The sequence below is a fragment of the Cnephaeus nilssonii genome (genome assembly GCF_951640355.1).
Source record: "Cnephaeus nilssonii genome assembly, chromosome: 13".
Classification (NCBI taxonomy): domain Eukaryota; kingdom Metazoa; phylum Chordata; class Mammalia; order Chiroptera; family Vespertilionidae; genus Cnephaeus; species Cnephaeus nilssonii.
The window spans coordinates 16,654,836-16,767,395 of NC_137084.1; the positions used below are offsets into that span (position 1 = coordinate 16,654,836).

A 112,560-nucleotide genomic window follows, 5' to 3' on the forward strand; every position below is an offset into this window, starting at 1 on the left:
CCCCCTGACCGGAATTGAACCCGGGACCCTTCAGTCCGCAGGCTAAGGCTCTATCCACTGAGCAAACCAGCCAGGCCTCACTAAATATTCTTTAAAATTCTTCATTTTAATGGCTGCTCAATATTCCATAATAACACATGTAGCACTGTGCATCCATCCAGTACCTTATTACCTGATATTTGGATGTTTTGCTCTGATAAATACCCCTCTTCTATGAGTAAAACTTGTCAGAGGACGAGATCCCAAGCTTTCTTCTAGACCCTGTGGGTGCCCACATAACACGTTTTGCTGGAGAGTCAGGGTGTTATCTGCTTTAGGAGCTGGTTTATAGGACTGAGCTGGTTTCTACTAACAATGGAGCTTTTTAGCAACAGGGGTAGCCCGCTGCTTGCATTGCCAGGGAAGTCACGGAAGTGGGCAGAGCCTGGTGCCCGGGGTCGAGGGGTGAGGTGGGAGGGAAGATGTGGGGCGGGGGAGGTGGGAAGCAAATAGGAAGAGACCATGGAGCCCAATCCGTTCTTCATTCAGGTTCAGCAAGGCTCTCTGAGGGCCTGCTCAGGACCATGCCTGTGCCAGGCCCTGGGCATGTCTCCGAAAAGACATGGCCCCTGCTCTCCAGGAGCTCAGTCAACACTGAACTCTCAAATGTTAGAGTTCAACCTGGAGAGTTGCCTGAAATGCACAATCCTAGGGACCACACCCAAAAGTCGAATGCAATAGATCAGGGGTCCTCAAACTTTTTAAACTGGGGGCCAGTTCACTGTCCCTCAGACCGTTGGAGGGCCGGACTATAGTTTAAAAAAAAACCAACTATGAACAAATTCCTATGCACACTGCTGAGTCGGCTGCTAAGCAGGACAGGCAGCGGCGGCAAAAACACCCGGCAGGCCGGATAAATGTCCTTGGCGGGCCGCATGTGGCCCGCGGGCCGTCGTTTGAGGACCCCTGCAATAGATGGTGGGCCTAGAATCTGCATTTCTTTCCACTCCACAGGCGACCTGATGAAGGTGATCAGGAACCATTTGGGGGGGAGGGTGATGGGGGTGTTAGTCAAGTCTCTGGGAGGAAGTCTCCAACCAGGCAAACCTGGAGCCTCCATGTGCTCAGTAGGTAACTTGAACCTCGACTAAGCCTTAGGCTACAACAAAATAATGGGGACACCTGTCAGACACACCTGCGCCCTAATCTCAGTTCCAGGCTTCGGTAACTGAGTGACCTCAGGCAACTGAGTTAACCTCTCCAAGTCTCTGCTTCCCCATAAAATGGGAATAATTGTAGTGCTTCCCATGTGAAAATAAACAATTAGTGCTAAGCAGAGTGTCTGGCACTCCATCAATGCTAGATATTATTATGAAATTAATTAAAATTAATTTATTAATTGAAATCACCTCCAGGTAAGTAATTACAGCACAGGACTGGAGACAGGGTACGTACGTAAAGGCTTTCATACACTGCCTGGCTCACGGTGGTAGGCATTCATTAAATGGTTTTTATTATTGTTAACATCCTCGCATCCATTTTAATTCCACACTTGATCATCTCTGCAGCTGTATGCACCACACAGTTTTATCCTCCCAAGAGAAAGAGTGGATTGCGGCACTCTAAAATGTGGCCTTCACATCTACCCCTGGTGCCTGCCCCAGCGTGAGAGAGATGGTCTCGGCTCCTTTGGAAGGATGTGCAAGCGGTGGGCAGGCAAAACGTGAGTAGGACCCTCGCGTTCCTACTTTCAAGTCCCTGCTTTCTCGGGAGCCCAGGCCTGGCCCTGGGCCATTCACCGCACCCCGCACACCCCGGAGGAGGATCAGGGAGCTGCGGAGGCGGAGGCCCAGGCCCGAAGCTGCTATGAGGTGAGAAGAGACAGGGTCGCTGTTGATAATTACATTTTCAAATGCTCCAGGCTGGCCACGTTGCCATGGTGATGTGATGGCTCTGAGCACGTGGCAGCCTCTCTTGAGTTGTGAGTCAGTTTCGGCTTTATTTATTAAAAAAAGAAAACCAACGCCCTGACCTGTAAAGGACAAAGCGAGGCTCCAGGTGGAGGCCACGGTGTCCTCTGCCGGGGGTGAATCAGCCGCACAGCCCATGCGTCTCCTGACGTCAGCGGGCCCAATCCACAGAGGTGAGTGGGGAGCCAGCATCTCAGACCGTGGCCCAGGAGAAGAAGCACAAACAGAATCCACACTGCCGGTTGAAAACCACTTAATAAGAAGCAGATCTCATTTGCTCAGCGCTAGCCCCAAGGGTCAGACTCCAAAAGACTGCTCCACTCTGGTATGGGGGTGCACAGGGCCCAAGGAGATGGGCATCCCCTGGCCCTGAGGTGATCAGAGCTACCTGACCCACATGCCAGTGTGCACACAACAGCAATGCCCTCTGTGAGGGGCAGGGTCCTGGAAAGACAGGGGAAACTCCAAAAATGTGCTCCCAGGGCCAGAACCCCTGCAGGAAAAGAGGTAAAGGCCATGATGGCTCCAGCAGAGACCTCTGAAGGAGCCTGGCCTCATGTCAGCACCCCACGGGGAGGCCCACAGGATCAGTAACCGTGACATACTGGAATCTTCTTCCTGAGCTTTGACACTGTCCCAGAATCTGAGACCTATCGCTGGAGGAGCCCTTATGCCTGCTCATTTGTTTGGGTTCACTGTTGATGCCATTGACCAATGTCCTGGTGGGCCCGACCAGCTCTGGGCTCCAAGCCCTTGTCCCCATCCGCTGCCTTCATCAGTGAGCAGGGTGCTGAAGTCAGGTGGGTGGATTTAGTCCTCCTTCTGCCACTTGCCAGCCTGTGACTGAGCCTCCATTGCCCCATCTGTAATACAGGGGTGATAATCATAATAGCAGGGGAGCTATGAGGATGAAATGCGATGTTTGCAAATGTTTAATATAGAGCTTGCCTGGCACATAGTACGCGCTGGATAACTGTAAGCCATTGTTAAGTTTGTTCAGGACCTTATCATATCCCGCCTGGATAACAGCAGCAGCCTCATAACTCCACCTGCTGATTCTTGTCTTGCTTGCCTCCAATCTATTGTCCACACCACAGCAAAGTGGTTTATCGAAAATGCAATCCTGATCATGCTATTTTCGTCCGTAAACTCTGCCAGCGGCTCCCATTTGCTCTCAGGATGGCTCTTAGAATTCCTTGGAGGGGCCTCCAAGGTCCTGCACGATCCAGCTGTTGGCTATCCTTTCCAGCTCTATACCTCCCCACGCCCTCCCCACCTTGATAACTCTCAGCCATACCCACTGTCAACAGTGTTCCCAAGGTGCCAGGCTATGCCATACCTCCAGGATATTTGCCATGCTGTTTCCCTTGCCCCAAAAGCCATTTCTTCTTTTTGTCCACTTAGCAAACAACTACTCATCCTCCAAGACCCACACAAGACTCCCTCTAGACTGTGAAATCTTCCCCCCACCACCCCCCGCAAATTCAGAGCAGACCACGCCCTCCTCTGAGCCACTTTGGTGCCCTCCATAAAGACATTTATCCCTTTCATTGCAGCTATTGTGACCCATGCCTATGGCACCTCTCAGCTTCTTGAGAACAGAGTGATTCTAATTAATGTCCGTATCCACAGAACATACCACGGTACCATAGCTTTCACAAGAGAGGACTGGGAATGAATGAATAAAGAATATAGACAAAAGCCCTGCTTATAGAGCAGGAAACTGAGGCCCAGATAGGAGCAGTGGCTTGGCTAAAGCAAAGGGTCCAGAAGCCCGATAACTCGAGGCCCCTCTGATTCCAGGGACTATGGGCCATCCATTCACACAACCATCACTTACCAAGCACCAATCGTACACCAGAAACTGTGTTGCTCCCTGGGATACAAAGAACAAGGCATAATCCCAGCCCTCAGGAGCCCACAGGCAGGTGGGATAGAATGACAGGTACACAGACAGTCTGCACACCTTTTACTAAGAGCTGGGAGAGAAGATCTAGAAGGAGCGATGGGAATTCCAGGGCCCCAATATGGATGGGGGTAGCGGTAAGCCTCTGTTTCTATGTCTTCCACTTCATCTCTCAAACCGGGAGGTAAGTTCCCACAGACCGTCAGGCCAAGGCAGCTGCTCCCTAGGGGTTGTCAACACAGGTGAGCAGACACATACAGGTCCACACATACCCAAGACAGGTGACATGGACACGCCTTGCCCCATGGGGCAGGACCAACAGTCACAAGGACGTATTTGTGCCCGTGGACAGTCATGTCAAGAGCCAGCATGGGCGTCGGGATAGATGGAGTGAGACAGCAGAGCACTTTCTGACACCTCCCACAGCGCAAAGTCCTTCCGCAACGCCAGGTCTCCTTGGATCTCCACCAGGTGGGGTCCTACAGACAAGGCGGCTATTGCTCTCTCCCCCATTTCCAGACGGACACACTGAGGCTCAGGCAGATGTAAAGGACTTGCCCAACCCCACTGCCTGGTCAGCGGAAGCACCGGAACTGGTCCGTCACTCCCCGACCATTCAGTGGGCATTTCGTCTGTGCCAGGCCCTCTGCCTCCCACCACGGTCCCACCGACCTCCTGGCCTTTTCTTCCCTCTCCTGGACACTTTCCAGGTGGTCACAAGACGAACTCCCTCTGTTGACTCAGGACTCTGTCTCCGCACAGAGGAGAAGACACCACTGAGTCCAAGGCAATGTCCCTGTCACTCTGGATAATACTTCTCTTCAAGACCATATTTTTTATTATATGACATGATACTATGTGTATTGGACCATTTGTTTATGGCCTGTCACCCCAACTAGTACGGGGTAAGAATGTGTCCATTTTGTTCACGACTACATGCTTGGTGACTACAACAGTGCCTGGCACATAGGAGGAACTCAATAAATTTTTATGAACATGAATGAATCAATAACCCTCACTTTGCTCCCCTTTAAAATGATCCCCACAGCACAGAGTTATAAGCATTAAATGATGTTATAAATGGAAGATGCTCAGCCTAGTGCCTGGTATTCAGTGGGCACACAATAATACTGTTGTTGTTGTCATTATGTTCACAGTTTTATGAGGGGGAGACAGGTATAAAAATAAATCACACGATGTGATAAAGTTCTTACTTCTGAGCCTTCTCCTCCACTTTGGGGTCCAGATAGCAGCCCCTCCATTTGCCTGAAGATCAGAGCCCAAAGTTCCTGCCCTGTCTGCGAGGTCACCCTTGGGGTCTAGCCCTGGCGGCTGGGAGACCTCTGGGCCTGCCTGGGCTGGGGGTAGTGGGCAGAGTCCAGCCCAGGCCTCAGCAACCCTTGATTGCCCCCTTGAGAGCAGGCCCCACATCAAAGCCAATCTCCGAGGGGCGAGGCCTCTAGATAGATGGAAGATTAAAGAAGGCGAGGTCTCCACAGGCCACAGGGAGAGGCAGTCAGCAAGCGACCACAGAGGGAGGCCTGACACAGCCCTTCTAGCAGCCATCTTGGGGGGCAAGAGATGAGAAGGGGGCCCAGGCCTGGGCAAGTGAAACTGGTGAGGTGCACCTTAGCCCCCCATTATTACACTTTGGCCTGTCCCTCCAGTCCAGGCCTAACCCTTTCTTTGCCGGTAACAGCAGAGAGGCCCATCAGAGGAACCCCTGGGTCTCTCCTAGAGAGAGTTTGTTTGGTCATTGGGTTTGGTCATTGGGGTTTGCTCCCTTGAGTGAGGGAGCCTGTAATGAGGACCTCCTGGCCCCAGCCTTCCTCCCCAGGGAAGGTCTGTAATTAGTGCAGGAGGCGAGGCTGGGGAAGCTCAGACAATGTCATTTGAACCAGGATGAGACAGGGCTCAATTGCTAGTCTGCAGATTTTTTTTTTCCTGGTGCCATTTCATATACAAAACTCTGGCGAGCTTAACCCTTTCCTGGCTGGGCCCTGATGCTGGGGTTTCAGTACAGCATACCCTCCATTCCCATGCCTAATGGGTGCCTTTCTTGCCTCCCTGACACACACACACTCCAATTCAGATGAGCCATGGTTTCCAACTCCCCTGACATCCAACAAGCCATCCAACATCAATCATCCAACAAGCCTCCACTGAATGTCACCAGATGCTAAGCACCAAGGGGAGGGGACCCAGGGGGAAATCTCTCATCGCCAAGGAGACTTCAATCCTCCGAGCAGTGGAGGAATGCATGCTGGAAACAGGTGATGAGCAATGCAGGACAGAGTAGAATCAGACAGTGAAGACCAGCACAGGGCAGGGAGGAGCCACGTGAGGGCAGAGTAAACAAGGTGGGCACCTGGACTGGCGTGTGGGAAGCACTCTGTAAATATGTATTGAGGGAGCCGTCTTCCTGGTTCAGAGCATTTCTGTAGTCAGAGCCTAAGGGCTGAACCCTCAAAGCCTTGGCAGCTCTGAGCCAGCCCCGGGTGAGGCCGATGTCAGAGGCTATCGGGACAGGCAGAGACTATGGCTTCCTCCCCCATGCGACTGCAGCCCTCGTTCTCAATCCCTCAACTACAGCTTGTTTCACTTAGTTGATTACAGATCTGGTACCCCACCGGATACCTTCTCGCATTCTGAGGGCTTTGTCTATTCACCTGTGGTCTCAGGTGCCAAAACACTGAGCCTGGCACCCAAGAGGTATTCAAACATCCTCACTGAAGACATGATTAAGCAAAGGAAGGTAGAGGTGTGGGGAAGAAATCTACCTCTACAGCCTTTCCCAGAGGGGATGCCAATTGTGGCCCCGCTGCCCCTGCGAATCATGTCACAACCCCCCTACTATAGAGAGAGCTTCCAGAAATTAATAAGACAATGCCAACCACCAGTTTATCCAAGGGCGAAGGATAGGAATGGAGTCTACAGAAAGGGAAACATAATATTCTAAGACATCTAAAAAGACTCTCAACTTCACTAATAATAAGAGAAATGCAAACCAGAAACCCTTCAAAAGTTTGAAATGCTCTGTTGGAGAGATGGTGGAGAAACTGGCAGTGTTATATATTGCTGATGGGGTGTAAATTGATATGAAATATTTGACAATATCTATCAATATTACAAATGCACATTCTCTTTGACCCAGCACTCCCACCTCTGAGACTTTATCCTATAGATACACAGTGCTTGAACAAGGTTATCATTATAACTTTGTTATATTGTTTGTTATAAAAAATCAGAAACAGTCCAATGTCCATCAGTTGGGTACAGGTAAATAAATGTTACAATCCTACAATGCAATAAAAAAAAAGAGAGAGAGAAAGTTCTCTGTGTACTAATATGGGAAGATCACCAAAACATATTAAGGGTGGGAGGGAGATACAGAAGCATATATAAAATGCTCCTTTCCAGTTAAAAAAAGAGAGAGAGAGAAATACACACACACACACACACACACACACACACACACACACACACACACCATAGAAAGATGCCCAAGAAAGTAATAAAATTGATTATATGTTGGTCAAAGGGTGGGAACTTAGTGGTTAGGATATATAGAGATGGGATGGTTACTTTTTTGTTGTATTACTTTTTTTTTTTAGTCATGTGATGCATTATCCATTTAACAAATTAAAAAAGACAAAATCCAAAACTCCTCTACCTAGCTCTTGGAGGTTCATTCTAGGTTTCTTCCCAAATTGCTGGGTAGAGAAGATTCCACCTGGCTGACTGCCCCTCCCTTGACTTCCCTCCCCAGTCCCTGCCACTTTTCCCTAAGGCCTTGGGTCCCAGTACATAGTGGCTGTCATCCCAGCTCCTACCTTATGAACATGGACCATGAAGTCAGATCAAGTCACTGTGTGACCTTGGACAGTGACTTCATTCATCTCTCTGAGCCTCAGGAAAACTAGGTAATTGTGGTCTCTGCCTCCAAAGGTTGTGGGGAGGCTTACATGAGAGTACACATGGGCGGTACTAAACATAGATCCTGGGACATGATAAGTGTTGCTGTATAAATGTACCAAACCCACACTTCATATTCTTTGCCAGTATTTTTATTGGATTCTTGGTCTTTGTCTTGTGGAGTTTAGGAGCTCTTTATAGATTTAAAAGGTTGAGATCTGCACTGCCAGCGGGTAGAGCGCTGCAGGGCAGTGGGCCCACAGTGAATGGCAGTTTGTAAAGATCGTTATTTCTATGACGATTTCTCCTCCAGGCCATGTGTGCTGGTGTCTGAAGGATCCCACATCGGAGAGCCCAAGGCTCATCTGGGGAGTCTCTCCCCATTGGCTCACGTCTCTCTGCCTCTCTGTCGGTGTCCCCGTGTTATCATGTTGTTCTCCACCGCAGCTCTGAGAACAGCACCCCCTTCCATTCTAGGTTAGACTCCTCCTTTGTGACTCCTCCAGGGGTCCCCAGGTTTGTAGAGCACATGTGTGGGGCCAGCCCCTGTAAGGAATGTATTCACTCGTGGGTAGGTGTAGGCCTAATTTGGGAACCCCTAACTCTCCATCCAAGGGCTCCCCAGAGGAAAGGCTCCAGGTTGGAGGCCCACAGGGGGGTACAGCAAGAGATTAGGGCACAGAATATGCACCATTGGGGGCCCCTCACCCTGGTCTTTGGATCCTTATTTATCATAGAGTTGAGAAGAAAATGTGGTTCCCTGGGGCCCACATCCATTTATTTTCTCCAGAGAATTGGTCCACCCTTCAGTTCTGGAAGCTCCAGAAACGTTCCTCGGAGCATCTGGAATATATATTTGCTTTAACTGGTGATTGCCAAGGCCAGCTCTGCTGCTTTTCTGTTTGTTCAGCTTAGCCCTCAGGGTTGGGGCTGGTCCTTGAGGATGGGGGAATGCCCAGGGCCCCCAGAGTTCTGTCTTTGTGCACAATATGGGATGGGAGCCCCCACCTAGACATGGTCTTCACGGAGGAGAGCCTGGATGAGGACGTTAAGAGTTAAAGGCTGAGTCTGCAAAGGCCCCAGGCTCCTCCTTACTCACCAGAAAGCCCCCTGATTACTGTGCAACTTATCCAGTCCTAGAGTCTGGTGCAGTGGAAAGATTAGGTCAAACAGACCCAAGATCAAATTCTCAACTCTCTTGTTTAATTAGCTGTGTGACATTGGACAAATAACGTAACCACTCTGAGCCATAGAAAAGTAAAAATGTTTTTGTATTTATACCTTGTCTCACTTCAGGGTGTATTAAAGGTATTTGGGAAACCCTACAGACAATGGAATTCGATGGCTTTTAAGAGAGGAAAAAGGATATGGAGAGAGGGAGCTAAAAACATAAGATGAGGCTAGGAATGCAGTTAGTTTGTGAAATGCAACCCCCTGAGATCCTGTTGCAAGAGGTGGGCCCCAGAAAATTCATCTCTGAGCTTCCTGGCGGCTCAAGTAAAAGAGGAAATTCAGTGAGCTACCAAATCCAGAGTGCCCATTAGGTTAAAAATAGACCCATCACGCAGAAGCAGCCAGCATTTTGGGGCCCTGAAGTCAAAGAAAAATTTCTCTCCTGGACCTTTCAACAGGAGCAAGTTGTGGAGGGGGAAATGTGTGTGCAGGGAGGGTGACACTGTCTTCTAGGGCCTTTATGTGTCTGAAATAAAATAAATAAAATGTCTGATGGTGACTCGCAGAGTGGCCAGGACATGGTAGATGTGTACCCACTTCCTTCCTTCCTCCTACTTGGTTCTCCATCTCTTCCCAGGTAAGGAGTATCTGTGAGATCTGTCATGTGTGTGAGCAGTCAACTATTCAATCATTCAACACTTATTGAACACCTACTATGTGCCAGACCCTGGATGAAACAAATGTGAGAATCACCCTAAAACTAGCTAGTATCCCCCCTGCTGTCCCCAGATCCTCAGCCTCAGAAGCTCCCTCCCTCTCCCTGCCACCCACCCTTTGGGTCTCAGGGCTCTGCCCCTCCCCAGCACGCCTATAAACCCCAGGGAACCCCGCTCCTGTGGCTTCCCCCTCATTCCCCACATAGCTTCAGGCTGCTCTCTCAGACCACCACATTCATGGAGCTCAGCCACGTGCAAAAGCATAATTAATATTCCACTCAGTCTCCCCCAGCCCTGCTGCCTATTGGAAGAAGATGGAAACCAGATTTGCAGCCGCACGCGGTGGCATGGAGGGGTGGGCCCATTTCTAGAAGAGAGCTCGCACATTCTCCTCCAGTGGCTCCCACATGCACGAATGGCAGAAGCCCCTCAGGGAGGGCCACACCTCCAGACACAGGATCATCCTCCCGAGCTGTGTGCACGCACAGTCACAGCACCACGGCGCACACTCACCTCCTGGCCAATCAAGGCCCAGAGAACACATGGGCTTCTCACACACAAGGTCCACATTTGCTTCTGGGCAGAGGCACACAGAATGGTAGCACTTCAGAGCTGGTAGGATGGAATTTGAGAGACCATCCTGCCTAAAACCCTCATTGTTCTGTGAAGAATCTGAGACCCTGGCTTAACCTGACTGTTATCGGTCCCCGCTGAACTGAATTGTGCCTGCTTGCCTTTTTTAACAAAAGCAATGTCTGAGGCTACCTTTCTGATTCCTAGTGAGGAGCCACTTCCGCCTCATCAGCCTTGGAAATTGGGGAAACTGAGGCGTAGGAAAGAGGGACTGGGGAGGGACTGGGGAGGGACTTGGCGAGTCAGTAGGTCATAGACAGAATTAAGCCTGTGACTTCCCATGCCCCTGCCCTTCCGCTTAGTCCCCCACCTCTCGCTCTGCCAGCCCTAGGATTTACAGGGGAGTGTCCCCAACAACATGAGGACTCCCCGAGGCAAGAGGAAAGACTGGTTTTGTCGATTGTTCTCCTTTGACTTGACGCATAGAGAGCAAGGGGGATGGAGGGCTGTACGCCTGAGTGTATGACTTCAGGGTCGGAGCCAGTGGCCTGGGGCACAGAGGCCTCTAGAAGTAGTGTTGGTGCAGGTGGTTTGAGGTAGAAAGAAAGGGTGAGTTCAGAGCAGGACTGAGAGCAAAGCAGGAAGCGGGCGGGGCTGTTCCCCAGGCGGCAGGCGGACAGTGCCAAGGGGCGGACCGGCCTCCTGTCCAAAGATGGGACAGTAGAACAGAAATTCAGGGGAAGAGAAGCTAAAATAATTACCAGGAAAAGGAGCTGGAAAGGAGGCAAATGCTTTCTTAGTCCTTAAGGAACTTGAGTCTTCAGAGAATTTGCAGGGGGGAAAGAAATCTATCTTTAAGGCCCTTCTCCAGGCAAGGTGGCTGGTGATTCACTGGCTGCTAGGCAGGCCCTGCACCGCCCTCCCCTTCGCTCCTGCCTCTCCCTGGTGAGAAAGCGCAGTTCATCTGGGGTGAGTGGAAAGGGCCCTGAGTGAGGAGCCCGCAGGCCTGGATTTCAGAGTTATCTGTGCCCATCACCGCTGGGCAACCTAAGTCCAGCCTCCTATGGCCCGAGGCCTTGGTTTCCTGTGAAATGAAGGAGTGGTAAATCGTACACTCTCTGAGCCTCGATTTTCTTATCTGCAGATTGGGGATGATAATAATACCACGCTCCATTGAGTCTAAGATGTCACCAACTGTATGAAGCTCCCTTATTTTATGTACACGAAGAAGGAAAGGACACTGTCCGTTCAACAATAACGTATCATTGGTGGTAAGACACATTCTGATGTCAGAGACATTAAAATGGGCATCTCGGAATCAGTGAATATGACACTTATCTCACAAGCTTGTTCCAAGAATTAAACCAGATAATGTAAGTTTTTACTGCCTGGCACAGAGCAAGGACTCAGTAAATAAGATATTCTTATGGTTCATGGTGGAGCTGGGGGGAGGAACCACAGGCCAAAGGGATGAAGAGGTGTGAGAAGCCCACCTTCACTCTTCTGGCAAGGTGCCCCCCCCCCCCAGGACCTCCATGTTCAGCCCCAGCTGGGGGTGGGGGGTACAGGGAGAGCAGCCCCCAGCCCATTTTAGGAAGCCACAAGAGAACAAAGGGCCCCATCTGTGCCCCGGAAGTCAGCCTAATCTCCAGGATGGATATGTTTTCTTTTCGCAGAAGTTCCTGTTGGAGTGTGCCAAGGCCTTCTTCCCTCTACAAGCCAGACAAACACGGCAGGTTTACTTTGGGTGACCTTCTCACCGCCACCCGGGGCCTGCCTGCCGAGTGTAAACATCCACCCTCGCACCCTAGTGGAGGCTCCGGAGGGGGAACCTGGAAAATGGGAGTGCCGGGCCTCCTAAGGAGGCAGGTCCTTGACCCCGCTCCCCAAGTCCCTGCCACGGACTCTCCTGGGAAGGGCACATTTGGAAGGTCCTCGGAGAGGACAGGACCCTACGGATCATTAACACTCGCCCATTTTATAGATGTGAAAACTGAAACCCCTAGAAGGACAATGACTATCGGGGGTATCAAAGTGTGGTAGTCCCAAGCCAAGCACCACCACCATCTCCCCACCCCCACCCCCGCACACACACTCTCTCTCTCTCTCTCTCTCTCTCTCACACACACACACACACACACACACACACACACACACGCACGCACGCACGTGCCTGGCAGGAGCCTTTCTCTCTCCCCTGCCCTTGCGTCTGGGACTGACAGGAAGCTCATCTCTGTCCTTTCTCTCCCGTGCGTCACTGCCTGGGTTGGGATGTCTATGCATTTCGCTTCACAGCTGGAGCAGCTGCTGGTGAGCAACAACCAGATGTTCCTGGAGCCCATACAGGAGGGGCCACAGTCTGTGCTTTTCTTGACCTGGAGTGTTTGCAGAACCAATCTTGACCTCCTTCCCCTGCCCTTCGGACGTAGAGAACTGGCTCGAGGGGGGCTGGGCTGTGGGACCAGGCCCAGGAGTGGAGAGGGAGCAGACCCTCCCTGTTGACACCTCACTTCACTATCTAATTTCCTCTCCTGGGAAATCTTTAAGAGACAATATGGAAGGGAGGCGCTGCTACAGAAGGCTTCGGGTGGGCCCTTTAATCGAGGTGGGCCTCGAGCTTCGGTATGACCGTACTGGGTCTGTGCAGAGCATGGGGTATTACAGGCATCATCTCGCTCTCACGCCCCTTCCAGTCTTCCTTTCTCTTTCTCTTCTATTTGCTGTTCCCTCTGCCCTCATTGCTTTTCCCTCCATTTTACCCCATAAGTGATTCCAGTTCATGATTCCGTTCTCAGCTCACATGTCACGTTTTCAGAAAGGCCTTCCTCATCCACACAGCCATATCACACTATTGTATCTCCTTCATAGTCCTTCTCACTATTTCAGGTCATCATCTTAAAGTCCCCCGCAGCTTTCCTTCATTCCTTCTGGAACGCACCTTCTTAATCACCCCTGTGTCTGTCCCTAGTGTCTGGTCAGGAACTGATCATAGGTGCTCATTAGTACTTGTAGAATATGTGAGTAAATCCTCTGCATTCTCTTCCTTGCTGGACTTTGCCATCCCCTCATCCTAGACAAACAATTATCATGCTCCTACTCCATGCCAGGCTCTGCACTGCCGGGTCCCTCTTCCTGCCCACCCCATCCCTTCACCCCCAGGATTTTTCTTGAAGATCCTGCCTCTCAGACTCCACAGGAGGTGCTGGAACCAGAATGTCTCCCCGGGATTATTTTCAATGGTTCCTGGGGTGTTCACCTGGGTAAGAATCAGGAAAGAGAGGACACTCTAATCCTATTTCTCTAAAACGGTATAATCTTCCCCAATCACTTAAATGGCGCCTGTGTCTGTAATTACAGAGCAGGCTGGGAGGATCACGGGCACAGTCTCTAGCCAACCTCGGGCGGAGGGGCACTTCGGTTCCTCCTGGGGGCCGGCAGGGACTCCAGCTCAGGAGCCAGGAATCCAGACACCTGCTGGCACAAGCTCACCCACCACAGACTGGCTTGTTCACGCAGCCAGAGACCACTCTCCTACCTCCCCCAAAAGAGTGTGCATCCCCCCCTCCCTGAGGCCCAGATGTGACACATTTGGAAAAAAACACACCCAGGTCTCAGCACCCTAATTCTATCTGCCACCGGTATGATTTCCGTGGGCCTCAGCCTAACTTCTCCGAGTGGCACTGCGGGTGAGGGGTCCGCACAGCATGGGTTCCCTTCCCAGCTTCTCGGGAGCAAACTCTCCAGGAGGCCTGCGAGCGAGCAGTCCTGTGACCGCCTAGAGAGTCAGAACTTCATTCTCCAGAACTATGTCCGCTGGGCCAGGAGAGGGGGGAGAGCCGCATGCCTGCCTGCCTGCCTGCCCACCCCAGCAAGCCGCTGCCAGCTCAGCCTCAGCCTGTGCCCTCTCCCACCCAGGCACCGAGTCCTTTCAGTGACATCCCTGACATCTCTGCTTCTTAAAGACCTTTTGGTCCTGAGCTAATAAGAAGCCCCAGACAGCAAGGACACACTTAATCCCATTACTGACTTCTGCCCAGGAACGGTGTGCCCCACCCTGTGAGGGAGTGCCTTTCCGAACCACCTCCATTTGTTCAGGTGCCTGGTGATTGTTTATCAGCCCTTTCAAGAGATTAAGCTGTACTCTGGAGCGGGACACTTAGGTCATGGATCCTGGGGGGTGTCCCGTGACCATGGAGCGTGCTGCCAGCCGGCGTCTGGGTTCACGCAGACCCGTGGCCACTGTGCTCCAAAGTCTTGCTCTTGGGAAGCATTAGGGGAACTTGAGGATTGGCGAGAAGAGGGGTCCTTGCTGCATCTCTGCTGGTCCCCTGGGCACACACACAGGAAAGGTAGAGACAGTCCTTGCCCTGAGGGATTCAGAGTCCAGTTAGGGTCATAGATACAGAACAAACAATGACAATAGCACATTATATTCATCCCCTGGAGAAAAGCACACGATGTGCTACAAGTGAGTGTCACGGTGGTAAATGCTTCAGCCTGGGCGTCAAAGAAGGCTTCCTGGGGGAGGAGACATGAACAACCTCCCCATTGCGAGATCTGTGAAGGGGCCTGTGAGATGGACTTCCCTGCCTTGGACTTGGCTCAGGTTCTAGCCCAGGGCTGGAAGAATGGAAGTAACTCAACTTCCTCGTGAACGTGTGGGGCAGTGGTTAGCGAAGCCGTACACGATGCCGAGGCTCCAGGAACACCGTTATGGCCTCCAGGACGACTTCGCTTTAGGCCTCTGCGTTGTTTTGTTTTGTTTGTTTTTTTAAATCTATTTTTATTGATTTCAGAGAGGAAGGAAGAGGGGGAGAGAGAGAGAAACATCCATGATGAGAGAGAGTCATGGATCGGCTGCCTCCTGCAAGTCCCCCACTGGGGATGGAGCCTGCAACCCAGGCATGTGCCCTTGACCGGAATGGAACCTGGGACCTTTCAGTTCGCAGGCCGACGCTCTATCCACTGAGCCAAACCGGCCAGGGCCAGGCCTCTGTTTTGAGAGCCATCAGAGAACAGAGATTGGCAAAGAAAACCAGCTTGTCTCTTTAAAGGAGGAGGGGCGGCTGCTCAGGCCGCTCCCTCCTCATTACTATGAAATTATCGTGAATATTGATGTGGGGGCGTGGCGGATTGGCCAGCTGTGCTCACCAGCCCGGGGTTCCCGGTTTCGCAGAGGAAAGTGACAGAAGCCAAGCCGAGGGAGACGCGGAGAGAGCAGAGCACCCGACAGCCACCAGTCTCGGGGGAGCGCTCCGCTCCCCCGCCCCCGGCTCCCACCCAGTCCGGGGGGCTCCTCCAGCCCTCAGCCCCACTCCCGGGCTCCCCATGGAAGCCAGCTGTGCCCCCGGAGGAGCCGGAGGAAGAGGAGTCGGCTGAATGCCTGCGGTGCGCCCAGCGCCCCTGAGCCCTGCCTCCGCCGCGCCCTAAGCCCCCCGCGCCCCCCGCGCCCCCTGCCCGGGGCAGTGCCGCCCCCGCCCGCCCCTCCCGCGGGGCTGAGCCCCGGACCTGCCCCCGCGCGCCTGCCAGCCTCCAGCAGGAGCTCCGGGCCGGGCGCGCCGCCGCCCTGGAGTGAGGGAAGCCCAGCCCCAGGGGTCTCCGGAGCCCGCCGCGATGGACGCCGTCTTGGAGCCCTTCCCGGCGGACAGGCTGTTCCCCGGATCCAGCTTCCTGGACTTGGGGGACCTGAACGAGTCGGATTTCCTCAACAATGCGGTAAGGCGAAGGGTCTGCGCGCCCCTTCCACCACTCCGCACCCCTCTGCGCCGCTCGCCCGCCCCCCGCCATCCCCCTCCCGCCAGACGGGGCTGCACATCACTGGGCAGAGCGGAGGAGGGGGCTGGAGGCAGGGTCCCCCGGAGGGGCACGTGCGTGGAGCTCTGAGGTCCGGTGACGAGGTCCCTCAGCACCTCCCTAGTGCCCGAGCCTGGGCCGGAGCCTCGGAGCTCGCGCCAGGACGCGCCCCTCCTGGGGGCTCCGTCTGGGAGGACATTTGCCTCCACCTTCTGGGGAAGGGGACGTCGAGGCGTCGGCGGCGCCACCGGATTCTCCTCCGATGTGGGCTTGAAAGACACAAATCCTGCCCCCGCCCGGGGTTCCAGGACCAGATTGCGCGCAAAGTGGACCCGCGGCTGGTTCTCCGCTGGGAGGCGCACAGGGGAGCGTTCGAGGGGCCAGAGACTCGACGCCCCGGGATCCAGACCCGGACACTTAGGGGTGCTGCCGCCCCAAAGTCAGGAACGCGGTGCCCCCAGGAAGGGACCTGACGTTCAGCTGGTCAGAGCAGCGCGGGCCGATCGATCGCCCAGGACGAGGGAGGTCTTGCTCCCCGTCCCTGTGTCTCTAGGTCTGTTTCCCCCTCACCTCTCGCTGACTTTCTCTCTCTCTCTCTGTAACTCTCTGTGTCTGAGCTGGTCCTTTTTCTCCCTTTTCTCTCTTCCCCTCCCAGCCTAAGGAAACGTGGCTTCTCTCTCTTCTTCCCTTCCTCCCTCCCTCTTTCAGGCTCAGCCCAAAGGCCCTGCTGTGGGGGGAGGGGTATGGGCTCAGTCACAGGGAAAAAATATTTGGGTTCCGAAGAACCTTCCCGGTTAAAATGTGGGCAGCTTGGAGAATCTGGTAGGATGCCCCCCGTGTAGTGAACCTCCAGTCTGTCTGCACACGTGTGTGTGTGCGCGCGCACAGGCACACACACAAACCCAGAGATCATCCCAGGGCCTCCACTTCCTGGCCTCTACCTGCTGGGACTAAGATCAACTTGGCCAGACAGAAGCCAAGGGCTTAGAAATTTAAAAGGTTGGGCATCTTAGACTTCCACCTAAACTGCCCCTGGCTGCTAGACCAGCCAAGCAGCAGGACCCTGAGCCTGGGAGGCATGGGGTTGAGGTCTCCCGGACCTTCCTTAGGCAGCAGAGCTGGGTCACCCTGCCCTCTGAGGAAGGCTCCTGGTCCCAGTCAGAGGGAGCACACTTGGGCAGGGAGGCCAAGTGGAGGAGGAGAGAGAGGGCTTGAACCTGGGGCGGGGGAGACCTGGGTTCTAGTCCTGCCTCTGCTTCTGCCTCCCTCTGTGAACCTGGGCCACACCACCAGCTCCCTTCCCTGGGCCTCAGTTTCTTTGTCTATAAAATGGGCAAAGGTTGGATCAAGTTTTTCTAAGGATGGTCTGGCACCGATCCTAGGAATAAAGCAGCAGAGAGCTGGGGTTCCACACGCCTCTCCTGGAGTTGGTAACAGATACTGGTCAGAGGGAGCGGGGTTGTTGCGTGTACCCTTGTAGCCAAGGGAGGTCGTAGGGCCCCTCTGGGAGGTTTCCTCAGAACCCTGAGCAGCTCTGAGTTGGGCTTTCTTCTGAATGAACTCTGCCGCCTACAGCTTCTTCCTGCCGCTCCATTCAGCCTTGCCTCCCCAGCTGCTCCTCCGGGCCGTGGTCCAGCCCAGGAAAGGAGGCACGATCAGACAGTGGTATCCAGCACCAGGACTGGGGAGGGAAAGCCCTGCTAGAAAAGCTCTTGACCTGGGTCCTAGGCCAGGCCGGGAGAGGCAGGGCACAGGAAAGGATTTCTGAGAGGAGAGGAAAGAGAATTCCTGTGCTGGGAATCACGAAATTTGGTTCTAACTGTGCTTCTGCCGCCAGCCACCTCGGCAGTTCAGACAAGTGACTTTTCGTGCTCTGGTTTCCTCACCTGAAAAATGGAGATACAGAACCTTCCCCATAGTGTACTGTAGAGATTTAGTGACAACTTTAATTAAAGATGAATTAGGACTCTGCCTGGCAGGTAAGTTTCCATGGTTAACTTGCTCCAGAAGCTACATAGAGTGACAGTAAGAACTACTCAGGTAGCAGTTGCTGTGGGACCCTCTCTGGTGCCTCCATTTAAGTGTCTAAGGTCCCATACCAACTCCTTCTTCATGCTGCATGAGGACAGGAAAATGTCTCCGGGGTTAAGGATGGGAAGGGATGGAGTCTGCATGCTTCTCAGTCTGGAAGATGGAGAGCAGGATATTCGTTATCCTTTAAAATCCAGATAAAGGCCATAAAGTCATGTGGAAAGTGTATGAGCTCTGTCGCCCCATGCAAAAAGCAAACATCAAAAGGAATGCTCACCCTGCACACTTCTACCTAAGAAGCACACATTCGCTTGGACAGAGACGGGAGAATGAGCATGCGGTCAAGTCCAGTGTGCTTGCAAGGTGGCCGGGGGTGCTTTATGTTTTCTTTTGTGAAGATCCTATCATGCAGTCTTGTCTATGAGATTCTCAGAGACACCACTCAGAAGGGGCTGCCTTTCCTGCCAGGTGTGGGGGATTCCCCTCCCCATATCTTCCCCGGTTCCTGAGGTGGCCACCCTAGAGCCCGCTTCCCTGTGCCCTGTGACCAGCCCCTGGGCAAGTATGAGAGAGGGTCTAGTGCTCAGAGAACTGGGGTAAAGGACCGGAGGGAGAACAGGTCATACCTCCAGATAGAGACACTGGTTCTGGGTGCTTCTTGCCTCATTCCTCTGGCTAAGGGGAAGGGGTGACTCTGATTTCTCTAGGGGGAAATGGCTTTGGGTCCCAGAGAAGGCCCAGCTGGGAAGGTGTTGGGGGGTGGGAGGAGAAGGAGGAAGAGAAGTTCTGTTGTCTCAGAGGGGAGCAGCAGGAAGCTTGGAGGATGTTTGCCCAGCACACTCATTTACCTCCCAGCAGCTGGGGAGGCCAGGTATGGGAATGACCAAACCCAGGGACCAGCCCAGGAGAAGGGAGGTGTGGGGCTAAGCCTGATCACTGCTGCCCAGGCCCCCAGCCTGGCTTCTCCTGAGCTAAATGGGAAAGCAGAAAACCCCCACCCCCACCCCCACCCCCAGGCTTTGGAGGACTTAAGGAGATTAGAGAAGTATGTGCATTTGGGTGTTTCTATGTCTGTGTGTGGGCCTTTAATAGCCCTTAAAAGGGGAGGGGTATATGTGTGTGAGCCCATGTGCATACATGTGTGTTTCTCTTTAAATTCTCACCAATGAGAGGGAGGTCCCAAGGGCCAAAGCACTCTGGTCTCAGAGTAGAATCCACGGGAAAAGGACTAATGGAGAAAAACTAATGGAGGAGCCCAAATCTTAGGGCTCCTATTCAGGAAGGGAGATCTCCCCAAATGCCTACTCCTCTAGAACACTGAGTTTGTTTTGGGCAGGTTTTATTGTTTTGTTTTGTTTTGTGCTTCCCCTACTGAGATATGAGCTCCTTGAAGGCAAGGGGTTATCTGTCTTGTTCACTGTTGTACCCCAGTGCCATGTACAGTGCTTGGCACAGAATAGGCCTCAACAAACTATTACTGAATGACTAAAGGGGGGCCTAGGTCAGACCTCACATTTTTAGGGAGAGGGGAAAAAAGGTGCTGAAGCTCATCAACTCCCAGTCCTGCAGCCTGCACTGTCTCTGAGATTCAGGACGGTTCTCCATGCTTTCCAATGAGTTGTCATTGCCTTGAGCCATCCCCATCCTGTGTGTGGTACAGACACTCGTAGCTCCTGGGACAGGATAGTCTAGAGCTGACTGAGCCACAGCAAATTTTAGTTTGTAGTTTAGGCCTCAGCTTTGAGCATTGGCTCTAGGGCTTCCCTCTTCCCCAGTTTCTTCTTGTTCAGGACTCCTGGATCCACATTCACCAACTTAAAACTAAGTATTTTCCTGGCCCTACCTCAGGGCCTTTGCACGTGCTGTTCCTGGCATCTAGAATGCTTTCCCTTCAGTTCTCTCTACCTCATCTTCTTCAGTTCAAATGTCACCTCTTTAGAAAAGGTTCTCCCAACCACCTCCAGTGGGACACTGTAATTTTCCGTTTCAGTCCTTTGATTTCTTCATAGCTCTTATCTCAGATTGCAGTTATTTTATTGGCTTATTGTCCATTTCCTCTGTGAAAAAGAAAGTTCATGAGAACAGAGACCATGTCGGTGTTGTCCATTGCCATAAACCTAGCACAGCACCATGGCATACAATAGGTGCTTAATAGAGTAAAATTCCACCAGAAGGCAATAAACAGAGTCCAAAGTATTCAATTATGTAAAATGGGAGGTTATGGTATTACAGGATCAATGAAAAACAATAGATTTGGGGTCTGTACTATCACAAAAAGCACAAAAGTCAAGATGGTGAAATGTTAGTTACCACATGCCACAGACCAAACTGAGAAGGTTCTAAAGGAGCACGAGGCAGTCAGCCCTTTCCATAAAAGGTTGCCCACCTTTGTTTGAGATTGGGGCCCCGGTGTAGGACAGAAGCCGCGGCTTTGTCGCATTGTGGTGGACTTTGCTCCATTTCAAGGATTTACTCCATTTGTAGAAGAAGAAAAAAATACTTCAAACCGGGGCAATCCCAATAAGGGAAGGGGGGAGAATGTTTTTAAAAAGAGAGGTCTGTGCTCAACAATAAAGATAAAAAAACAAAAAGACGGGCCTGTGTGCTCGAGAAGTAAACCCATAATTCCCGAAGAGGCCCTAAGAGTCTCTGGGTCCTGGCCTGCTCAGCCCTGAGGGTGATGGGGATGCTGGATCCCAGGAAGATGCTGTCTGTACCCTGATCTGCTGTGAGGTCCCTCCGGCTTCCCTGGACCAGCTGGGGATTTGCTTGGTCGTCCCTCAATACACACATCCCCTCCTTTAGCAGCTGGCGAAGGCGGTCACCATGCAGAGTGACCTCCAGCCACTCACAGCTAGAGAGAGACAGAGAGGAAAAGGGACAGTGGCAGTACCGCTGGGTGCCAGGAGGGAGCAGAGCAATGGTGAGAGCCTGAGCACCCAGATGAGCTGCGGGTCATGGAAAGTTTCTCAGAGGAAGCAACCTCCCCACTCTGCCTCCTCAGTGTCCCCCTCTCTATTGGCAAAGGACTTACTGAAGGCATGTCAGCAGGGTGGACTGGGGCTGTGTATAGGCGTCATTGTCCCTGTGCAGATGAAAAACAGAATTAGAGAGGAGGGGGACCTGTTAACTCTGTTCTGGGGCTGGGATCCCATGAAGTCAAGGAGGGGAGAGAACATCTCTCTCTCTTGCTATTGTACTGGTTTGAACTTTGCTCTCTAGAGCAAGGGAAGTTTGGGATATCAGCTATCCGAGGAGCCCCACCTTCATCCTCACTTGCTCCCATCCTTAGGGCACTGTGGATGCCTAGCACATTAGGAGCAGAGCCAGCAGGTTGCCTGGCCAGTGAGAGGAGAGGCCCCACATCCCGTACTCGCTCGGGGATGCTGTTCCCATCCCGCCTGGGAACTCAGACCTTTGCTCTCTGCAGCTTCCAGGACTCCCTGGGAAGGTCTGCTTATGTCTGGCCTAGCCTGACCTGGCTACTGCGCCAGGAGAGGGGAGGATGAAAGACTCTTCCCCCCCCCCCCCCCCCCGGCCTTGTGTCTTCCCTCTTTGTACCATGTGCCTCCTGCAAGTCTTGGTGTTGAGGCCCTCCCTGAGCATCCCTCTCTGGGACCTGGCTTGCCCCTGGACCTCCCTCAAGAAACCAGTTCCAGATGCTGAAGAACAGGCTGTTCTTCTGGAAGTCTCAGCACTCCAGGGGGCAGGATGGAGGAGGAAGATTTGGGTGGAGTTAGGTCAAGACCATGAGCATTGCTTTGGCTGGAATGCTATGTAACCCCCTCGGACAGACTAGGGGAAGCCAACTTAAGTGGCAGAACCCTTGACCAGGATTGGGAAGAAGGTAGGAGTGGGTGTATCTGGTTCAGGGGAAGCTGGGAGAGGCAAGAACTCTGGTCATCAGAGAAAAGATCCTGATCCCCATGACCTGAACACACCGTATCATCAACAAGGCCAACTTGACAAGTAAGGCAATAATGGGTTCCCTGCTACCAGGTTCAGTGTACCTCCTCTCCCAACCCTCCTGGGAAAAGCCCTCACTGAAGCATCCTTGGCCCTTGGCTCTTGGCCCAGGAACCACTTCACCCGTCACACAGGGGCTGACACATCTGGGCTGGGCTCTGTGGTCCGACCTAACAGCTGGACAGCAGCAGCTGTCCGCCATCCCCTTCCAAAAGAGTAACAAAAATGAAAGCAGCAGTGGAGTGAGCAGGCTCTTCAGGGCCTTGAGGAGAGCCGGGAGGCAGTTTTAAAGCAGCAATTGAGGGGACTTGCTTTGGAAGCAGACAGGCCAAGCCTTTGCCCACGTCCTCACCTCTCCTCACCTCATTGCCCTGATTTTCTGTGTGACCTTGGGCCTTGGCTTCCTCATTTGCTGAACTAGACTGGGAGTTCTTTGAAGGCAGGGAGTGTCAGGCAGTTATTTTTATCTATTGCCTAGTTATAGCTATAGTGACTGAGTGCTCAGATATGTTTATTTATTGGAAGGAAGGAAGGAAGGAAGGAAGGAAGGAAGGAAGGAAGGAAGGAAGGAAGGAAAGGAGGAAGGAAGGAAAGAGGGAAGGAAGGAAGGAAGGAAGGAAGGAAGGAAGGAAGGAAGGAAGGAAGGAAGAGCAGAGGTGGTGGATAGATGAATGGGTGGGTAGATGCATAATGGAAGATAAACACTTCTATACTACCAACTTTGATGGTACTTTTTTTTAAATGGATTTTGTTCATTTATTCAAGGAGTAAATCTTAACCTAAATTCCACATCTACCTTTCACTTTACCATGATGGCCTTTTCTATTACGAAATTTTCTATTGCGAAATTTTCTATTACGAAAGTTTCTCTCTCCCTCTCCCTTCCTCTCTGAAATCAGTAATATATTTTTAAATATATTTTTAAAAGACCACACATGAATCTGGGGAAGAGATGAGCTGTAGACCATGAATCCACTCCACTCTGGGCAGATTCTGATCAGGAATCTCCTGAGATGCTGTGCCTACTCCCAAACCCAACTTGACCAGACAGCTAGTCCACAGGAGAGATGGCAGGTATCTCAACAATCCCTGGGGAGCTGTTAATGGTTGCCTTTAGCTCAGTGGTTCTCAACCTTTCTAATGCCGCGACCCATTAATACAGTTCCTCATGTTGTGCTGACCCCCCCAGCCATAAAATTATTTTCGTTGCTACTTCATAACTGTAATTTTGCTACTATTAATGAATCGTAATTTAAATATCTGTGTTTTCCGATGGTCTTAGGTGACCCTGCTAGCGGTTCTCAACCTGTGGGTCACAGTATGTGAGGCCCTGCAGAGGGTTTAAGGATGAACTCCATCCTAGATTCTACCTTCAAGGAGGTTCAAGTTTAGAAAGAGAGATGGGTCCCATTGTGCATAATTGGAGTTCAAGGCATGATATTAGCCAGTGACCTAACAGTCTACAAATGGGAGAGGACTCTTCCAGCTGGGTGGCCAAGGAAGGCTTCCTGGGGGAAGCAGCATTTGAATTAGGACTTAAAGGATGATAGGAGTTGGAATGAAGAGATAAAGGGCAAAGGCATTCCAGGCACAAGGAATGGTACAAGCAAAGATCCTGCAACAATGGAGCTCACAGCAGTTTCAAGGAACTGGGAGTGGTCATCCAGCTAGGCTGGAGGGAAGACAAAGATGAGTGGCTCCAGCTATCTGGTAAGTGGAATGCGGTGCTTAGGAGCTGGGAGTGTTATCTGTAGGCGGGAGGGGGCCAGCGATAGTTCTGAGCTAGACACCGTGGTGGTCCCAGTGCTGACTGAACTGCCTCAGCGCTGGGAGTCCATTGGAGGGATGTCAGCTGTCAGTCTGTCCAGATGATGAAGGACCCTCCCCCAGAGGAGACAGAATTGTGGGCCCTTCCCAACCCCAGAGCAGCCTAAGGCAGCAGCTGATCCCAGGTCCCTTCTCTCCTCTTCCTTCCACCCTCTGCCCTGATGCGACTCTCACAGTGGGCCAGGAGTGCCAGTCCCTTCTGGCTCCTTCATCCCCAGCACTGGGGCCAGGCTGACCTGGGGAGTCCAAGGCAAGCCCACCCTTGCAGCTTCATGCTGACAGCCCGAGGCTAACCCATGTCCTTCCTCCTGGCTTAACCCTGGGACACTAATGGGGTTCCCCCGCCCCTCCTCCAGTTCAGGACCATCCATAGCATGTCCCTCTTGGCCCCAGGGGAATAGAAGGATCTGAGTCCTCCTGAGCCCAGCCCAACCTGGCACCTCACCTCCTTGGCCTTCCCACCCATCCGCTGGGACAAGATGCCCAGAGTCCCTCTTGTCATCCTCCCCGAGAGGAAGCCCAGCCCTGCCCTCTGCTGCCCCAGAGCCTTCACCCCTTTCTCTCCCAGGGCTGTAAATCAGTTCCACATTTGGGATCTGGCTTGTGCTATCTGCTCAGAACGTTCCCCTCCGTTCGCTCAGGCTCCCATCTCCCCCACCCCACGTGGTCAGCCCATAGGGTCTGCGGAAGGAGAAGAGCTCCTGCACTCAGTGACCCCCTTCAGTGGTCTTGAGAGGAAGCTGGGCTGTAGCAATGGGCCAGAGGGACAGTGGGCCAGAGGCCCTCCCAGAGAGAGATGAAAGAGGAAGGGGGTGGGGTGAAGGCAGAGCTTGAGCAAGCATATGAGGGGATGAGGGGTTGGGGGTGGTGAGGGAAGGAGCGAGGTAGTTCCCAGCTCAGCACATTCCTGAGACATCTGGACGTGCTGGAAGGGCCCCAGCTGGCCTGCATGGCTGTGGCTCCAGCTTCTCTGCTCTGTGATGTCAGGACCCAGCATTCCCCGCTCCTCTCAGAGTCCCACTGGCCTAGGGGCTGAGTGCTGGGGTCTCCTCCCCTGACCCCTGACCCTCAGTGAGCAAGCAAGAGGCCTGTGGGGCAGTGGAAGAAATGCCTGCCCCAGAGGAGGGCCTGGACTGGTGGTAGAAGGCAGACCCTGAAGACCCAGGGGCTTGCCCATGGGACTGACTCAAGGCGATTCCTTCTTTGGGCTGATGGCAGCCCCCTCCCTTCTTGGAAGGAAGATGAGACAGAAGGAAAGACTCTGGGAATGGCTGCTTACCTTGAGGTCTCAGTTTCCCTCTCTGTAGTAATAACAGCGCCATGTAATGAGAGCCTTCTCCATGTCCCACATTGTGTAAAGCTCTTTACAAATGTTATTTCCTCCTCACAGCACCCTGGTGGGGTAGCTATAATTACCCCCTATTTTACAGCTGACAGTGAGGCTCAGAGAGCTTAAGTAACTTGTGCAAGGCTACTCAGCAAGTAACAGCCAGGATTCGGACCAGGTCGGCCTGCTTCCCTTGCTCATAACCATTGTACTACTTTGCCTCTGCAAATAAGAGATGGATCTAATGATGCCAGAATCTCTTTTAGCTCTACAGTTGTAATTGTTTCTTTTGGCTACCGTGGCACTCTTCAAGAAGGGCAGGGGAGGCATTAGTCACACACTGGGTGGGGGGAGGAGGGCAGAGGCATCTGGCTGTGAAGCAGCAGATGGGTCAGGAGCCTTTGGAGGTCCCCTCCCTTGGAGCCCCAGAGAGGTCCAGGGCCCAGGAGCTGGAACCACAGCCTGATCCCCAGCTGAGCCCAGGGGTCCCACACCTTCCCTGAAGGAAGGAGTAAATAAGGAGAGAGAATGCAGCTTCTTCCAAAAATAAAACCTGAGGACAACTCAGACAGGCTGGGATGCTGAGGAAGCCAAAGGCCGAATGCTGAGTGTGCTGAGGAGAGGGAAGCGGCCAAGGGAATTCCAGCCAGAGCTGGGTGGCAGGTTTCAGCCGCGGAGGGCCTTCCAGCTGGCCAGGGGCCGGGAGAGCAGCTCAGCCGGTTGGCCACTGGGCTCTGTTTATACTCTTTGGCCTGGCCTACGCCTGGGACAGTTCTTCCCGCTCTGAGTAGGGGGCTGTGGTCCGCAGGTACCTGGTCTGGCTGGGGCTTAAGAACAAAAAGGCCTTGAGGAAGAACAACCCAACAGGGAGGAGCCCAGGGAAGGAGTCCAGGCGCATGGAAACTCTGCCTGGAGCAGGAGCAAGCTGGCATCCGAGTGGAATTCCAGGCAGTCATTCCTGGAGGCTCAGCTGCAGGAAAAAAGGCCTCGGTCCGTTAGATCACTGGCGCATTCCTTCATTCACCCACTGATTCAGTCAGTCAGTCACTCAGCGAACGCATCTACCATGTGCTGGGACCAACGCTAGGCTTTGGCGATAGAGATGAGAATTGGACCCAGCAAGACATAGTTTAGAGGCAACCTGGCTAAATCATTTCAAGCTCCACTAAGGAACTGGGAAGCTGTCCTAAGGGCGGTGGGGAGTCACCAATGGATAATGAATGAGCAGGGGAGTCTCACAGTCATATTGGTGTTGAAAATCCCTCTTGATGCCAGGTGGAGAATGCTCTGGAGACAGAGCAGAGTTCAAACCTGGGACCTACTTCATAAATGGGGTAGTCACACCACTGGTGAGAAAGTCTTTTCCAAGCAGGAAGTGGGCTTTGTTCACCTCTGTGTCCACAGGTCTGGGCGCAGAGCAGGTACTCAGTAAATACTGAACAAATGCATGTGATGCATAAATGAATGTGATTAGATGCCTTTATTCTCCAGCGGCCCCCAGTACCAGCCCTGGCACTTAACTCCAGTGTCCTGAGCTGTCCCACAGGGTTCCTCTGGCCACTGCCTATGGACCAACATCTCCGGCAGCCAGACCGTGGGCTGCTGTGCCATTCGTGGTGCCAGTCACAGCTAATCCCAGCCCTGGGCGGCAGCACTCACTGCCATCACTTCCTCCTGCCCAGACAGTACCTGGCACCTTCCCCAGGGTTGGGCCACAGCACATGGGCTGCCTCGTCAGAAGATGCCAGGGGCTGGTCGGGAATCTGCAGGCCAAGGCTCCACTTTCCTGAGGACCCATGTCCTGCCCAGGGTCAGGAGGGGGAACCGGAGGGCCAGACTAACAGAGCTGGGGGCTGGAAAGAATGCACCCCAGGACCCTGCCCTACACATAAGCAGCCTCCGGTGGGTGCCAGCCTGCCCTTTCCTCTGTCCCTTCCTTCCTCTAGTGCACATGCCCAGGAAACCTCAATCCCCATATTGCTCCCTTCTCCGGTTCCAGCCTTCACTATCCCAGCCCCAGAGGAGCCTGGGACTACCAAAGTTCCCTTGCTGGGGGTCACATGACTCAGTCATCTCAGGCACGTGGCTTGGCACAGTCAGCATTTAGTCTGTGGTCGTGTGAGATGTTGCGTTTGTTCATGTGAGGGTGTGCATGACCACATCTGTGACTTTGTCTCGGGTGACCGCCCGTGTGTGCACATATATATGGGAGTCTTTCTGTCTGTCACATCTGAGGAGTGTGTCCTCATTGGGTCTGTTAGTGCCTGCCAGTGTCAGCTGACCAGTGTACGTGCAATGCCCCTGTGCCAGGCTGTATATGGAACTCAATGTGTCCATGGGGTAGATCTTACATTGGATAGTGTTTCCCTGTGTAAATAGGAACCTCACAGCCCATATCCGTGTAGCACGTGCACAGGAGTGTGTGTGTGCGCGCACGCACCCATACACACACAGAAGTATTTCTGCTTATTTGGACTTGGGCTCTGTGGTGAATAGTTCAGCAGGGGGGAAATATGAAACCTCAGCAGCCGCCTGCCCTGGGCCTGTGGGGAATGGGGGGTGAGGTTGGAGGTTGGAACAGTGTGCTCCCCTTAATCCCCATGCCCTGCCAGGAAGACTCAGAGACAGGCTACCTCCTGGGACAGGGAGAACCGGCTCCATCCCTTCCCAGGCCTCGGAGAGGCCAGGAGAGAAAAGGAGCCCACTTTCTGAGGAGCCTCAATGGGAGCACAGATTATAACTAATGGGAAACTGAGGCCTGAGGAGGAAACACTACCTGCCCCTGGGTCTCCCGAGTCCGAGTCCAGGGCCTTTTCCCCTTCACAGAACTGCCTTCAAATCCAGGTCTGAGAAGGCAACCCCCAGTGCCTGGATGGTGAGGCTTAAGGTGGGGGGGGGGGGGGGCTCTCTGACAACCCAGGGGCCCACCTCCCCTCTGCTAAGCCCCTCCCTGCTCTCTCTTGACCCTACACCACACATATATACATTCTCTGGGCACAGCAGTGACTCAGACTGGTGGCCCTTCAGCCTGAAATGGGGTCAATTTTCTAGTGACCACCAGGCAAGTAACCGTCCTGGAATGTATGGGTCAGTGTGTGTATGGGGGGTGGAGAGTGGGGGCCCAGCCTGTGGGGAAAGGGAAAGGGAAATATAAGAAGACTCTCCTTCCATCTCTCCCCAGAGCTCACTCTCTCAGAAGGAATGTCCGGGCTCGGGAATCCCCCCTCTCCTTATCCCACAGCTCAGCCTGACCCACTCTGGTCTCCTCCCTCTTTTCCCGAAGCACAGACTGAATCAGCCTGGGTCAGTTCCGGAAGGGGCAGAAACCAGGGGTAGGGGTGCAGGCGGCGAAGGGGAAAGGGGCGCTCTGAGGCTGCCTTCTCCCACACACACCCTCTGCAGACAGCTGCACCCCCAGAGCGTTTCCCTCTCTCTGCATTGACCCAATGGAGGAATTAGGGGTGGGAACAGAGGAGCTTCAGACGGTCCTCCTGCTGGCCCAGGAGGGTCCCCCTTTCCCCACCAGGGACCAAGACCTGGCTGCCCCATCCTTGGGCCCGCGGTAGGATTACTAAGGAGCGGCATAAGGAACTGAGCTGGAAAAGCTGCAAAGGCACTTAGGAATTGGGGTCTGGCCTCCCCTTCGAGCCCGGGACGTCGGAAGAGACGCTTCCTCTCCATTTCCCCCTCACTTCCCTCTCCTCGCGGTGGGGGTCGAGAGAGCTCAAACGGGTCCGGCCTCCGCTCCAGGGGCAGAAAGGGACCCGGGGCCAGAACCAGAATACCCTCCCCTTCGGGTACACGCGCGGTCCGCGAAGCCGGGGACCGCCCTCCACGCAGGCCCTGCCCGCCTCCCGCCCCGCCCTCCCCAGCTGCTGCCGCTGAGGGCTCCTCGCAGCCTCCTCCCATTGGCCAGGAGCTCCGCGGATTCCACCAATGAGCAGGCTGGGTTCCCCGCGGGGCGGCTCCGAGCGCGGGCCCACCGGATCCGCGTCCTTCTTTACATTTAAAGGGCCGGCGCCCAAGACCAGCTCAGGGAGGGGCTGCCGCCGAAAGGAGGGATGCGCGCTGGGAGAGCCCGGGACCTCTCCAAAATAGTGGAGCCGGCGCTGGCTGCGCGTAGCGGCCGAGAAAGAGCTTGTATTGGCACGACTGTAGGAAAAAGTCTTTAACGAGGAGGGAAACAAATCATAATACAGTATTTCCTTCTCTTGCTTCTCACCGCCCCCCCCCACCTCCCCACCCCAGTTGCCTGGAAAGGCACCTCCATAGAACGCTCACCCCGGTTAGAATCCGACACCCCCCACCCCAGAACTATGACCCACGACCCCCTGCCATTTATAGATTCCTGCCCTCCACCCCCAATAAATTCCACCGGATACGCTGAAACCTGAATTTTCAGTGTGTAAACTGGAGGGAGAGCTGGGTGACCCCGGGGGGTGGGGGGGACAAGAGGCGCTGCTGCAGCTGAGGAGATCTCCAGAGTGGGCTTCCCAGGGGGAGGGGAGGGTGGAGAGATGACGAAGAAGTGAGAGGACAACAACGAGAGGTGCCCCACATCCTGTCAGCCCCAGAGCTATGAAGAACACCTCCCCCTCCCCCCAACATTACCAGTTCACTGTGTGACCCTGGGTAGGTGGCCTTCCCTCTCTGGATCTGGGTTTCTTCATTAGCTAATAGGGGAGGAGGGCGTGGACCATGAGCTTTCTTAGGTCCCTTTCTGCCTCCAACCTGATGATATAAATCAACCATAACTGAGCTCCAGGCACCAGATGGAAGTATGGCTACAAAGTCCTCTAAAGTGAGTCCCTCTGGCGTGCTTCCAGGAGCTGAGAGTGGGCCTGGGGGTGATGGGACGCGCCCATTGTTGCCACCAGAGGTGGGCCCAGCACACAAGAAAGCCCTGAGCGATGGCTGGGTTTTCTGAGCGTCCTCCACCCCCACCCTGCCCCTTGGCCGCCCTCCCCTTCTCCTTGGCTCCGACTCTCTGGAAGCTCCATCCTGCTGAGTCTTGGCTGCTGTTTCCAGCAGGTGGGGTGGGGGCTGCTCACAAAAGGGGGCCAACGGAGCTCCCTCAGCAGGTTCCAATGGGCACCCCAAAAGGGGTCTCTGAGAAGGACCCGGCTCATCTGCCTGGAGCCAAGGCCTTCAGAGACCCCAGCCCAGACTGGGGAGAGCATCTTTCTTCTCCCAGGCCCCAGGGACAGCTTGGCAAACCCTTATCGCCTGAGAAGCAGCTGCTGGAGAAATACCTTAGCAGCTGACTCACTGCCCTGTCCTCTCTTTACAACCCCCTCCCATTGGGCCCCACACCAGGCCTGAGAGGGAGGGAAGAAGGAAGGGAGGGAGGGGGAGAAAAGAGAGAGAGAGCGCGAGAAGGGACAAAGCGACCCCAGCTGGTCTGGCCCAGACGCTACAGAGGGTGTGGCTAGCACAGTTCTGGATGGGTGGCTGGGGGAGGCTGTACCCTGTAAATGGTCTTCATCTGGGATCACAGTTATTCTTAGAGACTTGTTCAGCTGAGGCTCTGACCTCCTGGCACTGCCTCCCCCAGGCATTGATAGACAACTGTCATACTGCTGGCACTGCCCTCTGGGGTACAAGGCCTTGTCACCCGTCACAAGATATAGACCCTGCCTCAGGGAGTTTACAGTCTGGCAAACAGGCAATTCCTGAACTGGGCAAGGACTGGGTAATGAGGAGTTGTGCACCATTCTCAGTTCTCCTTGGCTCCCTGGGCCTCAGTTTCCCTGTCTGTCAAATGCAGATATGCAACGTCCTATCCCACTGGGTAATTGTAAGGATTGAATAAAATAACGCATGTGGAAGCACAACAAAAGGTTGGATAGTAATGATAAGCTCTGGCCAACTGGGAAAGGAGAGAATACCTCAGTCGGTAGGGTTTCTGGACTCATTTTGCCCTGGATTCTCTGATAACAATTTGTTTGGGGGGGAAGACCAAACCACCTTCCCCCATGGGCTTCAAGCTCAGCTCACTTCAGGCCCAGAGTTAGGCTTTTCTTTATAATAATGGCTCACAACTACATACTAGGCACTGTTCTAAGTGTTACATGTACTTACTGCATATATGTATATGTGTGTTATCTGTATACATGTGTTATATGTATTTACTCCTTTTGTCCTCATAATCCTTTGAGGTGAGTAGTAAGCATCTGACAAATATTTGACCCTCATGACAACAACAACACTGTGAGACAGGAACTATTATTCCCCCTAACAGATGAGGAAACTGAGGCACAGAGAAGCAATGTAACTAAGCAAGTAGTGGGGCGAGGGATCAACAGGAAGTCTACCCAACTGCAGAGCTTGTGTTTATCCCCTGCTCCCCGCAGACTGATTGATGCTGGCGGCCCTGACCCTCATGCTCAGATGGGGCTTTTCTGCTCATCCCTCTGCATTGGAATGGGCTCTGAGGAGTCCATGCCAGACAAAGCAGACAGCTCCAGGCTGCAAACCAACCCCCCAGAAGCCAGTCCTTAACCCTTTACCAGATGGGGCCCCAGGGCAGGAAGCAAAGCCCCCCATCATTTCTACCAGCCCACCAGCAAATTCAGTCAGTAAATAAGGAATAAACAATAACATTTCCTTACATACTTATAATTCTTTTTTAAAAATATATTTTTATTGATTCAGAGAGGAAGGGAGAGGGACAGATAGAAACATCAATGATAAGAGAGAATCATTGATTGGCTGCCTCCTGCACACCACCTGCTTGGGATTCCCCGCAACCCAGGCATGTGCTCTTAACCGGAATCAAACCAGGAACATTTCAGTCCGCAGGCCAATGCTCTATCCACTGAGCCAAACCAGCTAGGGCCTTATAATTCTTTAGAGAGAGAAAAATAAGCCTACTATGTACCAGCTGCTGGGTGCTTTATTAATAAGAGGTAACATTTGTTGAGTGATTACTGTGTGCTAGAAACTGTTCTAAGTTTCTTTACAAGTATAGATGACCCTTGAACAACACAAGATTTAGAGGCACCACCCCCGTGCAGTAGAAAATCCACATATAACTTTTGACTCCCCCAAAACTTAACTACTAGCCTACTGCCGACCAGAAGCTTTACCAGTAATATAAACAGTCAATTAACACATAGTTTTGTATGTATTGTATACTGTATTCTTACAATAAAGTAAGCTAGAGAAACAAAAATGTTATAAGAAAATCAAGGAAGAGAAAATACACTTACAGCACTGTACTTATCAATATCCTAAGGCCACGTCCTCTGTTTACAAGATGAAAAAAGTCCACATATCGTGGACCTGTGCAGTTGGAACCCATGTTGTTCAAGGGTCAACTGTATTAACTTGCTTAATCCTCACACTAATCCTGGTGGGGAGGAACCATGTAAAGTTCCCTGTGCCAAGGAAGAAATGAAACAGAGAGAGGAGAATGCACTTTCCCGGGATCACAGATACCAATATTTTCCAGGCTTTTTTGTTTATAAGAAATACTAGAGGCCCGGCACACGAAATTTTGTGCGCAGGTATGGTCCCTAGGCCTGGCCTGTGATCAGGGTCATCTTCCCTGGCTGTCTGCAGCCAGCCCCATCCCCCACCGCCACCCTCCTCCAGTTCCCCATTCGCCATTGGGCGATTGGAGCCTGACAGCCAGGGGGAGGGACCAAGAGGTAGGCCATTCCTGCCTACTCACTGGCCCCACCCCTGCTGCGGTTCACCCTCTGTGTGTGGGGCGACTGGCGGGGCAGGGGCCTTGGCCTGGTGCCACCCATGTCCCCCACCACCCACCCCCAGTTCCCCGTTCACCATCAGGCTATCAGAACCTGCCAGCCAGGAAAGGGACCGAGAGATGGTCAGTGCGCCTCATAGTGACTGGTCGAGCAGTCATTCTGGTCATTCTGCCCTTAGGGTCAATTTGCATATTACCCTTTTATTATATAGAACTAGAGGCCTGTTGCACGAAGATTCGTGCAATAGGCCTTCCTTCCCCTGGCTGCCGGCACTGGTTTTCCTCCAGAAACCAGGACCCAGGCCTTCGCTCTGGCCGCCGCCTTCCATCTTCACTCTGGCTGGAGCCTTCAGTCTTCCCCGCCCCTTGCCCTGTCCCTCATAGCAGGTGCCTGTGTATGCAAATTAACCTGCCATCATTGTTGGGTTAATTTGCATACTCACCCTGATTGGCTGATGGGCATCATGGAGGTACAGTCAATTTGCATATTTCTCTTTTATTAGTGTAGATAGAGGCCCGGTGTACAGCTGGGAGCCGGCCGGCCTGCCCTGATGGGGCCCCGGATCAGGATGGGGGTTCCTGCTGGAGGTGGGGCTGTTTGCAGGCTGGCCACGCCCCCAATTGGGGTGGGGGTCCCTGCTGGGGGGTGAGGCTGGCTGGGGTGAGGGGCCTGGGCAGTTTGCAGGCTGGCTATGACCCTGATCAGGGTGGGGCCGGCCAGGGCGAGGGGCCGCAGTCATTCTGGTCTCTGGTTGTTCTGGTTGTTCCACCATTTCGGTCGCTGGGCTTTTATTATATAGGATATTTTACATCATCACCACAAACATACACACACATAACTGAGATAAAAATTTACACTGGGTATTTAACTTTTCTGTGTGCTGTGCATGCTGATATTCTGTACTCTATTTTGTTCTGTTTTATTTCTTCTTACATTCTGGTCATGGCCTACTAAATTGATCCCACACCCCTTTAATGAGTCAACACTGGCAGTTTGAATGGCACTGAGTCTGGCTAGAAGACCCAAGGCCAAAGCTGAGGATTCGAACCCAAGTAATATGGCTCCAGAGCCTATTCTCTTGGGATAAAGAATGGCTTGGAAAAGGGGGACACTGGAGGCATGTAGACAGGTGGGGACTGTACTAATGAGGGGAGTGAAGGCCTTGATAATCCCACCTTGACTCCCAGCAAAAGATAATGCAAAAGTCACTAATACTGCCATTGGGATGCAAACTTGCTGCCATAGACATATTCTTTTTCTTTTTAAATTTATTTTTCAATTGCAGTTTACATTCAGTATTGTTTTGTATTGTTGACTCTAGTCCCTGTGCTGTAATCTACATCTTTGTGGCTATTCTGCAACTACCAATTTGGACTGTTTAATTCCTTCACCTTTTTCACCCAGCCCCCCAACATCCCTCCCCTCTGACCGCTGTCCGTTTGTTCTCTGTGTCTGTGAGTCTGTTTCTACTTTGTTTGTTTGTTTGTTTGTTTTGCTCATTAGATTCCACATATAAGTGAAATCATATGATATTTGTCTTTCTCTGACTGGCTTAATTTCACTTATCGTAATACCTCTGTACCCTCTAGATCCATCCATGCTGTTGCAAAGACACAGTGACTCTTTAATTAGTCCTCCCATGAAGGAAGTAGAGTGGACCGAGAGACAGACTCAGGCAATCTAAGTGATGTGACCAAGGTCACTAGAGCCCTGAGTCCTGTCGCCTGGTCCAGGGATCCTTTCACGCCATCTCCAGCTTACCTTTGCGGGTAATGACATTGAAGCCGGCGATGGCAGCAGAGGTGGGGGTGGAGGTCATGTGATGGCTGGTGCTAGTGATCATAGAAATGATCATAGTTGGTACAGGTGATGTGGGTGGTGGCAGGGCTGGAGGCACCACCACAGCCGTGTCTGTACCCTTTTCCCAAGCTAAACCGCCCCCCGCCCCCTCCTCCTCCCCTAGCACTTCCCTGAGCACCTGGACCACTTTGCGGAGAACATGGAGGACTTCTCCAACGACCTGTTCAGCAGCTTCTTCGATGACCCGGTGCTGGATGAGAAGAGCCCTCTACTGGACATGGAACTGGACTCCCCCACGCCAGGCATCCAGGCCGAGCACAGCTACTCCCTGAGCGGTGACTCTGCCCCCCAGAGCCCCCTTGTACCCATCAAGATGGAGGACACCACCCAAGGTAAGAAGGGTGGAAGGGCCCGGGACAGCACATGCACATAAGGCCCAGGAGGAAAGGAAGCTTTTTCAGAACCACGGGGGGCACTGAAGGCTGAGACTCCCACCCACAAATACCCCTCAGGGAGGCTGTGTGGCCTTCTTGTTCTCCCTCAAATCAAGCCCATGTGGGCACTTCTCAAAAGCGTTTGCTGCTGACTTAGGTCAGTGGTGGGTGAGGGGTGGTTCCCAGACTGAAGCATCACCTGGGAACTTGTCAGAAATGTCAATGTCAGGTCCCACCCAGACCGGCGGGATCAGAAACCCTGTGGGTAGGGCTGGGCCTTCTGGGAGATTCTGAAGCACACGTGGGCCCGAGAAGCATTGCCTCGGAGGAAACAGTGCGGGGAATTAAACAGTAAATGTGGACAAGTTACCAAGCCTCTATCTAGAGCCTTCCCACCCCTCCTACTGTGACGTCCTCCGAGATGCGACCTGGGAGACACTGCTGCGCCCACTTTTATTACTGAAGGGAGAGTTCTCTGAAGCTCCCCTCGCCCCCTGCCTTGCCTTTAAGCAAAGGGCCCTTTGAGTCTTTTCTCTCAGGTTCAACATTCGAGAACTCCAGACTGTTGCCCACCTAGAAATGGCCTCTGGGCATTTCTTCAAACGATCTGGCCCCATTTTGTCTGGCCGGGTGATCATGGACACATCTCCTGGCTTCTGTGAGCCTCAGGGTTTTCATCTACCCGTGGGAATAGCAGTAAACATTTCTACAGTGCTCTCCAGTGTCCAAAGTGCTTTCATGTTCATGTTCTCATTTATTGCTCACAACTCAGAGGTGAGGAAGGAATCACTTTCACCATAATCCCTATTTGACTGATAAGGACAATGAGCCTTTAGGAAAGCTGAGTTGTTTAAGTCACAAACAGTAAAATGCAGGTTAGGGATTTGGAAGCAAGCAAGCCCGCTGATTCTAAGCCTCACACCCTCGCCGCCACCACATTTGCCAGCCTCAAGGGGGCAGCAAGGGGGTCCTGGGTTTGGAACCAAACATCCTGATGCTTCTACCAGCTGCTGTGTGATCTTAGACAAGTTTCTTAACCTCTCTGGGCTTCTGTTTCCTCAGTTATAAAATGAAGATTCTATGTGGCTTGACATAGAATTCTGGGCAAGGTTAAAAATCCCAGCACATAATATATATCAACTAGAGGCCCAATGCATGAAATTCGTGCAAGGGGCTCGGCCCCCCCCCCACCCCCCGCAGTGCCACGGCTTAGTCCGGAAGGTTGTCCGGTCTAATTAGCATATTACACTTGTATTATTATAGATAATTACTGGCTATTTTCATTGTGCCTATAAAAGTCCTCTTGGTACTGTAGCGCTTCTTATTCCTTTCCCCTCAGAGCTCAATGGTTTTGAATGGTTTTCTTAATGTTCTCATCTATTAAATGGGGGAAATAGTGGTGTCTGTCCCATAGAATTTGGGGAGGAATAAATGAGCTCATATGTGTCAAGGGCTTACAGCTGTGCTCAGTGCAGAAAGTGTGAGGTGCTTTTTAGGGTCTTGGAGGTTCCCCAGGGGCAGAGACAGACCTTTGTACTGCCCCCCCACAACCCTGGCCCTGAGGGCAGGGACATCTCTTGAGGTTTTAAGTGGCTCCAGGGCTTGTGGTTGCTGAGGTCCCAGCTTCCCTCCGCGCCCTGGCCGCAGGGAAGAACTCTGAGGTCACCTCAAGGAGGCCTTGGGCACAGCCTGGGGAGGGGCAGGGTGTGGGATGGGCACCCTCCCATGGCGGGCTCTCCCTCCACCCCCACATGTCCAGCCCAGCAACTCCTTGAACACCCCCAATCTATTTTTAGAGTAATTTATTTGTGGGCCCTTTGCAGGGGGCAGTTTCCCGGAGGCCGGCGGCTGGCCCTGTAATTTGGGAAGATTGTGGGTGTTCCAGGAGCCAGGGGCGGCCTGTGGCCCAGAGCTGGGGCTCTCCGGCTCCCAGAGGGTGGGGCCTGGCCTCTGAGGTGGGATCAGGCAGCCGTTGACCCCTCTCCCCACCCACAGTGGGTCCCAAAGGCCAGAGTCCCGTTATAGTCCTTCCTTTGCAAGCTGGCCGCCCAGACCCCCGCCTTACCAGTGCTTCTCTGACTTCCAGGTGGGGCCAGCCTGAGCTGGGGTGGAGGACTGTGGGCACCCAGCAGGAAAAGGGGTGCTGTCTGCCATCCCTGTGGCCCAGGTGAGGCCAGGAGGCCCACTAGATAGGCAGGAGGTAGACGCTGCCTGGGAGACCTGAGCATCATCCCTCCCCCCCCCCTCCTCCCGCCCAATCACCAGGTCCGGTGACTGCTTCCTTCTAACTATGTCTCCAGTGCGCTCCGTCCTCTCCATCCCCACTGCCACTGCCTTTGCTCAGGCCTTGTCTTCTCTCGCTGGACCATTTCAACAGACTCCCGCGGGCCCCTGCCTCTAACTTGCCGGCCCCAGTCCAGTCTTCACACAGAGGCAGAGGGATCTTTTTTAACATCACAACTCTGAACATACTTAAAACTCTTCGGTGCCACCTCATTACCTTTAGGACAAAGTCACAGCTCTGAGCGCAGCCCCCCAGGCCGTGCCGCCCCTGCCGGCCTCTCTGACCCCATTTCCTTTCCTTTTCATTCCAACTGCGTGTGACTCTCACGAGATGCCCAGAACCTAGCCCAGTGCTCAGCAAATGTTTACTGAATAGCAACAATTATATGAACAATAGTACCATTTATTGGACATTTATTTACTTCTTACCAGACACTTTTACAGATGAGAAAACTGAGGCTCAGAGAGGTTAAACAACTTGCCTAAGGTCACACAGCCAGTCAGGAGGGGTTCTGGTCTGTTGTCCAAGCCCAGTCTATTAGCCGCTGAATGAAGAAGATGCCTCCCACTTCTTCTGGCTCCCTGCGGATAGGGGCGGGGGGGCCTGAGCCCTGTGCTCCGGGAGTCCTCTGAGCCTGGGTCCTGCCCCCTCCCCCCAGATGTGGAACATGGAGCCTGGGTGCTGGGACACAAATTGTGCTCCGTCATGGTGAAGCAGGAGCAGAGCCTGGAGCTGCCCATGGACCCTCTGGCCGCCTCCTCAGCCATGGCTGCCGCTGCTGCCATGGCCACCACCCCGCTGCTGGGCCTCAGCCCCCTGTCCAGGCTGCCTGCCCCCCACCAGGTGAGCCTGGGGACTGTTTTGTAGGGGCTGAGGGAGGGGCAAAGGGTGGGGGGGGTCTCTGTGGGAAGAAGTGTCCAAAGCCCTGTGCACCCAGGGTTCCATGAACAGGGAGCAATGTGACCCTCAGGGGTTGGCACTGCCAGACGGGTCTCTGCCTCCCCCTTGGGCCGCCATGCACCACCTAGAATGCGCACAGACCATCGAGCCCTCACAGTAAGCTGGGGCCCTCACCGTGCGTGGGCAAGGCTGACAGGACGCAGGCAGGACTGGCGTTGGGCCACGTCCAGAGTCCCAGAGATGGAGTCAGCCCAGGCCACTCAATTTTCTCAAAGCGTCGGCATTTTAAAAAAGAAAGGCCAACATGGAAATATAAAACTTGTGCTTTCAGTTGTTTGCATTCATGAGATTAATATCTTCAACCCACGTCCTCATACTACCCCCACCCCCTACGAATGAATAGATATAACATCCTTTGGCTATAGATCCAAGATGATACCTGAAATCCCTCTGAGAATGTGAGGCCCAGAGCCCAGGCCCCTGGGAGAGGCCCTGCCTGGGTCCCAGCTTGGCTCTCACTTGTGCTCTGGGCACATGCCACTCCCTTTTCCTCAGCCTCCTTCTCTATAAAATGGGAGCGTGAGCTACCAGGTGCCTCTAAGGAGCTTCTGTGCCTGGGTCGTCTTAAATCCTTGGTCTGGATTGGGCCAGCCCTGCCCCCTGCTGGCCACACAGCTCAGAATCTGGCCACAGGCAGACCTGTCAGCCCCTCCCAAACCCTCCAACCCGTCCAACCCCTCCACTGTCCACCAGGATCAGGGTTGGCTGCAGATGTGGAGGGTCTTTTTCTTTTTTTAAATATATATTTTTGTTGATTTCAGAGAGGAAGGGAGAGGGAGAGAGAGATAGAAATATCAATGATGAGAATCATTGATCAGCTGCCTCCTGCACGTCCCCTACTGGGGATCGAGCCCGCAACCCCGGGCATGTGCCCTTGACCAGAATCGAACCTGGGACCCTTCAGTCTGCAGGCAGACACTCTATCCACTGAGCCAAACCGGCATAGCTGGAGGATCTTCTTTAAAATATATATATGTTTTTATTGATTTTTTTAGAGAAAGAGGTATAGAGAGATAGAAACATCAATGAGAGAACATTGATCAGCTGCCTCCTGCACGCCCCCTACTGGGGATTGAACCTGAAAACCTGTGACTTCTTGGTTCATGAGTCAATGTTCAACCACTGAGCCGCCAGCTAAGCGTGGAGGGTCTTTTGTGATCGGACCCAAGACTGCCTCCGCAGCACCTCGGGCCTTGCCAAAGCAGGAAGGGAAGGCGGACTGCAGCAGCCACCAGAGGTGGAAACTGAGGCTCAAGGGGTTAAGCAACTTTCCCCCAATCACAGTCACAAACAGAGGAGCTGCACCCCCAACTCAGACGCCAGACTGAAACCCCACCTTCACTCCAGCGAGGTCACAACACGCTAGTGGAGGCAAAAGAACCAGGAGTTGGTGAAGTGCCATCGCCCTTCTGCATCGCGGTCCCCTCATCTGTCACTTGAGGGCTGAGCTGGGGTATAGAGGAGGGAACCTACCAGGTCCCCTCCCCTCACCTTGAACCTTCTGTGATTCTTACTCACCTGCCTAAACTTGGGATTCTGTGTCCCACCCACAATATCACGACCTCCCTCTGCTGGCCGCAGACCAAGGGAAAAGACGGTCCTGAAATCCAGCACCCAACACAGCGCCTTCCTCAGAGAGAACACGGCTCCCGTGCGTGTTGACAGCCATGTGTAGGAAGCCATGCATGTTCCTGAAATCCTATCTGGAACTGCAAGTTGGAATATAAAGAAATAAGATGCCCTAACCGGTTTGGCTCAGTGGATAGAGCGTCGTCGGCCTGTGGACTGAAAGGTCCCAGGTTCGATTCCGGTCAAGGGCATGTACCTTGGTTGCAGGCACATCCCCAGTAGGATGTGCAGGAGGCAGTTAGTCGATGTTTCTCTCTCATCGATGTTTCTGACTCTCTATCCCTCTCCCTTCCTCTCTGTAGAAAATCAATAAAATAAAAATAAAAATAAAAGCTTATCACTTTAAAAAAAAAAAGAAATAGGAATGCATGTTTGTTTAAAGCAGTGATGGGCAACCTTTTGAGCTTGGTGTGTCAAACTTCGCCAAAAAACTGAGCATAACTCGGGTAGTGTGTCACTTTGAGGAAAAAACTAACTCCAAGACTCTAGTCACAAATGTTTCATCCTCGGCATGCGGCCGCGTGGCATCAGAAATGGCTACGCGTGTCAGTGCTGACACACGTGTCATAGGTTCACCATCACTGGTTTAAAGTGTAAACCGAATTCTGTCAGTCCCTTGCTTAAAACCCATTAGGGGCTCCTCACTACTTCCAATTCTTTTGTCTGGATTCCACTCCCACCCCCACCCCACTCCGATCATCTGGTCTTATTTCCTACCCCTCCATCCCCACACACATTCCCACATTCTGGACACCCTGAATACTGGCAGTTTCCAGACCCGGCCATGCTCTGTCTGGCCCCTGGCCCTTGGCAGACGCTTATCCCTCTGCTTGGCTGAGGGGCTCCTCCACGCACAGGAACTTGCCTCTACTCCTTCTGGGCTATGCCCAGAGCTCTAAGCCCAGCCACCTCCCCAGTTCTGCAGGACAGGCCTCCGGCCTCAGGGAGGGAGATGGTGGATGGCCTGGTGGGGGCGGCCCCAGGGGCAGCTGATGGAGCTGGACCTGTCTCTTCCTCAGGCCCCGGGAGAGATGACTCAGCTGCCCATGATCAAAGCAGAGCCCCAGGAGGTGAACCAGTTCCTCAAAGTGACACCAGGTAAGTGGGTCCAGGGAGGGACTCTTCCTCTCCCGTCCTGGGCAGACAGCATCCCTGCTACCTTGGTCCAGCCACTCACCCACTCAGCAACCCACCTTTCCCCATCATAGCCTCTCCTCCATGCTTGGCCCACTCCCCATCCATCCAGTTCCCTTCTGACCCAACCTCTGACTGTCATCACTGCTATCTACACCCTCACTCCTTCTTCACTAATCCCCTGTCATTCACGAACTGCAGCTCATTTTATTGCCATTCACTCATCTACCCGTCTGTCTACCTGTCCGTCCATCCATCCATCCAGCCAGCCAGCCCTCCATAAATCTGGGCATTCTGTGCTGCCCAGGTTTCCCCCTGGCCACCTGCAGAGTGCCAGTCTTCCTGGTGCTGTGGCCACAGAGGGACAGCATGGAGCGGGGCTGGGGAGAGCAGTGCTCCTGGCTGGTGGGCTGAAAGCCCAGTGCCTGCTGCCTCGTTACCCTGAAGTCAGAAACGGAAACCCTGGGGTAGTTATAGCTTCACATTTGGGGTGGGAGGGAGGAAGGGCAGACTCCAGTCACCTGCTGGGGGTGTCGAACTGGAGGGTCAAACGCCCTGAACCCTGTGAAGCTGGGGACGGGGGAGGGCCTCCAAGAATGCAGCCTCGCCAAGGATGAGGCTCAAAGGAGCCAGGCCTCTGGTGGCAGGGATGGGGTGGCGCCCAGGAATCAGCTTCAGCTGCCATCTCTCTGACACCACAGAGGGGCTTTGGATGCTACCACTGGTCGGGCCCCAGCGCTCTTGACCACAGCATCGGGGCTGGCGTAGGCCCCTGCTCCGCTGAACGCTGAGGTCCCAGCAGAGCTGAGTGCAACCCTGCTAACCCGCTTCCTCCGCTCTCCTCAGAGGACCTGGTGCAGATGCCTCCGACGCCCCCCAGCAGCCATGGAAGCGACAGTGACGGCTCCCAGAGTCCCCACTCTCTGCCCCCCTCCAGCCCTGTCCGGCCCATGGCCCGCTCCTCCACGGCCATCTCCACCTCTCCCCTCCTCACGGCCCCTCACGTAAGCCGCTGGGAGTGGTCTGGGCAAATGATTGGGTAAACCCACTCTGGCACACATCCAGTGGGGAAGGGTCTGGGGAGCCCCAACCTGATCCCCACCCCCATCAGCATTCAGAGAGGTGCCTGCCTGGCAGATGGGAGTGAGAATCTCTTAGTCCTACCTCGTGGTGAATAGGAAATAGAAAATAGGTAGGGAGGTCCAAGAGGCCTACCGAACCCACAGTGTGCAGAGCCAGGACTAGAATTTTTGGGGAGCAGTGCTCAGGAGGCCCAGAGTACCCAGTAAACTGGGCTAGGCCCTGAGCCCTGGGATGGGTGTGGAACCTTCCAAGCCAAGACTAGTGATATGAAGGGAGTGCCATTTAGGGGGCCCTGGACAAGTAGGTTTTGAGTCTATGAATTTCAGGGTGGGATCTAAGGAGCCCCCCAACAATGTACCGAGTGCCTAATATGCTGGGCTCCCAGCACCATCCTAAGCATTTGATACATATTATTGGATTTAATTCAGCTCTACCCCATTCCTTAAAAATATTTATTTATTTATTTCAGAGAGGAAGGGAGAGGGAGAGAGATAGAAACATCAATGGTGAGAGAGAATCATTGATCAGCGGTCTCCTGCATGCCCCACACTGGGGATTGAGCCGGCAACCCAGGCATGTGCCTTGACCAAGAACCAAACCCTGACCTTCCGGTTCCTAGGTCGACACTCAGCCACTGAGCCACGCCGGCTGGGCTCCACCCCCTTTTTAGATGAGGAAACTGAGGCTCTCAGAGTTGAGTGCTTTGCCCAAGGTCACACACAGAATAAACAGCAGAGCTTGAATTTGAACCCAGGGCTGTCTGGTTCTAACCATCATGCCCCATTTCCCACAGAAATTACAGGGGACTTCAGGGCCACTGCTCCTGACAGAGGAAGAGAAGCGCACCCTGATTGCTGAGGGCTACCCCATCCCCACAAAACTCCCCCTCACCAAAGCCGAGGAGAAGGCCTTGAAGAGGGTCCGGAGGAAAATCAAGAACAAGGTAAAGCAAGAGCTGGGTCCAGGCCCTGCCCTGGGGCTTCCTTGGTGGGTGGGGGTCTCTGATCCCCTGGTGATGCCAGCTCTGAAATTGGGGGTCCTAGGAAGTGGATTTATGGCCATGGTAACCCCTCTTTCGGGGGCTTCCCCCTCTAGATCTCGGCCCAGGAGAGCCGCCGTAAGAAGAAGGAATACGTGGAGTGTCTAGAAAAGAAGTAAGGGTCCTGTGTGGGGAGCGGGGCCTGGGTCCCAGGGCTCCAGGGGCAGGAGGCACAGGGGCTGAGATGCTGGTGGGCAGGACTGAGGGGGCAGCCGCACATCTGGGGCTGCCCCTGAGCCTGTGCCTGCTTGGCCCCGCAGGGTGGAGACATTTACATCAGAGAACAACGAGCTGTGGAAGAAGGTAGAGACCCTGGAGAATGCCAACAGGTGGGTGCTGCCACCTGCATCCCGCACTGCCCCTGCCCCCTGCAGAGGAGAGGTAACTGAGTTCAGGATGAACCCCAGAAACAGGAACCCTGCAGCCCGGGGCGCCAGCTTCCCATCCTTCTTCATCCACACATAGCTCTACACGTGGCAGGCTGATGAGAAGGCTGATGAGAAGCTCTAAAGGAGGTGGCACAGAGCAGTGGTTTTCGGAGCACGGTTCTCAGACCACCACCAGCAGCCTCCCCCGCGAACATGTTAGAAATGCTTATTATTTTCAGGCCTCACGCCAGGGCTGCTGAAGCAGGAACCCCAGGGCGGGGGCTCAGCAATCTATGTTTTAGGTAGCACTCCAGGTAGTTCTGATGCCCCCTGGGGTTAGAACCACTGGCGTGGATGCTTGCCACTCAAAGTGAGCTTCAGACAAACAGCAGCAGCAGCACCGGGGAGCTGGTAAGAAATGCAGAATCTCAGGACTCTCCCAGACTTACTGAATCAGAACCTGCATTTTCGCAAACCCGTTGGGTGACTCACATGCACAATTAGGTTTTAAGAAACACCAGTGTACGCATAGCGCCGGGCCTGAAGTAGCTACACAAAGTCGCAGCTCTGGATTCATATTCCACTCTGCCATTTTGGCGATTGGGCCCAGTGTCTTTGTCTAAATGGAGATGATAGAAGCACCATCTCCCAGGATATGTGTAATGATTCAGTGAGCGAGTGCAACTCAAGAGCCCAGCACTGTGCTTGGCTTTTAAGGATGCTCAATTCATGTTCGTTTTTCTTTTTCCTTTCTTTATTGTTATTATTCTGAATTCTTGATAGTGCCCGGCCATGAGTGCACAGTAGGTCTTTAATGATTATTTGCTGGGATTAATTAAAATAAATAGACAACAGCCCGGCTGGCGTAGCTCAGTGGTTGAGTGTCCACCTATGAACCAGAAGGTCACGGTTCTATTTCTGGTCAGGGCACAGGATTGAGGGCTGGATCCCCAGGGTGGAGCACGCAGGAGGCAGCTGATCAATGATTCTCTCTCATCATTGATGTTTCTATCTCTCTCCCTCTCCCTTCCTCTCTGAAATAAATAAAAATATATTTTAAAAAATAAGATAAAATAAAAACAGTAGCTGGAAGGTAGCGGTGCTCAACAGAAGGCCTTTCCCTTCTTTCCTTCCTTCTCTCCCAGCTTCTCCAGTGGGATCCAGCTACTCCCGATTGATCTGGAGAATGCCTTCCCTCAGGGAAGAGGAGCAGGGAACCATCACCCCTCACTCCACCTCTGGCCCACATTCCTCTCTGGCCCCAAAATCTGGCCAGGCCCTCGGTGTTATTGCGCCACCTGCTGTACATTATTTGAACTGCAACCCCCTCTGCCAGGCTGGGTGGAGGAGAGATGATTAAACGTTTGTTCACCAAGCACGGGCTGAGCACCCGCTGTGTGTAGCCAGAGGATTCCACGCCCCATGGGACCCAGTCATTACCCTCAGGGAGCCCACAGTTAACTGAGGAGGTTGGCACGGAAATCCATAAATAAACGTGTGACAGGTGTTGTGACAAATGTGAAAACAGCAATAAAAATTTAAAAATGCTAGTTACCATTTACCGGACACTCACTATGTACCAGGCAGCTGCCAGACATGGGTTGTGGGGTGCTGCGGCTGCCATAGGGCCCAGGTGGGGCGGCCTTCCTCCAACCCCCACTTTGGCCAGGAGCATCCCAGGGCCCCCCCTGAGCTCCCCGAGGGTGACTCAGCTATCCACCAGGAGGCAGGCCCAGGTTCCCGAGCTGACACCGCAGAGGGCCAAGCAGGAGGTGACCTCTCCTGTCTTGACTGAAGTGGGCACCTGGGGGGCAGCCAGGTCTGGAGCCGGCCCAGGTGTGCGCTGGAGAGCAGGAGGCAGAGATGCCTGCGGGGTCAGAGCCTCTGGTGACCGCTGTGTCCCCCTCAGGACCCTGCTTCAGCAGCTGCAGAAACTCCAGACGCTGGTCACCAACAAGATCTCCAGGCCGTACAAGATGGCAGCCACCCAGACTGGGACCTGCCTCATGGTAGGTCTGCTCCCTCCGTCGTCAGGCCTCCGGAGGGCGTCTTCCCCGGGTGGCTTTCTAGGGGGGGTGGGCAGACCTTGGAAGGATTGGCAATATGATGGGCAACATCACCAAGGTACACCATCCCAGTGCCCGGTGGCCTCTTTCACCAAGTCCTCTGAACCTTCTAGAGCATGGCCTTCCCTGACCAGTTCTAACAGTGTGGCTGTGCAGTGACTTCCGTGAACCCCGCTGGGAGGCGGGGGGGCGGCAAGGCAAATGCCACACCCTGTGGAGTGAAGGGCTGGGGGAGACACTCAGGACCTGTGGACTTGGTTCTTTCTGGAATGAATGGTGGTGAGAAGGCCGAGCAAATCTCTGAAAACCCAAAAGAGTGCCCAGCGTGTGGCTCAGGCCTCTGCTGGTCCCTCTCCCACCCTCTCCTGGACCTGCCCGCCTGGACACTCCCCGGGGCATCCCCTCTGGGACCCGGGCTGCCAGGTGGCAGAGCCATGTGTGGGCAGGGGTTAGTGTGTGCCTCGTGACTCTTAGCTCCTCCTGCTGAGAAGCTGCTGTGATCCTGTGTCCCCTCCCTTGTCCCAGCCCCAGTCCCTTTTCTTCTTTACAGATCCCTCCACCCTGGAGGTGACAACCCCATGAGCCACTTCCCTCTTTCTTCCAGGACTGCCTGGGCTGAGACGGCCCGAGCAGACTCCTCCACCTTCTCCAGGGAGGGCGGGATACCCCACATCTAGTGGGGGTGTTGGCTCTGGGAGCTGCTTTCTTAGAGGAATACTGAGCCTTTTGCAGCCATTGGTTTGGGGGCAGGAGGCCTAGGAGAGGCCAGGGTTGCAGCCCCTCCCTGCCCTGGATCTAACCACTACTCTCTCTCTGCTCCCAGGTGGCAGCCCTGTGCTTTGTTCTGGTGCTGGGCTCCCTCGTGCCCTGCCTCCCCGAGTTCTCCTCCGGCTCCCAGACTGTGAAGGAAGACCCCATGGCCACTGACAGCGTCTACACAGCCAGTCAGAGTGAGTGCCCTGAGCCGGGCTGCCCTTCCCCAGCCCCAGCTTCTGGGCAGAAGCCAGGCACAGGGAGGAGCCAAGTTTGGGGTTGGCATCATCTCATTCTACGTTCTCCTTTTACAGATGGAAAATGGAGGCTCAAAAGAGTCTTATGATTTGTTCAGTGTTAGTTGTGGAATTGGGGCTACGATGCAGACCCCCTGATTCTCAGCCTATCCAGAAGTGGCTAGGGGGTCAGTTTAGGGCAGTGGTCAGCAAACTCATTAGTCAACAGAGCCAAATATCAACAGTACAACGACTGAAATTTCTTTTGAGTGCCGAAAACCAACTTCTGAGCATGGGCCACGAAGTTTCAATCGCACTATATGTGCGCGCCTGCATGTGGTATTTTGTGGAAGAGCCACACTCAAGGGGCCAAAGAGCCACATGTGGCTCGCGAGCCGAAGTTTGCCGACCACTGGTTTAGGGGATAACAAAAATATTCCCACCTTTACCCCCATGTATTATGTGCCAGTGGGTTATGGGGCCTCTGGTAAGCACCATCTGTATTTCACGACTGGGACAGCAAATGAGTTTCAGCTCAAGGGTCATTTCCAGTAAGACGGTGGTGGCTGCCTGAGGCTCTGTGTGAAGCAGGATTCTGAGGCACCACTCAGGATCGACAGGAAGGAGCGCCAGGATCCATTGGTGATGTCTACCATGGGCAGCAGAGGGGTGGTGGTGGTGTGGGCTCAGGTATTCACCATCCCGTGGGGGATTGTGAGGTACCGTGGCTAAGAGTATGGAGCCTCAGAGTCCGTCATACCTGCCTCTGCCACTGCGTGACCTTGGGCCTGTGCCTTAAGCTCTCTAGGCTTTCATTTCTCCACTTGGAAATGGGAGTTACAGCTCCGCACTTACTGAGCATGGTTGATGTGAAGATTAAATGACCTGGTGAATGAACGCTCTCAACACAGATGCAACCCCTGGGTGGCAAGGGGAGAGCTAGTCTAGAGCGCAGCAAGGAGAGTATGGATTTCGCCAGGCAGAAGATACTGCAGGTAGACCTACAGAGGAACTTCTCAGCCACGTTTCATCACGTACCAGGAGCACGTCATTTGGCAGGGCAGGAGGAGGAAGAGGATCCAGATGGGCAATCAGAGAGCTAGGAGATGGGGAGAGTGGGTTTCCAGAAGGAGAGATACAACAGGGAGGAGAGGATGAGGATGAGGCAGGCCTGCGTGGCCTTGAGGGGAGGAAATGGCTGGCCGGTCAGGGGAGTGGTAGGGAAAGAGGAAGTGGAGGCGGGGAGTGAGATCCACTCCCTAGACATGTGCTGTGTGGCTGGGCCTGAGAAGAAGAGAGCAAGACAGTTACGAAGAGGGTATACGGTCTTGGGAGCCACGTGTTGTTTTTCCAAGGCCAGAGCGGCCCTTGTGTATTTGGCAGTAGAGGAAGCCAGAACAGAGGGAGGAATGGAAGGGGGGGGGGGGGTTCCGTGTTGATGAAGGAAACCAGAGTCAGAGGAGGCGGAGAAGGAATGAGCCCCTCGAGTGAGTGAATGCCGTGGGTGCAGGTCTGCACATCTGGGGTAGGGAGCTCGAGCAGGCTGGCGTGCAGAGCTGGGCATGCACCATTCCACGGAGTGCGTTTCACGTAGGTCAGGGCCGTGAGAGCCAGAAGGGTGGTGGTGGGTCAAAACTAGCATGGAACCACGTTCCTGATCACCTAGAACCTCCATTGCCTGCTCTGTGAAACAGGGCTGGAGTATCTGGCTCTTGGGTTTCGGAGAGATGTCCATGTTGATACAGGCCAGAGGACTTGGCAGTGCCTGGCACACAGTATTCTCCAACCAATGGGTTTCCTTCCCCTTCTCTTCCTGAAGGGCACTCTAGGGCCTGGAATGGGGAAGAGAGTCATTCAAGATCTTATGGAAATTAGTAAGTGTTGGAAGTAGGATTCGAACCCAGCTCTCAGGTGGTGCCCTCTGCTTAGAAAGAGCTACTTTCTCTGGGTGTTCACTAAACACCGTTTCAATCACTTCCCCTACATGATCTCATTTAAACCTCACATCTCTATGAAGTTGGTCCTAGTATCCCTATTTTATAGGTGAGCAAACTGAGGCTCAGAAAGTTTAAAACAAAGGCCTGAGGTCACACAGCTTGGCATTGCTGGAGCTGGAATTCAAGCCCAGGCCTTTAAGATTCCAGAGCCCGTGTCTGTAACTACTAGGCCATGAATGTGGCTGGGGTGGCGAGGGAGCCTCTTGGCGCCCGGGCTCACCCCGCGCTCTCTCTCCAGTGCCCTCCCGAAGCCTTCTGTTCTACGATGAGGGGCAGGCTCCTGGGGAGGATGGCCGCGCAGCGCCCTGCTGCCTGTGGAGCCCCCAGATGGCTGGGAAATCAAGCCCGGGGGGCCAGCGGAGCAGCGACCCCCAGGACCACCTACAGCATGACCACCTGGACGGCACGCACGAGACCACCAAGTACCTGAGCGAAGCCTGGCCGAAGGACATCCGTGGAAATGGCACCAGCCCCGACTTCTCCCACCCCAAGGAGTGGTTCCACGAGAGGTGGGTGGGTGGCCCCTTCCCTTCCCCTCCTGGGCTCCCAAGGATCCACCTGCCCTCTGCCCTCCCCTGGCCCCCGTGTCAGCCACACCTTGCCAAGGCCCCATCCCTCCCCTGTCCAGGTCCAGCTTGCAGGGTGCTGAGCAGGTCCTCATTGGACAAAGTCTCTGATTTCCCTTCTCTCTCCAGGGATCTGGGCCCAAACACCACCATCAAGCTCTCCTAGGCCGTACCAGGACCCAGGACCCAGGACGCGTACCCCCTGCCATCCCTGAAGAGGGACTGTCTTGCTCGCTAACCCGGATCCGGCTTGTACCCCTGCCCCCTGGGGTGCCATCCCAGGAGAAAGGGTTCCACTTCTCCCCAGCCCTTCTTTGCCCCAGATCTCGACTGGAGCCCCCACATTTGGACTGTTCCCTCGGGCCAACCACTCCGATTTCACCCTCCCTCCACAACCGTCTGTCCTCAGATAAACCACTCACTGGGCTAACCCCCTCCTTCCTCATGATAACCAACACGACCACTGCCCTCCCTGCCCCCCGGCCCCCATACACACACAAACACACACGTCAACATGCCGACACACACATACGCTCCCCTCGCCCCCCACTGTACAGAGACCAAGAACAGAAATTGTTTGTAAATAATGAACCTTATTTTTTATTATTGCCAGTCCCCTAAGATATTGTATTTTACAAGTCTCCCTCCTACCTTCACCCCTCCCTTGTTTTATATTTTATGAAATTAGTGCGGGCTTTGCTGTTCCCTGGCCAGGGAACGAGGGTTCCCCTCCCCGCCCTCACCTGGCCTCTCCATGCCGCTGCCCAAGCCGCTGGGCCTTTTTAATTGCCAAATTGCTTCATCCACCCGCTCAGCATATGCTTTAAGAAGGCAAAAGTAAAAAAAAAAAAAAGATGCAGCATCAATTCCTGACTTTGTGCCTTTCATTGCGGGGAGGGAGAGATAGGACTGTGGGGGGGTGGCGGTCAGGGAGTGAGAAGGTAAATTTATTTTATATTCTGTTGGGGGGCGGGTGACTGGGGTTGGGGTTGTTGGGAAGGCATTTCTATCGGGTTCCCTCTTCCAGCCAGATGCAGAATTCAAACTAGAAGCTCAAAGAGTTCTGTTGCAATTGCCCCACCCCAAGGCACCAGCTATCTCCTGGTGCTGAGGACCGAAGCAGAGAGGCAGATTGGCCTTTAGGGATGGGAACTGCAAGTATTGAGTGCCTACTGTGATGCACCCTCAGAACTGGCCATCAGCCCTCACCCTCTACGCCCCTTCCTCTCACAGCCTCATCTTGACCACTTGATGAGGACCTCACTGCCTGCAGCTGGACATCAGTTTTAACTGCTAGAACATGCAGGCTTTTACAGCAAGGCCATTAAAGGCTAGGCCCTGGGCCCAAGCTATTATTATTATTATTATTATTATTATTATTATTATTATTAACTTTTAGCACATACCCTTTCAGATTGATTCACCAATTCCATTAGTCATTCAACAAACTGCCCTGGAAGGCCCCAGGCTGGGATGGAGGCTGGGGAGTAAACCAGCCATCAGGGCCGGTGTGATGGAGGGGTGTACAGGATGTGAAGGGGACACGGAATAATGTCATGTAATTCAGATTTGGTGGGTCAGGGAAGACAACTCAGAGGAACTGGCCCTGAACTAAGTCTTACGGGATGAGTAGGAGCTGGTAAGGTAGAGAAGAGATAGGAGTGTTTGAGGGTGGAGAGAATGTCAAGTGCATAGGCATAGAGCCACGAAAAGCAGGGCCAGGGCTGGGGTGAGAAAAGGGGGCCGTGAGGATGTGAAATTTAAGGAAGCACTTGTACCCCAGACTCCGAATTTGCTTCACCCTAGTCCTAGCCCTGATAAAAAGTATGGCCCTTTCTAAAGAAAGAATTCTTGACCCTGAAGGTGATGAGGAACCACTGAATGTTTTTGAGCCAGAGAGTAAGATAATCAGATTGCCCTGTCCTGGGACTCTGCGGGGGTTATAGTGAGAATGAGACAGATTCTGAAGATAATTAGAAGGAATTATCAACAGGCATTGACATCCAATTGGCTGTGAGGTGCAAGAGAGAGGATGGAGCCTGGGGTGACCTTTAGGTGCCTGACTTGAAGGCCTGGGTGGATAATGAGTCCATTCATCAAGACAGAGAATGCATATAACCTGATGAACAAAAAGATAGATACAGGGGAAGTAAAGCACCGAACAGACTGTCAAATTACAGCGGGAAGGCTGGGGAGTGTTGGGGAGGGCGGGGGGAAAGAGATCAACCAGAGGACTTGTATGTATGCATATAAGCACAACCAATGGACACAAGACACTGGAGGGGTGGGATGAGGGCATGCGACAGGGGGTAGGGGAAGCTGGGGGAAGGTCAATGGGGTGGGGGGGAAAGGAGATATATGTACTACTATGTGTAATACTTTAAACAATTAAAAAAAAAGACAGAATGCAGGAGGAAGAGCAGGTTTGGAGAGAAAGGAGGACTCATTTTAACACATCTTGCATTTGAGTTGCCTGTGGAATGTTCACATTAACAGGTAAGCCTAGGGCTTGGGGAAAAGCGCCCCCAGGTGGAGATTGGGAAATTGTCCACATCCAGGTGGTATGTTAAAGTCTGGGTCTGCATATGGGGAAGGGAGATGGGGAGGAGCCCGGGGAAGATGGACATTGAGAGACACTGAAGGGAGAGGAGTGAACAAGAAGGCTGAGAAGGAAAGGGCGGAGAAAGGGAAAAACCGGGAGAGGGGGGTGCCCCAGAAACTGATGGAGGAGAGCTTCCAGGAGCCATCCATGCTCAGAGGTGTCAGATGCCATCTGAGAGGCGGGGAAAGATGAGAAGAAGACAGAGTGTCCTTTCTCTTTGACAACGAGAAGGTTGCCAGTAACCTTGGTTGGAGCCCTGTTGGGGGGAGCTGGGGCAGAAGTGAGAGGATTTGGGTGAAAGTGAGAACAAGAGGAACTGGCATGAAGATGGGGAGGATGAGAGAGGAGGGTGTCGGTGAATTCTTGCAGGGTGCTCAGCTGTTAAGTAATAGAAGGTGGTAACTAGAGGGGGTGTAGGTGAGATCAAGAGCAGTTTGGGGCTATTCTCTTAGACGGGAGAGAGTTGACCATGGCTCTTTCCAGAAGATAAAGAGCCAACAGAGAGGGAAAATGATGGATGAGGGTTGTGGAGAAGGGATCCGGGAAGCAGGTAAAGAACTCCACCTTTGCCCAGCCAGTGTGGCTCAGTGGTTGAGCTAGGCCTATGAACCAAGAGGTCACAGGTTCAATACCCGGTCAGGGCACATGCCCAGGTTGCATTGTGGGGCTTGCAGGAGGCATCCAATCAATGAATCTCTCTCATCATTGATGTTTCCATCTCTCTCTCCCTCTCCCTGCTCTGAAATCAATAAAAATAAAATACATATATTTTTAAAAGAACTCCACCTTCAACCTTAGAAGCCTGGAGAGAAAGGGATGGTATTTCTTGAGTGAAGAATGTGGGGCGACAGGGAAGTGAGGGAGCCCCTTCCCCATGGCTGTGAAGTTTGAGGATGGAGCCATGGGGAGGGTTAGCATGGGAGTTGAATTGGGGGGCAAGGGGAAAGTTTGAAATTGTCACTCAGAGAAATGGAAAATGAAGTTGACTTCTGCTGTGACCCCCCTCACCATTCATTCATTCATTCATTTAATAAATATTTAAGGAGTGTCCCTTATGTGCATGGCACTTTGCTAACATTAGAGCACAAATAAGACCTGGCTAATGATATCTTATTCCCCCATCCTCCCATTATGGACTAAGTCTCGTATGTCAGGCACTGAACTGATGATTTTACATGTCCCAGTTAGGAATCAAAATAATCCTAAGAGCTGGTATTTTCACAGGTGACGAAACTGGGGTTCCGAGGGGTGAAATGACTTGACCAAGGTCATGCAGCAAGTAAGTGGCAAGGTTGGCATTTGAACACCGGTCTGTGTGGCTTCAGAGCCCATACTGCCCATCCAGTTCTCCAGTTCTCACCCCAGCACCCTTTCCTCTCTCCTCCAGATGCCCTTCCCCCAGCCCAGATTTTTATTCTTGCACATCTTCCAAGAGCATTGGGACTTCCTAGAGCAACTACCCTAGAGAGCCCAGGATTTAGTGAGCCGGCCAGAGTGTGGTCATCTGCAGTCACCATCCTATGCTGTCCATCGAAGACAGTCTCCCCGCCTAGGTTAGGGTGCAAGGTTAATCCACTCACACGAGCACCTGTTGACTCTCCACCTCCTCGGGGGCCCGGTGTCACTGTCCCTGAGGGGGCGTGTCCCTAATGCACCCCAGTGTTAGAGTTACAGCCTCCGCGCTCTGTTGTCAGTTCTGGCAGCCGGCTTTGTCACACATGTGATGGCTTTCACGGTGCCAGTCCTTCTGCTCAGCTTGCCACAACAAACCCTTTGTTACACCTGGAAAGCAAAGCTCTGGAAGCAGGCAGAGAAGCTGTGGGCAATGCCTGGCACCGGGATGGGCCAGGGCAAGGTTCCAATTCCAGAGGCCAAATTGGGCATCTATCTGATGTAGGTAAAAGGTGCCCCTCGGGTCACGGGGGGGGGGGGGGGGGGGGGGGGAGACAGACTGAGAACTGGCCTCCAAAGAAGCCGGAGTTGCTTTGGCATCAGAGTGTCAGTGAAGAGCATGAGCCCTGATGTCGGTGCTGCACTTTATTGTGTGACCTTGGCCAGTTACCTAACCTCGTGAAGCCTCAGTGTCCTCATTGGAAAATAGTACCCACCCTCATAAAATTGCAGTGAAGGCCCAGCCAAAGGGAGTGGCTCGGTTGCTTGGAGCAATGTTTTCTCTCTCTCTCTCTCTCTCTCTCTCTCTCTCTCTCTCTCTCTCTCTCTCTCTCCCTCTATCTAAGCATGTCCTCGGGTGAGGATTAAAAAAAAAACAAATTGCTGTGAGAGGTAACTGAAAGCTTGCACGTAGAGCTCTTAGCACAAGGTCAGTTATGCAGTAAGCACTCAAAAGGCATTAGCTATTATTTTCTGAGCACAGAGACAATGGGCTGGAGGTGTTCTGGGGAGCAAGCTGCAGCTGGGAGAGGCAGAAGGTGGTCAGGCTGGTCAGGGGAGGGGGGCCTTCATTTTTCCCTAGGATTCTTGGGAAGAGGGCGGAGCTGCAGCTAAAAAGTAATGCCGTTAGCAGCTGGTCCTAAATGGGGGAGGTGTGAAGACAGAGGGGAGAAGCTTCGCTTTTAAAAGGACTGAGTGGGGAGGGCTCAGCGGGAAAGAACTGAACAAAACACCAACCTGGAAACCCAGCAGCTAGGCAGCTGGTGAGGGAATGTTAAACCCAGCCAGCACTACCATAATTCATGGTGTAGAAGGCTACCTGGGCCAGGCTGATTGGAAACTAGCAGTCCCCAGGGCGACCCCAAGGGCAGCAACCAGAAGGTGGAGCATCAGAGTGTCCTCACCCCCCCCCACCCCCACCCCCACCCCCCACCCCCGCCCACCACCACCACCACCAAACCCCACCCCTCCTCAGGGCTTCTTTAGAACTTGGCATTCGGGAAGAAACCCCCCTGTGGCCAAGAAGTTTAATGCAATTCCATTTATTCCATTCACCCACAGCAGGATTGCTGGACCCGGAGAGAGGTGGGAGGCAAAGCCAAAGCAGGCATCTTCCTGCCCTTTGGGAGTTTACAGATGAGGGAAACAGGCACATTCATGGGGAAGTGGAAAAGGGTCTGAGTTCTGGGGCCAGAAGGCCTGGCTTTCCATCCTGGCTCCACCATCCACTGCCTGAGCCATCCTGAGCACATAAATCACTTGAATGACACCCCAGTGTCCTGTCTGTCGCACGGAAGAAGAGATTACATCCACGACCAGGGCTGTGGCGAGAATCAAATGAGATGTTAGTTATTGTCAGAGCGTGAAGGGGGTGCCCAGAGAGAGGCCCGGGAAATAGTAACGGGGCTGAAGGGGGGAGACAGCATCTGTAGTGTTTTAGGGAGAGGTTCATGGAGGATGTGGCACTTGAGGGGGGCCTTGACGCTGGATAGAATTTCCATGGGTGGGATAGAGAAGGGCACAGACTCCAGGCAATGGCACAGGGCAGGACAGCCACGGCAGAGCCGGTGAGAGTTGGAGGAGCCCCGAGCAGCACCGCTTTCCTCCTATGTAGCCCATTCTCTCTACCTTTGTTCATCTGGCCCTTCCCACCTTCCTGCCACCAGTCAAGGGGGGAAGAGAAGACACACACTAGACTCAACACCTGGTGCAGAAGACAGTGGGGGCTGGGAGGAGGATTCAGCAAGAGCCACTCCGGGAGACCTCCTGGAAGAGAAGGCGGCGTGGAAGCAGACCCTCAGAATCTGAGGAGCACCACCCACAGAAGATTTCAGATGGAGGGGCAGCCTGAACAGCGCTGCAAAGGCCCGATGCCAGTTCCCAGAAGAAGGAGCACAGACAAGTGGAAGGAAATGGATGGAGGCAGAGGACAGGATGTGGGAAGGTCAAGGCAGGCCTTGAATGCAGGGCTAAAGCATAGGCAAGGGGGAGCCACTAAATCCTGCAGGGGGACAGGAGATGCTAGATCAAAGGTCAACTTCAGAAAGAAGGAGCTCTAGGCCTGGAGCCAGTGTTGCCGGCAATCAGATCTATCCCCGCGTGTGTTCCCCTTGCTTTGCCCCTTCCCCGAATCCAATTGGGCCTCTAAATTCCCGCGGCGCAGAGGGGGTTAAGCCGGCTCCTGCACCGCCCCCGGCCTCTCCACCTGCCCGCTGCTGCGGCGAATGCCGAGGCCGGAAAGCGCGGGATGCGAGGAGCGGGGGGAGGGGGGGCACCACCGCCGCTGAGTGACGGGCGGGGAGTGATTGGCAGCTGCCAAGCAGCGGAATCCGGGAGGCGGGGGGCGGGGGGGGGGGCAGGAGTGGGCTCTGGAGGGCGCTCCGCACCCCTGGCCGGGGTGTTTGTAGCCACCGCCGCTGGGTCCGGCTCGCTCCTTCCGCGCCCCGAGCCCGGCGGGCTGGGCGGAGCGGCGCCTCCCCGGCCCGGACCCGGGGCCCGCGGTGTCTCTAAGGTGACACTCGGTGCGTGGCCGCGGTGGCGGCTGCAGGAGCGCGCTCGCCGCCCCGGCTCCCGCTGCGCCCGGGCTCCCGCTCCTCCCAGGCTCTGGCTCAGCCGTCCGGGGGACGCCCCAGCACGCACGACTCAGCACCCCGACACCCACCGAGGACAAACCCACACACACACACACCACCGCGGGCACAGGAGGCGCCCAGCCGCCGCTCCCCGGCGCGGCGCTCGGCAGCTCGCGGCCCCGGCGTCTGAGCCCGGCGTCGAGAGGGACGCGAGGGACCCGGCGGCCCCTGCCTCCCGCCTCGCGCCCCCGGGCCCAGCAGCCAGGGAGGCTGAACTTTAGCGGGGACCCCGAAAAGCCGCAGGAGCCGCGGGGAGAGGGCAGCCGCGGGATGGCCGAGGGGCCGGGCGGCGGAGGGCCCCGCGGGGACGGGGCGAGCGGCGGCCGGGCCGCGGAGGCGGAGGTGGTGCGGCGGCGCTGCCGGCGGGGGGAGGAGGCCGAGGCCGAGGCCTCGCCGCTGTGGCCCGAGGGCCCCCGGGGCCTGGCCACCGGGCCCGCGGTGGAGGAGCAGTTCTGCCAGATGCACCTACGAAAGCAGGTGTCTTACAGGTAAGGAGATGGGGGTGGGGGGGAGCGCGGGCCCGGGGCCACCCCCTTTTCAGGCGCCATTCATTGGGCGCCCGCTGCTTGCCTGCTGCGGAGAGCTGAGAAAGGTCTAGCGAGGAGTCCCTGCCCTCCGGGGGCAGGAGAGAGGGGAGCCTCTGGGACCCCTTCTCTATAGGAACCGTGAAAGCCCTAGGCATTCAGCGTGGGATTGCTGATGCCAACTGTACCGTCCTGATGCCAGGCACTGCACTGGGCAGGGAGGGGAGCCGGAACCCAGACAGGCTCCTTACCAACCTCTGTCCGCCGGGGAGAGCTGGGAGACACTCCCCGCCTCCTGCGGGGGCAGAGGGGCCTTATGCATCCTTAGTTCTTGCCAGCGCTTTCCTGTGCGCTGACCCTGTGCTGGGCAGTGCCTTGTGGAAGGGACCGAGATGCTCCCTGCCACCACGGCTAAAACCCTGGGGCCTAGGCCTGGGGAAGGAACCCCCTCCTGGGCCCCTTTGCCCAGCAGCCCTCATTGGCATCCTCTGTGACAGACGTAATCTCACACACACACCCCTGACACTGTCTTAATAAGACTCCCAGCCTCCCTGGTCCCGGCCCCTGTGCCCAGGGCTTCCCTGGAGGAATCAGCTGCGCTGGGCTGCCCCCCAAACAGGGCAGGTCAGCTCCTTCCGCAGGGAGGGGACCTGTGGAGGGGGTGGAGGCAGGGCAGAGGCAGCCCCGGCCTTCCTCCTCCTCTCTCAGGCCACAGCCTCAGCCGGTACTTGCTGCGCCTGTATAATTCCTGGCCCAGAGGGACCTCCTCTGCAGGGCCCAGCGGGGACATGGAGGCACCTGCAGTCCTTGAAGCCATCAGCCTGGTTAGAGAGGACACCTTTCCTGTCTGCTTACAGGCATAAGGGTTCGGGGTGTGTCTGAGGCTGCCGGGCTTCTCCCTGGGGTTTCTGGGAAGATGTTTCATAAAACCAGCCCCACCCCGGGAGCTCGAAGGGCCCCCCTATTCTTAATGGCTCTGAAGCCCTCACGCTCCCATCACTTGGGAGAGGATGGGAGGGAAGAGGAGGGGACTTCACCATCATGAAGTGAGATGCACAGACTAAATGGGAAATGGGTTCATTTCCCATGGGTCCCACCTTCACTTGGGGAGGTACATAAGGAATCAGAGGCACATTGAGCTCCATTACCAAGTTCTCCCAGAACACCACGCTGAGAGGAGGGCATTATCTGCTCGTGCCTTCTGGCTGCAGATAGAAGATCCCTTGAAAGTTCCCTGGGGGAGGAGAGAGTACAGAGGTGACTGACAGGGAGCAGGGCAGAGAATGTAGAATCCTGGAAGAAATATTGGTCTGGGAATCAGGAGGCCTGGCTTGCATTCTCATTTCTGCCAGCGACTTACTGCGTGTCCTTGAGCTAGACAGTATCTCCCTGGGCCTCCGTTCTTCACCTCTAACAGAGGGAGGGACTCCAGGATTTTCCTTGGTTGTGGGTCAGGGACAAACAGCATCGAAAGCTGGAAAGGAGGCCAGAGTGGGGTAGAAGCTTAGAGGATAGGGAGCAAAGAAAAATTAAAGAGCCAAGATGGAAAAGGCCACACACACACACACACACACACACACACACAGGGAAGCAGTGACAAGGGCTGGGATTCTCCCAGGGCGGTTGCTTCCTGAATAGAGGACCTTCCACAGCCCAAATTTGAGCCTCGAATCAGGGTAACCAGCTGTGCCTCCCCTGTGTCTGTCCAGGGATCCAGAGACCTCTGAGTCACCTGTGTGAGGTCTGCGGAAGATAGCACAAGGACAGGCTCCAGCCGTCACCCGGGGACAGATCAGGCAAGGCACCTCTTCACACCAGGGTTAGGCCGGGAGCCCAGGCTTAGGACCAGAGCCAGACAAGGCATCCAGGCAAAGAGAAGCCCCTGGGGAGCGGGCAGAAGAAGCCCTGTGAAGGAGACAGCAGCTCTGGGCTGTCAAAACCTTCCCAGGCCCAGGGAACGAGCTGTGCTTTCTGGCTAAGCCCTCCCATGAGGCTGCGCTCTGAGTGGCCTGATGACGGGGGCAAGCTCTTCCCCGCACAGGCCGCCCAGGGCTGGCAAGAGCTCAGGCCCACAGTAGCCCTCTTCACATCCCCCGCTTGCCACAGTTCCACGCAGCTCTGGCTCACAGCGGAACCTCCACCCCGCTGTGAGTTGCTAAGAAAAGCAGTTGAAAGCCCTTCACAGAGAGAAAAGGCTCTTGGACAGAAATGCGGGGGCAAAAAAAATCCGAGGGCGGCGAGGGATGGAAGTGGAAGCAGAATTGAGGCCTGGCTGCCTCTGACGTAGATGAGGACGTAGGTGAGGACGGGGGCTTGGAGTAGAAGCTTTTAGGGATGTGGGTGTTTCTGGAAAACAGGTTTTCTTCACCCCCAACCCTAGCAGCTGCTTTATGTGGATGGAAAGATTTGTGCCAGTAGAAACTCTTAGGGCGGGGTGGGGAGCGTCTTACATCTGCATCTGAGTGTGAGGAAAAGTATCTCCCATACATTTGAGGAAGTTCTAAAGTATCAGGGTTGGTTTGCCGTGACGTTGTGGTTTGGTGGTTGAGCGTCATCCCAGGAACCAAGAGGTCGCTAGTTCAGTTCCTGGTCAAGGCACTTGCTCTGGTTACAGGCTCAATCCCCAGTAGGGGGCGTGCAGGAGGCAGCCAATTGATGGTTCTATCTATCCTCCTCCTTTCCTCTCGCTCTAAAAATCAGCAAGAACATATTTAAAGTATCAGGGTTGGGCTCAAGAGACCATTGAGAGTGGTGTCCAGCCTGGAAAAAGCCAGAGGGGTGCCAGGAACACCGAGTTTGGTCTTAAAAGGACCAGTCAAGAGATGCAGAGCTTGGACTTGGAGCTAAGCCCAGTGGTTCCCAAACCAGATCACCTGGGGGATTTCTTTTCAAATAATCTCTAAAGCCTCTGGAGATCCTGATCTAGGTAGTCTAGGGTTGGGCCTGGGCATCTCGACTTTATTTATTTTTTATTTTTTAATTTTTTTTTTGGGGGGGGCATCTCGACTTTAAAAACCTCTCCCAGGTAATTCTGATAATCAAGCAGATTTGAAAAATACCAGTTTCACCTGTGAAGAAGCTGAGGCAAGAGAAAGGGTAAAATGTGAGCTGAAGCATTGGGGTGTGGCTGGCGGGGGCTTCCCGGTGCTGGGTGCTATTGTGGCGCCAGCAGGACCTTGAAGGAGGACCAGCACCTCTCCCTGGAATGTTCCCTGGGCCAGGCACTGTCTGACATGGAAGAATGGGACATGGTCCCTTCCCTTGAGTACAGGGCCGGACAGTAAATATTTTAGGCTTTGCGGGTGATACATCTCCCTGTCACTCTGCTCTGCCATTGTAGGCGACACGCTTAAGCAGCCATGGACCATACTTAAATGAAGGAGCATGGCTGGGTTCCAGCAAGACTTTATTTATAGACACTGAACTTTGAATTTCATGTCACCGCCACTGTATCAGATATTATTCTTTTGCTTTTTTCCAACCATTTACAATTGTACAAATTAGCTCATGGCCCTACAAAAACAGGCAGCAGGCTGGATAGGGTCCATGGGGCATAGCTTGTCAACTTCTGATCCAGGAGAGGGGACAGGGAAAAATCCACGGGAAAGACAGTGGGTGTTGAGATCAATCTGGGCATTAGGCAAAGGACAGGCATTTTACTGAGAGAGAAGGTGCAATACACGTGCTTGCAGCCTTCAAGGTCAGAGAGACCTGGGTTCAAATTCCAGCCCTGCCCTTCCTAGCTGATTAAGCCACTTTTACCTTTGACCCTGTTTCCTCATATGGAAAACCGGGACACTAATACCTGCACAAAAGGGTGGCTGCGGAGATTAGGAAGATAAGTGATGTAAAACAGCCCTGACTCATAGCAGGGCTGGGACCCAAGTTACCAGATCTTTTGCACCTCTCCCCTCCCCCCCCCAGAGATGGACCTCCTTGTGGGTCTGGGGGTGCAGGAAGGCCCCTGCAGGAGATGGGTCCTGAGTGATGAAAGGTGGGGTGGCAGAGCTTAACAGAGTCTGAGAGCAGGGACTGAGCCTGTGTGCATGCCTTCCGTCCTCCCCCTGTCTCCTCCACCCCCACGGAGGAGCTGGCGGGGGACGCAACTGGGGGTGACAACTGGCAGGGGAGAGTGCCCCCTGCTGCAGGCACGCTGCGTTGGGTACACAGCTCCTCCAGGGAGGGGCACCTGATCCAACTTTCCCTGCTGCTATTTACCAGAAGCTAAAAATAACCCAAGAGTGACAGGGAGATGGGGCCGATTTGTAATTTAAATAGCAACAGGATAAAGCAAGGAGCTGCAAGAGATCACATTCTGTCCTGGATTAAAAATGCAAAAACCGGGGCGAGAGCTGAGGTGGAGCGGGAGGAGGGGGCCCCCAGCCAGAGGAAGCCGGAAGCTGAGGGTCTATCCATTTTCCTTCCTCTGGGAAGGGCAGGGCCCAGGCCTAGTCCGGAACTCCTTCTTCCCCACTGGGACCTGAGGTTCTTGCTGACAAGTGAGTCAAAGGCCAAGGCGGGCAGTGGCCGGAAGTGCGGCCAGGCTCGTCCGGAAGGCAGCAGTTCAGGGATTGGGATCCCAGAGAAGGTCTTATCCTATCCTGTGTGTCCCCGAGCAGCTCGTGCTCCCCACCACCCACACAAGGGCAAGCACAAGCCACCTGGGCCATTTGGAGGGCAGCTGGGAGGACCAAAGGCATTCGAACAGCTCAAGCAAAGGCCTTTGAACAGGTTCTCTGAGGTGCTGCTGAGAACTCGGCCCTTAGGCCAGGCAGCCGGAAGCCTGGGTTGAAGTCTTATTTTTGCCTCCGTTGGTACCATTTCAGAGGAGAGCACTCAGAGGAGCCTGTCAAGGGTCCAGTTCCCAAAGACAAGGGTTAGCACAGGCTGCGGAAGACCTCTCTTCAAAGACACACAAAAAGGTGTGGGGAGGCACTGGGACTAGACATGGCTTCTGCTGGGCTCCACTGTGCTTCACCTACAGATGCTCGTGGCCTACAGATGTTTGAGGAAGAAAGACTAAGCGGGGTGCACAAATAGGTGGGGATGTGAGGGCCCCTGAACAGCATCTTACAGACGAGAAACTAAGCCTCAGAGAAGTTATGTAATGTGCTAAGGTCACACAGCCAGTAACTGGTAGAGCCAGGATCCAGACTCAAATGGATTTCACTTCAAAGCCCTTTTTACTCTGTCAGGCTTTCAAGGGTCTGGACTTGCATCCTTAATGAGCTTTCCTTTTGCCTCTGTACTAAGTGCACATATTCCTGGGAGGGATAATGGGACAGAGGGCATGGCAGCTGAAAGGCGGTTCTGCATGGCGTCAGGGTTTGGGAGCCAACAGCTGGGGGTGGGAGGTTTGGAGGGGAGGAGGCCAGCTGATTCTGTCCTGGGGGGCTTGGGGCTACGGAGCAGGATGGGGTCAGAGGAAGCCCTTTAGGGCTGATGAGCCAGAGTGAGGGGAGAGCCCCCCCCCCCCCCCCAGACGCCTCTCACTTCCAGCCTGGGGACTTGGGAGGAGCCAAAGGACAAGTTCCAAGAGAGACCATGGTTATTGGAGGGTCCATCTTCCACTGCTGAACTCCCATAGCTCTCTGGCCCCAGAGGGAGAGGGTCCCAAGCCCCTCCTCCACATTTCCTCCTGCTTATGACTTTAATGAGGCTGCGCAGAAGGAGCCTAATCAAATACCCATCTGTCATTAGCTAGCAGCACCTGCAGTCCAACTCAGGCACCTCTGTCTCTTCTGGGGGGGGATAGAGGGCTGGCGATCAGCAGGTGCTCTTGGGCTTGGGATTGCTTCCAAGGGCTTCAGCAGGTACTTGGATCACAGGCTTAGCTGCTGGGGAGGGACTGAGATGAAAAAACTCCCCCATGTCTCACCACAGCCACTCATGCAAACAAGAAGCCAATCCCCCTCCCTCTGCTCAGCTTGTTAGACACCAAGATTCAGCTCATTTCAACTTCCATAGGAAGTCATTGAGCACATACTTGCCTCCAGTACAGAGCTAGGAGCAACATAAGGTTCAAGAATCCTGTAAGGAGGCAAGATTAACGTGCACCAAAAGTCACGATATAGAACTATTGTTGGGAACAAACGTGAGTGTCGGAGATAAATCAGCGGGGTGGGAGTGTTGGCTCTGCAGCAGCATTTGACTCTTAGTAGGTATTTATAAAATACTGTCAAACAAACGAGTGAGTGGAAACCTGCAGATCAAGGAAAGTGATTCCAATAAAACTGTCAGAGTTAAGTAGGATCTTAAAGAACATCTGGTTCATCATCCAACCCAGAGATGTTAAGTGACTTGCCCAGAGTCACACAGCAAGGGCTGGAGTTTGAACCAATGGGCTCTGATCTGGGCCTCTTTTCACCTTTCACTTTTGCTTCTGGGGCTGGGGCTTTGGAAGATGGATATTTTTGATTGGCCAAACATTACGGGCAGAAAAGGCAAAGAGAGCAACACAGGCAGAATGGAATAGCAGGGGTGAAGGTGGCATGTTAAAGAAAGTGTGTGAAAAAAGAGGGAAGAAATGTTTATTGAGCACCTACTGTGAGGTAGGCACCAGCATGATGTGAGCTGAGAGGAAATCTCCACAGGGAAAGCCTGGACAAAGAGGCAAAGAAAAAAAAAGGAACCAGAACATAAGGAGCCCCCGAAGGTCAGGCCAAGGAGGCTGGCGTGGCTGGTTTTGAGGGCAGAGGCTGTCCAGATCATGGGTTGAGTGTTTGTGCCCTAGTACATTTCTTTTCCCCAGCTCCAACGTAATCATCCAGGTCACAGAAAGTAGAACACCTCACCCTCTGGGGCCTCAACAAAGCCCAGAATAATTTTCTTACCCAGATTCCCCTTCCTGTGCGTATCTGGATGGATTCTGAGGGGTCCCCAGCTCCCCAGTGCTGGCACATGTTGTCCTAGGAACTGCCAAGGGCATCCTCCCCAGCCCTGTGCACCTGTCCCTTCCAGCCTTTGTCCCCCCGACCCTACCTGGAAAGTATTGACAGCTTCAAGGAATTCAAGCCCAAGAGGACGCTGGTCCCACAGTCAGGACTGCCGTGCCTCTCAGAGCCTCCAGCCTGCCCGCTTCCCCTCCGGGGCCACATTTCCTGCTCTCTGCTGCTTGCTCCAGAGCTGCCAGAAGCTGAGATGGAAAACAAGCCCAGCCCCATTTCCTCTGTTTAACTGCTCAAGCTACTTGCGGAATCCCTGGGAGGGAGCACAGGGCCCTGCAACAGCCTTCTTCTAGAACAGTCCTCGGCCTGGCCGGCAGAGTCTCTGATGAGCCACGGCATACAGAGATGACGGGCTGGAAGAGAGAGCTGTAGGAAAAGGGGGGCCACGCCTCAGGGTCATCACCTGGCCGTGTCCCCAATCCTACAGGAGCAATTGGATGTCTTATTTAAGGGCACAGAGTCTTATTTCTACCAGTTACCAGTTGGGTGATCTTAGACAAATGAATTTAGCAATTCTGTACCTCAGTTTCCCCATCTGTAAAAGAAAAATAACAGGATCTACCTTATAGGGTCATTACAAGGATCCAAAGGTTTCTGGCACAGAAGCGTAGAAGAATCATTACCTATTGATTTATCATTGCTGAGTACTAATTATTCATGGCATGGCTTGATTTGTTAAACAAATGTTTATTGAGGAATACCGTGTTCCGGTCGTGAGGGACACAAAGGTGGTTACATTACCAAGTAGAGGTTTCTCAGGGCTGGGATGGCAGAGTGTGCATTTGTGTGTCTGTAGGTTCTGGAGCACAAATGTTTATTGAACTGAACTGAACTGACACTGTTTCTGTCTTCGAGAAATTTATAGCTTTCCTGGGGTAACAAACATATATAGAGCTAAGAAAAACAAAAACAAAAACACTAATTATAGAGCAGTGTCATTAGAGAGTGCTAGAGGAAGATACAATGTCCATCCTAGTAACAACCCTGATAATAAAAGAGTGAGTGTATGCCTCGCTATGTATTTATCGGATCTTCATGATGGCCTCAAAGTCCAGCACAGTGAGGCCTCTTGGCTGTTCTTCAAACACATCAGGCACATTCCTTCCTCAGGGCCTTTGCTCTTGCTGTTCCCTCCACCTAGAATGCTGTCTTCCTGGATAGTCACCTTGTTTGCTCTTGATTCATTCAGGTCTGTGCTCAAGTGTCACCTCCTCAGAGAGGCTTTCCCAATCCTCCTACCTAAGTGGCAATACCCTCCCCCCCCCACCCCACCCCCCCACACACAATCGTCATTCTCTTCCCCCTTCGTTTTGGCTTCATTTTCTTCTAAGCACACCCCATTGCCTGACATGGTTTTCCATACTGATGATTTGTTCCACTAGAATCTAAGCTCCACGAGTTAGAGCCCTGCTTCTTTGCTCCGTGCTGTGTAGTCTGACACGGTGCCTGATGCATAGAAGGCGCTCAGTAAATATTTATTGAATGAATTCATTTAAACCCTTTCACCGCTTATTTCATCCTCGTAAAATGCCATGCATTCACTTCTTGCTACGGCCCTCCTTCCATTTTAAAGATGTGACAACTGAGGCTCAGAAAAGCTCCCTGACACAGGTGTTCATCGGTTCATCTGTGTCCTGCCCACCCCATTCCAGAAAGGCTTACGGTGACCCCGAGAGGTGAACCTCTCTGGCCTGGCCCAGGTCGCACAGCTGGTAAGAGGTAGAAACAGGACAGGAGTCCACATCTTCTCGCTCCATTCTGGTTCCTCTTTCTACTCTGCCACTGTCCCAGGCGCCTGACCCTTGGTAGATGGTGTGATGCTCACAGAGGCGTTAAGGAGAGAAAGCTGTGTGTGGGCACCACCCTCCAACATACCCGGTAGTTGTGATAAAGTGGAGGCCTCAGCAGGATCAAGAGGTAAAGAGCAGAGAGGTTAAGTGGAGAGGAAGGCCAGGCTGAGGCTGAGGCTTAAGTTCAGATCCCAGCCTGGGCAGGCCTGGTGGCTGCCTAGCAGCCTCCGACTCTGGGGCTGTCTCCTGGCTGCTGGGCTGGGCTTGTCCTCACCTGCCTCTGGCTCTCCCGTTCAGCTCTCTTCCCAGCTAGCCTCCTGCCCCAGCCAGCGGAAGGCAGGCGCCTAAGAGGACTCTGGTCCTCGGCTGGGGCAGTCAGCTGGTCTCTCGCAGGGCCCCCGGTCAGGAAGTGCCAAAAGAGGAAGAGAGTCGCCGGCAGGATGAGCGTACTGGGCCGGCCACAGTAACCGGGAGGCTGCGATGAGGCCACAGCTCTGGGCCCCGCGGCGGCGCTGGGGACAGAAGAAGGGGAGCGCCTGGGGGCACTGAGGCAGATGTGGCGCTACCGCTCCTGGGACGTGCCACAGATCCCAGCTGAGACCCCCCAGACACAGTAGGTACTCAGGGTGGCCCCGGAACGGGCACCTCCAGCCCTCTCTGAATCTTTTATCTGGGATGGGGGGTTGTGGCAGAAGTGGGGTTACCCACCCGCAGTCCAGCAGCTCTGCAGAGACTCAGAAAAAAAAGCAAAAGGGGTTCTTGGCAGGATGAGGGGAACTCAGATGTTGAATTGCTGGGGGGGGGGGGGCAGTGTGGTGGAGGGCTGAGTTCACAGGCAATAACAGTAGCGGGAACTGGGAAGAGGAGCCGGGACAGGAATGGGGCATTGTATGCTGCAAGGCCTTGTGCACACTCAGTAGGGTCTTCAGCCGCCTCTGGTCTCCTCCCTCAGAGCTAGGTGTCAGAACCATTGGGGAAGTTTCAAAGGGGCCCATGCGCCCCAGAAGGACAGCATTTGGTCCTCCTGGGGATTTCACTGCCCTCCTGGCCATCCTGGCACCTGCTGCTGGCCCACAGGAAACTGTAAGGAAGCTGGAAGAATGTTCTGAGCTTCTGGATGCTGGCTCTTTCTCAAAACCACAGGCCACAGCCCCCAGCATTGGCTGTATGTGGCTGCCTAAGTCTGGAAAATGGGCTGCCAGAACTCGAGGAGAGGGTAAAAGTGAAGGTGGCACAGGATGTGGCTTTGCAGAGAGGAGTGAGTGTGAACAGAGACAGCGGGCAGCTGATGTGGGCACCTGGGTGGCGGGGTTTGGGAGGAAGAAGACCATGCTCTCCAGCTTCCTAGCTTCCTTTGGTCAGCCCTGCAGAGGCTATCAGCTGCCCGAGCTGCTGACTCCCAGGCGTGTGTGCTGGCTGTGCCACCACAGGCAATGGCTCTGGCTCCAATTGCTTTCCTCATCTTTAGAAGGGACAACCTCTGCTACCCTTGGGGTGTGCTTGTGTGAGTCTCAGAGGTCTATTTCTGGTGGGTGATGTGTGTGCAAGAGGCATATGGCAACTTGCAGCCGTTGTCCTGGGAGGTGTTTGTGCATAGGAGAAAGGTGTGCATGTTCTATGTGGGTGTGTATATTGGTGAACGAGTGTGGTCCTTATGGGTATGTATTTTTGGGTGTGCAGGTGATTCCTGTAATGTAAGAGAGCTACAGGTTTGGTTGGATAGTTTTGGGAAAATGCTATTTGTTAGAAGTATGTAAAAGGGTTAGAAGCAATTGAATAGATGTGGAAAGATGAATTTGTATGAGAAACGTGCACGTTCTTTGTTAGTGGGTGCAAGGGTCACTTTGGAGTGAGTATACATTGCTGGTATACATTTCTGAGTGTAAAAGGCCCCGGGTGGGAAGCGTTAGAGTAATGAGTGAACATAGTGTGAGAGGCATGTTGGTTCTGTGTGACTTTTTATTCTCATGGGTGTGATTTGGGAAAGCCTAAGGGGTAAGAGTGGAGATTGTATGAGTGACTGTGAGCGGGCACTGGGTGTGCAAGAGCGGTGTCTATTCCGTGCAGCTGTGTCAGGCCTGAGATTCTGTGGGATCCGGGCGGACCAGGCAAGGGTTTGGGGGCGGAGACTCGATCACCACCACGCCCCCTGGGCCCCACCCCTTCTGGGAGGCCAGGCGGTTTGCTGAGCGGCCGGCGGCCGGCGGCCAGCAGAGGGCGCTGCGGGTGGGTGCCGCCGCGCACCCGAGGGGGCGTGTCCGGCGGCGGGCAGGCAGCAGCCTGGCCAGCTATGCGGGGTCCTGCGGCCCCGGCCGGCGGCACTTCCTGGAGCGGCGGCCGCTTCCCGGGCACCTGGGCGTGGGGCGCGGGGGCGCGCGGCGCGGGGCGGGCAGAGCGGGCGCGCGCCATGGCCCGGGCGGGCGGCGCCGAGCCGGCGTGTTGAGCCCCGGCCGCCGGCCCGGCATGGACGTCTCCCGCGGGCCCGCCGCCGGCCGGGGCTAGGGCCGATGGAGCCGCGGGACGGCAGCCCCGAGGCCGGGAGCAGCGGCTCCGAGTCGGCCTCCGCCTCGTCCAGCGGCTCCGAGCGCGACGCCGGCCCCGAGCCGGACCGGACGCCGCGGCGCCACAGCAAGCGGCGCTTCCCGGGGCTGCGGCTCTTCGGGCACAGGTGAGCGGGCGGCATCGGCGGGCACTGCGGCTTCGGGCGGACCCCGCGCCTGGCACCGGGGGGCGTTCCTCGGCCACTCGGTACCGACGCTGCGCGGAGGTCTCCCGGCACCGGCGGCGCGGGCTGGGCTGTCCTGGCGTTGGCTCCGCGCGGGGGATACCCCCTGGCACCGGCACCGAGTGGGGATCCTTCCCTGGCACCGGCCACTTAGCGCGCCTCCTCTGGGGCTGAGGTGCCAAGGCAGGGTCAGCTCCCAGCTGTCCAGCGGGGGGACCCGATCCCCTCAACCCCTGCACCAGCAGGTAGGGCCCCAGGACGGGCCACCCCTTCCAGGCGCTGATCGAACCGGCCCCTCCGAGTCTCCTGGCCGCGCGAGGTGGGGGGTCCGGCCGCCCTCTGCAACTCACTGGGCAGTGCCCGCTTGCCCACCACCGCATGACATCTGCAGAGCATGGCCTCGCTGATACTGCCAGGACACAGGGCTGTCCCGGAACACCGGTCCCGGAGTCAATCTCTCAACATCTTAAGCCGCTCCTTGGGGTTGGGGGTGCCTGGCCACCTGTTCTACCGTGCTCTTCATTAGCCAGGAGACCCCAACCTCTATCTCTGGGAGACAGTCGACGCCTACACCCCACTCCCCCTCAGGCCTTCTTTTGCTGGGAAAGGGATGGGATGGGATGGAGTCTGTGCCCCCTCCCGCTTGCCCCCTTCCCAGCACACCAGATGTCACCCTCCTGCGCCTGTAACAGGGCTTTGACCGAGACCCTGGTAAGGAACTGGGGGGAGGTGTGGAAAGATTGAGTGCAGACAGATCATGGCATGTGTGCCGACTTTGTCTGGGAGCCGCTTCCTGCCAGTGCAGGCCTGGGGTAAGATGAGGGAAGGTGGAGCCCCTTGCGTACCCCACCTGGCTCCCTGGACTTTCTCCTGACTGCCCCCTGCCCTCCAGTGGCTGAGGAGCTTGCAGCCAATCAGCTAAGGACCCCAGAGCCAACTCAGACTGGACTCTGACCACTTGGAGTCTGCTCAAGGCCTCTCCTCACTTTCCTTCAGTTGCCCGGGCTTCGTGGCATTTGGCCCCTCTGAGCTTTACCCTGTCCCTTCCCTGGGTAGACTTTACCACCAGTAACATGGGCAGCTTCCTCCTGTCGGGCCGGTTGGCGTCCCGGTAGTGCTGACCTATGCCCGCTGCCTGCCCTACCCTAGCCAGGGCCCTGCTCTTTGCACCTGCAGTGTGTCGCCAAGCACACGCACGGATCTGGAGCCTCACACTGACAGATGGAGCTCCGTGGGCTCTTAGGAAGCCACGCGGGCTTCAATGTCATATAAAGCGGGGAAGGGAGCACAGCTTCCAGTACCTCTGTTTTGTCACCCACAAACCTGCAAGATGGAACAGTTTACACCCAGCTCTGCAGGATGTAGCCTCCAGTGTTCACACAGGCTTCAGAGGGGGAGGGAGGGGCTCCGCCAGAGGCTTCCTGTCCCTGCCCACAGGGTACCAAGAGTTGGGCTATTTCGATCCATTGCTCTGCCCCTACTGAAGGGCACAGGTGTGTGGATGGAGGGATGGACCTCAGGCACATTCAGGAGGAAGAACAAGAAGCAAGAAAACCAACAAGTACCTTTACGTAATTGTCTAAAATAAGCAGGATAGGTGTGTGTTCTCCGTTTTTATAGATGAGAAAAACACGGGTCCAAACATATAAGTAGTTTGCCCAGGGTCGCATAGCAAGTAAGAGGCAGAAGTAGAGTTTGAACTCTAGTCTGATTCTAAAACCCACATCCCTTTCTCTATACAGGTTCCCAAATAGAACGACACAGTGACCCAGGAGCTTTAGGAAATACTGATTCCTAGATCTTATCCTTGGCGTGTGTGACTGGAGGTGGGGCCTTTACAGCTCCCCAAGTGTTTCTGATGTGCTACCAAGTTTGCAAACCACAGTATTACATCACTCTGGGGATGCTAAGTGATCCGATAGAATGCTTAATGAGAAGAAAATCAAAAGGCCTCTGGAAGCAAGTACGGACTGTCTCCTGTGCTGGGGCAGTGGGGCCTTCAGAAGTGAATTTATTTGGAAAACCCAGTAGAGTAAAGGGGAGGGCGATGGAAGACAGGTTTTCCCCTGACAGGCCTGGGAGCTCAGAGAATCAGATGCCCACTGGGCTGACCTCCCTCCCTTTGCTTTGCTTGGAGGAAGCCAGGACAAACATTTGGAACAGTGCACCTGCCCTGGGCACTGCCCCTTTAATGATGTCTAATTGGTCATGCCACCTTTACTGATTGCCAGTCTCAGGTAAAAGTCCCCAGTGCCCCAGCTAAAACCAACCCTCCATCTTTTCCCTGGGCTCCGTACTCTTTTTTTTATTTTTTTTTCCTCACCTGATGATATGTTTCTATTGATTTTTTGAGAGAGAGAGAGAGAGAACCATCTATATGAGAGAAAAACATCAATCAGTTCTTTCCTGAATGTACCCCGACCGGGGACCAAATCTGAAACCTAGGCATGTGTTCTGACCAGGAATTTAACCTGCAATATTTCAGTGTATGGGACAATGCTCCAACCAACTGAGCCACCCAGCCAGGGCTCCGTGCTCATTCTTAACCTAGCTCTTGCTTCTCACTGGGTGCCCACCTTCTGCATTTTCCCATCCTGATGCCCTCCCCTCCCATACACACCTCAAATCTTGGGGCTGAGGGGTGATAAGTGAATAGACAGTGGCTAGAAGGAAGCATCCAGGATAACATAGATTGGTGGTGGCTGCTGAAGCCCTGTTGAAAAGTCTGCATTTGGATCTGGGCTCACTAGTAAAGTTCAGTAATCCATTAGCACTCTGCTGTGGGTTTGGGAGGGTAGTGAGGGTGCCTGGGCAGCGTGCTAGCTTCCCTGGTCCCGTCAGGTAGCACAGTCTCTGAACGGCAGCCTCTTTGGCATCTTCTTTAAGAGGTTTTTCCTTAAAGCCCACGCACAACAGGCTTCACCCTCCTGGAATCTGGGAGCAGTTTTCCCTCTCCCCTTTTATGGCCCAGTAAGACACAAAGCGGAGTCATGATTCTCCCCCAGCTCCATTCCACCTCACTTGTCCTTGGGGAACTATAAACTCCCTCCCAGAAGAGGAGGTATAGGCCCCGCCCTAACCCCAGAGTATCTGGCTTTTCCTCTTTCCTTACCATTCAGATTCTCTTGGCCTAAGGGGTGGTCACTCCGAAGTGCGGGGATATTGACTATCACCTCCTTGTCCTCCAGAGCCCACCTGGAGAGAAGACTCCTTATCCTTTGGCCTGGTCCTGGCAGCCTGGCCCTGGGCAGTCACACAGCTTGTGGATTAGCTGGTTTTGCACCCCAGGAGTGTCAGAAGTTCCCTGGCACTTTCCACATCTAGACATAAGGCGCCTCATCCTGCAGAGTCCCTGGGAACCTGCTCGCTGGCTCTGCCACCCCTGCCCTTCATTACGTGCTCAAAGTCATTAACTCCCAGAGGGCAGGAAATGCACCTGTGGAACAAGTTTGAGACAATAGGTCCCATTTAGAGGTGATGCCACATGGCCCCAAGTGAGCATGGTCCCGGAGTCCAGGTAGGCAGAGGGTGCACGCCGGGCAGCCTGAGGGAAGCAGCCCCAGTTTGGGTTGGTTTTGCAATGATTGGGAGGGACATATTGAAGGATGCCTCACACTCAGACAGGAGAATATCTGTCCGTGGCACCGAGGTGTCTGGAGCAAAAGAAGCCTCCTTGGGTGGTTTGTCTTGTTCCGGCTAGTACCGGGAGAGGCCCAGACGGCCAAGGGCGGCAAGACAGAGTGCCTGAGTTCCCACCAGTTTGGGAAGACAAAGGGGTCTCCGTGGCTGAGCATTAGTTCGCTTCGCTTGGCCTGTTCTCCATGCAACATCGTGAGCCAGTGTGGGGCTAGCCAAGGTTGGGAACTAGGGTGGGACTCTCGCAGTCTTCCCTCCACTGCCACACACCCACCAGAGCTGCTGGCTTACAGGTCCAGGAGGAGATGGCTAATTCTTATCATTTTTTTCTGTGCCATACTCCAGAAAGGTCAACTCTCAGGATGCGGAGCTGCCCAGGACTCTCAAACTGGTAAAAGAGAGCACAGGAGTGGGTGTCTTCTCAGGCAAGGATAGAGGAAAGACTGAGTGACCCTAGTCAGAGAGAGCCTAGGCCCTGGGCAGCTGGAGGTGAGGAGGAGAAAGCGGCAAACAGGCCTGCCCTCCTTGGCTTCCTGGAGCCCTCTCCAGGATCCACCAGTCACCACCCACGCAGAAGAGGAGGTGAGTGGAGATGCTGGCCCTGAGACATGGCCTGTACTGATCCCTAGGAGAAGCAGAATTTGGGTTCCTGTACCCTCACAAAGGTAAGGGAGTTTCTAATGCCAGAAGCTGATGAGGGAACTTGCCCTGCAGTACTCTAGAGTGACACGAGGGGGCGACAGCCACCATTGTGGGGAAGCTGGAGAGGAGAGATTCTCCTTCCTGCTGGCTCACTTGCACCAAAGACCTGCTGTGGGTGGATCCACAGACACCTCCTACTGGTGACTTACCTGATACTCTGGCTGCAGGGGTGGAGCCAATCAGAATGTAGCAGAAGGCAGTTTGAGCGCGAGCTTCCACAGCACCTGGCCCAACCCTTTTCCTCTCTGAAGCCTGAGTCCCGGTGAGGTGGCCTTGACTGAGCCAAGGTCTCACCGCCAGCTCGGGGTTATCTGGGACTCAGTGCCAGTCCCCTAACTCCAGGGTTATGTCAGTGTGTCCTACATCACAGGACACCAAAGCCTTCCCTGCTTTGAGAAATCCTCATCTGGCACCCTCCAGCCTGCCCTCTGCCTCTCCTCCTGGAGCTGCTTCTGACACCTGAGCAGTTGTCTAAGTCAGAACGGGGTGTGGGGGACAGTGTGGGTAAGAAGGGGGAACTGCTACACCCGCATCCAGGCTCACCAGTTCCCCTCGTTCCTGGGTGGAATTGGCGGGGTGCACCTCTGGGGGTACCAAGCACTCATTTCTCACTCCCTGGGATGCTTCCTCTGCGTTTCATGTGTGGTGCTCCTCATATCCTTAGGGCCGTGGTCGGCAAACTGCGGCTCTCGAGCCACATGCTCCTCTTTCGCCCCTTGAGTGTGGCTCTTCCACAAAATACCACGGCCTGGGTGAGTCTATTTTGAAGAAGTGGCGTTAGAAGAAGTTTAAGTTTAAAAAATTTGGCTCTCAAAAGAAATTTCAATCGTTATACTGTTGATATTTGGCTCTGTTGACTAATGAGTTTGCAGACCACTGCCTTAGGGTATCAGCCCCACATAGGGCCTGCAGTGTAGTTCCCCACCCCCCATGGTTCTCCGCACAGGGCCTGGATGGCATTCGGTCACAGGTGGCAGCCCTGGGAGGCAGTTTCAGGTGGGGAAAGGGTAGGCCAGAGTAGTGACCAGATGCCCCAGAGGGGCTATCATTCTGCCACCGTTCCTTTCTGCGTCTTCCCTCAGCTGAGACACCAGAGACACGGTTAGGTAACAGATTTGAGTGAGACCAAGGGATCTGTGGCCCAGGGAAAGGAGCAGGAGCTGCGATGGGCACTGCCACCCTCCCCTACGCTCCCCTGCATCCAGGTGAGTGATGCATCAGCTCATCTTTCTCTGTCAACTAACAGTTACCAGAAACTTAAAAACCCATCAGTTTCATGTAATCCTCACAACAACCTTGTAGTTCGTTTTTTTAATTCCCATTTTTAACAGATGAGAAACCAAGGCTCAGAGAGGTCAGGGGTGTGGCCCAGGGTCACACAGCTCTCACTGGAACCCAAACCCAACGAGCTTTTCACAATGCCAGGCTGCCCTACTTAATAGCACTCTTTTTTTCCATTCTTTTATTTTTCCATCTCTAAGATGGTGGCGCCTGAAAGGGATTTGAGGGTGCCATGAGATTGAATGAGAGAATTTTGTCTCATGTGGGAGTAGAGGGAAACCCATGAAGTGATATACTCCTGGACCCTGAGGGAGAACAGTCACCAGGATCCTAACTTGAGGGGGAGCATGGCTGGGCTGGAGGAGACCCTTGAGTAGGGAAGACGGGGTTGTTATGTGGCTCCCTGGCTGGATCTGGGGTGGAGGAGCAAGTGTGTGACCTTTTCTCTTGCTTTCAAAGTACAGGGAGCAGAAGACTCCAGGGATGTATTTCAAGGAACCCCTGGTATCGCTCCGGGGTCAGTGGGTGGCCTGTAGCCTGGGGAGAGATGCTTAGGAGGAGATCACATTTGTACCCAGCACCTCATGGTGAGAGGTCTGAAGAGAGAGGGGGGCCCAGAGCCCTCCCCCTCCACTTTCAGCAGCCTCCTCCCCCTTGCTCCTGGCAAAGCACCAGTTCATAGCTCCCACGTAGAGGCCTCTCCCCTGCTAGGGCTGAGCCCAATCACAGCACATGCCAAAATAGCTGTCTGGGAGCCTGGGCCTGCTTCGCCCACGCCAGCATCTCCTGGGTTAACAGCTTGCCTGTCTCTCCGCCCCCTTCCCCAGCTTGCTGACATTTTGCTGAGGCAGGGGCGGTTGTGAAAGGGGCAAGCTGGTTCCTGCTCCCCAGCCCACACCGACACCCCACTGATACAACCTGCCACCCACTCACCCTCCTCTGGAAGTCATCCTTTCGGGGGAGACCTTCCTTCCTGTCCCACAGACATGGGGCTTCTATTATAAGACAGCATGAGGAACACACTCGAGCTTCCATGCCATCCATGAAAGACCCAGGGCAATCTCAGAGAGCTGTTCTCCCTCTGGGTGTCTTCTTTAAAAAATTATTTAAGAATACTTTTTAAGACACTAAGTATTTTGCAGTTAGAAAAGTTTACAGAATAATGTAACACCTCCAGTTAGCTTGGTCAGATCTTACTTACCATTATGCCATATTTGCTTTAGATAGAGCTGGATGCCCCCATGCCTCTCCCCACAAGGAAACCACAGTCCTCACTCTGGTGTTTGTATTCCCATGCTTGTTTTTAAAATTTTCCCTTCATAGGTATGCATCCATAACAACATGTAGCACTGTTTTGCATGGCTTTGCACTTGATTTATATGCATTTGTATTGTACATATTCTGAGTTTAGCTTTTCTCGTTGTTTGGACATTGAACCATATTGAAACTTGAGCTCTGTGAACCCATTTTAACTTCCATATACTTGTGTGTTTTTTTTGTAACTGTATAGCTGCTTATTTGCCCGGTATTCTGTCAGTGGCATTTAGGTTGTTATCAGTTGGTTGCCCTTGCAAGCAATCCTTCAGAAACTGTTCTGGTACACGTCTCCTGTGTGTTCTCCCCACCAGGGCTTGATGACAGGGTGGTGTGTCTTCAGCTTAGATAGTTGTTGCCAAATTGCATTCAAAAGTGGTGGTCCTAATTTTCGATAGTTTATTTCTTTAAAGTTTTGGTAAACTGAGGAGTTGGTTACCATGAACAAACACTTTCTCTTTCAAGTATGCAACAGCCCCATGAGGAAGATATGGTGGGTATTTCCCCCACTTATCAGATGAGGACATTGAGGCGCAGATCAGAGGCAGAACCCCTCTGGACCTTTGAGTCCAAATCCTCAGAAAAGATTACTCAGAGAGATTTTAGGCACACTTCCTGCCTCAAGGCCAGGGGAAACACCCCTATCTCTATGTGGGTGCATGGAAACTGCTGCGGGGGGGGGGGGGGGCGGAGGGGAGGGGGGCGCGGGCAGGGCAGGGAGGGGCCGGAGGGGCTGACAGCTGATTGTGAGAAGATCTAGAGGATGGAGGAGAGAGCAATGTGATCAGAAGGTTCAGAGGGGTAGTTAAATTTTGAATGAGGGATGAGGGGGGAATGTGCTCCTGGCAGATGGGGAATGGGAGCCTACTGCAGACACAGGAGAAGGCAACAGGGGGACTGGTCACAAGAGAAGAGGGATGTGGGGGCCAACAGAGGGTTTGTAACACTCCCAACAAGGGGTTGGAATACTCAGAGAGGACTTATCAGCATTCCTATCAGAGATCGGGTTCAGTGTGTGCCTCTGAGACACAAGAGCTTAGCCCAAACCAGCAACTTGCCCACCTGATGGTGGGCAAGGCCTCAGGAGCTGGCCAGCTGCTGGGTCACTGTGCCGGCCTAAAGCCCTTTGCTCTCAGCTTGATTCTTGAGGCTGAGCCTGGACCATTCACTTTTCCCTCCATTCACTCTTCAAACCACTTTCCGCACTTCTAGACTCCGGGGATGCAGTTGTGAGCAATACATGGCCCCAGGGGCTCACAGGCTGGGCGGGATACAGACTTGTAAACCAGCACTGGTGGCCTAGAATAACCAAGAGAGGGCCGGAGCGTGGGAGCAGCTAACCCTTTGGGAAAAAGGACTGGGGAGAACTTTCCAGCAGAGCTGATGTCTGAGCCAACTCTGAAAAGATGAGAGGAAGTAGTGGAGGCGAGTTCACTAAACAGAAGCGGGGCACTTGATTGCAGGTAGAGAGACTACCATGTGCCAAGTGCACAGGCATGAAGAGACCCACGGTGCTTAGACAGGAGCACCTAGAGAGGGTGAGGGTGAGAGCATGGGCCTGGAGCAGACTCCTGGTTGGAATCCCATCTCTGCCACTTACTAGCTGCGTGACCGCAGGCAAGTTATTTCATTTTTTTTATGCCTGGGTTTCCTCATCTATAAAACAGGGATAATACTATTTTTCTGAAATTAATGAGTTAATATTTGTAAAATTCTTAGAACAGTGTGTGGCACAGAGGAGTTATATATTTGTCAAGTAAAATGTAAAAAGTATGAAAGGAAGATGGAAGAGGAGCTGAGAGGCCTAGTGACTGCCAGGCCCAGGTTTTGCATTTTGCTCAGTCGAGGGTAAGTGGGCACTTTAGAATGAATTCTGGTAGCAGTGGGAGGATAGCTTGAAGGAGAGGCCCTAAAGGAATGAGTCAGTAATTCATTCCACAAACATTTCTCCAGGACCTACCAGGAGCCAGACCCCGAGATGGGGACTCAGGACATGAAGGAGAGACGGGGACGTTTCAGCAAGGAGCTCAGAGCTAGGATCCTTGCTCAGCTCCCAGGCATCTGAGGCAGCCCCTCCTTACCCACACCACCCTTCCCCTGTGACTTCATGTCACCAAATCCTATCGTCCAGGTTTCATAAGGAAGGCCACAGAGAACATGGAGTGGCCGTGACTTTCGGCCCAGAGAGGGGCCTCACCTGTCACTCTGTGTCCTTTGGAGAAGAGAGGAAGGTAGCTCTTAAAACAAAGGCTGTTGCCATCCCCTTGTGCCCAACAAAGAGAAGTGGTCTGGGACAGCCTGGTCTTGTGGTCAGCCCTTGGGTGTGGTACCCGTGGTGGAGGAAGCTCTTCTCTTCCCTTATGGCTCTGGCCCCTCCCCCACGGAATTCCCTGTTCCTTCCTCCCGAGCTGGTCAGTAGTAAACACTGGACTTGCTGCCAGGCACTGTGCTGGGCATGCCCAGATGCACTAGACCAGGGGTCCTCAAACTTTTTAAACAGGGGCCCAGTTCACTGTCCCTCAGACCGTTGGAGGGCCGGACTATCGTTTAAAAAAAAAAAAAGTATGGTGTTGTATGAAAGGAGAGAAGGTTAGCACTCCCCTTGACAAGGATGGAAGAGGCTCTAAAGGACTTGTGTGCAGGCATATGAGCCTAACCAGCGGTTAAGGACAACAGGGGGGTGAGGGCATGTGTGGGGAGGGGTGTGGGATGGGAATGGGGGGACGAGGACAAATATGTGATACCTTAATTAATAAAGAAATTAAAAATAAAATACACTATACCCTTAAAAAAAAAAACTATGAACAAATTCCTATGCACACTGCACATATCTTATTTTGAAGTAAAAAAACAAAACGGCAAAAACACCCACATGTGGCCCGCGGGCCGTAGTTTGAGGACGCCTGCACTAGACCTTGCCCCTGGTTCCCTGGGAGCGTGTAGTCCGGTGGGTGGAAGGAATGAGGCATGTGCTTTGAAAGAATCAGGACTTTCAGGAGTCCAGTGATAGAGGAGCCAAATGGGTAGTGTGAAGTTCTCAGTGGGAGGGATGTATTCTTGGCTGGGGCAGCTGTGAGCAGGTGGGATTTTGATATGAGGTGGGGAAGGAGGCCAATCAGTATTCCAGCAGAAGGCAGGCCATGTGCAGGGACACAGCAGTGAGCTCAGGCTCAGCCAGATTGGGGGCGGGGGGTGGACAAAGAATAGGTTGGCTTGGTTAGAACCAAGAGTTTGTGTCAAGGCGTAGGAGGCTGAGTCAGTGCCACACCACAGAAGCCACATTTGCCAGGTTGGAGGATTTGGAATCCATGCTGGATCACTGTTTCCCAAAGTATGGTCCGGGGCGGGAGGGCTAGACCCTTTAGGGGCTTAGTGAGGTCAAAACCATTTTCATAATAATACATTTAAAGCTGCTGTGGTTCGTGCCCTTTTTACCGTGTTAATATTTGTACTGATGGTGCAAAAGCAAGGATGGGTAAAACTTCTGGAACCTCGACACAAATCAAGGCAGTGGCCCCAACGTAAACTAGTAGCCATTGTATTCGTCACACCACACTCACAACAACGAAAAATGCGGTTAAAAAAAGTATTGATTTTATAAAGCCTAGATACTTGAGGATACATCTTTTAAATATTCTGTGTGAAGAAACGTGAAGTAGCCCTAGCTGGTTTGGCTCAGTAGGATAGAGCATCGGCCTGGGGACTTAAGGGTCCCGGGTTCAATTCCAGTCGAGGGCACATTCCCGGATTGCGAGCTCTGTCCCCAGTGGGGGGCGTGCAGGAGGCAGCCAGTCAATGATTCTCTCTCATCATTGATGTTTCTGTCTCTCTCTCTCCCTCTCCCTTCCTCTCTGAAATCAATAAAATATATTTTTTTAAAAAATTAAAAAGAAACGTGAAGTATACATAAGATACTCCAAGCTTTAATGGTTGTCTTGAAAAGCGCTTTGCAAGCTGCACTAGTCACTTTTCTTCAGGAACACCATTTTAACTTGAAAGAACACCTGGTGGGCAAAACTTCTGAGTAGGTGTTTGGCAGACATTTTCTCAAAATGAATGAAGTGAGCTTGTCACTTCAAAAACAGTATCAGTACTTGTTGCTAATGATAAAATGTGAGCTTTTGAGCAAAAATTGGAGTTTGGAAACCTTGTATCCACTATCTAGAGGCTGACGGCTACCTTCCCAGGACTGAAAGAGTCTTCTAATGAGATCAGTCGTGATATTAGCAGGTGTGATTTTTTTTTTATGTTGTATAATGAAATGTGTCAACATTTGGACGATCTTCGTAACTCAGTAAAGCAATATTTTCCAAAGCTTGATGTTTCAAAATTCAGAATGCAAGCTAGACCAGTGAAAAGTTCATTGGTATGGTTTCAGATTCCACATAGCCACTAACCTTTAAGAAACTACCACTTGTCATATTTTGATGCAGTAGCAAAGAAGAATATCCATAATTGCTTGAAACGGCTATTAAAATACTTCTTCCTTTTCTAACTACATGTCAATGTGAGGCAGAATTTTCTTCATATACTTCAATCAAAATGACATCCCAGATGAATGACAGAGGCAGATAGGAGAATCCAGGTGTCTTCTATTGAGGCAGACATTAAAGAGATTCGTGAAATTAAACCACGACACCCTTCTTGCTAATGTTCTTGTTTTAGAAAATATAGTTTACTTTTCATAAAAGTGTATTATTTATATTAACATGTAATGGGCTTATTGTTTTGAAACAAATTAATAAATATTTTCAACATTTCTTCATTTTAGTTTCTAATATAGTAAATATTAATGGCTGTAACCTGCATAAATAAAACCTTGTGGGATCTTCAATCATTTTTAAGAGTTATAAAGGGGTCCTGGGACCAGGAAGTTTGGGAGCTGCTAGCCAGGAGTATAAGTAGGGGTGGCATTCTGGGCAGGATGGGTGTGACATGGGCTGGCCTCTCCTGGACACAAGCCAGGACAGCTCTGACAGGCCCCCTCAGCGGGGCTTGGAGACCCAGCTCAGCCACTTCTGAGCTGTGAGCAGTCCCCGGCCTCCACGAGCCTGTCTGTTCAGCTTGGACCACACTGCCGCCCTCGCAGGGGAATTACAAGCCTCCTGTGTGATAATGCTTGTAAAAGTTCTTTGTAAGTTATAAAACTCTCGACAGATATTTATTTTTGTGGGTTTTTTTGTCTGGAGCCAGTGCTTAACTATCTCAGACACTTTCCCCAGACCCCCGAAAACCTGTCCAGTGGGTGCAAAAGGCATTAGGTGGCCAGAAGCGGAACCTGTCTGACCCCCACTTCTCCCTCCTCAGACCTCCCCCCCCACCCCACCCCTCAGCTGAGATAGGGGCTGCACTGTAACTAGTGCCAAGTGGAGGGGAGGCTTCAGCTCTGCCTGGGGACTGTGTGTGTGACTGCCTGTATGTGCCACCCCCTCCGCGCACCCACTGCCTGCTTGCTGCAGGGCCTGGAGCCACCGCTGGGAGAGGAAGTGCAGTTGGTTACCAATCGGGTTATTTTCATAACGGCTGTCTCAGGCGGGGAGGGGCAGGAGGGGGGAGGAGTGGCGAGGGGGAGGGTGCAGAGGAGCAGCCAGGCGGCTGGCTCTCCAAACTAGGACTTGCTCAGCAAGAGGCCAGCAGCCTGGAGCTGGAGCCAGAGCCAGGGTTCGCCTGCCCACAGGGACCCCAGTCCCCACCCACTCGCCCACCTCCTGCCTGCCACCTGCCTTCAGATCAGGTCAAAGGGGGCTCCCCCAACCTTTCCTTGCCTTCTGTTTCCTCCCTCCTGCATCTGTCTGGGTGGGTCTGGGTTGGGGTGGATCAGGGTGGGCCCAGGCACCATCCCTAGAAAGTCTCCTGCAGCTGATGGAAAGGGAAAGGGGAGGTGGAATGTTTGCCCCCAGCCCGGGCAGACCCAGCGGAGGTAAACATGACTGGCCTGGTTGCCTCCTTTATCCTCCAGGCTCCCCTGCTCCCCACTGTGCTTTTTTTTTTTTTTTTTCCAGGATCCCCTGAGTGAGTAGAGGTGGGGAAGTTGGGACCCTGCCTACCAGTCCCCAGACAAGAGTAGCCAGAGGGGCCTGCGGGGAGTAGGGTCCTGCCCCACAGCATAGATTGGGCACTCTGGCTGAATCCCATGGGGGGCGGGGGGTTGTATGAGCACCTCTGGAGGCAGAGGAGTCCCTGGGGGACAGGCCTGGTACCAGGGGCGCAGGACATTCCTCATGGCATGAGCAGACACCCAGGTGGATCTAGCTGCCAGGCTCTGTTCCTCATATGGTGGGTGGTAGCCACCCTGGGTACTCCTGCTTCCCTTTCTGGGTTCCCACTCCCGCCACGGGCAGAGAGAGACAGGAGGTAGCACGATCCACACCTGGTGTCTGCTGTGGGTGTGGGCTCTGCCATGTTCCTGCTCTCTCCAGGTGTTGTATCATCTGGTGCTTTATACTAATATCATCAGAATATCCCTTATGCCAACCTTCTGAACTCGATGGCATCATCCCATTTTGCAGATGAGAACATTGAGACTCAGAAGGTTAGTTGATCAGCCCAGAAAAACAATGGCAGATACAGATTTCAAAGCCTTTGGGCTTTTCCACTTGAAACCAGCATAGAGGGTGAGATAATCCGGCTGGGTGGCTGAGAGTCCTGTCCTTTCTAGCTGGAGCACTCATGCTTCTCCCTCACTACTGGCAACTGCCTGAGCCACACTCCTGTTGTCAAGGGCGCATGGCCAGACACCACCATGCATGTCTCTCCCTTAGCATCCTTTGTCCTCCTCGGGCCCCCAACAGCCAGCTGGAGGTTGATGGGGCTCGTGAGTCCTTTCCCATCCTGTCTCCTCTGGGTGTGACAGGCTTCCCCAGCCTTCCACCCAGAGGCTCAGGGGCAGCCAGTTTGCTGTTGTGTCAGAACCCTGTGGGCCTCCTCCAGGGTGTTAAAAGTGACAGAGCATGAGGTGAGAAGAAGCTGCAGCTGAGAGCTATGCTGTGGGAAAAGGCTCCAGGTTGAGGCAGGGAAAAGGCTAGGACGGCCCTGAGGCCAGCTTGTGCTCTGACCAGTCCCAGGAGAAGCCTCAGCGGTTAGGAAGTCAAGAGTCAGGCAGTTGCTGACCAGAGGACAGAGGTTTCTATGGAGATCAGAGGAACAGGAAGCGTGGCATCTGGGCCTGGGAGGGGAGTGAGGGGGGCTTGGGAACATAGAGGCTTGGGTGCCTGGCAGGAGAGCTTGTCATAAAATGTCAAATCAGCCAGTCTAATAGGATCCTTGTACAGATAAGGAAACTGAGGCCTGTGAAGGGACAGCTTTGCACATGGTCACACAACACTGGCCAGGCCTGCCTTGCTCCCCACTTGGAGTGACTGCACTCGGATAGCTGAGGAGACGCCTAGCAGATGTGGACTTGGGATTGTCCAGCAGTGTGTGGGCCAGACTGCTGTGGGGGCACCTGTAAGTGGCCCCCGTGTCCTGAGGTGGAGTGTGCAAGTGACCTCTTCCTCCTGGCCCCTCTTGTCAGTGAGGATCTGGAGCAGCAGATAGGGCCTAGCCCTCAGCCCTCACCACTGCCCACAAGAGCGCCTGCTGCACCTCCCCCACCCCCACTGACTGTGGCCTTTTGTTTTCTGGGTGACACTAGCATCAGGCGGTGTGTCCGGGTGACTAATCTCCAGGCTGGGCAGCTGTCACAGGGCAGCCTGACCAAGCGGGTGGGGAAAGCTGATACCCTGAGGGGTGCTGGCAAGCCAGTGCCCTGGCAGCAACGGGCAGCTGGGCCTTCAGGCTTCTCTTCCTGGGTGCGGAGCAAACCCTGAGTCAGGCAGTCTGGGTTTTGGGTCCCAGTTCTGCCGCTGACCAGCTGTGTGACCTTGGGCATTATTACAGCACCTCTTCAAGCCTCAGTTTCGTCACCTCTATAATGGATCCATTGATCCCGCCTGCCTCACAGGCTTGTGGCGGGGATCAGATGAGGTGGTGAATGCAAGTGCTTAGCCCAGGGCCTGTCGTGTAGGAAGCGTTCAGCAAATGGGGCCCTTATGTTTCTAGGATTCCCTTTCACCCCATCCCACTTTCGTGCTAGCTCTCTCGCCCACGAGGAAAGACCCCACTCCCACTGCGTCTCCGGGGTGCAGGCTTCACCTTCACGTAGACTGGGGTTCCAACTTTGGCTGTGCACTACCTAGCTTTGGGTTGGGGGCAGGTTGCTTCTTTGAGCCTCAGTTTCCCATCAGGAACATGACGTGAAACTACGTGTTGTTTAAGGTGGCTGTGGTTCACAAAACGATCTCTGTGTTTGTAAAGGGCACGACAGTGCCTGACACAAATGAGCACTTAGTAAACACTAGCCGGGATGATACTGATTTTAGAAAGCAGCCAAGAGCCCTCTGCCCACAGAGCTCACCTCCTGCCCTTTTTCCTCTCACCTTCAGGGGCTGGTACTGTGACAGGCAGAGCTGGAGCCAGGCGGTCTAGAGCACTGCTCCCCAGGCACGGCTGCCTGCGCTGCTCACTGATCACAGGACTCAGGCACTTCCACCCGTCCGCCTGCCCCTCAGCACCCCTGCACCCATCCAGGACTCCAGCCTGACACTGCCCGCCCAGACCCACAGGGCAGTAGCAAATCAAAGACGGAGTGGGTGGGTAGGTGGGTGGGAGGAGTAGGTGCTAGGTGTGTAGCCAGGCCTGACTCCTCAAGCCCATCATTTCCCACCGTGTGTCCAGGGCTCCCACCCACTTAGGCCCTCAGCAGGCCAAGTATTTCTCCTGTCAGCCCCAGGCCGATGTCTGAGTGCCGTGACTCAGACCGCCCTGAGACTGTCAGGGCTCAGAAGAGCACCCCATGGAGGGACACAGGCATCCCTGGGCACTCTGGAGGTGCCCCCCCCCCCCAAGCAATGCCAGGCTTTGTGCCATTCCCTCACTGTTAGGGAGAGACAAGGCGCAGGTGATCCTAGTGGCCTGTGGAGAAGGGGTGGCAGGAACAGGTGAGCTGGCACAGAAAGTGGAGCAGGTGTTCAGGAAGGTCACCAAGGGGCCTGCCTCCCTGCAGGTGGCTCAGGGCACTCAGTGTTTGGGATTGAGTTGGGGCTTCTAGCACTCCTTAGAACAAGCACAGTTCACAGGCACCCTCCACAGCAGGGCTGGAAAGGTTTTCAGACATCACCCCGTACTTTCACACATGGGATGTCCTTGCTGTGCCTTAGAGCAGCTTAGTTCCAGAAAAGTTCTTGCTCTCAGCCCCGCAGAGATACAGACACGTGCACAAACCCAAATCCAGAAGGCTTTTCTCGTGGCTTCTCCTCCCCCGCAGTCTCCTCATCCCCCCGCCCCCCATAAAGACTGGGGTGGCCTCTCTCCCTGCATCTGCCTCCAGGCCTCTGAGGGCCTTGCTTTCCCGGGTCCTCTGAAACTTAAGGCAGATGTCAGACACTGTGTTTCTAGGTGCCACTCAGCCTCACCCCAAGACTGGAGCTGAGAATCAGGGAGTCGTATAGAGGATGAGTGTCTTTGTTTTATGATCGTGCCTTGGTTTGTGCCAGGCCGGGAGGGGATACCTAACCTAACCCGCACCGAGCTGGTGGCGAGAGGAAGGGCCTTGCCCTCTGCCCTCGTTGTCTAGGCCAACTCCGAAATGGAACCCAGGACTCCAGACTTCCAGTTTCCTTTTTATTTCACTTTACATCAGCTTCAGGCAAGAGAAGTCCTTTAGGCCAGACTTTGTGGATTATGGTGCCTGGACTGGGGAAGCCGGGATTGGTAGCTGGAAGTGCCCATTACTCCTGGGGCAGCCTAGAGGTATAACTGGGGAGAGCATCAGTGCTCCAAGCTTGGGAAATGTGGGCTCCCTTGAGGGTTCTCTGGTACCCTCAGACCCCCTACTTACTGAGTCAGAGGCCATAGTCATCCCGCCCCCACCACCAAGTGTCTCCTCTGCTCAAAGGCAGAGGCTGTGCTGGGCTCCTGGGCCCAGGCAGGGCCATGGCCCAGCCCAGGCCCTGATGCTCCTGGTCTCTGTGCCCAACAGGCGCCCGCCTGCCCCTGCATGGAGACCTTTTTCAGGAGACACTTCCAGTGGAAGGCGCCAGGCCCTGGAGAGGGGCAGCGGCGGCCCAGTGGCGTGGGGCTGCCTACCGGCAAGGCTCGGCGCCGTTCCCCTGCTGGTCAGGCCTCCTCCTCGCTAGCACAGCGGCGCCGCTCCAGCGCACAGCTCCAGGGCTGCCTCCTGAGCTGTGGGATGCGGGCCCCGGGCACCAGCCGCCGCCGCTCCAGCACTGCACCCCCAGCCCGCAACCCCCGCTTCATCGTGAATGAGGTGCCCACCTCACAACCTGCCACTGTTGGGGCTCAGCTTCTGGGTGCACCCCTACTGTTGGCCAGACTTGTGGGCATGAGTGAGGAGAAGGAGGAAGAAGGGGTCCAGGAGGAGGATGTGACAGTTGCAGCATTGAGTACCACCCAGCGAGACACCAAGAGATCAGGGCCATCCCCACGCCAGAGTGCGGGGACCCTGCTGCCCGCATCCCGTTGCCGCCGGCGTGGGCGCCGAACCTCCTCCCACCTGCTCCCTGCTGACGTGGTGTATGACCAGGCCCTCTGGGGCCTGCATGGTTACTATCGGCGCCTCAGCCAGCAGCGACCCTCAGGCCAGCACCCTGGCCCCGGGGGCCGAAAAGCCTCAGGCACCACAGCTAGCCCCGTGATGCCCGCCCGTGTGCGCCCACTCTCCCGCAGGCGCCAGGTAGCCCTACGGCGCAAGTCGGCCGGACCCCAGGCCTGGAGCGCCCTGCTTGCGTAGGTATAGCTGCGGCGGGCAGGGCAAGTGGTGCGGCCTCCAAGGGGGCTGGCATGGAGCAAGAGCCTCAAGGCTCTGCCTGACCTCAAGGCACCCTGCTTTGGAGCAGCGCCCCAGAAGGGCTGTGAGGAAGGCTGAGTCTCCTGCAGGAATCCTCTCAGAGTCTTGGGCTGCTGGGTGGGGGTCCTCTACTCTCCCTGTTGCTGTCCCTATCTTGGCCTTGAGTTGAGGTCACAGTGAGGGCAGAGGTCCCAGGTGGGGAGGGAAGAAAGCAGAGTCACCAAGTGCTCAGCTGGCCTCAGCTGTCTCCTTTTCTATAGGAAAGCTATCACCAAGTCGGGCCTCCAGCACCTGGCACCCCCTCTTCCTGCTCCCGGGGCCCCCTGCAGCGAGCCAGAGCGGCAGATCCGGAGCACTGTGGACTGGAGCGTGAGTGGCTGGGTGCTGGGAGGGGCAGATGGGTACTGTCCCCATTGGGCTCTGGGCCACACAAGCAGTTGGGAGTGGAGGTACTATGGGCAGCTGTGAGAGGAGTCCATGGGCCTATGGGGTCAGGGCAAGCCTCCTGGGTGGCCACGTTTGAGCCAAGTCTTCCCAAGTAGGGACAGTGGAGAAAACAGGATGGAGCAAAGTAGATAGAGGTGGCTGGAGCAGGTTTGTCTTGGGAAAGAGAGGTTGTCGGGCCAGGGCAGGGGCTGACAGGTGAGCTGGGTGGCCAGCATGCACTGAGTATGCTCATCTCACTTCTAGGAGTCAGCAACATATGGGGAGCACATCTGGTTCGAGACCAACGTATCGGGGGACTTCTGCTATGTCGGGGAGCAGTACTGTGTAGCGAAGATGCTGGTGAGTGAGTCGTGTGCAGCACACTGACCCCTGGTGATGGAGCCAGATCTAGAAGCCTGTTGGCCGACCCCTGCTGGCTGGACAGCTGCAGCCCCTCCCGGGGAAGGTGCAGACTTGGCTCTCACCTGAGCGCCCTTGCTGTGGGCTACCTGAGGGTGGTGAGAGGAATGGGAGCTGTGTCCTGATGCCAGAGTCAGTAGTGGGGGTTGCTGGTGCACACAAAGGGCGGATGTGCTGGGGAAGATGTGAAGATTGCCTGCCCTTGAAGCAGCATCCTGCGTGGAGGTACCTGGTGCCTCAGGGCCCTCTCTTTCCTATAGCAGAAGTCAGTGCCCCGGAGAAAGTGTGCAGCCTGCAAGATCGTGGTGCACACCCCCTGCATCGCACAGCTGGAGAAGGTGAGTGTGGTGGTTCGACCTTTCCCGCCCCGCCCCTTCAGGTGCTGAGCCCTCTCAGAGTACACGTGTCTGCACGCACATATATGTGAGGTACATTACACAAGCATGGCCTGCCAGGGGTGCCACAGTGTGTAAGGTGGGGAAGAGCCAAGGACCCTCAAGCTGATGTGCCCACATTTGAATCCTGGCTCCCACCTTTATTAGCTGCTATATCCCCACTGTCCAGCATGGGACACGTTGACTGTTACTCAACAGGATGAATTAATAAAGCATGGCCATAACACCGTTTTATCAGTAGCCAACCTAACACTTGGAAGGGGCAGTTGCCTTGCTGAAGCTTCATAGTTGGCTCAGTCATGTGTAGTCCCAAAACCTGGCTCTACATACTGCGACTGTAGAGACCTTTTCCCAAAGTCCATTGTCCAGTGTGTCTGCAGCTGGGCCGGAGGGTCCAGGCAGAGGCGGGAGGGCTGCCAGGGCTGATAGGGCTCCCCAGGCAGCAGAAACCCAGACCAGCATACAGGAAAGCCTGTACGACTAGGAATGGCACCAACAAGGCGAACGCGGGCTGCGTCCCTCAGCCCTTAACTCGTAGAATAAAGCTTCCCCACACTTCGCTAAGGCCGAAGCAGGGACAGTTGGGAAAAAAGAAGCAAATGCAACCTCAGGCATTATAGACCTGTCATCACCCCCTAAAGTGAAAGTCAAACCAGGGTTCCACAGTTTAGCTGCAGGTCTTCAGGGACCAGTCAGCACAAGTCTGCTGGCAAGGACTGGGGTGTCTGCAGGTGCCTAGGCTGGGAGTGCCGGAGATGGAGGGAAAATATAGGAAACCATGGTGCCGTTCTAGTCCCTCCCCATCCCAGGGTACTGGTCAGAGGAAGGGGAGCTTCCTTCTGGCTGGTGGAGAGGAGGCAGGATGCAGGGAGGTGTCTTGTGTTCTAAGGGCTCCCGGGATAACTTGGAGCTCTCCTGTCTTGTGAGGAGAATGCTGACTACCCTTTCCTGCAGGGGTTGGCCATATGCCTGACCCCAGAGGGGGGTTCTGACATTTTGGTGGACACTGTAATCTCTCACAGATAAATTTCCGCTGTAAGCCGTCCTTCCGTGAATCAGGCTCCAGGAATGTCCGTGAGGTAAGTGCTCACGGTAGTTTAGGGGCAAGGAGACCCCAAGTTTCCTGAGTGGACCTCTCTGCAGTGTTCCCAAGTGCCACCAGAGGGCTCAGCTCTTTCTAGGCTGTTTGGGGACCCAGGGAAGTACAAGAGGGATCTGAGTCAGGCAGGAGTTAGCTGTGGGCCCTCCCAGGGAAGTACAAGGGATTAGGCTCTGAGAAAGCCTCAAAGGGGAGGGTCTGGCTAGCCCTGCCTACAGAGGGGGTGGGGCACCACTTGCCCCCACGTGCCCCTGCCCCTCCTCTGAGCCTTGACCCTGCTCCGGGCCTTCATCTCACGACAGGACTGTGGAAAGCTTCCCATTCCTCCTCATTGATATATTGAGGGGTGCAGGCCATGCTCAGGGCTCCTCTCCTCCACGCCTCACTCCAACAATATCTCTCCTCCTCCACCAGCCAACCTTTGTGCGGCACCACTGGGTACACAGGCGGCGCCAGGATGGCAAGTGTCGGCACTGTGGGAAGGTGAGAGGCCTGCCCAAGGAAGTCAGGTGGCCTGTCCGTCACTGTGTCCCTGGAGTACAGAGTCCCAGAGCTCACGCTCAGCAGGATGAGTCACAGTCAATTCCAAAACGCCCTGGTCTCTGGGCTGGGCAGAGAGCAGGGGGGAAGGGCTTCTTCCAGCGCAGTGTGTCGGGACTGCTTTGAGGTCAGTGAGCCCCCTGAGAACCTGTGGTCTTGAGTGCTAACTCGGCAGGTGTTTGCTGAGCGCCCGTTGGGTGTGGACCACTGAGCTAGGCAGCAGGTTCCTGCCTTCCTGGAGGGGGCAGTGGCTCGAAGACACACTGCAGGTGGTCTTCCCAGCACTGTCCGCAGTGATTTCACTCGCTTGTTCGTGGTTTACTTCTTGTCTGTCTGCCTCAGTAAGTGTAGGTCCTGAATGGTCTTGCCCCGCTTTCCTCCGTTGACCTCAGTGCCCAGCACAGTGTCTGGCATACAGTGCCCTCAGTGACTGCAGTGTACAAGGGAGTGACCAGGGGCCTGGCCGGGTCTGGGGTCCGGAAGGAGGGATCTGAGTCAGGCAGGAGTTAGCTGTGGGCCCTCCCAGCAGACCTCAGGTGCATACTCAACACTTTGCAGTTACCTCAGAGTACAGGCCCCTGGCCAAGCCTCCTTGTTCTGAGGGCTTATTTTATAGTGTGTTGTGTGGTGTGTTTTTTTAATTTTAAAAAATGTGCTCAATTTCCCTGGGTGGAGAGAGGTTGACAACAGAAGAGGGCCTGGGTCTGCTGCTCCAGGCCTGGCCCCTGGCCCCCCAACCACCTGTCCACCCTAGGGCTTCCAGCAGAAGTTCGCCTTCCACAGCAAGGAGATCGTGGCCATCAGTTGTTCCTGGTGCAAGCAAGCGGTGAGTGTGCTCGCCCTGCTCCCGCAGGCCATCCCGTGCTGCGCTGGGTTGGGGTCCCAGGGCTCAGCTTGGCCCAGCTCAGCTGTGTTCCCCCCTCTAGTACCACAGCAAGGTGTCCTGCTTCATGCTGCAGCAGATCGAGGAGCCGTGCTCCCTGGGGGTCCACGCTGCTGTGGTCATCCCGCCCACCTGGATCCTCCGTGCCCGCAGGCCCCAGGTGAGGCCTTCCTGCACCCTTGACACCCCAAACCCACTTGGGGTCTGCCAGCCACCCCAGCTCACCCACCTGCTCACCAATGCCCCTGCTTCCCTTGCAGAACACCCTCAAGGCCAGCAAGAAGAAAAAGAGAGCGTCCTTCAAGCGGAAATCCAGCAAGAAAGGTCCCGAGGTTAGACCTGGGGCCAGGCGGGCGGCTGGAGGGGACAGGAGAGAGGAGCCTGTTTCTTGGAAGGTGCCATTGGCTCGGCCTTTGGTGGGTCATTTTGGACTCTGGGGCCCTGAAGAGGATGGGAGGTCAGACCTGCGAGTTGCTTCTCTGTGGCCAGGCCCACCATGAGCTCTGACCCAGAGGTGGTACATGGGGGGCGGCCAGGGGTCCTGCTGAGCATGGGGGTAGGGTCCACCAAGACTTGAAGGAGCCTTACCTACGGGCTGTGTTTCCCAGGAGGGCCGCTGGAGACCCTTCATCATCAGGCCCACCCCGTCCCCCCTCATGAAGCCCCTGCTGGTGTTTGTGAACCCCAAGAGTGGGGGCAACCAGGTATGCACAACCTCCCTGCTCCACAGAGCCTGGGGGGAGGCATGGGGTCAAGATTCCTGCCCCTTTCCCCAGAACCCACAGCTGTTCCAGGTTCCATATCAGACTTCTGCCCCGTCTCTTTCCCAGGGATTCTGGGGAACATCTAATCCTGTCTCTGCCCCTTGCCCCTTATTGGGCCTGCTTCCCAGGCCTTCTCCCTGTGCTTCTCCCCACCTCAGCCCACCACCCCTGACCCTCTTGGCAACTGGTCCCCCACAGGGTGCAAAGATCATCCAGTCTTTCCTCTGGTATCTCAATCCCCGACAAGTCTTTGACCTGAGCCAGGGAGGGCCCAAGGAGGCGTAAGTATTGGCCAAGGATCTGTGGGGACAGTGGTGGGGGCTTGCCCAGTGCTCAGGGTCCAGCCCATATGCCCTGACCCGTTCCTGTCTCCTCACCCCAGGCTGGAGATGTACCGCAAAGTGCACAACCTGCGGATCCTGGCGTGCGGGGGTGACGGCACGGTGAGTCCTCCTGCTTCTGGCTGGGCCTGGGCCTGGGCCTGGGCCTGGCCCCACTGGCCTGACCAGGACTCTTCTGCTCTGGCCCCTCCAGGTCGGCTGGATCCTCTCCACCCTGGACCAACTGCGCTTAAAACCACCGCCGCCTGTTGCCATCCTGCCCCTGGGCACTGGCAACGACTTGGCCCGCACCCTCAACTGGGGCGGGGTGAGAGCCCATGGGAGGCGGGCCGCTGGGGTGGGCTGTGTGGTGGGGAGGCCTGTCCTCCGGAAGGGCTCCGTTTCTGCTCTCCCACCAGGGCTACACAGATGAGCCTGTGTCCAAGATCCTCTCCCACGTGGAGGAGGGCAACGTGGTGCAGCTGGACCGCTGGGACCTCCGCGCCGAGCCCAACCCTGAGGCGGGGCCTGAGGAGCGTGAAGAGGGTGCCACTGACCGGGTGGGTAGGCCAGGGCAGGGGCAGTGGGTGTCTGGGATTCCCCGGAGTCATAGGCTGGGCCCTTTCCCATTCCCTTGTTCTGGGGCTTTGGTCAGTCTCTTCATTTCTTCCAATGTCGGCTTCTTCGTCTATACAATGGGAATAATGGAACTCACCTCACAAGACAGTCGTTATTCAGCCACTTGGCAAATATTTACTAAGTACCTGCAACCTGCCAGGCCCCGTTCTAAGCAGTGAGCAAGACACAGTCCCCCTGTGGAGCTCCTACCGACTATGGCACACGGGGAAGGAAAGCCAGGGAAGAATGCCAGCGGGAGGGGGTGCTCTTGTGTACAGGGCACCTAGGGGAGCCGAGGGGACAGAGCCCGAGGCAGGCAGGTGGCGGGGAAGAGGTTCTGGAGGACCCTGTGAACTGCAGAAAAGGCCTCTGAAACGTGTGGCTGAGCAAGCACAGTGCCCTGGCTGGGGCTGGGCCTGGAGCAGGGAGGTGTCTGTGAGGCCTGACCCTCATGCTGGTCCCTTGACCTTTTCTCAGCTGCCTCTGGACGTCTTCAACAACTACTTCAGCCTGGGCTTTGATGCCCACGTCACCCTGGAGTTCCACGAGTCTCGAGGTTGGCAGTCTCTTGCTGAGGTGGCCGTGGGAGGCTGGGGAGGCAGGGACACAGGAGTGTCTCGGAGACTTTCCCCACCAGTGAAAGGCACCGGCGCCCAGCCCTTCCTCCCCACCCCCGCCTGTAAGCCCAGCAGGCCCAGACTGACTGACTGCCCCCATTTCTTGTCGCCACCTAGAGGCCAACCCAGAGAAATTCAACAGCCGCTTTCGGAACAAGATGTTCTATGCCGGGGTGAGTCTGGGTGTGCCAGCCCAGCAGCACCCCTCTTCCCAGGCCCCACAGGGCCCCTGCCAGAGGTGGTGAGGGAAGGTCTCTGTGACCAGATGGTGACGCCTCTGTCTCCCACAGACAGCCTTCTCCGACTTCCTGATGGGCAGCTCCAAGGACTTGGCCAAGCACATCCGAGTGGTGGTGAGCAGGCCGGGCTGCAGGCAGAGTGGACAGGCCCAGGTGGGAGGGAGGCTGGCTTGGCACACACGTGTACCCCCAACACCCTCCCCGTTCCTGTCTCCAGTGTGATGGAACTGACCTGACCCCCAAGATTCAGGACCTGAAACCCCAGTGCATTGTTTTCCTGAACATCCCCAGGTGAGGAGGGGCAGGCTCTGTGGGCCCTGCTGTCTCCATCCTGCAGGACTGTCCTCTGAGCCCTCGTGCTCCCTCCCTCCAGGTACTGCGCAGGCACCATGCCCTGGGGCCACCCTGGGGAGCACCATGACTTCGAGCCCCAGCGGCATGACGACGGCTACCTCGAGGTCATTGGCTTCACCATGACGTCCCTGGTGAGTGGGCCAGCACGGGGCCTGCCTGGAGCCCCCGTTCTGCTTTGTGCAGTGCCCAGCACGGCTCCAAGATGGAAGGGGGTGTCACCAAACTTCCCTTCTCTGGCTGGGCACTCACTGTCTCCTCCTCTCTCTGACTCAGAGTATCTGTCAGCCTCTCTGTGTCTGAGGGACACTCATCCATCCCCTCTGACTGGACAATCGCCTTATCACCTCTGTCTGGCTCTTGCCCTTACCTCCCCTCTCTACTGGGGTCTCACCCTCCCGCCGCTCTCTGTTGGGGTCACTTTCCATTTGTTCTCTGGCCAGAGCCTCCCCTGGCAGGAGCAGAGCTGGGGACCCCATCATGCTGCCCTGGCCCCTGACCTGAGCCCTCTGCGCCCACAGGCAGCGCTGCAGGTGGGCGGGCATGGCGAGCGGCTGACGCAGTGCCGTGAGGTGGTGCTCACCACGTCCAAGGCCATCCCGGTGCAGGTGGATGGCGAGCCCTGCAAGCTTGCCGCCTCGCGCATTCGCATCGCCCTGCGCAACCAGGCCACCATGGTGCAGAAGGCCAAGCGGCGCAGTGCCACGCCCCTGCACAGCGAGTATGTTCCTTCACAGCCTCCATGTGCCCTGGGCCCAAGGCCAGACTCTGCCCTTCGCTGAGCCTTGATTTCCCCAACTGGAAAGTGGCTAATAGTCCCTCCGCCCCAGGGACTATTGGGAGGAGACCCTTGGCTGGATTCCTGGACAGGGCCCTTGCCAAGTCCCCTCTTATTGCCCCTGCCCTCAGCCAGCAGCCGGTGCCCGAGCAGCTACGGATCCAAGTGAGCAGGGTCAGCATGCACGACTACGACGCCCTGCATTACGATAAGGAGCAGCTCAAGGAGGCCTGTGAGCGGCATGCAGGGCTCGAGGGGTGGGGCGGGGGAGGGGCAGCTGAAGAGCCGCCGAGTCCCCTAAGGGCAGGGCAGTGGGATATAGCCGGCTGCCAACAGCCTATTCTGTCTTCCAGCCGTGCCACTGGGCACTGTGGTGGTCCCAGGAGACAGCGACCTAGAGCTCTGCCGCGCCCACATCGAGAGGCTCCAGCAGGTGAGGCAGAGGCGGCCCGAGCCTGCCCTGCGCTGTTCCCTCCTGCTCCAGGTTCTGGCTTCACCCAGCCCCCGCCTTTCTTCTCACCAGGAGCCTGAAGGTGCTGGAGCCATGTCCCTGACATGCCAAAAACTGTCCCCCAAGTGGTGCTTCCTGGACGGTAAGTGGCCCTGAAGGGCTGGCTCCTGGCAGCCCCAATCCACGTCCTGCCTCCTCCCTGGGGGGTCCTGGGTCGGGGCAGCAGAAGACCTGGGCCTGGCCAAGGGACCCTGTATCCTCAGCCAGCTCACTGTCTCCCACAGCCACCACTGCCAGCCGCTTCTACAGGATCGACCGGGCCCAGGTGAGCACTCGCCGTCCTGCTCCATCTACAGCCGTCTTCATGTTCCATAGCATTCAGATCGTCCATGTCCATGGACAGGCATGGCCCTGCCCTCCAGAATAGGGTGCACAGGGATGGTGCCAACAGGGACAGGGAGCCAGTGTACCCAGAAAAGGCTTGCTGGGTGGGTGGGAGGGCCTCAAAGTGCAGGTGCCACCCAGGAAGACACAGAAGAAAAAGCACATCTGGCCAGGGGTCAGGTTGCCTGGAAAAAGGTTTATCAGTGGGAAGGGGCTGGTAGGCCCAGTACACAGAGGTCAGTGCCTAGGCTTGGGGATGGGAAAGGGGAGGGGTGAATGGAGAGGTGAGGGGCAGAGGAGAGCAGGCCACTCGCCTGCCTGCCTCTTGCCAGTGTTCACGTCCAGAGCAGAGGCTTCTTCAAGTCTGCTAGCCTGTGGCCCTTGCACCCACCATTGGCTGCCCTGCAAGGCTGTGACCCTCAGCCCTGATCCTCAGCCCTTGCCTCACTACCCACAGGAACACCTCAACTATGTGACTGAGATCGCCCAGGACGAGATTTATATCCTGGACCCAGAGCTGCTGGGGACATCGGCCCGGCCTGACCTCCCAACCCCCACTTCTCCTCTCCCCACCTCCCCCTGCTCACCCACACCCCAGTGAGTCCCGGCTCCTCCAGTCCCTGGTTTAAGTCCCACCTATAATCCAGCAGTTCCCGAAGCTCTGCCTGCAGCCCCAGCCACTTCCCTGAGTGCAGGCCTCGCACTCAGCTAGCTGCCTTTGTGGCCCCATCCCTCCTCCCACCCGTATGACCCTGCAGCGTCCTGTCAGCTCTCCCCCACATCTGATCACACCACCCATCTAAGCCACCGTGCCCCTGCCTCCAGCTCTCCTGCTCCCCAGCCTAGAGCCTCTCAGTACCCTGTGGGCATTTCAGGGCACACGGCCTGTGCCTGCCCCCTCCTCTCCATCACCGCAGGCCGCAGGCCGGCCCCACTTGCCTCTCGGTTCTCTGAGGCCTCAAGTTTGCCCGCCTCCGCACTTGCCTTTGCTGCCTCAGACACTTCCTGTTCTGCACGGAGCTGCCCCTTCCGCTCACACGTACACCTGGGTGTTTCCTCCCCAGAGAAGCCTTCCTGGGAACCTCATCTGACGTTGCCGTTCAATTACACTACCCTGTCCTCCTGTGTTCTTCATAGCACTTCCTGCTCTCAAAAGACTTTATTTATTTATCTCCTTGTTTGTCTCCCTGGCTAGAATGTAAGCTCCCTGAGAGCCAGTTCTCCGTCTGCCGTGGTCACTGTGGTACCTGCAGTGCCTAGGGCTCTTGACATGTAGGCGGCACTCAATAAATCATTGACAGAATGAAGGGTGCCCCTGCTTGGGGCTGGGAAGGTGACAGACTGACAGGGTGGGCAAGGAGTCCTGTGCTGTAGCTGGGTCATGTCTCATCCCACTCTGTTTGTAGGTCACTGCCAGGGGATGCTGCACCCCCTAAAGGTGAGGCTTCTCCCTGGTCATCAGCATGAGGTGGTGGGGAGGTGGGCCCGTACACAGCCTCACGCAGACACAACTGCTGAGGTACACGTGGTCACATTCACCATGAGCCCCGCCCTCGGTGCACATGCCCAGCAGCCCCCTGTGTACATTCACCCACCAACACAGCCCAGGCCTCCAGCCCTGGTGTGTAACGGGCAGGTGTTCCTGCAGGTGAAGAGCTGGTTGAGGCTGCCAAGAGGAACGACTTCTGTAAGGTACTAGTGCCCTGGCTCCAGTGTCTCCTCCTCGGCAGCCCCCTCCGGCACGGGGAGTGGTGCCTCTGGGGGGGCCAAGCGCTGTCATCAGTCTGTCATCATCTTGCCCTCAGCAGGGTCTCTGTCCCATTCTGCCTTGCCCCTGTCCAGCCCACAATCTGTGTCCCTTCATAGGGGCTTCCTAGCTCAGTCAACCTGTCCCTGGTGCTCAGAAAGGAGCGAGTCTTAGAGGAGCTGCAGGCTCCAGGGCCTGGGTACTCGGGGTGAGATAAGCCCTGACACTCCAGAAAGACCTCCAGCAGCCCCTAGGGAGTGGTGTGTGTGAGCACGCTAGTGCCAGGCCGGTAGCCTGTGAGTTGGGGGGCATTTCTGTGGCTGGAAAGGCTGGGCCAGAGGAGCCCCAGCCCTGCTCTGCCTCCTGCCCTCAGCTCCAGGAGCTGCACCGAGCTGGGGGGGACCTCATGCACCGAGATGGTCAGAGTCGCACGCTCCTGCACCACGCAGTCAGCACTGGCAGCAAGGAAGTGGTCCGCTACCTGCTGGACCACGGTAAGCTGTGCCACTGGGGCCCCTGGGCTGGGCCACGGAAGGGAGGAGAGGCTGCCAGGCCTCTGACCTGTCCCTCCCCTCTCCACCAGCCCCCCAAGAGATCCTTGATGCTGTAGAGGAAAAGTGAGTATCGGCAGTGCAGGACCCTGGTTACCCTGGAAACCCATCTTCAACCCCTCCTGTTTGGTCTGTGGGCGCCCATAAACACTTTCCGGCCAATCTGTCATCCTCTAGGCCACACCCCCTTACCCTAGGGCCCCAAACTTCCTGCCCTTTCTGATGACCCTCGGGAGACAGATGGGAGGGCTTAGAGGGCTGGATGGGGCCCACAGCCAGCCCCTGTTCCCCAGCGGGGAGACCTGTCTGCACCAGGCAGCGGCCCTGGGCCAGCGTACCATCTGCCACTACATCGTGGAAGCAGGGGCCTCGCTCATGAAGACAGACCAGCAGGTGAGCAGATTCACAGGGTGGGCAAGGAGTCCACGAAGGCCCCAACCAACGCTCTCCCAGACTTGGGCCCTTGTGAGAGGGAAGCCTCGGGGAGGGCCAGCCACCTCTGGGGATTTAAAGCTGTTCCTCAACCTTAAGAAACCTGAGCCAGCTGGGTGGAGCTGGCCCAGCCGGGCCTGGCCTCCCTCCCCCGCCCGCAGCCTGGGAAGAGCACCTGCCCTCCCCTAAGCCTGGTCACGGCTCCTCCCTCCTCCAGGGCGACACTCCCCGGCAGCGGGCAGAGAAGGCTCAGGACACGGAGCTGGCCGCCTACCTGGAGAACCGGCAGCACTACCAGATGATTCAGCGGGAGGACCAGGAGACGGCTGTGTAGCTGGGCCAGTGCTGAGGAGAGACAGCACCGGCCAGAGCACGAGCCCCCTCCTCACTGCCACATTCCAGTCGGACAGCCAGGGGGACCCACGCCCCGGGAAGGAGCCCCTGCTGCCCCCTGAGGAGCCGCCCTAACCGAGGGCTGGATTCTGAGGAGCGACAGCATCTCACCGACACCCCTGAGCCCCGGGCTGACCTGGAGGCTCACGGGGGAGTAGGAGACTGGACTGAACTGGGCAGGCCGTTGGGGAGCTGGGGCTGGGCCACTGCAGGCGCCCTCACCCTCAGTGGGTGCCCTCCCTAGCGTTTGGGAGGGGGCAGAGGGGCTAGAAGCTCTATCAGGGAGCCTTCCTAGCCACCTGGTCCTTAAGGGCCCTGCTCTGAGGCTCCTGGGAGCCCAGTCCCCACTCCTGCTCTGACCCCATCTTCCCACCAACCTGGAGCCTGCTGCATTCGCCTGCCCGCTGCCCTGCTTGGCACCTACCCCACTGACCTTCCCCAGTATTTCCTCGAGGACTGTGGCCTGGGGGTTGGGGTGGGGCTCTCTTGGTGACTTGTTTACAGCTGGGTGTGACTCAGTAAAGAGATTTTTTTTTTCCTTTCTGCATTTCTTTTCTTGCGGGATATGACAGAAGCAGGGGAGTCTGCTGGGGTATCCTCAGAGTGGGGGGACTGGACACCGTGGACCCAGACCCTTCTCTGGGTCTCCTTAGGGGGTGGGGCCCCAGGGTCTGCCCCGGACCTGACCTCTGCCGGGCTCCTAGCTCGGTGGGGCGGAGGGAGGAGCTGAGTTCCTCCCCTTCCCGCTTCCCGCAGGGACGATAACAATGAAAGTGAAAGAGAAGTGGGGCGGGGGCAGGACTGGATTCTTAGGTCTATTTGCCCTGTGGCCTCGGGCAAGCCCCCTCCCCCAGGCCTCAGTGGCTTTCTCTGTTTAGGGGGGTCGGGTGAGGTGATCCCCAGCTCCCAGGGTGGGCATGTGCTGCTGCCGCCGAAGCCAGGTCTGGAACTTCTCAGGATTTGTCAGCTCCCAAGTCTTCCCAAATCCAGGCCTGCGGGTTCCTCCTCCAACTCCCCCACCCCCAAACCTGCGCTCCGGGAAAGGCGCCGCGCCGACCCCTCCCGACCCGTGCGCTGCCTCCGGGGTTCCCGTCCCAAGCCCCCGACGGAGCAAAGCGCCTCCCGGCACCGGAGGCCAAGTGTCTGCGGAGGGCTGGCCCGCCTTTCCAGCAGCGAGCGGGGCGCTGGGGCTGAGCAGGCCCTGGGAAGCGGAGCGGGGCCCCGACGGGGTTAGACAAGGCTCCGGGGCGCGGGGGACGGAGCCACGCGAGCTGGGACGCGGGCCCAGAGACACACCGGGTCTCCGAGCACGCCTCCGCCGAAGGCTCGGGGGGAGGCCGGCGTCCTTCGGGAAGGGGGGACGGCCCCTGGGAGGGGGCAGAGGGCGGGGATAGAAAGCTGGGGCCGGGGACCGGGGGTACCGGGGCCAGACGAAGGCCTGGGGTCCGGGGACCCTGGGCTCAGAGCGGGGGGGAGCGGGCAGGAGAGCCAGGCCGCTGAGGGCGGAGGGCACCGGCGGGGCGAAGCGAGGATGCGGGACGGGCGGCGGGACGCCCGGGCGGAGGCGCCAGGAACGCGGAGCGGGAGCGGAGGCGGGGACGCCGGGGTCGGGCGGGGGTGGGGGGGCGGCGCGGGTTTGTGGGGAGGGGGCGGGCCCTTCCTCAGTGGTGGGGAGGGGGCGGGGGCCCATGTGACCGGCTCAGACCGGTTCTGGAGACAAAAGGGGCCGCGGCGGCCGGAGCGGGACGGGCCGGCGCTGGAGGGAGCGCAGCACTGCGGGCAGCCAGCGAGTGAGCGCGCGGGGCCGGCGGGGCCGCTGTCCGCCGCGGGGCCGGGCCGGGGGCGGAGGGGGGTCTGAGCTGCGTCCTGGGGGACGCCCCCCGGCCGTTCGCCCTCCAGGAGTCGGGCCCTCGAGTTCGCCCGCCGCCACCGGAGCCGCCGGAGCCTTCGGGCCTGGAAAACGGGGAGGCTGGCGGGAGGTCCCAGCGCGCGGCCCCCGCGGGGAAGGGGACGGGCGCGTGACTCGGACCCGTGTCTCCCCCCCAGGATGCAGCACCGAGGCTTCCTCCTCCTCGCCCTCCTCACCCTGCTGGCGCTCCCCTCCGCGGCGGCCAAAAAGAAAGGTGGTGTGCGGTTGGGGGGTGAAGGAGGGCTGGGGACGGGCAGGTGAGGCCGGCCGCCTCGGGGCTGGCCTCCTGGGGGCCGCGGCCGGGACCCCTGGATGGAAGGGGCGCCCCGGGTCCTGAGCTCTGGTCCCCCGTGCGTTGTAGACAAAGTGAAGAAGGGTGGCCCCGGGAGCGAATGCGCGGAGTGGACCTGGGGGCCCTGCACCCCCAGCAGCAAGGACTGCGGGGCGGGGTTCCGCGAAGGGACCTGCGGGGCCCAGACTCAGCGCGTCCGGTGCCGGGTGCCGTGTAACTGGAAGAAGGAGTTCGGAGGTGAGGTGGGGCGCGGCGGGGGCCGGGGGGGGGGGGGGCCGGGGGGGCCGGCCTCACGGAAGCCCGGGCCGCCCGGCTCTGACCCTGGCGCTCCCCGGCCAGCCGACTGCAAGTACAAGTTTGAGAGCTGGGGCTCGTGCGACGGCAGCTCGGGCACCAAGGCCCGCCAAGGCACCCTGAAGAAGGCGCGCTACAATGCCCAGTGCCAGGAGACCATCCGCGTCACCAAGCCCTGCACCCCCAAGACCAAAGCCAAGGCCAAAGGTCAGCTGCCGGGAGAGGGGGCAGGGGGGGCGGGGGGCTGCCCCCGCCTGAGAGGGGAATGGTTGAGCCTGAGGTTTGGGGCCCTGGGGAGTGAGTCCCTGTCTGTAGAGACACCTTTGGGGGGCGGGGGGCATGTGCTGAGGTCCGCCCGCCGTGCTCCGGGGGCAGGAAGCCCTTCTGGCTTCGAGTCCAGGGCACATGCTGGCAGGGCTCGGCTTTGTCCCTGTCCAGCCCGTGGAGCCTCTGGCCAGCTGTGCCCTTTCTGGCATGGAGGGGCTCGCTGCTCATGCTTCCCGGTCCTCATCGGACCCCTGAGCCCCAGCAGCCCCGAGGCCACCGGGCAGAGGTGAAGGGCCCCCCTCAGATGAGGAGGCGAGGCTGCTGCCCCGGGTTCGGGTTGGGGACTGGGAACTGGGTGATCTGAGCCCCCGGGAAAGTTTAAGTTGGGGGAGAGGGGAAGGGCCAGCAGCATAATGGCTGCTCTGTCCCACCGGCTTTCAGGTCCCTGACGGAGGGCCACTAGGGGGCAGAGTTTCCTTCTCCCTGAGGAGCAGAGGCATCACCTGAAGTCTCCTAACGCCTATTTCCTTCTTGTTTTACAGCCAAGAAAGGGAAGGGAAAGGACTAGAGGCCAGGCCTGACTGCCAAAGAGCCCTGGCCCACGGCCTCCCTCCCCCGGCCCCAGAGTAACCCACCAGTGCCTTTCGTGACTCTTCAGCTTTATCGATCATGCCCTGCCCGGTCCCTTTCCTCTCCCCCACCCCCCAAGTGCCCAAAGCGGGGAGGGACAAGGGGTTCTGGCAGCGTGAGCCTCCCCCAAAGGAGTCTGATTCCCATTCCCCTGTTGTTCGTACCCACAATGATGCCATTGCTAGAAAACAAATAAATCTCATTTTCTCCCAATAAAAGCTTTTTTTTTTAAAATATATAAAAGCCCCTTCCTGGGGATTTTGCTGTGGTCATTTGTTGGGAGGGGGAGAGTGTGGAGGGAAAGGTGGCTTTTTGGGGGGCTCGGTGCTCCCCGGAGCTCATAGAAAAAGACCAGTTTTGAAATTTCTTCCAGGGCCCCCCACTGCCCCGTGAAAGGGCACCCCCATCTGAGGCTTTCCTCTGAGCCTTTCCGCCCTTGTCCGGGGCCACACCACAGCTGGGGCAGGAACCCACAAGACGGGCTGACACTCCCAGGCAAAGGTCCTTGGGTCCAGCCACTGCCCATCCGGAAGGTTCTATCGGTTGGGAGAGGAAAGATAAGGGTTGCTTGCCAGCCTTAAACCCCACCTTCACTGGCACTGAAATCTGTGTGGGTAAAGTCCATCTCTCTGTCTCTGGTGACCCAGGACTCGTCACTGCAGAGGCCAAGGGAACACCACACCCCACCTTCACTCTGTGAAGGGGAGGGGAGGGCTCTTCAGAATCAGCGGGCTGTTCCCCGCTCAGGCTGGGACCATGGGAGGCCAGGCCTCAGCTCCCGAGTGTGAATGGAGGACCTGCTGGCCCATCCTGACTGACCGGGGCTGTCCTGAAGAAGGGGGGTGCCCCGGAGCCCACTCTGCCTGGCCTCCAGCCAGCCCACCCATCAAACCAGTACCTGGCTGAGGAGCTGCAGCAAGGAGTGGGAGTTGGGAGAGGGGGCTGAGCCTTCATGCAGGGTGCAGGGGGGCAGAAAGCACCGGTTACAACAGAATGGGGAACCCTACTCTCCTCCCGAGTCTCCTTTCCTAAGCATTGGCCTCTGCTTCTCCCAAGGGGGTCCTGGCTTCTGCTCCCCTCCAGATGTCCATTCTTCCAGCCCTGCTGGTCAGTCATAGGGCCAGTGTCCCCGTAGGCCAGTGCCCCCAGCTCCCTGAGGCAGGACAAGAGAGATGGGTCAGGCAGTCCCAGTTCAGACCCTTCCTAGGCTGACCCTCCTCTGAGCAAAGAGCTGGTCTCTCTGAATCCAGCCAGAGCTTCCTCCTGAGCCTCACAGGGTCCGGGACCTCCGTCCTCTTCAGCGACTGTGAACACGAGAGGTGCCTCCAAATCTTGCCCCCACACAGCTGAGCCATGTGGTCCCACAGCACACACATGCGACCACCAGGACCTCCTCGGACGCCCCTGCCTGTCTACCTGGCAGTGCCGATGTTCCGATACTGGCATAGCAGCAGGTGCCTGAAGGTCTTTTTAAAGGTGGCATTGCAGAGGGCGTAGCAGGCGGGGTTGATGGTGCTATTGACATAGCAGAGCCAGTAGCCGATGGACCACGCCGTCTCGGGGACGCACCTATTGCAGAAGGTGTTCACCAGGACCATAACGTTGTAGGGCGTCCAGGTGAGAATGAAGGCCAACAGAATGGCAAAGATGGTCCGTGTCACCTTACGCTCCCGGGCCGCCATCTGCCGCTTCTTGCGCACCTGGTTGCGGGCGATGCTGGCAAACTTGCGGGCCACGTTGGTCGCTGGACGCATGCCAGCTGGCGTGGCAGGCACAATCTCGATGGCTGTCACGCACTCGTTGCCTGTCTGCTTCGTCACAATCTGGATCTTGGACCATTTCGAGGCTGGGTTGAGGGCCCGGGGCTGCAGGCGAGGGGTGGGCGTGGCCGGGGTGGTGACCTCCGTGGTGGACAGCTCTGTGGGCGGTCGTTCCTTGGCATTGTGGGTGGCACTGCCGGAGCTGGACTCGTTGGACGTGTCCTTGTCGGCCAGCGGGCGTGGCGGGGGCGGCAGGACGGGCGGCGGCGCCTCCTCCAGCTTCCCGTTGCGCAGCTCCTCTCGGGCGGCTCCCGGCGGGGCTTTCTTGGCGCTCTGCTTCATCAGGGGGCTCTTGAGGAAGGCCAGCGGCTTGGCCTTCTTCTCCTTCGGGCCCTCCGGCCGGTGCTTGTGCACCCGGCTGCGGCTGGCCAGGGAGATGTGGATGTACAGCACCGTCATGATGACCACCGGCAGGTAGAAGGCAGCGATGGCGGTGCCGAAGGTCACCGCCGGGTTGGACAGGAACTGGATGAAGCACATGTTGTCGGGCACTGTCCGCTCGCCCACCACAAACTGCCAGAACAAGATGGCAGGCGCCCAGAGCACAAAGGACAGGACCCAGGCGGCAGCAATCATGAGGCCGGCCGTCTTGGTGGTGCGCCGGGCCGGGTAGGTGAGGGGCTTGGTGACGCAGAAGTACCGGTCAAAGCTGATAATGAGAAGGTTCATGACCGAGGCGTTGCTCACCACGTAGTCCAGGGCCAGCCACAGGTCACAGACCACGGCGCCCAGAGGCCAGTAGCCCTTGATGATGTACACGGTGTAGAGGTTCATGGAGAACGCGCCGATGATGAGGTCGGCGCACGCCAGGCTGAAGAGGAAGTAGTTGTTGACCGTCTGCAGCTGCCGGTTGACCTTGATGGACAGCATCACCAGGATGTTGCCCACCACAGTCACCAGGCTCAGCGAGCCTGTCACCGTGGCGATGAAGACGATCTCCACAGTCTCGTAGCTGTTATGGGTTGCCGTGACCGGGCGCACAGACTGGTTGCCTGAGCTGCCGTTGACGGGTGTGAAGTTCGCCATTGTGGTTAGCAGTGTCTGGAGGAGGAAGGAGAGAGGGGAAAGGTGAGCTGTTGAAGTGGATTAGAAGGGTGATGTCGGGCAACTGGAGTCAAGGGGCCAGAGGAACCTCATCCTGCGGAACTTTAGGGAGCTCTGTCCCATCACCTCCTCATTTGTGTGTCCATCATTATTGAGTGAGCGCTGGGTGCTGCGGTTACAGAGTGAGTGAGACACGCTCGGCCCCCACTCTCACAGAGTTTACAATCGGATCAGGAGAGACACACAGTGAGCCACGACAAAGAAGTGCTAGAAAGAAAGCAAGGCAGAGTGATGGCACAGAGAGTGGATGGGGGACAGAGGGGAGGGCTGTCCCCTGCTGGCTGACCAGTGACGGCCTCTCCAAGGAGGTGATCTGGATGATGACAAGGAGGCAGCCACAGGAGCTTCAGAAAGTGGCCTCGTCAAGGGCAATGGCCCTGAGGCACGTGTGAGGCAAGGACCGAGGGCCAAGAAGGAGAGAGGAGAGCGATGAGTGGTCCCAGATGTCCGCATGTGGCTCTGGTCAGAAATATTCATTCAGCCCTTGGATCATTTATTTTCTTTTCTTTTTTTAAATATGTTTTGATTGATTTTAGTGAGAGAGGAAGAGGGAGAGGGGAGAGTGACATCCTTTGCCTGCTTCTGCACACTGCCTATTGGGGGTTGAGCAGCAGTGACCTCTTGGTGCAGGGGGCGACTCTCAACCAATTGAGCCACACCAGCCAGGGCAGCCTTTTGATCGTTTCTTAAGCAAACTACCAGGGGACCTGCTCTCCAATCCCTTAGCTCCGTGGTCGGCAAACTGCGGCTCGCGAGCCACACGCGGCTCTTTGGCCCCTTGAGTGTGGCTCTTCCACAAAATACCACGGCCTGGGCGAGTCTATTTTGAAGAAGTGGCGTTAGAAGAAGTTTAAGTTTAAAAAATTTGGCTCTCAAAAGAAGTTTCAATCGTTGTGCTGTTGATATTTGGCTCTGTTGACTAATGAGTTTGCTGACCGCTGCCTTAGCAGCTAACATTTACTCTCCACTAAGTGCCAGACACTCTCAGTCCTTTTTATAAGTATTAACTCCTTTCATCCTCACAACAAACCTATGAGGTAATACTGCTATTTTCCACTGCTTATAGATGAGGACACTGAGGCACAGAGGTGTTAACCTGACCAAGGTGCCACAGCTCCTGGACATCACGCTGCTGTCCCAGAGCTACGAGTTCTGGCTGAGGGAGGCCCAAAGAGTCCCCCGTGATCCCAGCGAGGACCCGAGGAGGTGGCACGGAGCAGGAGCCTTGAGGATGAGGGGAGGGTGCTGTGCGGAGAGGCTCCGGGGAGCACGTTTCCCTCCCAGACCTCTGACCCTGCGGCGAGGCGCAGGGCAGTTTGAGTCTGTCAGTGACAGGGGCTGAGACCCTTGAGCCATCAGAAGGGCCATCACTGAGGAAAGACACACCTGGCTTCCCAGGGGTCAGGGTCAGCCCCAAGGCCTCTAGGAGAACCCAAGGGGTGACAGTGTCCCAGAGGGAAGAGAGGAGCTGCTGTAGGGGGCAGAGGGGGGGAGCATGGCCTGCCCCTCAGGGCAGCCCTGGGTCCCAGTACACCAGTTGGGGTCCCCCAGTATAAGGCCCCAGCCCTGAGCCTGCGCTCCCTCCCACCCAGGCTCCTCTGGACCGCCCCTCCCCCTCTTCCTCTCCCAAACTTGTGAGGGAGGCCCACACCCTGTGCGCTGTGCCAGGGCAGCCGCTCTGCCCAGCTCCTTCACACCCGCCAACACACGCACCATTACACACACACGCATGGGCCCATCACAGCACCACCAGTCACTGTCATATACGCAGTTCCGTGCGTCTGTGTGAGAGAGAAGCCGAGGGGGAGAGGCCGCGGGTGTGGAGGGAGGAGGAGAAAGGGACCAGCTCTCTCGCTGCAGCCAGCTGGGCTACGCCAGCCGGGACTGTGTGGCCCTAGACAGGCCACCTCACCTTCCTGCACCTCCCTCCTTTGCAAACTAGAGAGGACGCCTCAGGACAGCCTCCCACCTGAGCAGCGATGGGGATCAGCAACTAAACTCCATCTCCAGCATGAAAAGGCACTGGAGGCTGGAGCCGAGTCCCCGAGACCCCCCAGCCTGGCCTCAAGCCCCCCGAATCCACCATCGCAGACACAGACCCAGCCTCCTGTGCCTGCCCAAATCCTTGGTCCCCTGGAGGGAGAGGCTCAGGGATGGGTGGTGTCACCCCCTCAAGGTCACAAATGAATCAAAATAACGCCCCCTCCCCAGGGTCCGAGGGCCCCTTTCAGCTCTGAGAGCGTCTAGCCGAGCTTACAACCCTGGGCGGGGCTGAAATAATAGCTCAGGCGTCACCCTCTGAGCTGGGAGCGCTGAAGCACCAGCTTGGGGAGGCTGCCCTCCCCAGACACACGCAGGCAAGCAAGGTGGGCAGGAGTGATCTGTCAGCCAGCCCCAAGGACACTGTGGTACTAGCCTCTCAGGACCAGGACACAGGCCAGCGAGATCAGAATGGGACCCACGGTGCCAAATAGGAAAAACATAATCACTCTTGTTTATTAAATGTTAACAATGAGTCGGGAATCCCTCTGAGCTTTTACTATAGATCATCTGGTGTAATCCTTACAGCAGCCTGAAAAGGCAGGTAATATTAGTATCCTTCATCTTACAGATGTGTCTTCTTACAGTTGATGGTCATGCTAATTAAGTTGCCTAAAATCAACCAGTGTGCAAGCAGGCACGGGGGCAGGATGAGAACCCAGGAGCCACATTCCCAACCCCAAATTCTGCCTCAGAGTTAATTTCCTGCCTCTGCTCTCTCCCCTTCATAACCACACAAATAGGAGTGGGTTGGGGGAGGCTTGGGTAGGGTCCCCACCCACCCCCTCCGCCTCCCCCACTTAGCTTTCCCAGAGAGATCTCTTGTCTCCATTTGAGGACAACTTGTCTCCAGGAGGTGGCGGGCGGTTTAGTCCCGCTCTGGGCCCGCTTGGGGAAGCTTCCAGCTGCAGACAGGGCGAAACGCAGTCCCCGCACCCAGCTGTCTTTCTGAACCCCTCAGAGTCTTCCGCAGACATCCTGACCGAAACTCACTCTCGTTTCTCTAGGATCCAGGACGCCTGGGATCTGGCCAGGCGAGCAGCCCCGCCCAGGGTTGTACGCACCGCTAGATGGCGATGTCGGCCCCTGGGTGCCAGCTCCGGACCTCGAGCGGGGAGTCGCTCTCGGTCAACGCCCCCAACTCCAACAAGACCAAGAATACAGAGGAGGCCCCAGGCAGGGATCCCCTCGCCAGGCCTCGCCCGGGAGCTGCCCTCGGCTCCGCGCGGGGTTTAATGGGGGGAAAGTTAAGGGCGCCCGAATTCCACCCGGCACCGGCGAGAAACGTGTGGGCGGGAAGGCGAGTTCGAGTTCTGTTTATGTGCGATTACTGGGGAGCGCGAGCAGAAGCGAGTAGCTGTCTGCCTGTGCGTGTGTGCGCGCCGCTCAGCCACGCCTGGATACCAGTGCGCCCCGTGTGCGCGTGAGCATGCCCGCGCCGTGTGGACACGTGCATGTGCATGCCTGTGTGCCTGGACTGCTGTGGCCCGGGGGCTGCACACGGTTCGGGTGTGCCTGCGCCTGTGAGCGTGTCTACACGAATAAATGCAGGGCCGACAGGAAGTGCCCGCCGCATTCCAGACGCCCCTGCTGGGAGATGCAACGCAGACGTTGGCTGTCTGCGCGCGGATCCAGTCGGGCCGAGAGCCGGCGTCTGTGGATGGGGAAGGGCTGGGGCAGGACACAGACTACACTCTGGGTTGCAACGGTGCCCTGACCTTGGCGCATTGTGTTAGCTGCGTGCTCAGTGGTGCTATGCCCCCAACGCTTCGGTGCGGAGTCCCAGCCTTGCACCGGCTTCTGTCGAGGGGCCGCTGCTCGAGTCCCCCACTCGGCCTGCGGGACACCAGGCTCGGCTCGGTGTGCCCACTGCGTGGTATCGCCAACGGGCGCCGGTGAGAGGGTGCAGGCAGCGCCTCTATACCCGGGAGGCCCAGGCGCGGGGCTTGGGTTAGGAAAGTGTAGGATTCTGCTCCCACACGCCTCACCCTGACCCCCGCTGGGGAAGCACGCCGAGCCCTCGCGCCTGGATTGGACACCCGGCTTCTCAAACCCAGGGATCGGGCGGCCCCTGGGGCCCAGCGGGAGGCTCCTCCGCGTTGCCCTGGTGGTCCCGGGGCCCTGCCTCTCCAGTGCCCCGCCCTCCCCCAGCCCTTAGCACGCAGTTCCCGAAGCCTCCGGGCGTGGGCACGGTGCTTTGCCGGGTCCTCGAGCTCCCCAGTCCCCTTTCCCGGGCCCAACGGGAGCGCGTGCTCTGGACACCTTGGGGGTACGGGTGGGTTCTTGGGCTTTCACGCCAGGGCTCCGGGAACGCTGGGGCCCTTGGGTCTGTCCCTGGGGGACTCGGGAATTCAGGGGAGAGAGAAGGGGCGCAGGGGATTTGATACCGACACTGTGCCTGACACTTCAGCCAAGAGGCTCGGGTTTAGCGCTGACCGCCGCCGCTCCGGGCAGGGGCAACAGCGAGGGAGCGTCCTGGAGTGGGGGAGGGGCGCCAGAGAGGGCAGGGGTGCTTTCCGTCGGGGTTCAAGGTCGCTGATGGAGGACTCCATGGCCAAGAGTGGGCTGGCGGCGCCGGGGTGGGGGCAGGGAGACGGGCGGGAAAAGGGCTCTTTGGGGCTCCAGAGCCGCACGCCCTGCAGAGCCGCCAGTGGGAGGGCTGGAGTGCGAGTCCGGCCCCGACGGCTGCCCCTGCCTCCTCGGGGCTGAGAGCGGGCACACCCTGTCCACATCCTGAATGTCCATTGCTCCCCAGAGGCGCACCTGCAGCCTCTGAGCGATTCCCGGCCTCCCTCCCAGCGGTGCCCCCTGCAGCCCCCTGCCCCGCGCTCGCCCCGAAGATGCCTGGGGTCCCGTCCCAGTCGGACCTGCCTCAGAGGAGCCTCAGAGGGTCCGCGAGCCCCGCGTCCTTCTCCCCCAACCGAGTCCCCCCACGCCCCCGCGCTGCCGCGGAAGTCACTTACCAGACACCTCCGCCCGCTCCCTTCGCACCTGACAGACGGCGGGATAGGAGGGCGGCCCCGCGGGCCAGCGGGCGGGGCGGGCGGGCGGTCGGGCTGCGGGCCGGGGGCGGGGACGGGGTGCGAGGGGCGGCCCCTGCTCCGCCCGCAGCTCCCGGCGCTGTGGCTCCGACTCGCGCTCACGCTCGCACTTTTCCCGAGCCGCGTGATGTCACGGGGAGGCAGCCAATCCTGGTGGGGCCGCGCCGCCCGCCCGGGGCCGGCCACCCAACGAGGACGCGCGGGGGGCACCGCCGGGGCGTCGGGGACCCCAGCTACGCGCGCCCCTCATTGGAGCCGGCCGGCAGCTCCCCACTCGGGCACTGTGGGGACACCGCCCACGCCGAAAGTGCGGCTTAGCTGGGGGCTCGGCCCTCTGAGAGGCTGGGGGGTGGGGTGTCCGCGTTGTCATGGGGATGCGGCGCCCCCTCGCGGGCTGGGGGAGAGAGCTGGCAGCCCCGTCTGGCTGCGCTCCCCCCTTCCGCTCTGACCAGGCACCCGGGACCAGGAGATCGCCTCGCGCCCAGCCCGGACCTCACTCCCCACGTCGCCCCGCGCGCAGTTTGACCCCAACAGGAGGCTTATGAGTGGGTAGGGTCGGCTCTGCTGCCACGGTTCCGTCGAGGCAGAGCCGAGGGCCGGAGGTGTCCAACCCCGCGGCTGCGTGCAGGCCGCCGTGCAGCCGGGGAAGAGGGGCGCCGTCGGGGCTGGGGAAGCAGCTGCGGAGAGAAGAGCGGCGACGGTCCGCCAGGGAGGGAGGAGCTCGCCCTTCGCACACAACCCCCGCCCGCCCCACACCCCCACCGCTCGGCCCCCGCACTTCAGGCCGGGAAGGGGTGAGCACCCTCTCTCAGCCCCGGGATGGGGTACGCAGCCCATCCAGCCGAGGCCTGAAGGTCGAGTTCACCGATTCCTGGGAGGGAAAGCCCAAGGTCACTTGGGCGAAGCCCGGAACGAGACCCCAGGGGGAGGGCCACCGGTCTCCCGAGGTCTCTGGGAACCGACCTGGAGAGCCGCGGGTGGGGCAGCCGCGGGCCGAGAGCCGGGCGCCTTCAGCACCTCGGAGAGCTCCTCCCCCAGCCCCGACCTTGCGGCTCAGCTCCGCGCGCCCAGGCACCAGCGCTCGGCCTCCGAGACCGGTTCCGGGGCTGACCGACCAGGGAGGGATTCACACACACACCCTCCGCCCCCACGCCCGGCCCCGATGCCTGTCGCGCCAAAAACCCGATTAACCTTAAAACGCATGGTTCCTTCTCTTGGAAAAACAACTCAAGTCCCGCCCCTCCTTCACCCCCACCTAAGAGATGCTCAGAGGGCTATGTGTGGGATTGGGGGTGGTGGAGGCGGGTACGCAGTGGAGAAGAAAGGGCAAGAGCTACTAGAGAAGTCGGGCAAAAGCAAGCGCTGCGGGGGCTCTTGGTGTGTTCTCCAGGCTGAACGCGCTGAATGCGGAGGGGGAGGTCAGTCCCCAGTGCTCCTGGAAGGAGAGGCCTGGAGTAGGCTGGCGGGGCTAGAGTGAAAAGCCATTGTGCTTCAGAATGATTTGCTCTCCCATGATCCTCATCACCAGGGATGAAAGAAGTGCTATTGCTCTTGTCCCCACGTCACAGGTGAATTGGCTCATATAACAATTAAATGATAGCCTTGCAGGGTGTGTGTGTGAACAAACAGAATGCGGGAAGGCCAGATACAACAGTCAGACGGGAAGACAAGCAAGGCCAAGGACTGGACGCCCAGAAACCAGAAATGTCTCCGACCACTGCCTTGGGTTCTTCCAGAAGCCGTCAGGCAAAGCTGCTCCAGTTCCTCTGAAATCCATTATGGGGTGGGGCCCTTGGCCTCCCCAACCCCAGAACCCAAAGTGGAACTGTGTAGAGCTGAGTTGGAAACCAGAGACCTGGTTTAGTCTTTGCTCTCTGCCTTTGATCCAACTGGATCTACAACTTGGGCCCATAGGACTTCTCTGGACCTATTCCCTCATCTCCAAATGGGCTTGCCAAGCTCTCCTGTAGACCCCACAACCTTGTGATGACAGGCATGGGGCCCCCAAAAGGCTTTATCCCTGGGGAGGCTCTATCCACCAGGCAAAGGCTTTCTAAGTGGAGGGGTTGGTGTTGTGACAGGTGGGCTGGGCTCATCCTTGGCCAGGGAGGGCAGAGGTGAGGCCAGACAGGGCCAAATTTGGATCACCTCACCCACATGGCTGAATACCCTTTTTATAAAATAATAGAGCAAGTCGGGTCCCACCTGGATTAAAACCGTGGCTCCACTAGTTATGTGGTCTGGGTGTAATACCAGTCAGTGCCCACCTCAGAAAGTTTTTGTGAAGATTGAGATTACTCATGGAGTCCTTGGCCAAGATTTACACTTAACAAATTCATAGCCCCACTGTCAGCCAAGGAATTCTTCCCCATATGACAATGCACAGTTCAAGTCCCACCTCTTCATGGGAGCCTGTACTAACCAGTGCTGAGCTCCAAGGACTAGAGATTATAGAGGTAGAAGTAACTGAGAGATTGCAAGCCCTGCGTCCTACTACAAGGGAGGAAAGTGAAGCAGAGAAAGGGCAAGTGGCGCCCCAGCCAGTTTGGCTCAGTGGATAGCCTCGGCCTGCGAACTGAAGGGTCCTGGGTTCAATTCCAATAAAGGGCATATGCCTGGCTTGCAGGCTTGATCCCTAGTAGAGGGCATGCAGGAGGCAGCTATCAATAATTCTCTCTTAGCACTAATGCTTCTATCTTTCCCTTTCTGAAATCAATAGAAATATTAAAAAATAAATAAAAATCAATGGGAAAATATCCTCAGGTAAGGATTAACAACAAAAAGAAAAAGAAAAAGGCAAGTGGCTTGCCCTAGGTCATAGAGCTAGGGGATGTCCTTCAGTTGAGTCCACTGTTAAATATAATTTTCTAGAACATTCTAGTGTTCCTAATTATACAACTCTTCACACTGTTTTGTATTACTTGCTTTCCCATTTAACCTTTTGGTTTTGTCTCTGTTGGAGCAACATAGTTAGGCATGACCTATAGTGTCTGGGACACAATTGGACACGCAAAAGATACTCACTAAGTACTTGTTACCGGCAGAAGCCCGGGGGTGGCTCTGATTTTCCTGTATACCTTTGTATGATTTGGGGCAAATATCCTTCTGCCACTTTCTAATTGGCTTGAAACTTTTAAAAAGTATGCTTTATTGATTTTAGAGAGAGGGGAAGGAGGAGAAACGTCGATGGGCTGCCACCTACATACCCCCTACTAGAGATTGAGCCCACAACCCAGGCATGTGCCCTGACCAGAAATCGAACTGGTGACCCATCAGTGCATGGGATGATGCTCAACCAGCAAAGCCACATCAGCTTGAACCTTAAAGTGGCCAAGGCCCATGAATAAACAGGCCTTTCGGTCACTGTACTGAGGACACAAAGTAAAGGAAACCTGAGGGGCCAGCAATGGCATCTTTGTGGGACGTCTGTAGACAAGGACAAGCTCCAACCCATTATGGGTTCTCTCCTAGGACTGGAGGGGTCCAGTTTTTTGCCAGTTATTCACTCCAGACCCATAGTCCTGGGTAGGAAGCAATCAAGATGAGTGGCCTTCTGTCATTCCTACCTACCCACCGGTCGCTGTTAAAGTTGCCCCAATCCCTAGCCAGCTCAGAGGTGGTGGTACAG

The 112,560-nt window shown here is 55.8% G+C and overlaps 4 protein-coding genes across 13 annotated transcripts; 3 read left to right on the plus strand and 1 right to left on the minus strand.

Annotated features, from left to right (window-relative positions):
• The first annotated feature begins 15,371 nt into the window (after positions 1 to 15,371).
• On the plus strand, positions 15,372 to 50,103 carry CREB3L1 (cAMP responsive element binding protein 3 like 1). Its single transcript, XM_079789513.1, is given in 14 exon segments — positions 15,372 to 15,947; positions 34,852 to 35,080; positions 38,065 to 38,249; positions 41,015 to 41,093; positions 41,976 to 42,133; positions 43,006 to 43,155; positions 43,308 to 43,366; positions 43,512 to 43,580; positions 45,529 to 45,628; positions 46,509 to 46,635; positions 48,910 to 48,965; positions 48,968 to 49,039; positions 49,041 to 49,180; positions 49,367 to 50,103. Coding segments are annotated over 14 exon segments (1,563 nt in total). The 5' UTR covers positions 15,372 to 15,845; the 3' UTR covers positions 49,404 to 50,103.
• Positions 50,104 to 56,205: 6,102 nt separating this feature from the next.
• DGKZ (diacylglycerol kinase zeta) lies at positions 56,206 to 98,074 on the plus strand. Of its 8 annotated transcripts, XM_079789064.1 has the most exons (32): positions 80,893 to 81,015; positions 85,300 to 86,066; positions 86,388 to 86,496; positions 86,818 to 86,913; positions 87,234 to 87,311; positions 88,391 to 88,447; positions 88,882 to 88,950; positions 89,762 to 89,833; positions 89,934 to 90,050; positions 90,151 to 90,222; positions 90,499 to 90,594; positions 90,853 to 90,935; positions 91,037 to 91,097; positions 91,189 to 91,302; positions 91,394 to 91,534; positions 92,070 to 92,148; positions 92,327 to 92,382; positions 92,500 to 92,562; positions 92,666 to 92,739; positions 92,822 to 92,933; positions 93,321 to 93,520; positions 93,709 to 93,809; positions 93,931 to 94,010; positions 94,101 to 94,170; positions 94,313 to 94,353; positions 94,870 to 95,009; positions 95,819 to 95,850; positions 96,061 to 96,104; positions 96,533 to 96,653; positions 96,743 to 96,776; positions 97,004 to 97,103; positions 97,360 to 98,074. In XM_079789064.1, exons 2-32 carry the CDS (start codon positions 85,318 to 85,320, stop codon positions 97,474 to 97,476), a joined length of 3,378 nt encoding a protein of 1,125 aa, XP_079645190.1. In that variant the 5' UTR covers positions 80,893 to 81,015; positions 85,300 to 85,317; the 3' UTR covers positions 97,477 to 98,074. The 8 variants fall into 8 exon arrangements, with proteins under 8 accessions (XP_079645193.1, XP_079645194.1, XP_079645196.1 ...); XM_079789067.1 differs by lacking the exons at positions 80,893 to 81,015; positions 85,300 to 86,066 and adding an exon at positions 56,206 to 56,850; XM_079789068.1 differs by lacking the exons at positions 80,893 to 81,015; positions 85,300 to 86,066 and adding an exon at positions 56,218 to 56,850 and having other exon boundaries at positions 87,237 to 87,311.
• A 285-nt stretch (positions 98,075 to 98,359) lies between these two features.
• Positions 98,360 to 101,160, plus strand: MDK (midkine). Of its 3 annotated transcripts, none has more exons than XM_079788806.1 (5): positions 98,360 to 98,476; positions 99,582 to 99,658; positions 99,806 to 99,973; positions 100,076 to 100,237; positions 100,840 to 101,160. In XM_079788806.1, exons 2-5 carry the CDS (start codon positions 99,583 to 99,585, stop codon positions 100,863 to 100,865), a joined length of 432 nt encoding a protein of 143 aa, XP_079644932.1. In that variant the 5' UTR covers positions 98,360 to 98,476; position 99,582; the 3' UTR covers positions 100,866 to 101,160. The 3 variants fall into 3 exon arrangements, with proteins under 3 accessions (XP_079644932.1, XP_079644931.1, XP_079644930.1); XM_079788805.1 differs by lacking the exon at positions 98,360 to 98,476 and adding an exon at positions 98,586 to 98,764; XM_079788804.1 differs by lacking the exon at positions 98,360 to 98,476 and adding an exon at positions 99,213 to 99,325.
• A 1,179-nt stretch (positions 101,161 to 102,339) lies between these two features.
• CHRM4 (cholinergic receptor muscarinic 4) lies at positions 102,340 to 103,773 on the minus strand (the record flags this gene model as incomplete). Its single annotated transcript, XM_079788831.1, has 1 exon — positions 102,340 to 103,773. One exon carries the CDS (start codon positions 103,771 to 103,773, stop codon positions 102,340 to 102,342), a length of 1,434 nt encoding a protein of 477 aa, XP_079644957.1.
• Positions 103,774 to 112,560: the final 8,787 nt, after the last annotated feature.

What these genes read in the sequence shown, in the direction of transcription:
- DGKZ (XM_079789066.1), top strand. Translation starts at nt 85,318, where the DNA reads ATGGAGACCTTTTTCAGGAGACACTTCCAGTGGAAGGCGCCAGGCCCT. An exon ending in CCAAGAGTGGGGGCAACCAG is followed by an intron (nt 90,595 to 90,852) that starts GTATGCACAACC and finishes GGTCCCCCACAG; the next exon opens with GGTGCAAAGATCATCCAGTC. An exon ending in CTTGATGCTGTAGAGGAAAA is followed by an intron (nt 96,777 to 97,003) that starts GTGAGTATCGGC and finishes CCTGTTCCCCAG; the next exon opens with CGGGGAGACCTGTCTGCACC.
- MDK (XM_079788806.1), top strand. Translation starts at nt 99,583, where the DNA reads ATGCAGCACCGAGGCTTCCTCCTCCTCGCCCTCCTCACCCTGCTGGCG. An exon ending in CTGGAAGAAGGAGTTCGGAG is followed by an intron (nt 99,974 to 100,075) that starts GTGAGGTGGGGC and finishes CTCCCCGGCCAG; the next exon opens with CCGACTGCAAGTACAAGTTT. An exon ending in GACCAAAGCCAAGGCCAAAG is followed by an intron (nt 100,238 to 100,839) that starts GTCAGCTGCCGG and finishes CTTGTTTTACAG; the next exon opens with CCAAGAAAGGGAAGGGAAAG.